This window comes from Adiantum capillus-veneris, chromosome 1, assembly GCF_014529385.1.
Source record: "Adiantum capillus-veneris isolate H3 chromosome 1, ASM1452938v2, whole genome shotgun sequence".
Lineage (NCBI taxonomy): Eukaryota > Viridiplantae > Streptophyta > Polypodiopsida > Polypodiales > Pteridaceae > Adiantum > Adiantum capillus-veneris.
The window spans coordinates 168691151-168835329 of NC_140931.1; the positions used below are offsets into that span (position 1 = coordinate 168691151).

Below are 144179 nucleotides of genomic sequence, written 5' to 3' on the forward strand. Positions count from 1 at the left end.
AGTCGTCGGGTTATTGAAGTGTTGGTTAGTGAGTTATCTCAAGTATGACTTGTATATAACTAAAAATCATGTACAAACATAAAAGAGTCCAGCCAAATATCATAAATTTGTAGGTTTTGGGTTTTTGTTTGCCCTTGACTAGCCTTTTCTACTTGTAGTCGTGGCAGGGTAGCTTGTTGTTCGCGCCAATTTTGCACATAGAGGTACATATAATTGAAACTTGTGGTTTCCAAAACTTATATTGAAAAATTGCAGAGAATTTTTAGGGCTTAAAGAATCTCTTTTGGAGTCGTGGTTTGAGAGATACATGTTTCAGACAGGGTACATGATATGGCAGCCCACAACAGGTAGTTTGGTGTAAGGTAAGTTGTGAAGGCTTATATGTTTTTTGGCCTATGCATACTTTAAAATTTTGGTTTTGAAGAATCAGTAGGTGACGTGAGAAGCTCTTTTCCTCAAGTGCATTGTTTTGCATGTGCTATAATTCCATGCTAGGGCAGGTGCTTCCTAACTTTCGTGGTGATCTTTTGGGTGGGTGTGTGCTTGTAAATGCCCAAGGCATCACTTGCCTTTGAGTTATGGTTTTGTGGGAGTTCACTTTATATGGTTTGTGGTGTTGATCTTATGTTTTGAGCGCTATTGGGAGACATTGCTATAGAGGTGCCCCATTTTTTGTTTTCTCTCGATAGTGTTTTAGTGCCTGCCATTGAGGATCATCTTCAAGTTACCTTCACTTGATAGATTTGATGGCTATGATGGTAGAGTTTCCAAAACTTTATCGTCATGTAGATGAAGATATTAAGGACTTCATTGAAAAGCTTGAGCTTGCTTGTTTGATTGCAATTAAGATAGGTCCAATGCTTATGCATGCATGTTTGTTTGTTGTGTGTGTGTGTGTGTGTGTGTGTGTGTGTGTGTGTGTGTGTGTGTGTGTGTGTTTTTTAAGATTACACCACATGTTTGATCCAACATTAAAAAAATTATAAGATAGAGTATGTGTTGTACTCCCTCTCGTCCTCCCCTTCTTAATTCTTCAACAATTCTAACTCTATTATTTTGTTGCAAGCATAAAATAGAATACAATCTCTACACAAAATAGAATACAATTCCTTTGCATAGAATAAGACTCATACAAGTCTTTAATCAATTCAAAAAGTTACACCCAAAAAATAATCATCGAGTGTGGTCCTATAAACACCATAGGCCAATAAATGTCATAAAAACCACCAGCATAAGGGTCAACCAAGGGCATTGTGATCCACCAATGCTTGATGTCCATATGCTAATCACTTTTGCATCCTCTAGGACATAGATCTTTCCACACCGGAAGGCATTACTATCGACTCAAGGGACCCTTTGGTTGGAAAATGTCCCTTCAAGATTAAAAGGGGCAGCTTTGCAAATTCATGCTTTAGATGTGGGAAATTTGGACACATGCAATCTGAATACCCCGAACCTAATTTGCAACCTCCCCCTTCAATTGTTTCACGATTGACGTCTCCCATGGAAAAGGAGGTGTTTACCTCAAGAGTATTTCCTACTATGGTTATTGCCTCACTTTTTGATTTGCCTGTGGACAAAGATAAAATGAAAACTTCCAACCTCTAGCACACTCCTAGTAAAGGGTAGCTTGTGGTTTTGAATGAGTCCAAAAGTAAGGGAAAGGATGTGGATTTGGGTGATCCCTCTCCTTGGGTGACCCCTAAAAAGACCATAAAAGTCCGTTCGCAACCTTCCAAGTTATTTTGCAAGATCATAGTCAACATGAGTTTGCCGGACAGAGCTCTTATTTTAGAAGATATTGGATAGCGTACACTGGCCTGACTGGTTACTTGAAGCTTTGATGATGGTGTGGCATCAACTGTAGCCAACTCTTGTGCATAATCTGGAGTTTCTTGGCCTCTTGGATGCTCCTTGTGAATATGAAGCAAGGTTGCTCTCTCAGTGCATTTTTGTTTGCCATTTCCACATACCCTTTGCTTTTGCATCTAGATTATTTGATTTCCTCTGGTCGCCTTCATGGGCTATGGTTACCATCAAGACCGAACATTATTGGGCAGTCATATGCAGATGACTTGCTATTCATGCCTCGTAATCACCTGGATGAGACCTATTAAATTCTCATCTTTGTTGTGCTACTTAGTGCTCTGTATGAGAGCAATGGCGGGGTTAGCCAAGTGCAACATCTCAGACAAGTAGAAGGCCATGGCAATGTCAGCTCCTTTGAGGCCAAAATCCAAGGCAATTCTAGGGCCAAAGGCTAGGTTTTTGGTGAGGCCATTGTTAGCCATCTCAAGCATGAGCTCAAAGAACTGAGCAACCAGGAGTCTACAATAGACACTCTGACGCTATCCATGGGAAAGCCTAAGAAGGTGCCCTGGAAGTTAGCTTCATGCAATAAGTTGCAATCATTTTCTGTGTCGATGAGTGGGTTGTTGTTGGTGTTGTTGGCCTCGTGCTGCTGCACATTGATGGTGACACCATGGATGGCCTCTAGCTGAGGGCTAAGCCTGCATGCATAGATTTCATCACCTCACTGGATGAGCGATCTGGCTTCTAAGAACCAGTTTAGCATGAGGTTGTAGGATGCAGTAATGGTGCCGCATAGGCGGAAACAAGGGACGACATTAGCATTCACAAGCTTATCTAAGGCTTGAAGGACTTCCCATGTGATGTCGGACAAGCCAAGCACGTCGAGGTGGATAGCCATGGCGGCATGGATGGTGAGTCCAGAGGCCTCAAGAGTGAATATGACGGTCGTGAGGTGGCACAAAAATTGGACTTGCAAGTCCTCCACTTTGAGCGTCCGCTAATCATCAGAGCAAGCCCCCAAAGCCGGTGGTGATGCCATAGATAGCTAATTGGTGCTTCCAAGGAACATGCAGAGGGAGCAACACGCACACTGCTCCTTCAGGGTGCTTCTTGTGAGCACCTTGGATCCCCATTTTTTGTCATAGTTTTGATAATAATGAGTGGAAAACCTTGCACCAACGCAAGGAATAGTTGACTAGGAGCGATGTCGAGAACTTGACAGTTGAGCTCGTCGATGCTCTCAAAGTACTTGACCATGTAAGATCCTAAGCAACCCTACTCTCTAAGAAACTTAACATCACTATTGATCACAAGCAAAGCCATCCTGGTTGTATTCACGTGAATGCTACATCATTCTAGCATGACCACGTTGATTATCTTCTGCATAATGGTTCAACTATTGAGGTGCCCCCCCCCCCCCCCCCCCCCCCCCCAATTCAAAATGGATATCAAACTTTCTCTAGGATCACATACGTCACAGAGAGGACTGCAACAACATTGGAAAATCCAAATCCCTTTTAATTTATGCTTGGCTCTAGCCCATTGGAGCTCCTTGGTACTCTCGGGGATGAGCAACACATGGGCTGCTCCTTTAGGTTACTCCTTGGGAGCGCTCACCTTAAAGCTCCTTGGTGCTCTCAAGAAGCACGTCGAGGGAGTAGCACACGTGCTGCTCCTTCATGGTGCTCTTTGCAAGGACCTTGGTGCTCCTTGGGAGCACGCCGACAGAGAAACATGACCACTACCACATGACATCATGCAAGTGCATGAGAGAAGGCATAGCTTATCACACGAAGAGTAAGACCAAGGTGTTTTACAAATGCATCTTCCTCTCAATCATCTTGCTCAAATATGTGGCAGGGGCTGCGACTATCCAAGTGGAACAAGGCTCACATCTCCTACTACTCAAGGGTTGATTGCTCATTGTCGAGATCCATTGAGGTGGACCACACCAGGTACCATGCTGGCCGCTTCCCTTTCCCGTGACCAACTACCTCTACTTTGCCCCTAACATGATGGGCAACTCCCCCTACAGTTGCGATGGGAGACTCCCCTCTAGTTTTGGTACAAGATTCTAGATCCATGAATTTCATAGATTGGGTATTACCTCACATCAACCAAGGTCCCTAATGCTATTAGCTACTTAGCTTCCAATCTCTCAAGTGAACTCTTTTAGTGGTCTTCTAGAAGATCCATTGTCATCCTCCTATGTGATTGATAATCCCAGAAGGCCCTGCTACCTGTTGAAGTTGATTCATACTAGAGGATTAAATTCCTCATCCAAAGAGCTTCTTTTCATTAGTAGAAGATATTGATGTAGTGAGAGAGTAAGAAACTTAGTAGGTGCAATTCTAAAAATTGAGAAGGGAGGCCCTATAAAGATAAAAATGTTGGTGATGCAACAACTGGTGCTAAGACCTTTGCTTAGAGATGAAGCTACAATAACAAGATGTAATGGTGATGAAGCTCTTAGTGTACTGGAGATGAAACTCTCACATGATCTAGCTTTAGCCAGCAATACTCTCTCTCTCTCTCTCTCTCTCTCTCTCTCTCTCTCTCTCTCTCTCTCTCTCTCTCTCTCTCTCTCTCTCTCTCTCTCTCTCTCTCTCTCACACACACACACACACACACACACACACACACACCTTGGAGCTCCTCCATACCCTTCTCATGATCCCCAGATGAACGCCACCCCTTGCATGGCAATCCTTCTTGGTAGTTGACACTTGGATTTATTATCTTTTAAGCCTCATTGTTTTAATATATAAGAAGTTGTTCATCTGGCCATGCCTCTTGGTTGAGTGTGGGCATGCATGTGCATGTCCATCTATAGGATATATCACATTCCTTTCCCATTAAGAAAAATTTTCTCCTACAAATTTTCATCGAAATAAGTAATCCAAAAGTTGAGGAACCTTTTTTTGGAGAGTGCTTTCTTGCTCCCATTTTGAACTCTCTTCAAAACAATCATTCCACTTGACTAAACACTCTTTATAAATTGTATTTCTAGTTCTTTTTTCTCTATGTCTAGTATTTTCTCTAGCTCATGTGAAAGAGATTGACTATCTATGATGTCCACTATGTGATCATCTTGAATAAGATTATCAGATTGATCCAACTTCTGTTTGAGCCTGCTAACATGGAATGATGGATGTATGCCACTTGTCTATGATAATTAGAGTTTGTAATCCATATCTCCAACTCTCTTTAGTACTATGAAAGGTCCACAATACCTTGGTGATAATTTTGGACATGGTGCTATCTTCATGGTTTCAGACTTTTCAACCACTTTCGAATAGACTGGTTCCCCTTCTTCAAAGGCAAGAGGCTTTCTATGCAAATCACTATATGTCCCTTCTCTATCTTGAACCCTTTTAATATTGTTTTTAGCAAGTTTAAGCATGTCATTCATATCTTCTAATAACAAGTCTTTAGCTGCTTGAACCTTTTCCTTTTGCCATCCTATTGCATAAGGAGCTCTAGGCGGAAACCCATAGATCAACATGAATGGACTATATCTAGTGGAAGAATGCTTGGCACTATTATATGCAGACTCTAGTATAGGTAAATACTCTTCCCAATTAGTTTATTGTTTACTTACATATTCTCTTAGCATAAATTCCAGGATTTGGTTGACCATCCATTTGAGGATGCTTAGTTGTACTCATGCTTAGTTTAGTATTCAACCTCTTAAACATAGCTTTCCAAAAATGGCTATTAAATTTTGTTTCTCTATCTGACACAATTTTTTGTGGTGAACCATATAGCCGATAGAGATTTTCTACAAATAAACTAGCCAATTTAGGAGTTTTAACATCATATTTAGTTGGAATAAACCTAATCATTTTGGTTAATCAATTCACTATTACCCAGACATAGTCGTAACCAAACAAAGTTGTGCCCCCTCTATGTTTTAGGTAATCCAAATATAAATTTCATGGAGATACTCTCCCATTTCCTTGAAGGAATATCTAATGGATGGAATAATTCTTCCATCTTAAGACTTTTAGCCTTATTGAGGTGGCGTTTAGGATGTCCTTATACATTCTAGACCAATAAAACTACCTCAAGTCTTATTTACATTTGGGTGCCCTTTACTTGGACTATCATGACACTCATAGAGTATCTAGCACCTTACTTTTCCATCTTTGGGACACATACCCTACCTTTGTACAATAAATATCCATTGTCTATGGCAAAATTCTTCCACTTGAATCTTCTAAAGCACCCATTGTTGCTTCATTCTCGTTAGAACTATGCCTACAAAAAAACTACTACCATATGTCTCAATCACAAAATTACTAGCTACTTTAAGTTTTTGCATACTTTTCTTTTGATTTTCTCCGCACTCAAAGTTTTTGCATACTTTTCTTTTGATTTTCTCCGCACTCAAAGTTTTTTTCGTTTCCTATGAGCTCGTCAGTCATGGGAGCTACTGTCTTGGCATAATCTTTAATGAATCTATGATAAAATCTAGGTATTCCTAAGAAGATTTGCAATTCTTCTAGGTTCTTGGGATTAGGCCATTGTAAAATCTCTTGGACCTTTTCGGGATCCATCTTGATTCGTTCTCCAAAAATGATATGACCAAGATATTTTACTTCTTAAGAAAAGAATTAACATTTGGAATATGACTATAGACGAGGATATTTTCAAGCAAGACTGCTACAAATTTTCCTAGATAGGACCATAAAACTCTATTTATCAACTTCATAAAACTAGCTTAGGCACTGATAAGCCCAAAGGGCATTATCAAAAACACATATTGCCCATATCTAGTTTCAAAGGCTGTTTTTGCAACATCTTCAAACTTTATTCTTACTTGATGATAACCAAGTTGTAAGTCAATCTCCGTAAAATACTTGGCTCTCTCTAACTGATAAAAAAGATCCTTCATTCTAGGCATAGGGATGTTATTCTTGATTGTGAGATCGTTTATTGCTCTATAGTCGACACAAAGTCACATAGAACCATATTTTTTCTTCACAAATAAAATTGGTAAAGGCCAAGCTTGTATTGTGTGAACCATCTTATCATTGTTCCCTCCAATGTTGCTACAAAGTGCTCATCTTTATATCATCCAGAGATTTAACCATGTGGACTTTCAAGCTAACGGGTTATGTCAAAGGTGGTTGTGGTTGCTACATTGCAGGAAGAATTCTTTTTTATAAGTTTGGATTCCTTAGTAATAGGTTGAACAACCTTCTCCTCACATTATGTAATTGGTTGGCAACAAATCTTGCTACAATAATGTATCAAGTACCATGAACCAATTACATAAATAGTCTCTCATCGACCACTCCAAAAGATCTAGGCTCTTCCCTTTCAAAATCCTCTTCTTCCTCATTTTTTTCTAATTCATTCAAACTTCCACCATCCTCATAAAGTGGAAAGTTTGGAGGATTCAATTTTTTCCTCCTTTCCACTTAGTACACATAAAGCTTGTTTCTTGATCGAATTTGGAGTCATGTATGACATTGATGTCAAAACAATTGAGAGTCCTCCTCTCCTTTGCTTATTTACATGTGCAGCTACATTAGAAACATACACAAGCCAAGAAACAATTATTCAAATACTCCAGAAACAATTATGGTGATTATGCTAATCCAAATACTCAATTGGATCTTTTTCCTTTTCCACACAAACATTGTTGTTCTTCAAACTATATCCAAAGGAAATTTGGAAAAAAAATCCCTAAGAAACTCCTTTGTGTAATCTTCAAACTCTTCCTCTTCTCTCTTTTAATACTAAGATTCTTGCAACTACTCGTCCATAATCATGCCTTATCTTTTTCCTTGGAGGGGAACATTGATTTTGAACAAAGCATGAGCACCAAAGTATTAGGTGTGTATTAGGCACCCTTAACTGCTGAACTCCTAATATATCCTCTTCATAAAAATAGAAACTCTTCCTCCAAAAATCAAAAAGATATTGACCAATAGACTTCTAATTTAATACTATACACAACAAACATCTTCAAGATTACACAATTATGAGGTGTTGACAAAGACCACACATGACATTTTCTCACAAGAAATACTTGTTTGTACAGGAAATAGTTAGCGTGCATTGAAAACATTCCAAATCCCAAGATAACTATCATTCATGCTTCCCCAATGCTCACATATCTAGATTACATTTCAAAAATTGTCTCTTCACTTACTAGAGGAGTTTTCATATCACAGTGTTCAAAGGTTAAAATATGTCCAAAAAGTACTAGTAAAATCTCGGGTTTTACAATGTGTCCATCTAAAAGGTCATTGAAATGATGAGGACTAGAGAAATCATACAAGTTTATGCCCTAATTGGAGCTATCACTTGTTGCACATATGGAGATAAAAGGTGGTATGGGTGACAGCACCCCGAGATTTTCTATATCTATTGTAATGTTTCTTGAGAGGTCAAATTCCAATGTTGGATGTGATGTAGCAGCTTCTTAAAGTTGAGGGTGTTGGTTTGATTGGTCCAATGAAGTCTAATTCCCACTTTAGGAAGGGCCTAAAGGCTGTATACACTAGATGTAAAGATAATCTATCTCTATTGATTGGCTAGCCTATTTGTTGACAAAAATTACATGCCCCAACAGTTTGAATGAAATCAAAGCACATTGTAGGTCACCATAAGCCAGAATGTAAGATCCTCTTAAAAGTTAAGGTCTAGAGAGGTGTCCTCCCAAAAGTCCCACAAGGAATTTTTCCATCATGGCATGCTACTCTAAAATTGATACACACCACAAGAGCACTCCCCCAAAAGATCTTTGTAAAAAAATAGGCCCAAATTTAGTTTACACCTGTGGCTTCAAAACATGGGTTGCTTCTATTGATCCACTATTAGATGAAGGGGCATGTGTCCTTCTTCTAGAAATATATCATCTCCATATCGAGTCTGAAATAAATGCATATCTAGCAAGACATCTCCCACTCTCTAAAGGAATTCACCAAAATCAAACTATGCTAGATAGTCTGCAATCACATGCTATGTGCCAAGCCGATGGATGACCTCAAATTCACCTTGTAAGGCACCCAATTAGATTCTATTGTTGTACAAGGTATAGCAATGTTGAACGGTCCACATGAAAGTAAAGGTGGTGAGCCAAGAGGTAATGTGAAAATTTCTTGATGGAGTACACCACTCCAAAGCATTCATGTTCAATGATTGAGTAGCTCTCCTTCACACTAGATAGTTAGCAACTAGCATAATAAACAAGGTGATACTATCTTGTGTGTGTCTTTAGCATGAGTGTGTGCCAATCTCAATATTTAAAGCATCAAGGTCAAGGCTTAGCAAAGGCTTCCATCATCACAACTATCATTGATTACTCCTCCATAATTCCATCTTTTAAGAAAATGTGCCTTTACAACATTCCATTGCTCATTGCAAAGACACATTCTATAAGGTTTAAACCAAGATGGGTTTCATGCCATTTCTCAAAACATAGGTGGTGCTTTAAATTCTTAACTTTCACCAAACACATTCAATCATCCAAAACAATGCATAAAATTTGTCAGGTAAGGACCAAAGATTTCTTGCATATCCTCTTGAAATGTAAATGCTTTCTGCAATCTAAACCACATAATTATGCATATAAGACTCTCCATGCTTTAATAAATGTCATATTTTCTTGATTTTCTATGGCCATCCACACTTGTTCATAGCCTCTATATAGCGATCTAAAAAGAGATACATTTCTTTTCTAAGGACATCATCAAAAGTAGACTAGAAATGGCAATGGAAAAGGTTCAGGAACCATAGCCGCATTTAGCTTTCGATAGTGAGGAATTCCAAAGACTGACCAAGATTTGTTGAACAAAACAAAAATCAAGCAAAATCAACCATTCAAAGAGGACAACATATATAGCATTCTCAACCCTGTAAATTTTGACCTTACTTAATTTTACATTAGAATTCCTAACGTTAGCAAACACAATAAAACTTTCTTATTAAATTACTCTACCTCTAGAGGCATATCCACATATGCAAGAAAAACTAAATTTTCTTATAGATGCATGCATTTTATCTCTCTCTCTCTCTCTCTCTCTCTCTCTCTCTCTCTCTCTCTCTCTCTCTCTCTCTCTCTCTCTCTCTCTCTCTCTCTCTCTCAAGCATCAAGAGTCATTAATAACAAGCTCCATATACCCCACTTAATATGTTATTTTTGGTCTCATATGTCATATATGACCTCTAAGGCTCATAACATTCATGTGTGCATACACATACACACACATAGATATTTTCATCCACAGATACCAAAACAAATTTGGGAAATCGTTACGTGGTATACAAGACTTTTGGCCTTAGCACTGAATCTTCTAGTAAACTTCAATTGGGTGGTTTGAAATCACACCCGTAGATAGCTACCACCTCAATGCATTCTCAAGCATACACTTGCATTGGGTACTCAAACATCACTTCTTTATCAATGAGTGAATTGTTATAAACTTCACTAAATCTTCCCTCAAAATACGTCTAGTAGCAATCATAATAAGACCCTTCCTAGTGAGCTTCTCAACTACCAAAAAGGATGAGGATGAATTTTTTATTAAGGATTTGTAGATTTGGTAACGCACATGGATGATAATAGCCTTCTCGTTTCTTGAATTATCAACCTCTTGGCAGAGTTGATGAACATGTTTTTCAAGTCACTCTTCAGCTTATGGTTTGAGTTCTTCATATCAAAAAGATCATGAGCAACAGACTCCTCAAAATTCATAGTTCTCTCTACATTAAGTGCAAGAGCTTGAATGCTACTCCTCCTCCCTCTAGATCTCTAAATGTGAATGTCAAACGCACTCATTTAAAACCACATTCAAAACAAATGCATGGTTGACATTAAGCTATTCGATGTCCATGCTAAACTCCACTGCACTCATAAGTGATTCTGGGAGGAAAGACAAGAGCACCAAGGGAAGGTGGTGGAAGGGTCAAGGGATGGCCTGCACAGGGCATTTGATGGGGACATCCATATTGCAGGGCTTTGGTAGTGTCGAACATCTAGGGAAATCTATATGTAGAGCATAGGCAATGTCATAGCATGCAAGGAATCTAGTACCACCTGTGCAAGGCATTCAATGATCATGCATTGGCAAAAATATTGGCTTCATCTAATATGCATAGAGGAGGAGGAGAAAGTAACACATGCTAGGGGGAGAAGGTAGAGTGCTAACATTTGCTAGAAAATCTACACTACCATCTATTAGCAAACATGATGTAATGTATCATAGCTCTTCATGTTCTACAATATGCTCAAAGGAGATCGTAAGAAATTATTCTCTTCAAGCTTGATTGTTGAGAACAATGGGCGAGTGTGTATGGGGCTGCCAAGCCTCACTCTATCTTATAAACAAACCAAGAACCACGTATAGAAATGTCAATCCATGGGGAAGTAGTTCACATGACAAATGCATGGAGGCTATAAGATGTTGTCAATGTCTTGGAAAACACACTTAATCCCTATCTACTCAATGCAACACTCAATTGTATGTCAGACAATAAAAGCCAATGGTCACATCGGCAAGCAAATCTTGATGATTCACCAAGAAAACAAGCAGCAACATCATCAATTTCATAGGTCAAGTAGAAAGAGTCTAAACGCAAGTGCCTAGGGTCTTGAATCCACATTTCAATCACACCAAAAAAACACTTATTATCTACTACAACGGTAATTTGACCTAGCTTAGAATGCACTCATAACTTAGCATTAATGCCCCGATACCCTCCTATAGCTAAAAAATGTAGTTTTGATGCATATTTTTGTGTTATGAGATAATTAGCAAGAGTATTAGCAACAATAATTTCAAAGAATCATCGCAATAAATTTATGTCATTATGTAGAGCTTTTATCTTGAACTCATAGAAGTAGACGGCACTTCAAACAAACAATCGAGGGGGGTATGATGAGCAGCGGAAGAAAGATATAGACTACACAACACTTAAAAATAGCAATGTACAATTCATTATTCTTTTTTTTTTTTTAATTGCTTTTATACCTTAGGCAAAGTTCTAAAATGACAAATTGGCTCAAATTTGGGGCAGAAAGGGACTTGAGATCATACATGGGCAGTGCTTGATTACAAACTAGAAACTCGTAGTCCCGACTATCAACTTTACAACTCTGTAAAAATAATCAAGAGTGAAAGATTTGGATATGAAAAAATTTACATTAAAAAATGAGATGAAATTACAACATTTGGGCTCAAAAAAAGTACCTTTGTTAGCCTAGTGCTAACATTCCCCCTCCTATTATGAGTTATCCATGACACAACTACTTGACGGTGAGGTAGTGTTGTGGCTTATAGGATTTATGTTGCTTGTGTAGAGCCTCCAAGGCCGCTTGGTATTAGATGTGCAGCTTCTTTTTTCCTTCTATGAGGAACTGAAGATCGATTTTGTTTTTTAGATCAATGGCAAAGTATCCAACAAATCTTGCTCAGAGGTTCTCTATCATAGGGCCAAAAAAATTGGTTTTGAAAGTGAAGAACCTTGTATAGAATGCTTCTCAAAAGGTTTGCATGAATAAGAAGGTAAGAACATCAATCTGGCATGTAATTTACCATTTCTCAAAGACATTCTTGAGATACTCAAAGTGGTTTTCTCATTTGGATGAATGTACGTACAGGTCATCCATATAAACCTCGAAGAATTTTTGTAAGTATTCCTTAAAAGCATGATGCATCAACCTTTGGATTGTTGCTAGAGCATTTGTCTGCCAAAAAGGCATGACTCTATATGTGAATATTCCCCATTATGTGGAAAAAGCCATTCTTACCTGTGTGCAACAACAAATATAGACATCATTCAAGACAACACCATGTAAGGTACAAGAGATCGAACAGAATCAAGCAGTGCTAGTATTAGAATTCTCATCAGAATACATTAGCATAATCTTTAAGCATAATGCATAGAACGCGGAGCACACCTGAGTTTTTATTAATCCGCATGGTCATAACGGTAGTAAAGAGTCGCACTGTTTCCAATCAATGCTCCTACCAATTCATACATTTACTAAGGTTATGACAACCTAACATTTGGCATGCACGAAGGACATGGTCCTACATAAAAGGAAACTAATCCCCTTCAAAAGAATTAGCATGCGGAGGGAAAGGGGGAGGTGGATTGGGGTTGACATATGGTCGCAATGCAGCAAAAGCTTGATAATCCACCTTAAATGGTTAGAAGCTTCTATTACCATATACATGTGGTAGTGATGTGTGTGAACACACTACGACCGCCGGGGCATTTTTTCCCTCTTTAGGAAATTTTCTCCCCCGTGCATTGTATATACGCCCATCACTCTAGGGCTATCTATCTTTCCATTGCACACTAAATAACACACTCTCTATTGTGTGCCTTGAGCTTCCTTTGTCTTCTCCAAGCTGTGTATGTTTCTCTGCAACCCTAATTCCAACAATTGGTATAAGAGCAGGTCACGTCCTCCCGAGCTTAGTCGTCAGCTGCTTCAGCACACGCCTGCTCACTTTCTTCGATTTCAGTGAGCTTTGGCAAGCGTTCGCAGGTCGGAAAATATTTTGGGTGTGCTCGTAGGGCTCGGTCTGCTCAGAATTTTGATTTAGGCTCATTTCAGCCTCCGTTTTCACTACAGACAGTACTGCACAGGCTATTTCGTCATTTTGTGCAGAATTTCTGTCAGTGCCGTTTTTTGCATAACATGTGCCTTGTAGTCTTCTACGGTTTGTGCTATATAGCACAGGTTGTTCCCACTCCATTTCTCCTTTTTTGGGCAGTTTTCACATCAGGTGCAGCATTTACCATGGCTGACAACAACAACACAGATGTGTTCAAGATGTTTGTTGTTGAGGACAGGTTGGATGGGGACAACTACCCTATGTGGGCTTATATGATGCAACATGTTCTTGTGTCAAAGGGTGTCTAGAGCATTGTGCAGGGCATTGATGTACGTCCTGGTTCTGAGGATGTAGGCGATGTTGAGGATGTTGCAGGTCTTGCTGCAAGGATTGCAGCTGTTAGAGTTGTTTTGCCTACGGCTCGTTGGGATGTTAAGGATGCGCAGGCTCATGCATTGATTGCATTGTCTGTGAAGTGCACCATTGTTCCTCACATACGTTCAGCAAAATCTGCAAAACAAGCTTGGGATATTCTAGCAGGTCTCTATGCAAGCCGCAATGAGGCTAAAATTGCTTTGTTGCGTAAAGAGCTGGAGTAGAAGATTATGCATGAGGAAGATGATATGGACACTTTCCTTGCTAGTGTCAAGGATATCAATGAGCAACTTATTTCTGCAAGTGAAGTTATTTCTGACAGTTCCCTTGTGCAGACTGTTCTTCATGCCTTACCAGATTCTTACCAGACTTTTGCTAGTACTTGGAGACTTATGACCCAAGGAATCCAGAAGTTGTCAAATTTGATGCATTATGCACATTGCTGTTGCAAGAGTCACTTTCCAGAAAAAACAGGACTAGACAGCGTGCAGTTGAATAGGCTTTTATTGCTTCTCAAAGAACGGGTGGTAACAGCAATGCAGCCACTTCTTATGGTTCTGCTGCGAGTGGCAAAAATTTTGTTCCTAATGCTTCTGTTGGCAGTAATTCGTCTGGAAATTCTGGTGATAAGGGCAAAAAGAAGATGCGTTGCCATTATTGTAAAGCCAATGATCACTTGATCAAGTCGTGTCCTAAGTTGAAGGCCAAAGAGGCTAAGAAGAAAGAGGGTGGTTCCACTGCAAATGCTGGTTCCACTTCAAATGCAGCCATTGTTGAGTCTTCTGTGAAAGGAGACTGTGATGCTGATGTTGATGCAGAATGGGCTTTTAGTGCAGAGTGCACTTACAATCTTGTTGTCCATGATGCATGCTTGTCAGTTGCTGCAGATTCACATGTGTGGTATTTCAACAGTGGTGCTACAAAGCACATTACCTCACATCGTGAATTGTTTACCTCTCTCGAGTCTGCCCCTCATGGGAATTCAGTCACTTGTGCCAACAACGCCTCTTATCCAGTTCAGGGATTTGGAAAGATTGTGCTCACTGCTGCTAATGGAAGTTCCTTCACACTTGTTGATGCACTTTATGTACCTGGGATCAAGAAGAATCTCTTGTCTGTATCCGCACTTGCTAGACTTGGACTTGTAGTCAAATTTGTGGATGACAGATGTACAGTTCATGATCTCAGTTTTGGTGATGAAATTGTTGCATCTGGACTTTTGTGCCGTGGGCTGTATAAGCTCACTTTGTATTACAAGTGTGGACAAAATTTTGCAAATGTTGTTGCAGATTCAAGGGCTATTTCAAATGCAAAACTTTGGCATGCACGTTTTGGTCATCTAAATTTTGCCAGTTTGCTGCGTTTGCAGAAATCTGATATGGTTGCTTCTTTGCCGCCTCTTGAAGCACATGTCAAACATGTTTGTGAAGACTGTATTTTGGGTAAGATGCAGCGTTCTAAATTTCCAAAGGATGGTTCAATTTGGGCCACATGCAGGTTGCAGCTTGTGCATAATGATGTTTGTGGGCCCATGCAAACTCCGTCCTTGGGAAATTACCTATACTTCGTGACTTTCATTGATGATTACTCCAGGCATGCATGGGTATTTCCGCTTAAAGCGAAGTTCGAAGTTTTTATGTGCTTCAAACAATTTCTGGCTATGGCTGAAAATGTCTCGAAATGTACTATGGGCACCCTCCGTTCCGATCGAGGGGGGGGGAGTATATGTCTCATGAATTTAATGCATTTCTGTCTAGTCGTGGGATAAAATACCAATGTACACTGCCTTATACACCTCAGTAAAATGGTGTTGTTGAGAGGAAAAACGGGTCACTGACGGAAATGGCACGATGTATGGTCAAAAGTCAAGCTTTGCCGCATTCTTTTCTGCTTGAGGCCATCATGTGTGCCACTTATGTACTTAATAGGTGTCCTACGAAAGCTTTGCAGTCTATTACTCCATATGAAGCATGGCATGATAGAAAGCCTTCTATTGAGCACATGCGTGTTTTTGGCTGTTTGGCATATGCTTTGGTGCCACAAGTGCAGCGCAGAAAATTGGATGATAAGGCTGTCAAATGTATTTTTGTTGGTTATAGTGCTGAAAGCAAAGGTTACAGGTTGTATCATCCGCAAACAAAACGTATTCTGGTTTCTCAGGATGTAGTGTTTGTGGAAGATTTTGTTCAGCCCTTGCTATCATGTACTAGAGACAGTAATGTAAGCTCACAGGACATTTATGACACTTTCTTGCCTCTTTTCAGTGGTGGAAATACGAATGTAAGTTGCAATGAGGCAAATGTACAGCCTATGGGGGTTTTTGAAAATGTTTTAGATCACCCTATTACTTATGGAGATGTACATGATGTACTTGATGAGGAAAGGGTTGAAAATGAGCACGCTAGAGGTATGCCAAAATGGCTGGTGCACACTTTGCGTGATAGTAAATTGGATGCACCTTTGTCTACTCGTACTTGTTCACGCTCTCGCCATGCATCTTATGCAACAGATTGTTATGCTTTGGCTGTGTCTAGCTTACATAATGTTGAGGAGCCTCTCTCTTTTGATGAAGCACAGAATTCAGAAAATTGGATGGCTGCCATGCAATCAGAATATGATGCACTTATAGAAAATGACACATGGACTTTATGTGATTTGCCTCCTGGCAAAAAGGCCATTGATACGAAGTGGGTTTACAAGTTGAAACGCAAGCCGGATGGTGAGATCGATCGCCATAAGGCTCGACTTGTTGCAAAAGGTTATGCACAGCAAAAAGGCATAGATTATGAAGAGACTTTTGCTCCCACTTGTCGTATGACTACTGTACGTTTTCTTTGTGCATTGGAAGCTCATTTTGGTTGGGATGTACATCAATCAGACATTGTTACTGCGCTCTTGAATGGTGACATATTTGAGGAAGTTTATGTAATGCAGCCTCGTGGTTTTGTCATAAAAGGACAAGAGGACAAAGTGTGCAGATGTAAGAAGGCTTTGTATGGGTTGAAGCAATCTCCTCGTGCTTGGTATGAGAAAGCTGACACTCATTTGGTGAAACGAAGCTTTCGTAATAGTCCAACAGAAAGCACATTGTATGTAAAGCGTGAGGGTGATGTACTTCTCATCGTGGTTCTTTATGTTGATGATTTGCTGATCACTGGACCAAATGAGAGACATATTGCTAAATTTAAGGCTGATTTGAATGCTACTTTTAAGATGAAAGATTTGGGGCTGTTGCATCATTACTTGGGTATACAGTTTAAGTAGTGTGATGGTGGTATTGCCTTGTGTCAGAAAAGTTACATAGAGACATTGCTATGTAAGTTTGGACTTGAGGATTGCAAACCTATTGCCACTCCCATGGAAACAGGTTTGAAGTTGAGTCTACATGATGCGGGCGATCCTGCTGATGTCACTCTTTACCAAACTGCTGTTGGCTGCCTCATTTATGTATGCAACACGAGGCCGGATATTCAATTTGTAGTCTCACAGGTCAGCAGATTTATGCATAGCCCAGGGTCTAAGCATTGGCAGGCTGTCAAGAGGATTTTCCGCTACCTTAGTATCACTTTACATCTTGGCTTGTTTTATCCCAAGGGGGGATCATTGCCGCCAGACTTACATGCTTTTTTGGACTCAGATTGGGCTGGTTGTTTTGACACGCGAGTGTCCACAAGTGGTTTTTGTTTCATGCTTGGCAGTTCATGTATATCATGGTTGAGCAAGAAGAAACCTACTGTGGCCACTTCGAGTTGTGAGACTGAGTACATGGCAGTCTTCACAGCTACGATTGAGTGTGTATGGCTCAAACGCCTTATGGCTAATTTGGGTGTTGGACACGACACTGCCAACACTATCTACACTGACAGTCAGAGCGCATTGGTAGTTGCGAGGAACCCAGTTTTTCATGCTCGCACAAAGCACATTGAGGTGCATTACCACTATGTCAGGGAGAGGCTCTCAGCAGGAGAGATCAGCTTGGCTTATGTGCCAAAACAGGACAACCTTGCAGATCTTTTCCAAAGGCATTGTCTTGTGAGAAGCTTGAAGCTTTCCGCAAAGCTTTGGGCTTACTCCCCTTTGTGGACTGATCCTGTCCTCAGGGCATGGCACTTCCCTTTACTCATGTGCCAGCTCTCGTTCACCACATCCTTCCTGGGGGGATTTGTTACCATATACATGTGGTAGTGATGTGTGTAAACAGACTAGGACCGCCGGGGAATTTTTTCCCTCTTTAGGAGGTTTTTTCCCCCGTGCATTGTATATACACCCATCACTCTAGGGCTATCTATCTTTCCATTGCACACTAAGTAACACACTCTCTATTGTGTGCCTTGAGCTTCCTTCGTCTTCTCCAAGCTGTGTGTGTTTCTATGCAACCCTAATTCCAACAGCTTCATTCCACCAAGGTGGCGGTTCCACCAAGGTGGAACCGGAGGATTATAGAGGCTAAGAGAGTTACCACATTGGTTTAAGTAGAAAGCAGTGCGCCAATAAGAGATTTATACTTCACCACACTGCTCTTTTAATGAGCCACTTCCTCACGTAGCTGCTCCTCCTCCTCCTTGCTCAACATCCATTGGGTTTTTAGAGTTTCCAACTCCACCTCCATCGTCTAAAGTGCCATTTCCACATTTTGCAATCGGTTAATATTGTCTGCATTAGATATAGGGTTTGTAAAAATAGCGCTCTAAAAAATTTGTTCATAATCATGAGCCTTTTGCTTACCCCACCATCGATGTGATAGATGACCCACCCGATTGAACCTCCGGCATGGGTAGCACTGGAACTTCGGAGAGGGGCCTAATAGTAGATTTTCACCTTGATTTACCCTTGCCAGTGCACTTGGATGTCCTCATTCAACAACAATCCCATTGCATCTATATCATCTTTGATGAAGGGAAGCAACTCAAAGATGGCCTTTTGACAAGCCCATTTGAAGGAATAGTCCACTTTATGCCTTGCCACCAACTCCTTTGAAACATTCCGAGAGAAATCCGCTTGCCTTTCCTCTGCCATAGTGGCCGCTTTTGTAGCCTCACGGATCTCTCTCGTTGAGCCTGCTCTTCAGAAAAATTACGAGAGTCATCTCGGTGCAGACAATTTTCCATCTCCTCCATACGCTTTTCCATCTCCTCCGGTCTCTCCATCAACTGTTGATTTTGAGTAGTGAGATCAGATACATGCTGCCTTTGTGTTGGCATGGCCTACAATTGCTGGTTTTGTTCCTGCCAGTGCCAGTTGACATCGAACATGAATTGGAGGCAATTCATAACATGTTTTTACAGTTTATACCTGGGCTCCAATGAGGGATAGCACACAAACTGGCCCAAACCGATCGAGATAACTCCACAAAATTAGGCATTGATCCCAAGATCTATGTCTGCTCCTATGTCCAAGGCCCTATCATCGCAAATGTAGTTTATGTAGACACAACAATGACTCGACATCTGCAATAACTCCAAAAAATTAGGTAGTGGTCCCAAGATGTGGGTCTGCTCCTGTGTCCAAGGCCCTATCATTGCAGATGTAATCTATGTAGACACAACAGTGACCATCGTGGAGACAACACTTGTCATAACAAGCATCGTTACTATAAAAGTTTCCACCATAGAAGAAGACAGTACGGATTCCATCCGAGCCACATCACTGCTCTACCCTACTCTGGCAGCCTGGTTTGCCACCAATGCCTACATCCGCTGCTCTTTCATTTCATGTTTCAATCTTTTAGTAGGGGGTTGCTCTATTGAATCATCGGATCAAGAGGTCACTGCTGATTGGGAAGTTATTATTACCATAACAGAGTTATTGGTGGGTGCAACATAGGTAGATCTTGACGCACCACTAGAACCTATAGTAGTGACCCAATTGGACTCCCCCTGTCTGGAGGTCAAGAGCATAGAGAAAACGGGACATCCGTAGCTAGCAGTGGCACATAAATGGTAGCAGGAACAAAAGTTCTAAAAGTAGGGCCTTCATACCCTTGTTCAAAGAAAAGTAACCGCAAAATCTTCCCCCCTTTAGTATTCACTGCCTGCCCCTTGTCCATTGTGCTAACCACGCAACTAGCTTTTACAAATAGCTGCCCGATCAGAATCTCTATTTAATTCACACCTTCCATTAACTTTGCAGCAAAAAATCATCACATGAGCCACCCTGGAGATGTTGTAGACCTTAGCCATTAGCAAGACTCCTTCTAGCACCCATCAAAGACATTCCCGTGCTTCCAAGCATGTCATGCATGAATGTTTCTCTGCTGACATTGTCACTTTTGTACAGGGAAGTGACACTTGTCTCTGACCAATTGTGTAGATAATTGGTGTGCCTTGCCATGCAAGTGCACAACACCTTGTCTATCCTTCGCAGGGAGCTCTTGAAAAATCAACAGTGTACGTGGGTGACGTTGTACCTACGTCCAATTGATGAGGGTATATTCCAAAAATCACATGCACTCTATCCATATCTTCATCCCTTTTGTCATCTAGTTATTGATAGGGGTAAGGGCCTTCATGCTTGCTCATACCACCACTCATGACATGTCCTTATCTACAAGGAGCTTGAGAAATTGTAGGGGAGCAACGATGGACTGCGTAAGAGCATGTAGGGAGGAGAGTTTCTTAATAAGACTTAGAGTTCTCACACAAGTACCAAAAAAATACTCAACATGTAAAAGTGAGTTCAAAGATGGCACCGCACTTTTATAGCATTTCTTGTGCATATTGAACATCGTATACCATGTCTCGATTTTGAATTCACACGTGTAACAATTGATTGACTGCCATCCAACTTCACAATTACACTACTCATTCCACTATATCCCCCTTGAGAAAAGATGTCGTATTCACAATTGTTCACCACCATGATTATAGCTACAATCAAATCAGCCATCGCAATCTTCTCCTCATGATTACTAGGCACCATCCCAATGTAATGCCATAGTTTGAATTTATTCATGGAATCAGAACTAGAGTGTTATTCAAATTCCGCAAAAAGAACACATTGGCACTGACACTTTCATGAATATGATATGGGCCCAGCCACCACAACTTAAGCTTTCCTTTGTACTTTCCTCATCGCGGATTAAACATCAGTGCCAAATCTCTTGGTTTGAATATCTTAAACCACATTCCTCGGTCCACTTGTTTCTTCTTTCTATTTTGAAATTCTTGCATCAACATAAAACTGGCATATTTGTCCTCTTCCAACTGGAGCAATTCGTTTATATAGTAGACCATCAAATCTTCTAGTAACAGGTTCTCTGTCATCGTAATTTGCATGTTGGGTACTACAAATGCCAATGGAGAAATGGCCTTTATTTCAAACACCAATTTGAATGGAGTAAACCCATAGCCACTTTAAATGAGGTGCGATATGCCCATAGTGCTGCAAAGAGTTTAAGATCCCAATCATCATGTTTTGCAGCGACTAACTTGGTCAACATGATATTATTGTTGCTTTTAGCCAAACCGTTTGCTTGTGGATAATGAGGACTACTCTTCTTATGCATGATTTGGAAAGTCCACAACAATTCCCTTATCACATTATTCAAAAAATGTGTGCCCCAATCACTGGCCAATTCTATTGGTAACCCAAATCTAGAACCACATCACGACAAAGACATTTGGCAGCTGGAACCATATTTTCTTCCTTTAATGCCCAGGCTTCAACCCACTTTGTACAATAATCTGTACACATCAAAATATATCTACATTCAGATTGCTTTGCTGTTAGTTTGATTGGACCTATAAAGACCAGACCCCATTTCCAAAATGGTTCAAGTGGCAATATTGGATTCAATGTTAATCTATCCTTGTTAACCTGCTATCCAATCCATTGGCAGACATCGCATTGCACTATGAGTTGCATTGCATCTGCACAAATTTTTGGCCACCACAATCCTTCTTGAAAGAGGTAGTTAAAACAATTGAGCAGCAAAAAGAGAGCAGGTAAAAAAACACAAGCATCAGCTTTCCGTGTTGATCTTTAGGAAGAATTTGTGAGCGATCCATATTAGAGAGAGAGAGAGAGAGAGAGATATAGAACCCTAGCATATTTGGCACTTGTTCATAAACCTTCAAGATCTCAAAAGTAGCATCTTTTCTCGTATCTAACCTATTGTGGTCCCATCAGACCCCTAAAATCATCGACTCAGTCTTGGACATGAAACCTATCAACGTATCATCATTTTTGGCATACATATCACCAGCTCCTCCATTTATTTCCATATTTATCATACGTATAAATCAATGTACCACATCAAACCTACCCAGTAAATTATTCCTATTGTAAGTCTGATCAAAATCATCTAGTACAATATTTGGCATACATTGTGAGTAAACCTTCGTCAATTGTCATTCTTGATACCAGTAAAAACCATAAATGAAGCATATACTCTACATTTCATCCCATGCACACAAAGTGGCACAACAAAGAGGGCCTCACGGTGCATCTGTAAATTTTTGCTAGGCCTTGACTATGTATCTTCTTCTATGTAGTGCACCATTCGCTTTGCCTCTTGAAGCTAGCTCCAAAACAAACTTTAATTTGCTAAATGTTACCCTCATCTCAATACCAACAGCACATTGTTGATGTTCCTAAGTTGTGTATACTTTTTAGTTTACATGTAAACGTATTGAAAGTTCAACCTGCTTGCTGCACATGCTAGGGTCCTTGTGCTTTTTACTAAGCAAGAGAAAATGCAACATCAGAATCCTTTGACTATTGCACATAGAGGCTCTCATGAAAATCATCATGTAAGAAGGTTGTTTTAACATCCATTTCGACCAATTTCATGTATTCTCTAGCACCCAAAGCTTTCCATAGAGTAGTTACGACAGCTGGCAACAAATTCTCATCATAGTTTGTACACTTCTTTTGCTTGGAATTATTGGTAACAAAACTAGCCTCAATTGCAATAAGGGCATACCCTTTGCAAAAAACTAGCCTTATAGCCTCCTTGCTACACTTGATGTCCAAGACGAATGGCTCATTGGGGTCCACGATACTCAAAATGGCACCAAAGAGTTGCAACTTTGAGTTTTTCAAAATTTTATGTTGAGACTTGGCCCAACCGAGTTGAGGTTTTGAGGGATCTTTTTTCATATTTTCTCTCTACTAAGCAATTTATAAAAAAAAGCTCGCTCAAGAACTCCCTCCAAATCTCCCTCCAAACCTTTGTTTTTGGAGCGAGCTTTTCGGAGCTCTCTCTCTCTCTCTCTCTCTCTCTCTCTCTCTCTCTCTCTCTCTCACACACACACACACACACACACAACCTCCCAGTGTTAGAAAAACATCGAGGTCCAGTGTATTTTTACTGGCTAAAATCCTAGAATCCCGATTAGATTTTGAGCTTGTCTTGAAGAAAATTGGGAAATTTTCACAAGTTTTAATGTAATTACCAGCAAAAGCTTCAAAATTTGACCTAAAAATCGAGAGCACTTCAAGTTTGCCCTTATTTTCTTCGGTTAGGAAAAATGTATTTTTCTAGCCTGGCCTCCCCTCCCCCCCCTCTCTCTCTCTCTCTCTCTCTCTCTCACACACACACACACACACACATGTGCAAGTGGGTGCTAGCACTTGCACATGAGAGAGACCCCACCCATCTTCACTACCGATGTGACTCTCTCTCTCTCTCTCTCTCTCTCTCTCTCACACACACACACACACACACACACACACACACACACACATGTGCAAGTGGGTGCTAGCACTTGCACATGAGAGAGACCCCACCCATCTTCACTACCGATGTGACTCTCTCTCTCTCTCTCTCTCTCTCTCTCTCTCTCTCTCAATTGGTAGTGAAGATGGGTGGGGTCTCTCTCATGTGCAAGTGCTAGCGCCTACTTGCACATGAGAGAGAGAGAGAGAGAGAGAGAGAGAGAGAGAGAGAGAGAGAGTGATAGTCACATTCATAGTGAATATGGGTGGGGTGAAAACAGGGTACACCACCGTGGCCTTGTAGGAAGGTGGAAAGGCCATCTCTCTCTCAGTGAGGTTGTTCAAGCCTCCTAGAACAGCTGCAGAGGGGGCCGGCAAGGGGTGGATTGTTGTGTTGGTCCACCAATCCTCTATTTTGGGCAGATGTCAAGCTCTCTCAAAGGGTACTGTCAATAGCCTTGCTCTGAAAGGTTTCCTCTCCATCACATTTGATATGCGTGGAGTCAAACACTCCATTGGGAAGTCTTCCTGGACTAGCTCCTCTAAAGTGCAAGATGTTGTTGTTGTTTGCAATTGGGCTCCCAGCCATCACATCCTCCACGTTGACTCCTCTATAGGGGCTCCAATCGTGGGAGCTGCAATTGATAAGGTTGAAAAAGTAGTGGCCTATGTCTGGCTCGGCAACCCTTTTAGGCGCTTCACATCTATACTCCTTGGTAGACATCAGAAATCCATTCTGGAATTGAATAAACCTAATCTGTTTGTGATGGGCACTCATGACGGGTTCACAACTGTGAAGCAACCAGAGAACAAGCTGAAATTGAAACACACTTAGTACCATGTGTTGGCCACTTTGAGATGGAAGTACCTGACCATGATGAACAAATGGCAACATTGATTGTTGATTTTTCGAAAGCATTTTAAATGTACTTAATGTGAAAGACTAACTCCCTTGTACAACATGAGGACCATTTAGGGTGTACTGACTTGGCATTGTTTTATTGTTTTTTTATATAAAGGGGACATGTATAATGACACCTGTATTTTATATATATATATATATGGATGTGTGTGTGTGTGTGTGTGTGTGTGTATATAGATAGATAGAGAGAGAGAGAGAGAGAGCGACTTAGAAAAAAACTCCCTCCAAAAAGCTCACTCCGAAAAGTAAGATTTGGAGGGAGCTTTTTTTTTTTAATTGCTTAGTTGAGCAAAAATTCTAAAAAAAGATCCCTCCAAAAGCTCTCTCCATTCCCATCCCCGGCCTAACTAATGTTTCTTGACTTTAACTTCAACTCAATGTCAATTGGTCATTCGAAGAGGGGTTGCAATCTTCACCAGTGCTTTTACATATTGTAGGTAAACCCAACATGCAAAAAAAAAAAAAAAACAATTCTTCAAGATTTTGTGAGTCCTTTCCACTGAGAATAGCCTCAAATTTCTTAGACTCCATCTACTTATTGGTAGATAGAATCTTGCCTAAGTAGTGATCTTTTCAGTAAAAATTTCACGTATGCTTCTTTTGCAAATAAAGTGTCCCTACACAATAATTCAAAAGAAATGTCTCAAGTGCAAACAACGTGACCAAAAACTAATAATGTTGAGAAGAAATCTTGAAAAACATCTTATTTTTTCATCCTCACTTAATAATACCTTGATCTTGACTCAATTTTGGAATAAATATCTTACTCCATGAAGTCGGTCAAACAACTCATCCGTATGAGGCAATAAGTACTTATTTTTAATGTGACTTGGTTAATAGCTCTATAGTCCATGCACATCCTCATGGGGCCATATTTCTTCTTTGCAAGAATGATGGAAGATTCCTAGCGCAAAGATCTAGGATGTTTGAACCCTTTCTTCATGAATTGGGCCAATTTTTGCCCCATATTTGTGCTCTAAAGTGGCTCAAACAGAAAGCAGAATTGTTGGTGGGCTTGGAAACTACATTCCAAACTCCTCTAACATACTTTAATTGTTTCTCTTTCTTGTCTTTGAATATTTCTTGTTCAAATCACATACAAACCAAGTAGGAGTAGGATGGCACACATTTCTTCTCCACGGGAATCAAGCAAGATCCCTTTGCAACCTTAGTGAAAGTAAAAAGGGAAAAATTAAACCTCCACATTTGGGGGGGGGGGGGAGAGAGAGAGAGAGAGAACAAATATCAATGGCACCGGACACACGTGCCTAAAATGGGAGAGAGAGGGATCTCCCAAAACTTCAATTCTCAGTTTGTTCTCGTTGAGGAGTCAGAACTCCTTTATGCGTACGTCTTGTTGTGGTTGGTACGGGCAATGGGGGAGGGGAAGGAATGTAGGCCAGCAGTCCAACCTGCAGCGCACAGGGGACAAGGACCCAAAGCCATTATGAGCTTCTAGGAGTAGCAACTGCCATGACTGAGTAGAGCAATCAAGCAAGGCTTGAATGTGTGTGTTCATGTGTGTGCGTGTGTGTGTGTGTGGACGCATAGGCAACAAATGGAGAAGGCAATTATGCAGCAAAATGGAGGCGGATCTAAGCAGTTCTAGTGCTACGTCTCTCTCTCGTGCTATGTCTTGTTCTCTTGTGGATAGGGGCAAGGTAGAGAACATACAAAAGAATATTCATATCACTGCATCTCTGTGTTGCGAGCACTGTACGATATAGGTGAGTGTGTGTGTGTGTGTTTTGCTTAGAGCTCGAACGAGCTGCTCAGGACGGAGAGGGGTTGCAGAAAGTATTGTGGCCCAAGGCAAGCAGAAAGAGCTGTGCTGCAAGGTGGTGCGTGTGTTTCCGTGCACATGAGTACCAGTCAATTAAGGCTTAAAGGCTCTCTCTCTCTCTCTCTCTCTCTCTCTCTCTCTCTCTCTCTGCATCGTCATATGCAGCAATGACTCTTGAGACCAAGACGGGTGGGCGATGATGCGCACGGCATAGGCCAGCAGCGGTCGGCGACTGCCTTGAGACCAAACGTGCACAGAGAGCACCGCACTGGGGGTTTTGTTTTCAAAATGGCATCTGCTGAGATTCCACTTAATAAAGGTGGACCGAGTAGAGTAGCACTTACAAATGGTTCTCAAAAAGTGGGTCTTGTCCAAGACATGATTTATTGTTTTCATCTACACAATAGTCATACATTTGGCCAGTTTCTCCTTGGAGCTTCCATAAGTACAACATGGCCATATTTTCTTTGAAGTTGCTAGAGGGAATTAAGAAAGAATCTACTTGTATCCTAGCAAGCATGAGAACCACCATATCCATTATATGCTAGATCGGATGTGCTTTTAGTGGCCTCCAACCATGTAAAAATTTCCCATGAGTGTCTCTCCCTTTCTCTATCTCTATGTTGTGTGTGTGTGTGTGTGTGTGTGTGTGTGTGTGTGTGTGTGTGTGTGTGCGCGCGCGCATGCGTGCGCGCATTACAACAAGAAAATCCTAGTCCTCGTCCACTGCCTTAAGCCACAACGGTCCTCCTCCTGGATGAGGGACTGCAAATGGGGGAGGGTCTTAAGTGTGTAGCTCTCGTCCCTACCCTAGCGAGGCAATAGAGGCACCCCTATAGCATTGGCAAGATGATAGGCACACTTGAGGCATGATTGGACAAGCTCAGCCAGCGACTTGCACAACCACAACTTGGGTAATTTCCTTGTGCAGTGACCTCGACCTTTCCCCTCGGCAGGACAACCCAAAGGGACCTCATTGCCATTTCTATGCACAGTACTTGAGTATTTGGGAATTTGGGTAAGAGAATTTTCTCACCAAATCCACCTCCAAGAGCACGAAGCGAGAGGATGGCGACCAAAGGTTGCAAGGCCAACAGCCCAGAAACACCCGAGAGAACACCGGATAGCTTTGTTGTTGTCCTAGCAGCCTCGAGCAAGATAGATTGCATTGGACAGCTGCAAGCCGCCCTTGACATGGTCATGGAGGAAAACTACGACCTCAAAGCACACGATCGCACTCACCAAAGTGGAAACTTGTGTGAAGACAGAACTACGGGAACGTCAGCTTCAAGAAGAGAATGCCCTCAAGGTTCACGTTGGAGGGCTGCCCCAAGCATGGGACAAGTGTAAACAAGACTTTTTCGAATACATCAACCTCCTCAATGAGACTCTTAAGCACGCCCATGTCGACTACGATGCGATAGAATGTATCATCAACAAGCACAACACCAAGCACACACCAAGTGGACATGCCATGCTCAAGTTCAAAGACAAGGAGGACTGGCTCCGATTACTGCAACAATCACGTCTTCTCAAAGACACCGGGTTTTGGATTTCCAGAGAACTCACCTCGACACAAGTAAAGCACAAAGGTGAAGAGCTGAAAAAAGTGCGTGCAGCATGAGCCAAAGTCAAGTGAGCACTATACCGCGGAGGGAAGGACATCATCCAAGAGTTTTGCACTCCTAAACCGGTTCTCGCCTCACAAGACCCCCTTTAGGTTTTGTTCTTTTCTTTTGATGGACTCTCAGTCCCTAAGTGATATGTATCGATTTCCCTCACCTACAAGAAGTGGTTGTAATGTTTTGTTTTGGTCATATGGGTCATATCTGACCTCTGTGGGATGATAATTCAATTCATTTTAATCTACCTCTCTCTCTCTCTCTCTCTCTCTCTCTCTCTCTCTCTCACACACACACACACACACACACACACACACACACACACACACACACATGCATGTGCATGTGCACAACATGACATAAACCCCTATAGGTTGCTTTCTTGCTACCCTGTTTGATCAAATCATTGAGAGCAAGAGCAGTAGCTGAATGAAGTGTTATCAAAATTGGCATGTGAACACACTATCCACACAAAATTAGGATTAGGTGTTGGTAGCCAAAGGCTTGCTGATAGCATTGTGCCATGGTCTAAATAGATGCAAGGAAGAAAATCTCTCTCTCTCTCTCTCTCTCTCTCTCTCTCTCTCTCTCTCTCTCTCTCTCTCTCTCTCTCTCAAGGTTAGGTTATGTTACCCTTATGGCAAGGGCAAGAGCTAATGAGTTGCAAGGTAGATGATGAGGTTTCCCATCATACAACCCAAAAGCTAGAGAGGGGGTTGTTGATGTCAATAGGGAAGCTCTCACATATAGAGTTTCCACGTCTTGCAAATCATTATAAGGTAGGGTCACATTTTCTCTCACATGGCCTTGCAACCTCCTCCTATGATGAAGCTGGGTAAATAGGCGTTCGGTTGAGAGAGAGAGAGAGAGAGAGAGAGAGAGAGAGAGAGAGAGAGAGAGAGAGAGGGGGGGGGGGGGGGGGGAAGGGGGGGTACAATACTTGCTATCATGCTTGTCTCACAGTAAAATGAAGAGGCATTGCACCCCTCTAGGCTCCATGGAGAGAGAGAGAGAGAGAGAGAGAGAGAGAGAGAGAGAGAGAGAGAGAGAGAGAGAAAAGGACTGAGAGGAGGATTTGGCACCATGTGGCCAACAAAATCCTCCTTGCCTTTAACTATACATAGATGACAAGGGCAATAGCAATGGATGATGAGGCAAAAGGTAAATGATGTAGCTTCCCACCTTACAACCATAAAAGTTAGAGAGGGTGTTGGTGTTGACACTAGGCAAGCTCTTGTCACCAAATTAAAAGTTTGGTGAAGCCTAAAAGTGTTGTGAAGTAGTAAAAAGTCAGTTTTATCACTTAAGATCTATTACAGTGATCAAAATGAAAACCTAAGTTTGGATGGGCAATTTTCTCTGTCTTGGGTAGAGAGAGAATATCCATATTCGGCCTTAAATGGTCGGTGAATCGAGAGGTAATAAAAAAACTACAACTAAAGTATTAAAAGAGCCTAAGAACATTCACAAGTTGCTAAAATTTGATTTAAAGTCTTTGATGGATTTTTTGAGGAACAAAATGACTTTAAAAGAACCCTGAGAGGATATTTTTATTGTCCAAAAGACTTTTGTGGAATAGGGAAGTGGACATAGCAGTGTCAAAAGCTTAAGAAATATTTATTATGATGTGGGAAACCATTTAAGGAAACTTCCATAATTTTTTGGGTTCAAAATGACTCTTGAACCTTGAATTCCATATTCTGCGAGCAATATAGTAACTGTACGAGAAGGCCACCATATGAGATAGGGCTTATGATAAGGGCATTTGGCTGCCCTTAGGTTGTAGATCACTCACACTAGGCCTAGAAATGGGAGTTTGAACCATCAAAGGCGAGAAAGAGAGAGAAAGATGAGATTCTAGCTTGCCATGCAAGGCACTACTAAATTTAGCAAATATAAGAGCTCTCTAGGCACCATCTCTCTCTGGGAGTGTGTGTGTGTGTGTGTGTGTGTTTGCAAAGCCTGCTTAATCTCTTTAGGCATATGCTTAAATTCATCAAAAAGCTCTCTGTGTGTGTGTGAGAGAGAGAGATGAGGGATTTTCTTGATCCATGAAAGCTTTTTGTTTAAGCCACTTAATCATGCTTATGTAATTATCTTCCAAATTTGAACTCTCTCCCACTCCATAAGGCTACCTGATTCACATAATGAGATGCCTTTGAGAGAATTAGTATTGTAGGTGCAAAGTGGGCAAGCTAATCTTCCAAATTTGAACTCTCTCCCTCTGCAAGGGCTACCCAATTCACATAATTGGATGCCTTTGAGAGGGTTAGTATTGCACGTGCAAAGTGGGCAAGCTATTGATCACTCAATCTACAAATTTATAAGCCTTCATAGAGTGCGGTAATCTTGAGGGTACCCTTATGGATATGTAGGTGTATCCTATAAAACAAGAGGGTATATTATATATCCTAGCACTTACAAGAGGGTTTTTTTATCCAAGTTTTGAAAAATGTTATAAGTTTATAAATGATGAGGGGTTGTTTTATTTAAATATAGAAAATTTTTAGAGGGTTTTTTTGCTAGCCTTTAATTGTTCTTGATATATAGTATTTTTAATAGTGCACCCCTAAGAGGCAGTAATTTGTTGTTCTTGTTGCATACACGTGCAATTATCATCAAACTAGAAAGTTCCTTTGAGGAAGAATCGGCCTCAAATAATCCAACCCTCCTACATTGTGTAACATTAAATAATTATCACAATTAATTAGTGAAAATTTTACAAAAATTGTTATTTTCAACTTAAAATTTCATTACATTGGTATCAAAGCTTATAATCTTCCTCTCTTGTTGAAGAGGGGACAATCCAAAGGTAAACCATGAAAGGTGGAGCCTTTAAATTAAGGTAGACCATGAAATGTGGAGCCTTTAAATTAACCAAGATAAGGGAGACATGGATGTTCTATCCTGCCAAGAAAATCGCCTAACATCCTTGTGACCTATAGTCTTAATAGTGCTCTTTCAGAAGTTTCCTTGGCTTTACTTAAAATTTAGCCTTCAAAAAAGTGTAGAAGGGTTTTCTCTTTTAAAGAGAGCAATGATATTATTCTCCTCTCTATTTTGATTAATTAATAGAACTCAGACCATAGGTATGAGTGTTGCAAGAACCATACAAGAGGAATTCATGATGTCTGATATTGAAGAAATTGAAAAAAACTTGTTGAGAGTAACAATTGATGATGACGATGAAATACATGAAATTAGATAATTTGCAAGTCGATTGCAAGAATCTTGGCATAGTTCTAATCCACAAGCAATCATCCATGCATAATTTGATTCTTATAAATTGATTTGTGTTTTAAAAGATAAGATCAATTTATGGCTAGCATAAAAGCTCGAGCTAATCATGAGTATCATGTTTTGAATTCACAAGAGGCTTCCCAAAGGAGAGGGAGAAGTTCTCTAAGGAGGCTTTTGAATTACCAAGGCAAAGTAGCTCAGTGTCTCCTCAACAAATCTTCCTGCTTGAGATTATCTTTGGGATCACCTCGAAGGAGGAATTGTGAATTTCCTTGCAAAAGTCCTCTAGCAAAGAAGAGGAGGAACCATTGCGATGATCACTCTAATAGAAGAGAGATAAGTGTCTCTTCCCATGAGTATGAAGAAATAGGCCTCACATAGAGAGCCTTTGGCTAAAGAAGTGTCTCCTTCAAGAAGGTGTCATAAACAGTCTCTTTTGCACAAAACAAAGAAGAAAAGACAAAGCTAATAATTGTACTCTCTCTCCCTTTCTATTCAAGATCAAAAAGAATTTATCTTCCTTTAGTACGATGTAAATAATGTGATGATGAGCTGGGGATCCTTGATGTCAAACTACTTAAACAACTCACATTTGTATCTGGTCTAAAATGGGCCATGGCGTGAGTAGTAATAATAAGGCCAAGCTAATGTATTAAAAGAGCCTTAGAACATTCATAAGCCACTAAGATTTGGTTTAGGCATTTCAAAGAATATTTCCAAGAACAAAATGACTTAAACATGCCTTTGAGAGCAATTTTTTATGACTAAAAGGCTTGTGTGGAATAAGAAAATGGACATAAAAGCTTCAAAAGGTCAAGGAATACTTGCTATAATACAAGAAATAATTTAAGGAGTACACCATAATTTTTTGGGTTCAAAACACGTTCAAAATGACTCCCGAACCTTGATTGCCATGCCAAGCACAACATTATCTTTCAACAACCTAGTGACTAACCATATCATCGTAAATTCTTTTGTCCATATCAATAGGTGGTGCAAGTGTACATGATTGCATTTGACCCTTTGCCTTCAAGGTGGAAGCATATGTGATTGCACCGGAGAGACACCCTTGTTTTGCATCTGTCGAAAACAGCCCAGAGCTTAGTGTGGTCATGCCCAAGTTGGGCATATCCCACAATCAGTGCATTGCAAGAGACGATGACATCTTGGACATGAAGCTCTCTAAGCACTTTTTGTGCTTTATGAAGTGCACCACATTTGCAATATATGTCTACCAAGGCAGTGCCAAGTACGACGTTTTCTTTCAACAACCCCTAACTAACAATATCATCATGAATTATTTTTCCCACATCAACATCTTGTGTAATGCCACACGCCTTTAAGGTGCAAGTGTATGTGATTGTGTTTGGAGAGATTCCCTCTCTCTGCATATACTGAAAACAGTCCATAGCTTCTTGACCCTGACCCTAACCATTGTCTTCAATATGAAAGCATATATGATTGCATCTTGAGAGACACCCTCATTTTGCATCCGTTGAAAACAGCCCAGAGATTCTTGGCTCTGTGAGGGCGTCTATTGTATGTGATTGCATTTGGAGAGATGCCCTCTCTCTGCATCTACTAAAAATAGCCCAGAGCTTTGTGACCCTGACTCTTGCCTTCAAGATGCAAGTGTATGCACTTGCATCTGGAGAGACACCCTTGCTTTGCATTTGCGAAAAACAGCCCAGAGCTTCTTGGCCCTGCCCAAGTTGGGGATATCCTACAATCAATGCATTCCAAGAGACGACACCCTACATATGAATCTCCTCAAACAATTTTTGTGCTTTATGAAGTGCACCACATTTAGCATACATGTTGACCAAGGTAGTGTCAAGCACAACATTTTCTTTCAACAACCCTTGACTAACGATATCATTGTGAATTCTTTTGCCCATATCAGCATCTTGTCTCATTTATGCCACATGCCTTCAAGGTGCAATTGTGTGTGAGTGCATTTGGAGAGATGCCCCTCTCTTTGGATCTGCTACGAATAGCTCTCTCTCTCTCTCTCTCTCTCTCTCTCTCTCTCTCTCTCTCTCTCTCTCTCTCTCTCTCTTCCTGACCCTGACCGTGTTGGACATATCTTGCAATCCATGCACTCCCTCAGACAACATTGCCTTGGGACAAGTGTCCCCCTTTCCCCTTTGAGAGAGAGGATTGATAAATGCAAAGACAATTGATTAAATCTCCTAAATTATCATTGGACCCCTTGGGGTGGCCAACCAATGGGCTTCAGGCACACCATGAGGGCAACATGAGGAGTAACTTGACAAGTGTCCCTTTTTCTTTCTTTGTACTAGGCATGCCTTGTGTGAGTGTGTGTGTGTTCTCTCTCATCCCCCCTCATGTAGGGCTCTCCCCCTCCTTGTAGGGATTGGCATTGACTTTTGCACGCCTCAAGCCACTCAACCTTGGGCTTGGTTCCCACCACAAGCTTGGCCCTTAAGCCCCTCAAGCTTGGGCCAGGTTCCCACCTCAAGTACAACCCTCACATCTCAAGAATGACAAGCACCTCAAGAATCCCAGTCATCAAGCACCTCAAGCATATCAAACATCAATCACCTCAAGTTAGGCACCTTAAGCTTGGGTCGGGTTCCCACCTCAAGCTCAGCCCTAGCTTACCTAAGGTCAAAGGACTTTTACACTAACTATTGGAGGTCTTCAATGAAGCTAACCCTAAGGTCTTTATGCTCCATTGGTTAGCCTTGCTCTTTGATAGACCATCTCTCATTTGGGCCCCTTTACCATTGGCGCTGTATTGAGATAGATCTATAAACACATGTCTATATCTTAACCCTTGTTCCCGTTTATTCTCCCACATTAAATGATCAGTTTAATATGAGAAAATCATTTGGGTTGGTTAGATATTAGATTTTATGACTCTCTCTCTCTCTCTCTCTCTCTCTCTCTCTCTCTCTCTCTCTCTCTCTCTCTCTCTCTCTATTCCTCAAGTTGCCTCCACAATACTTGATAATAGAAAAGCCACTCTCTTTAGGCAGCCATCCAATTAAGCACCTTCAATTATATTTTTGTGTCCACACATGGTATTCTTAGACCACATCATGCAAGGACATCTATCAGAAGGATGGCTTGATTCTTTTGAATGAATATATATAACTAAATTTTCCAAACTCATGTATTCATACATCACACCATGCAAGGGCAATTAGGTATCCACTGGATCAATTCATTCTCTTGAATGTAAATATGCTTTCCAAACATAATTATCTCTAGCGAAAGACAACTCTTTTTGCAAAAAAGATAGAATAATCACAAATTTTTTTACTTTTATAATTAGCCAACACTATCATAAACACCCTCAAAAAGACGATTGTTCTAAGCCTTCCAACCTCCTAAGGACATGTGCTCTCCAAACCCAATTCTTAGCAACATCCTTTACATCAACAACACAATAGAGGTTTGAGCCAAACCCTTACACAAGATTTGGAAGCAAATAAGCGTAGGCCGGATCGTGGAGCTAGTGCGAAAGGGGTGGTGTCTAGCAACAAAGGAGGACAACATAGAGGTGGTATGGAGGGGTGTCTAGAAGTGGGCCAGGAAGGGTAGTGAGTTTGTGGAGATGGGGACACAAGGGGCTGGAGGCGGCTTGGTTAACCTCAAATAGAGAGATGGGGTTGTTTTGCACAAGGTTAGGAGTAGCTTGGGTTGACCAACATTGGAGAAAGGGCTATGGCAAGCAAGTTTAGGAATAGCTTGGGTTAACCAACATTGGAGAAAGGGCCATGGCAGGCATGGATTACCTTGAGAAAGCAAGAGGGTGGTGATAGATGGAGCTGCAGGTGTTGCAAAAGTGGATAGATGAACCAAGGGAGGTCATGTATGATGTGAACGGGTCAGCACAATGTAGCCCCACATGCGAAAGCTAGCACTTCCACTATCATGAAACACTACATTCGCCCTCTACTGCATATCCCTATGTTGCTGGCTACCAAATATCCTCCAACTATTATGGCAGTAATCTTGCAAGTTTGGGATTGTATAGCTCCTTGATGTATCTTATGGCCCCTCAAGGCTCATCCCGAGCTTGAGGGTTATTGTACATTCCTTTATGGTAAATCTATTACATCCACTCACAATTGTGAGTATGGCCAAAAATAAAAAAAATATAAGGTATTTATTTCTCTTAGACGGTCAAATGACACTCATTATTGGGTAGTCTATCATTTGGGTTCAAGAAATGTTCCTTTAATTCCTTATTAAGAGGCATTTACGGATATAATAGAAGGTAAATGCTTTGTTCATGATGCACTTAATTGAAGAGCACGATGCCCTCTACGCATTGATGTAAAGACAGAATTTTTCTGAGCAATGGAAGGCTTTGCTGTAACAACATCTCATAATTGAACAAATTGTCAAAACTTTGCGTTTTCATTGCCGACTTGAAGGCAATGTTGGACAAAAATCGCAAGGGGGAAAATTTCCACACTCGTCATGGAGAATGATGCAAAATCTCCAAGGAATTCGGATGCTAATCCAACCACATCGTCTACAACAACGGAAGCAATGATCATGGCTTACTTGGTCTCATTACAAGAAACCGTCAACAAGCAAGGTGAAGAGTTGCACGCACTTGCAATGGACAATGGCACTTTAAGAGTTTTTGTTGTGGAGAATGAGCACCTCAAGAAGGTTCTTGAAATGCAAACAACACGCTTGATGCATCTTGAGAATGAAGTTCAAGAATGTAAGCGCTCTCTTGTTGACATGAATGTATTGAAAGAGTGCTTAAGCGAAGTTGAGAGTGATCATGTATTGAAAGAGGAAACGATAGATACAATACGGCATGATGTATGTGAGATGAGAAATGCATCCAAATAATAGGCTGATATATGTAAAGATAATGTGGTTTCTACATCTCCTATCACATAAGCCGTTGTCTAAGAAAAGAATGTAGAGAATGTGGACATTCAAGAATTGCAAGAACGGCAAAAACCCTCAAAGAACATCAACAGTCATGGAATCAAGAAGGAAAGCATGGAAACACCTCAATCTCTTGTGGTTGATATTGAAGAGTTTTTTGCTCCATACTTTGGCATGTCTAGAATCATGGCTTATGGTGCACATCGATTTTGAAAACAAGGAGTCCCTCATTCGGGAGGAAGACCTATTGTATGTACCATGGCTGATGAGGTAAAGAGAAAGATCATCCTTGACAATAGTTGGATCTATCTCAAAGGAGCGGGTTGTAATGTATATGAGGATCGCACTCTTATGCAACAAAATGCACGCGCAAAGCATATGAGGAAAGAAGCAAGAAGGTTAAGGTGTCATCTCAAGAAAAAAAGTCACTTGAGGAGGATGCAAGTCCACCCAACAAATAGAGATACATGATCTATGAGACCAACTCACGCTTACGAATAAGCTTTTGGAAATGTGACGGGTATCCATGGAATGCGAGAATTGGCACTGATGAGCTTACCAATGACTCCGATGTGATACTTCTTGTTGAAACATGGGAGCATGATGCGCAATGCATTCTTGAATTTGACAAATACAATGTGCATTCTTTGATGTAGGCAAAAATGCAAAGCAACGTAGAGACCAAGGAGGCGTAGCATGTATGATCAAAAAGGGTTTGAAAGATGTTTCCATTGGCAAAGAAGATAAGTATAACACTACTTATGACTGAAAATCAGCCCACCAAATGGTCAACTCATGTTTGTGGCTGGTTGCTACATTCCTCACTATGACTCTAGCTTTTATGCTCGCTTGGATATGGATAGAGATCAGCCTTTGTTGAACTAGAGGAAGACATTGCTCATTACAAGGACCGGGGTGAAGTCATTGTCTTTGGAGACATGAATGCTCGCACATATACGTTACAACACGACATACAACAAGTTGACATGCCGCATGTTTCAAGAATAATGGATGACTCATACATGTATAATCGAAGTTCTAATGATGCAAAAGAACTGGATCACTATGGAAAGTCACTTCTACATATGTGCAATAGTACCGGAATGCTCAATGCAAATGGTGTCTCTTTATGGCAAGGCACCAATGACTTTACATGTAGAAAGCACAATGGTGGTAGCGTGATTGAATATATGTTGTTTTTGGAAGCCACCCTAGAATGCATATAAAGTTTTACACTTGGTGAATGGAATCTGGAATCGAATCATAGGATGTTATGTATTGACCTCAAGTGTGATAAAAGACCCGAGCATGTAGCCTCCAATCATGATATGAATCATTCGTACCTTTGTCTATATTCAAACGAGTATTTATATATGCTGGACCAAATATTAAGCATAACAGAGCATCAAGAGAGCCCAACAAGTGGAAAGTTTTCAAAGAAGTAATTTTCTCTTATGCAAAGGAATGATTTTTGGTGAAACACGTCTTGCAAAAGGTCTAAGAAGGGTAGCACCAATAAGGAATGGTTTGACATGGAATGTAGTCAAGCCTGATAACACTTGCTAAGTTTGGATGTAAGGAAAGGCAAGGAAGTTTACTTGGGAGGTTCACACACATACAAAGCACTTGTTCAAAAAAGGAGGAGAAGGTGGGAAGTCAAAAAACAACTTCTTTTAGCACAAGAGAAAGCACATGTATGTAGAAAGTTTTGGCAAAATCTAAAAGGCAAGCGTGTTGAGAGCTTTGGTAACTTGACTCTTGAGGATATGTATACGCATTGCAAGAAAGAACCTCTATCAGCAACCCAATGTTGATAAGATAAGGTGTTGTAGCTCCCTTCTGTTTATGCCTCCCTTCTTTACCATTGAAGATGTATGCCGCGCGCTTGAGAAACTTGCCACTCACAAGGCAGGGGTCCTTCAAGGTGTCAAGGCTGAAATGATTAAATGGACAAGGGAGAAAACACGGTATTGGATACGCGATATGTTAAACCTTGCACTTCAGCACGATATGTCTCATGATTGGAGTACAAATTGGATCAAACCTTTGCACAAAGGAGGAGTTGCTTCTTTGATGGCAAAGTTATTTGAATGTATCATGGAGATGAAGATAAGTGAATGGGCTGAAAAGAACGGCAAATGTGCGCTTGGCTAAGCAGGTTTTAGCATCATAGTACTATTGATCACCTTGTCACTTTTTGAGTTCTTATGGAAGCGTCTCGTTGAAAGAAAAAAAGTTGTATTGTTGCTTTGTGGATTTCAAGAAAGCTTTTGACATGGTACCGTGAGGAAATCTTTGGAGACATATGCAAAGCCTTCAAGTGTCGAGAGAATTTATGCATGCAGTCCTTTTGCATCTACCAAAAAGTGATACGTCAACGACGTATGGGAGATGGAATTTCAGAATTTTTTGCAAGTACCATTGGTGTCAAACAAGGATGCCCACTTTACCCAACCCTCTTTGGGCTACTCATTGATGAATTGGAATGCATGGTTCTTGATTTTATGCAACAAGAAGGAATAGAAGAGGTTAAGATCGGAAATGCGGTGATCATGCTTTTGCTTTATGCCGATGATGTAGTGCTCTTGGCACATACTTTAGAAGATGCACAAAAGCTTATGAGTGTCTTGGAACGCTTTTGCATATATAGCGGGCTGATCGTGAATGGATCCAAAACCAAGGTTATGCTTGTAAAGACCCTCAATGAGGAAAATCCATGCATTGTATACAACAATGAGCAACTTGAAGTGGTAGATAGCTTCAAGTACCTTGGCCTTGAGGTTCCATCCAATCATAAATGGAAGGATTGCGCAATGCGTCGCTTGGAAGCCAGAAAGAGGGCTTATTATGCATTTGAGAACATGTGCAATACTGGAGAGATCAAGTGTTGGGCTCTCAAAAAGTACCTCTTTTACATGTTGGTGACACTGGTGCTTCTTTATGGAGTGGAGGTGTGGGGTGGTAGCATCGGAAAGTCTACTTGGAAAGAGTTTGAGAATGTCCAAAAACGTTTTCTCACCAACTTTCTCCAAGTCAAGACACACAAACACCCTACATGCTCGTACTTCTTGAGTCTGGATCGCTTCCCATTGAGGTCTTGGACATGCGAAGGGTTGTGGAGTACATGCTTAAGACACAACATAGCCCTTTGTATCGACTTCCTAGAATCATATATGAAGCAAGTCAAAAGGTCCAAAAGACATGCAAGAGCAAAATACTAAGTTCGGGGTGGATGCTTGACATCAAGAAATGGTTTGGAAGATGGAATGCATGTCACTTGGTCAAGGATGCGTCGATCAACTCCCAAGTTAATGAGGCCTTCTTACAACACCAATGTATCACGGCTTGGGAGAAATCTGGAGGTTCTCGCTTCAGCCATTACACCACACACATTGCCCCAAACTACAAATCTCTCTTCTCCGAACGAGGTAACCGAACCCATCCCTACACCCTTGAGCCCATCCCGTTGAGTGCGATCCACACCATTGCCTCCATTCGTCTTAGCTCCCATTCTCTACGCTGCGAGACTAGACATTGGGGCACTGGCGATGAGTCTCGTCGACTTTGCACCTTATGCCCTCGTCAAGTGTGAGAGAGTGAGTATCACACACTACTTGAGTGCTCAGCTTTTGACAACATTAGATCCTCTTTTTCCCATATATTCAGCCATGAGCTCTCCCTACATACCTTCCTCTCCCAACCAAGATGTGGACTCTCTATTGCGACGCTCATTTCAGCCATTTTTAATCATCGAGTCACTTATGACCTCCACTCACACCACGTGACATGTTCATTTGGTCCCATAGGTCATATTTGACCTCCGAGGACGATAATAGAACTATCTCTCTCTCTCTCTCTCTGGTTTTCCAAATAGGGTATGCTCTAGATTACATAGAAGGTTTGAAAGAATAACCTCAAGGCTCTCAACATGTTCTCTACTTCAACTTGCTTATGTGTGTGACACACAATCTCTCTCTCTCTCTCTCTCTCTCTCTCTCTCTCTCTCTCACACACACACACACACACACACACACACACACACACACACACACACACACATTCATATTAACCTGCGGTAGGAGGTCCTACTCTACCTTGGTATTAAACACCTATCGTCTTGCAAACCAACTATGGCTACGTGAAATGCTACCTACGATACCATCGGACAACTTTCCCCGTTGAGAGCTTCATCCACTCAACACGTTATGCTACTCTTGACGACGACCAAGTGGGTCTGCTAATCGAACTTGGTTGTTTGCAGATTTGACGTCGCAACATTATATTATTCTAGGTACGACCAACGTCCTCCATCAAAACTTTCTAACCTGACTCTCAATATAGCTATGGCACCCCGACACAACAACCTAGGGTGTTGTTGCTGCCATCAATACACTTGAGCCTCCATCGATAGCTGTGTGTGTGTGTGTGTGTGTGAGAGAGAGAGAGAGAGAGAGAGAGAGAGAGAGAGAGAGAGAGAGAGAGAGAGATGAAACTCTCAATGAACGCAACCTAGGGTGTTGTTGCTGCCACCAAGACACCTGAACCTCCATGGGTAGCATCTTCGCCCCTATTGTGCCCGTCAGAACTACCTAATCATGGCGCCCATGTTGTGACAAAATGGGTTTTGTGTGTGTGTGTGTGTGTGTGTGTGTGAGAGAGAGAGAGAGAGAGAGAGAGAGAGAGAGAGAGAAGAGTGATGGGAAGCTCTCAACGAACACAGTGCAGAGTTATGAACTTTAGTTGGTACAATAGAAGAGAGAAGAGATGATTCATAATGATCAGAATGGGTGCCGGGTGTGTTGTGAGCTTCGGGGACAAACCCCCCGTCTCTCTTTGCCATGTCTCTATTTTGCGTAGGGAATAGTTGCATGAAGCATGAGCTTTTGTCACGTGGTGGGGGGTCGGAACAAATTTGGCGGGCCCAAAGGAAGAGCTCCTCAAGCTGCAGCCAATCTGCTCCTCCCACGAATTCCTCACGCCCCTGTGGCAGAGATTTCGACCGCCTAGTCTGAACCCAGCCTGAAGCTTTAAACGTACGCCTGTCTGATGTTATACAATGTAACCTCTCTCTCTCTCTCTCTCTCTCTCTCTCTGTTTGCCCACTACAAGCGTTGCTTCCGACTCCTTCCATCCGGGCGGATCTTTTCTGCTTGCATATTCGTTATCCGCCTTGTCTTTGAGCTTCCACGGGACGGATCCTCATTCCCAAAAACAAGAACGTTCTTGATGATCGCTTGTGTGGGTCACTCCCTGCCTATTTTTTCCGTCCAGTACTTCCACTCCTGCTCACATCAATCGCAAAACTTCTGTGTATGGGCCTTCTCTTCTGATGGTTAGCGAAAAGAGTTTTGTCCTCGGGCAACTGTTCCTGCCAGATCAATGGCGAATCCCTCCCCAAGCTCATCGCTGCCTGACAATGAGAAGGTATTTTTGATAATCAGAACAGCTATGCGCCTTTTTTACGAAACCATTATACTTTGGAAGTTTGTAATACTTTATTTTTCGGATTTAATGGGCCGCTCTACCTACGACAATGCGTATTGCCCATGATTAGGTGGCCTGCGATCTGTCAGTATTTCAGAAATGAAAGAATTTTATAACGGTTCCAAAACCAGAATGGTAGTTTTGGGTATCGGATTCTTCTTTTTGTTTAAGAATCAATAAATTCTACTTTATATTTTGCCTGCTTAATGGAGACAATGATGCAAAATCAGGCCTACAGAACTCTGAGTCACAAGAAGATCACTGATACTTGTTTCAGATCTGTATAATTCTTTAGACACCTCATATGATCTTCACACACTCTATACTTTGTGCCTTTTAGTTCTTGTCGGATTCCCGGCCAGTTGGCTGCTACTAATAACTCCTGTTTGGTTGGATTGTTCCCCTTGCGGGATAACCCCTCGCGGGATAACGCAACAATCATGCTGACATTTTTTCTGCTTCTGTCTAGAGGTACTATCCTCAGAAGAATGCAAATAAACTGTGGTTTGAGATAAAGGAGCAATAGCAAGATGATCCCAAATCTACCGAAGCCTTAATGCTTTAGTTGCCGTGAGTAAAGGGCCGATGCTCAGCTTTAGTAGAAGTGGCAGTGGTGTTTTGCTTTGACTCTTCCATGAGATAAGTGCATTTTCAAAGATGTAGATCTCTGTTGTTGGAAAGTGTGCGGTCTAACCGGGAAGGCGAGGGGCCTCTGGCTGTGAGAGTTCATGAAAGTACCTGCTAATTCATAGATAGTTCAAAGCTAAAGACACATTCAAAAAGACCAACTCTCCAGCCATGAAAGCTTTACTATTGCACATGTGTGTGTGTGTGTGTGTGTGTGTGTGTGTGTGTGTGATGATTTGGTATAGCCTCGACCCCAATTGCAATTGCCCTGTAAAAACCCTATCTTTCTCCGTTAATTCTTTGTTGAGACCATTTCATGGAAGCTTGGGCACTTCAAACCACAAGCCCACACAGTCGTTTGAAGAGATAAAACCATAATTTTTGGCCTCACACTCAAACATGAGGTAGAAGTAGCACAGGGTTACACTAGCCCACCCACTTTGATAATTTGTTACAAATATGAGAGAGGGAAAAAATTGCAGGTTTTTGCAGCTATAAGCAAGCACCCCCTTGCCTATCTATGACCAAATTGCTGATGTATCAATTCGTGGCCATTTTTTCTGTGAGGTAACCATTTTTAACCATTTTGAGACCCTTTTGATACCCAAAAGGTCATTTTTAGCATAGAAAACGTTGAGTTGGGAAAAATCCCTATTTTTGTGAAAAACTTCCCTTGAGCTCAAAATTCATGTTGAACATCAATTTTTTCACTTTTGATGACCATTTGACACAGTGTTGGGGCAGGGGCGCATGCAAGCTGCTATTGTCAACAATTTTTGCAAGCGCATAACTTTGTAAGCGAGGCATGTAAATTGTGATGAACTATAACACTTGGATCACATATCAAAACCATCTTGTGGATAATCTAGAAGCATAAAACATAAGTGGCGCCGCATCCGGGGTTCCAACTTTCCAGTAACATAACTGCAACCACGGCATCCGCTTTCACATAGATGTACATTTTGTACACAGTGGCATCCACTTCCTTACATCCAAAACCAAATATAAAGACTTTATTAACTTCCTTTTTCAATATGGACGTGCCATGACACGACATCCATCCCCTTTAAACTTGCACATCCTCTGGCATGTGCCAACATCTTCAACACTGTCAACTTTCTCAATGACATTGTAGCACTTTCTAGCTCAAACATAACATATATGGCATATGACAAGCCTTCATAATTACGCGTCTTGTAAGAAGGTAATAAGTCATGCATATCAAGCATATATTGAACTGCATTTTGTTAGAGTTCAGGCATCTCTCTTGATTCGTATAGTTAGTCTCAGTTTCTCTTGGGGACAGGTATTAGGGAGTGAGGGCAGTTTTGTGGCTGTGCCCGACCAGCGGGAGGTTGTTCTCTCATGTTGGGATGAGTTTAGCCATGTTTAGCTCGGGCTTTGGCTCAATTCCATAGCCCTGTAGGCTCCTCGTGTCGCGGGTATTTTCTTTCTGCTGACCAGGGCCAGTATCTTGTTGGGGTTCAACCCAACTTGGGCAGACTCTATGTGTGAACGCATTGTATTAGCCTATATAAGGCCCAAAACTTAATGATAATTCTCTCTTTTTCATTTGCTCCACTAGTGTGTTATCCCCTCTCTACGTCTCTTCTCTTCTTTGCGCACTCTCCATTGCCATGTCTGTGCGAGAAGCAATTTGCTTCCGTTGCGAGCTCAACAACTGGTATTAGAGCGCCAATGGGTGTTCCGATTGGCTATCCATAACTCCTCCCCAACCTCACATGTGTAGCTTCCCTTGAAGCTCAATCTTGCGATGGAATTTGCAGGAAAATATCGAGCTCTGCAGAGTGTGTCATGCAACAAGGCAGCGTGTGCAGAGAAAGAACATTGGAGGGACGGAGGCTGGAGCAAAGCGAGTATAGGAGCGAGAGGGAAGAATTCAGCTCAAGGGGGTGTATGATGGTGATGATTATGCCAAGTTTGGCTCAAGGGGGCATTTGTTGGGGTTCAACCCAACTTGGGCAGACTTTATGTGTGAACGCATTGTATTAGCCTATATAAGGCCCAAAACTTAATGATAATTCTCTCTTTTTCATTTTCTCCACTAGTGTGTTATCCCCTCTCTCCCTCTCTTCTCTTCTCTGCGAGCACTCTCCATTGCCATGTCTGTGTGAGAAGCAATTCGCTTCCGTTGCGAGCTCATCATGTCTTCCACTTCTAGGCACTCCCCCTATTTTAGGGGTCCCTTCTCCTGGTCGTGGAGGCTAATGTTGGGTTGGCTGAGTACAACCCTAAATAGGCTGGCAAGGGTGGTGATGGTGGTCACCTCCTTGTGTGTATAGATCAGCCCCAGTCTGGTGCGCCCTCCCTTAGGGGCCCTAGGGGGCAGTTCTTTGCCGGTAGTAGAGGGCAGGAGGGGGGGCAACCCAATGCTTTTAGGCAGCCCTCATCTCAATGTTTTTGGGGCAGCTGGCGGCATGCTGAGGGGTGCAACCCAGCCTTTTTGGGCAGCCACCATGCTGACTGTCACCAGCGTGTGACTACTATCTATCCTTTTTGTTGATTTCTTTCTTATTATCTATTTACTTTCACTTTTTGGAAACACCCCTCGGGAAATCTAACTGCCCTGTATTGCATAGCTAGTGTGGAACTGTCCAGAGGGAGTCCAGGCCTGAGGGCAAGAGAGCACTAAGGTTGGACAAGGACTATGGTTAGCCAAGTGGGGTCATTGACTAGCCAAAGTGGAATCCTTTGCTACAGAGGCTACATTTCAGTTCTGGATGTGGCCGCAGTGTACAAAGAGGGTCGGATGACCTAGAAAGATACAATGGCAGCATCTCCTAAAATTTAGGGAACTGCTATTTTGGGACCTGAAAATGTCTTCGCGTCATTACGTGCAGTTTGACATGGGGATCATTTTGTTACTCTGTGGCCAAGTCAACAGAGGTTGCAGGTGAGATATTTTTAGACCCGAGGGTCTAAAGCGGGAAAATGCACAAATGAGTGACACTTGGCACTCTGAGGCCAGTTTACTACTTATAGAGAAGGCAAAAACGTGATTTATAGTTGGGAGGCTCATTTTGCAAGTCTCTGTCACAGGTTAAGAGCTATGGAGTGCTTGCTTTCCCTCTTATGCACAGTGCGGTGCCAGGAGTGATGCCCTGCACGCTACGCACTGCCCTCTCTCTCCCCTTTGGCAGTATGTTATGCCCCTCTAGTGGGCTCTTCATTTGACCAATGTACAGTTGTGTGGGTTCATGCGCGATTGCCGAGGCAAGAGCCTCTTGCACAGGTACTGGATTAGCTAGCGGCTAATCCCCCCACAGGTACAGGTGAATTCGGAGAGGTTTCACGCCAGAAATCTCGTCCGATTCAAAGGGCAAGTAGCCCTACAGGTGCGGGAGCTCGAGGACTTGCTAGGGATGCGACCGGCACGCGAAACGGAGCCCGAAACAGTGAATTACAGCCTGCTGTGTATTTTTGCAGGTTTAGGGTTTTGGCCCTAAACGGACCCTAATACCCCCAGGAGGTTCGGGGACGCAAGGGGACCGCTGTACAGGCGATCTGGCGCATTTTCAGGGCTGAAAACAGAGAATTCAGCGTGCTGCAGATTCTCGCCAGGTTTTGCAAAGTGCCCGTATGCGTCGGGAAAGTCAGTCAATGCGTGGGAATACTGACCGTGAAGGGTTCTAGTACAGTTATGCTGCCGAAATCAGGCTGGAACAGTGGAAATTCAGCCGAGTTTGTGCGGGGCAGCTTGTAGGGAACCACAGCGTTTATTCCCTCTTTTGAACAATAAAGAAATACCGAAAGGGGCGCCTAAGTTAGGGGCCAATCTGGTGTCCGTCTACTCATACAGGTGCAATCTAGCAGCCTGTATCCCTCTCCCCTTTGTTGTGTCTTGAAAGTACAGGTAAAATAGACGACTAATAATGGGTGAAAGCTAAATCAAGGTTTAAAGTAAAGTCTACCGCCCTTTTTGGATTGAACAGGCCGGTTTCATGGTTCCATCGACGGGATTAAATCACTTTTTCCCATAGAAGTGAGCCTTGGTCAGTTTTGGGCTTGAAGACACAGGGGATCATAGACCAGACACAGGGAATTGCAATTATGGCTGACAGACCAGATGATGTGACTGAAGAGGTTTCCTCTTCACAGGGTCAACAGACACATGAAGTGGGTGAGTCCTCAAGACCACCACAGACTGATGATGATATATTCAGGACCCAGTTGGCTACTGCTGTGGCTATGTTCACACAAGTAATGCAGAATCCGAGGTTTTTAGCCTTTCTGCAACCTCCGGTTCCGTCTCAGCAAGTTGGGTCATTGGATCATATTCAAAAGCCTGTTAAGGCTCGAACACAGGTGATTCATACCGCACAGTCAATGGAAACACCTGTACACTTGACGGAGAACATGCAGTCTCCACAACGTATGCCTAAGGTGCAAGAACAGGTGGCTGAGATGCCAGTTTTTCAAGCTGTACCAATTCAGCCCGCCACCTTTCAACCGCCTATAGCTGGTTCTAATGGGCAGGGAAGCAACTTACAGGCTATGCAACAAGTCTTCCCACCACCTTCAGTACACCCTGGCTATTTTGGAGGTGGATTGGTATTCCAGAGCATGGCTGGTCATGCACCTGGAAATCAGTTTTATACGCCAGGAACAGTGTTCGGGGGTGCTCAAACGATGATGCCTAACCCCATGTACAGTGTCATGGGTATGCAACCAGGGTTTCAAAGCACTCAGGGACAATTTGGGATGCCACAAGCAAATTTTGGTATGGCTGGAATTACAAATCAGCAGCCAAATATGGCGTTTCCAAGTCAAGTTAATAGCGGCCAAGGAACACAGATGAACCCTAATAGTGTTCCCATGTTTCAGTCACTTCCATATGACAATTTAACGCCGCTGGAGAGGCCAACTCCGTACAAAGAAGGTGGCAAAGGTGTGTCATTCACGACCTTTACAGGGTTTGATGACAGGAAGAAGGCTCTCTCATTCCTCCAGCAGTTTGACAAGGCCTATGCAGGGGGAAACTTTACAGAGGCTTCAAAGGTCCGCAAGGCAGCCACTTTCTTGACAGGGAATGCGGGACAATGGTGGACAACTTTATTGCTTCAAGGGCAAGCTCCGTCCACATGGATTTACTTCAAGCAGATTTTTGCAGCAGCATGGTTATCTGATGACTTTGAAGCAGATGTCATGACAGAATGGCACCAGCTAAATGCTGCCACTTGCAGAAATCTGGATGATTACAATCGGAAGTTTTGGAAAGCTCTACTTCCAGTAACTTCCTATAGGTTTGTGCCATTGACAGAACAGATAGAAAAATACTGTTGTGGCCTACCCAAAGGATTGAGAAAATACTGCACGAAGACAAAAGTCACTACTTTGACGCAGCTCATCGAGGTAGCAAACACTGGCAATGGTTTGCTCAAGGGAGAAGATTGTGAATTTAACACTGGCGTCAAGGCAGGATCAGGCAAGAAAAATTCAGCCAAGAAGCACGTTCCCAATGAGGCTCCTAAAGGGACTCAGGAGTCGGCCAACGCAGGGAAAGACAAAGCTACGGCTGAATCAGAAAAAGGACCCGCGAAGAAATGGAAAAGACGTTTTCCTCGCAAGTCAGAAGAGCAAAAGAAGGTCCTGAGGACAGAGAACAAATGCTTTATATGTGAGCAGCCTGGCCACATTGCTTACAACTGTCCTACAAAGAAAAGGCCAGCTGATTCTGAAGACAAGGAGGACAAGAAGGGAAAGAAGCCCATGGCTGGTCTAGTGCCAGATATGGTGGGCGACAAGCTAAATTCAGATGCAAGTGAGCTTTGCAGAGCATGGGGAAAGGTTAGGGATCAAACAGTGCTTATCTTCTTTGATCCAGGTGCCAAAGCCAACTTCATTTCCCCAGAATTGGCTTCAAAGTTGGGAATCAGACCTGAAGAGATGGGGTATACAGCAGAGGCAGGTTTGGCATGTCCTGGCCATACAGAGGCTGTCACACCCATCATTGGAAAGTTGCGTCTACATATCCAGTCCTATGTAGATGCTGAAGAATTTTACATCATGCCACTGGACGGATGTGATGTGTTGTTAGGTATTCCTTGGTTGTTTCGTGTACAGGGAATCATGGATGCCTACAACAAAAAGATCACTGTACAGAGCAGGGGAAAGACTCACATTCTGGATGTAAAGCTTAAAGGGGAGTCTATTCCTACTGTATCAACTTCTGCTATTACTTCTGTAATGAAAAAGCATCTTTCTGCGTACTTGGTTTTTGCACGTGAAGTGTCAGATTGTGATGAATCAAATTTATCTGTGCTAGATAAAGAAAGGTCAATGTTTTTACAACAGTATAGTGACTGTTTTTCCGATTCATTACCGTCTCAATTACCGCCAGAGAGACCCGAGGACCATGCGATAGATTTGGTGCCAGGCTGTAGCCCACCAAATAAGCCTCCGTACAGGGTTAGTGCGGCTCAGCAGAAAGAGATAATGGGCCAAGTACAGGAGCTGTTAGAAAAGGGGCTGATTCAGCCCAGTTCATCTCCATTCTGTTCTCCAGTGTTGTTGGTGCAGAAAAAGGATGGCTCATGGCGTATGTGCATCGACTACCGTGCACTGAACAAGAATACCATCAAGAGTAGGTTCCCTATACCTAGAATTGATGATATTATGGACAAATTAGAAGGAGCAGCTATGTTTAGCAGGATAGATCTAAAGAGTGGGTACCATCAGATCCGCATTAGATCAGAGGATGTGTACAAGATTGCTTTTAGAACAACGTTTGGCCTTTACGAATTTTTAGTGATGCCCTTTGGTCTCACAAATGCTCCTGCTACGTTCAATAGGATGATGGACAGAATTTTCCGTCCACACCAGCAGTTTGTTGGTACATTCTTTGATGACATGATAGTCTACTCAAAGAATGAAGAGGAGCATAGGCATCACTTGGCCATTGTGTTCAAAGAGCTACGCAGTCATAGGTTGCTCATCAATGCAAAGAAAAGTGAGTTTTTTCTGGAAGAGATTCACTTTCTGGGACACATTGTCTCAAAGGATGGTGTCAGAATGGATCCTGCAAAAGTCGAAGCGATCAAGTCATGGCCAAATTTGAAGACGGTGCATGATGTCCGAAGCTTTTTGGGACTATGCTCCTATTACAGAAGGTTTATCCGAAATTTCGCTGAGATTGCTTCACCTTTACATGCTCTTCAAAAGAAGGCAGTCACCTTCAGATGGACACAGAAAGAGATTTCAGCTTTTAATCTCTTAAAGGAAAAGATGACTTCAGATCCAGTCATTGTGTTGCCAGATCTTAGGAAGTCATTTGTGGTCCAGTGTGACGCCTGCGGTAGTAGCATTGGTGCTGTGCTAATGCAAGATGGCAGGGTAGTAGCCTATGAGAGCAGAATTTTGCAAGGGCCAGAGATGACCATGCAGGTCTATGAGAAAGAGTTACTGGCTGTGATTCATGCGCTCTTAAGTTGGAAACACTACCTGCTAGGTGCAGACTTTGTTTTCCAAACGGACCATCAGACCTTGCGATACTTCTTGACACAGACAAAGTTATCTGAGAAGCATATGCGATGGGCAAATATCTTGTCCATGTTCCATTTTCAGATTGTGCATGTGGAAGGCAAGAAGAACGTTGTGGCTGATGCCTTGTCAAGGAAGCCACAAATTTCAGCTGTGTCGATTCCTTATCATCATGAACTTGATGATATGAGAGAACAGTATGCAAATGATGAAGATTTTGCAAGGGTCTTCGAGCAACTAATGGATGGACAACGTCATGAACACTATCTTCTTAAAGACGGGTTCATGATGATGCATGGCAGATTGTGTGTCACAAAGCCATTGCGACGCAAAGTTATGGAAGAGAGTCATGTCCCACCGTATGCAGGGCATCGTGGTATCGATGCTACAGTTAAAGCGGTAGAGACATTCTTCTATTGGCCTACATTGAGAAGGGATGTGAATGCCTTTGTGCGAGAATGCCTAATATGCCAAAAGGTCAAGTTTGACAGGCAAAAGGCACCAGGGTTATTGCAACCACTACCTATTCCAGATAAACCATGGGAAAGTATTGCTATGGATTTTATCTTTGATCTTCCGAGAACGCAGACAGGAAACGATGGTATTTGGACCATTATTTGCAGATTCAGCAAACAGGCTCATTTTATTCCTGTCAGGAAGAAGATAAAGCCAGATCAGATGGCACGCTTGTTTATGAGCAATATTTTCAAGTATCATGGCATGCCACAGTCGATTATTAGCGACCGTGATCCACGCATGACTAGTTTGTTCTGGAGAGGCTTGTTTGAGAATATGGGTACCACGCTCAAATTCTCTTCGTCATTTCATCCTCAAACAGATGGGCAGTCAGAAGAGGCAAATTCTACTGTCCTAGATCTGCTGAAGTGCTATGTGTCAGAGCATAAAGGAAAGTGGGAGCAGTATTTGCCATTGGTGGAGTATGCATACAATAATACAGTGCATTCATCAACTGGCAAGGCACCTTTTGAGATAGTTGAAGGTGGCAAGAAAGTTCCTCCCATACTGCATACAAAGGACAAGATATTTGAAGCAGATAAGTATGTTCAGGACATGGATGAAATGTACAAGAAGGTCAAAGTGGCCTTAGAAAGGACTCAGGCAAAGCAAAAGAAAGCAGCTGATCGTCACCGTCGTGAAGTGGTATATTCACTTGGTGATTGGGTGCTTTTACGCTTTGAAAAGGCAAGGTTAAAGAAGATGAAGGGCAAGGAAAGACTATTTCCAAAGCTCAGCATGCGTTACTATGGGCCTTTTCAAGTATGCGACATAATCAGTGATGTTGCATATAGGCTGAAATTGCCTGACAGTTGGAAGATTCACAATGCGTTTCATGTGAGTCTTCTCAGACCCTATGTGGGTGATGTGCCAGAAGATATGCCAGCTGAAGATCAGCCGGAAGTCGAGGAACTTGACGAGATCTTGGTCCCTGAACAGATTTTGGCACACAAAGAAAGGAAAGTGAAAGGCAAGGTTACTAGGCGTTACTTGGTAAAGTTCAGAAACTATCCACCAATGGATGCTAAGTGGATGGAAGAAGGTGAACTTGCAGAGTCACCAACTGTGTTATCACTTTACCTGGAAGCCTTCGATTTGCAACCTACCTTGACCCCTTGAGTTTCAAAGCTAAATGGATTGTCAGTGTGACAATGGCTTCTGAAACAAATGATGTACAAGGTATTTAAAATGAGCTCAAATCAAATACCTGTTACATGAATGTTAGAGCTGTACAGATTGTCAGTTTGGCAATTGCTCTTATGGAATGTCCAAAAGTTTGATTAGTGCTATAGAAGTGAGTATTTCTTGTCAGTTTGTCAAGGATACAGTGATTGCTTCTATTAAAGAGTACATGTGTAACTGCATTCTTAAACTGTCGGTTTGGGTATGCTCGAAAGTGTTACGGGATCCAACGTGTACTATAAGACAGTGGCAAAATGTGCAGCTACCATTTTGTCATTGGAACGTTAGTGACTCAAAGCAATGGCAGAGTGCGAAGCTACCACTATGTCATTGGGACAGGGTTCACACGCAGGCAATACATGAGTCGACGAGGTGTTGAATACACCAGGGTTGACAATGAGCATGTATGTGTCGTACATGTGTCGACAGGTGTTGAATACATCAATGTTGACTAGGAGCTTGTACGACATAGATGCAAACGAGGACGTTTGAGATTTCAAGAGGGGGGTATGTCACCAGCGTGTGACTACTATCTATCCTTTTTGTTGATTTCTTTCTTATTATCTATTTACTTTCACTTTTTGGAAACACCCCTCGGGAAATCTAACTGCCCTGTATTGCATAGCTAGTGTGGAACTGTCCAGAGGGAGTCCAGGCCTGAGGGCAAGAGAGCACTAAGGTTGGACAAGGACTATGGTTAGCCAAGTGGGGTCATTGACTAGCCAAAGTGGAATCCTTTGCTACAGAGGCTACATTTCAGTTCTGGATGTGGCCGCAGTGTACAAAGAGGGTCGGATGACCTAGAAAGATACAATGGCAGCATCTCCTAAAATTTAGGGAACTGCTATTTTGGGACCTGAAAATGTCTTCGCGTCATTACGTGCAGTTTGACATGGGGATCATTTTGTTACTCTGTGGCCAAGTCAACAGAGGTTGCAGGTGAGATATTTTTAGACCCGAGGGTCTAAAGCGGGAAAATGCACAAATGAGTGACACTTGGCACTCTGAGGCCAGTTTACTACTTATAGAGAAGGCAAAAACGTGATTTATAGTTGGGAGGCTCATTTTGCAAGTCTCTGTCACAGGTTAAGAGCTATGGAGTGCTTGCTTTCCCTCTTATGCACAGTGCGGTGCCAGGAGTGATGCCCTGCACGCTACGCACTGCCCTCTCTCTCCCCTTTGGCAGTATGTTATGCCCCTCTAGTGGGCTCTTCATTTGACCAATGTACAGTTGTGTGGGTTCATGCGCGATTGCCGAGGCAAGAGCCTCTTGCACAGGTACTGGATTAGCTAGCGGCTAATCCCCCCACAGGTACAGGTGAATTCGGAGAGGTTTCACGCCAGAAATCTCGTCCGATTCAAAGGGCAAGTAGCCCTACAGGTGCGGGAGCTCGAGGACTTGCTAGGGATGCGACCGGCACGCGAAACGGAGCCCGAAACAGTGAATTACAGCCTGCTGTGTATTTTTGCAGGTTTAGGGTTTTGGCCCTAAACGGACCCTAATACCCCCAGGAGGTTCGGGGACGCAAGGGGACCGCTGTACAGGCGATCCGGCGCATTTTCAGGGCTGAAAACAGAGAATTCAGCGTGCTGCAGATTCTCGCCAGGTTTTGCAAAGTGCCCGTATGCGTCGGGAAAGTCAGTCAATGCGTGGGAATACTGACCGTGAAGGGTTCTAGTACAGTTATGCTGCCGAAATCAGGCTGGAACAGTGGAAATTCAGCCGAGTTTGTGCGGGGCAGCTTGTAGGGAACCACAGCGTTTATTCCCTCTTTTGAACAATAAAGAAATACCGAAAGGGGCGCCTAAGTTAGGGGCCAATCTGGTGTCCGTCTACTCATACAGGTGCAATCTAGCAGCCTGTATCCCTCTCCCCTTTGTTGTGTCTTGAAAGTACAGGTAAAATAGACGACTAATAATGGGTGAAAGCTAAATCAAGGTTTAAAGTAAAGTCTACCGCCCTTTTTGGATTGAACAGGCCGGTTTCACTGACGTTTTGGGCAACCCACCGCAAGCAGATGGTGGAGACGTGTGCAGGAGGAGAGGCAGCCAATCAGGCACGCCATTGCCCTTCCACATCCTTGCTACTGCGTGTTCCCCATACACCCAGAGCGGCAATGCTAGATCCCATCGAGGTGGACTGAGGAGATTCTCGTTCAAGAACAAATATTGGTTCACAAGGAAAGGAAAGTGAAAGGTAAAGTGATAGGGCGGTTCTTAGTTAAGTTCATTGGCATTGGATGCGAAGTGGATGGAGAAGGAGAACTAGCAGATACTTCTCAGATATTGGAACTTTACCTTGAGGGTTTTGGACCAGCTTTGACTACTCCAAGAGTTTACGGAGATCAACGGGTTGAATTTGGTGCAGACAGTATTGTGCTATATGACTTTATGAAAGAAGTACTTCGAAATCGGAATTCTTGAAATGAATCTGTTATATATGCTCTCTCATGTGAGTAGTGTTTGAGTGCAACCACATCCTTGCTACTGCGTGTTCCCCATACACCCAGAGCGGCAATGCTAGATCCCATCGAGGTGGACTGAGGAGATTCTCGTTCAAGAACAAATATTGGTTCACAAGGAAAGGAAAGTGAAAGGTAAAGTGATAGGGCGGTTCTTAGTTAAGTTCATCGGCATTGGATGCGAAGTGGATGGAGAAGGAGAACTAGCAGATACTTCTCAGATATTGGAACTTTACCTTGAGGGTTTTGGACCAGCTTTGACTACTCCAAGAGTTTACGGAGATCAACGGGTTGAATTTGGTGCAGACAGTATTGTGCTATATGACTTTATGAAAGAAGTACTTCGAAATCGGAATTCTTGAAATGAATCTGTTATATATGCTCTCTCATGTGAGTAGTGTTTGAGTGCATGTTTGAAAGACGAAATGACTGCAACATTTCGGTTTTGTTCTCCGGAGAGATGAGATGGACATGATGTAACAAGATTTAGTCAATCAAGATTTGCGAAAATCAGTGATAGATTTGGATGTGATTGCTAAATAAGTTACAATAGATCATGATTCTGTTGCTAAATTGGCTTTATCTGACATAAAAATAATTCTAAATGAATTATTGGATTTCTAAGTGAGAGGGTTTTCTCGCTTGGAACACCAAGGAAAAATAATTTTAAATGAATTATTGGAATTTTAAGTGAGAGGGTTTTTCTCACTGGAGACATCCGAGTACAGAGTATTCCTAGTGTGCCATTCAAAGTAATGATGGGAGCACTGTGAACGGGAATATTTGTAAGTCCACTAGGAAAGGGTACTTCTGATGTGTCACATGGGATGGGTGACAGGGAGCATTGGGAAGAAGTATCCGACCATCCGGGAACGGACATCTTTGATGCGTCATAGGATGGGTGACAGAGAGCATGGCGAAGGAGATTGTACCATAAGTTCGGTAGGAAAGGACTAGGTGATGGGTATTCCTGATGCGTCACAACGTGGATGATGGGTGCATCGGAAAGGGGATATCCATAGTCGAGAGGAAATTCCGAACTGTGTTAGAATTGTGCACAAGGAAAAGCAAGCACTTGAATTGAAGATGGGTTCAGAGGAAACTTTGAGGAAAAAACAGATGCTTTCTAAGGAAGCGGAATTGCTTTTCGGGAAAGCAGATGATTTCCTGCGAGGAAGTCTATGTCTGCATCGCAACTGTGCATGTGATTGCATCCAGGGACGCCTGGGAAGTGCTGTGAAAGCATTGTTTTTAACTTATAAGGTTTTATTGAGTTTTTGGGCAGATTCAGACTATTTCAAAATATGCTGGCCGCCCGCTTGATAAGTGGGCAGCCATCTAATAAATAAGGCAACAGATCAGCCAGCGTTTTCTCTCTCTTTTTCTAGGAGAACAAAAAAAAGAAAAAAAAGGCCTCGATCTCTATGCGAGCAGCCTGCGCTCAGCTATTCGTGCCCGTGGCCAGGAGCTATAAAAGCATCACATGTCCTCACTCAGAGGAGGAGATCTGTTTTTGCAAGAAGAAGATGCTGCTGCAGATTTCATCCGCAAAGAAGATGTTGCCGGCGATGCCCATGGCTGCCCCAAGTGTACCGGATGTCACCAAGACCCAATGCGCGAGTTCTCTCGCGAAGAAGTGCCTACGGAGCGTGTTTCCATCGCGACAAGTTGCTGTTTTTCTCTGTTTTCAGCCCATAAACGTCGTAGATGGGTTTGCTTTACGAGAAGGAAACCGAGAACACACCTCTTTTGTGTGTAGGATTGGAAGAGAGGATTTTCTATGTAGAGATCTCTTCCAGGAAATTGCTTTTCGAGCACCGAGTTGCGCTTCGAGCGTCGAGACTTTGAAGGTAACAATTTTCATGTTATGAACTCTCAGTATTTGTTTGCAGGTGTACTTCCTCTTAGTGAGGGAGTAGGAGCAGAGGAAGGCATGAGCCTCTGCAGGAGAAAGTACTCTGAGGAACTAGAGCCGGATCAGCCCAAGGGTTTCGTACCCAAGTTTGGGAAGTAGATCCACGAATCGGAGAGAGGTAGTCTCTCGAGTTGTGATCCGGAAGTTGAGATTCTCAAGTAAGGACTTCATGTCTGGGAAAGCTGAGTTGTTCTGCGAGAAGAGGACTCTGGAACCCAGTCGGGAAAGAGTTGCAGAGATGCCATGCCCTGAGTCTGGAAGGTGAGATCCAGAGGCGAGAACCTTGATTCTCGAGGAATTGGAATAAGGAACGGAAGTTCCTTGGAATAGGGTTTTGCCCTAGGAATAGGAAGCCGAGGCTTCCGGGAACCATCAAGTCTTATTCTAGAACAAACGTGGTAATACGTTCGGTTCAAGTACTTGTATAGACTTCTCCTCAGTAATAAAGATACTATTACGAGGGGGGACCAGCCCATCTTCTGATCCCCAGTACTGTGTCGATCTTCTCACTCTCTCTATCTCTCTCTATATCCTCTAGCTTCAGTAATAAGTGATAAATCCTATTTATTCGAATGTATTTTATATTGCTATGCGCTCCCGTTTGTGACAGATTCTCATCCAAGATCTCGATGGGGGTAGTGATGTGAATATGATTTGAATGTTCAGTGATTGCCGCCTTTGTGCAAGTGCTGGATATTTATTGTCTAGTTTGTCAGTACTTAGAGTCAGTGTTTACTGAACTAATTTCTCGCTTATGTCGGTTTTGCAGGCGTAATCGAGGGTGATTACAATTTTATCAAGAGGGGGGTATGTCACAAGTGATGACGTGGTATGTCCGACTGGACAAACCCTAGTGAAATTGACAGATTCCATATTATAAGTTGTTCCAACTTATGAGGTCTAGTCCGATAGGGTCCAGGGGACACTAGGAATTTAAAAAGAACCTCAAATTGTTGACGTGGCGGCGTTGTACGGATTTTCGTGATTTGCGACGGCACGGGGTTGACATGGCACAACGTACGGACTTCTGCATTTTGTGGCGCAGTTTGCGAGGAGTTCTGGCTGCTTTTAGAACTTGGAGCTTTTCATGTAATGCTTTTGGGCTAGGAGCCTGTAAAAGAGTTGCGAGGGCCTCATTATCCCACAGATTGGCTTGGGAGCACTGCGGAGAGAAGAGGACCCTCGGACATCGTTCTTTGCCAAGCATAAATATAAAAAGAAATACCGAAAGGGGTGCAGACTTTGGGGCCAATCTCTTTGGAGGCGGAACTTCGCCGTGCCGTGTTGTCTCTCTCAGTTTTGTTCAAGTCTGTTAAGTTTTCAGTTTCTCTCACGTGTGTTGCATCAGATTCTCGGCTTCGGGTGCCAAAGTCTATTACAATCTCTGGAAACTGCCAAGACTTCTTAAAGTGTCATGTGCATGAGATTTAGGGTAAGTCGGAGCAGTTTGGCTACACCATTGCTCATGGCTCCATAGGCAAGGCACCTTTTGTGTCACCGACTGCTGAAGTGGCAGCCGAGGGCGAGCTAACGTGTCGGACGTGGCAACTCTGCATGCTGACTTGGAAGAAAGCAGTGAAATTAAGAGCGCATGTCAAGTTTTCATGATTGTGTATTGCTTCATTCCAGGACTTGTTTGCTGTAGAATCACAATTTAGCGGCAGCTTTCTTTTGTGATATGATACATCTATTAGTTTGCCATATATGCTGGTTATTTGTATGGCAGGGGTCATATAGATCAATTACAGGAGCTGGAAGGCAGTTGTTAAGAAATGCGCACACTGAGTGTAAGCAACCAAAAAGCTTTTGGAGTGTTTTGGCAAAGAAGGCCAAGCACGTACTTCTAGATGATGATTCGAGTACACACCTGCAGTCAGACGGGGGCCAAAATAACAATTTGCAGTCACAGGTTAGCAAAAGGCTCGTGTTGGATAATAAAATGCTTCAGTTGATTGTTGTGTGGCTGCCAGCAGTGTTTCCACATGTCTATATAATTGGAACAGAATTGTGTCGAATATTTTTTGTCATGAATTTGCAGTGTATACAGGCAAGGCCACCTGCCGAAAGTAAGCAACAACAAGGTGAGACTCCCTTGTTGCAGAGGAGACTAGTAGCCCTTACATCGTCTTTGTCTAGCCTTGGAGGCAGTATTGGAAATGCAATAGAGGTATTTTTCCAATAGTACATACCTCAACAATGTTCTAATGTATCTTGTTTACCACCTTTTGAAGCTCAGCTAGGATTTGGATTTTTGATTTTAAGAGGGGCATCGAAATGGGAGCTTTGCATCTTTTCTGGGCATAGTGTGTTGATTTTTTTTTTTTTTTGAGTTTCTATTTATTCTAGCACTTTGGCATTTGTTGGATTTTCATGTAGGAAAGTTTGAACAAAATGGAAGCAAAAGCATCAGATTTGATGTCATCTAAAAAGGGTACCGACTCTGCGAAAGCGACAGATTTACAAGATGCAAATTACATTTCCAGGTCCTTTGTGCACAAGGAACCCTTCTCTAAGCCTCTTCCACAGGGTGAGCCTTTTGTCAAGCCCACAGAGTTTCATGACTCCGGCGAAATGCTACAAACAGGTTCTCTTCAACAAGTCAACTCTGCTGTAAAACCTTCACAGCATCATCATCCGAACACAAAACCACTTTCTAGGGAAGACTCCTTCTTGAGACCTTTACAGCAGCAACATTCAGGTCATTCAGCAGCAGACAAAGAAACACAGCTGAAGGCATCTCGCGACGTAAGGTGGCCAAGCTGGAAAGCTTTTTCTCTATAAAAAAAGTGGAAACCATGCTTGAGTATTGAGTATTGTTCACGATTGCTGCTTTTTGGTGCTGTGTTTGCATGATCACACAAGGGCAGCACTTGAGTGAATTTTTAAGCTAGTTGATGTTTTCAAAAAGAGTTGTAAAGATAAAATCAATTCCTTAGCAGGGAGTGTGAATTGGATTTCATTTCTAGCATTCCTGCCAAAATATAACTAAGGTGATCAAGATACCTTTTTGCAGGGAACTTTAAGTTGAATACCTTGTTTTCTCTCATGGACCCTAGAATAACCTGAGGTGACTTGCACAAAATAGGTCATTACTTAGTGGCTCAAGTTTCGAGGCTCGTATCTTATACCCTTGATTGGGGCACTGTGGCAACAGCCTGGGCAGCTGTGCAGATTCAAGATCAATGTATTTCTGATACCTTCTTAGCAGTGTGCTCCTGTCCTGTCCCCCTTACTGCAAAAGCTAAAACATTGGTCTGCTTTCCGCCTTTCTATGGCTGAAAAGAACCTTGTGAGAAATCAGATTAAGGTTGTTCCAGAGCCTGATGTTGCTGCTGTCCAATGTCCATTGTGAAATACGAGAGGTTTTACAGATGTTGCTGCTGTCCAATGTCCATTGTGAAATACGAGAGGTTTTACAGCTGTTGCTGTGGTTTTCAGCCATTCTCGTCCATCTTCTGCTGCCACTTTTGTCATGCTTTGATACCAGCTGTACAGAGAGGTTTGGGAGAGGTTTTGAAGCTATCTTCACTGGAAGAGGGTGACACTTTGGGAGTGTGTAAATGCTCGAGTGTGGTCCATTATCAGTTTGAATTCTACTCTGCGAATATTGGACCATGTGAAGGTGAGTACGACTGCCAAGTAGATTTGGGATTAGCTGGAGTCTATTCATAAGCACATTACTCCTGTGAAGCGTGTTGATTTCTAAATGCAGTTGATCAACCTGGATGCAGCTTGTGCTTCTTCCTTGAGAGCCCATATCAACAAGATGCAAGCATTGTGGCTAGAGATTCTTGTAATGGGGAAGACCATTTCCTCGGAGGACATGGCCTTTGTCACAAAAATAGTGATATGGCAGACTACGTGATTGAGAGAGAGAGAGAGAGAGAAATGTAAATGAAATGAAATGTTATATTAACGTCTTCAAAAGGCCAAAGTGACCTATGAGACCAGAAAGTTACAATGTGGTGGATCTGATACAAAGTCAGAGTCAAAGTAACAAGATGACAACAATGACAAAAATGAAATGACAAATGCCACAATAAAATACTATGGAATCCTAAACTACTAGGTGTGAACAGCAGCTAGCTGGGATATCTAGATCACGAGCGAGAGAGAGAGAGAGAGAGAGAGAGAGAGAGAGAGAGAGAGAGAGAGAGAGAGAGAGAGAGAGAGGAGAAGAAGAAGAAGAAGAAGAAGAAGAAGAAGAAGAAGAAGAGAATTTTAACGTCGTAGGAAACTATCCCAAGAGACCTTAAAGATCTAGGAGAGTTGAACCCAAGACGTGTTATTCAAGAGGGAAATGGCATAACCAATTCTACCTCAGACCGGCTCGTAGGGTGGTAGACTTTAGCTTTCACCCGATTCTTTACTTGATAAACTCTACGACACAAAGGAACTTTACGATTAAGCGTGTAACTGGAATTAACTTTTCACACAAACCACGGCCTAAAAGCTAGAGTGTTACCAAGCAGACAACGACACCCTGTTGGCCCCAAAGACCGGCACCCCTTTCGGTATTTGCGAATAGACGATCCGAACACTTTCACCTAACTCGCACCAAGCTGTCCAAACCTGTCCATGGCTATAAGTTGCAGGTCAATTTCAGCGTGTTGTAATTCCTTGTTTTAAAAAATCAGGTGTCCAAAGCCCTGTTTAAGCATCCAGAGGCTTTCTCGAGGCGCTCCCCTAGCATTGTCCTGCAGTTTAGGTGCGAAACCCTAAACCTGCAAAAAAACACAGCAGGCTGTAATTTTCTGTTTTGGATCGTTTTGGGTGGAGCGAACATGCTACGCGTGTCTCAGGTGCTCCTGTATGCAATGGGAACTGCCTTGTTTAATGCTAAAGGTATTATACTCACTTCTATCGTAGATGAAATAACAAAAGTATGAAGGTCTCATTAAGTCATTTGTATCTATGTCTCATGACCCTTGCTGCGGATACATGTGTGATAAAAGAGCGCTAATCACACTAAATCATCTATAGCATGTATATCTGGCATGCAATCGAGGACGTTGGCGATTTCAAGAGGGGGGTATGTCACAAGGCCAACCACTAACCTTAGTTGTTGGTTTCGTTTCCCTTGATTTTTATTTAATTTTTGGGCCCCTCTTTTTGAAGTCACAAATGGCCGGACATTGTGTGGCCAGTGTGAAACGACCGACAGACAAGAGTTTCACCCGGAGTCGGGAAGGGCAAGTCGCCATGAGATGGTCGGACGAGTCGGCACTGGAATCCGAGTAGTAAAAGGGTGTCTAGGCTCAGTTCAAAGTCATTTAGGCTCCTCGCTACACTTAATAAGTTGGTGGGTACTAGGAAATTAACTCAAAAGAGGCATAAGGGACACTAGGTGGCTCCATATAAATTTCCCAAGTCAGCTTGAAGAGGCCGCGTCCAAAGGTTGCTTTGCTTCATTAAGTGCTTTACAGTGTACGGGTGAGTTGTGGATGCAGGTTTCACAGCTTTAATGGAACGCTTGCCTTCTCCCTTGTCTTATGTAGCGCAATGATTCCGCTCACGCACCTCTCGCCCCCTTTGAATACATAATCGTAATGCCCAGCTCAAGGGCTTTCCATCTGTATGTACAATTGTGTGGGTTGATGCGCGTATGCCGAGGCAAGAGCCTCTTGTCCAGGTACTGGATTAGCTAATTGCTAATCCCCCGTAGGTACAGGGGAATTCAGAGAGATTTCACGTAAGAAATTTCTTCCGATTCAAAGGGAAAGTAGGCCTACATGTATGGGAGAATGAGGGCTTGCTACTGGTGCGACCGGCATGCAAAACGAAGCCCAAAACAGTAAAATACAGCCTGCTGTGTATTTTTGTAGGTTTAGGCTTTTGACCCTAATTAATCCCTACTACCCCCAGGAGCTTCGGGGAAGCATTGGGATCACTGTACAAGTGACCTGGTGCATTTTCAGGGCAAAAAACAGAGAACTCAACGTGCTGCAGATTCTTGCCAGGTTTGGGAAAGTGTCCGTATGCACTGGGAAAGTCACCTTGGCATGTGGATTTTGTCTGTGAAGCCTCCTATTGCGGTTATGTTGCCGAAATCGGGCTAGAGTAGGCATTTTCAGCCCTGTAAAAGCAGGGCATGTAATAGACTTGGACACTCCAAGTCAAGAATCAATCGCGACAGCACCAAATAACCACTTCAAAACAATTCACAGATCACAATAGATTTGCACTGGCCCGGCGGAGTTCCGTGCCTAGAGATATTGGCCCCAAAGACTGGCGCCCCTTTCGGTATTTCTTTTTGTATTAAAATCAATGTCAGAGTACAAACAGCGGTTAGGGTTTCACTCTCAGACTTTGCGTCCAGATGCTCTGAGAAGTGAGGTCCTCACTGCGAATATAAAGATTACAAGGGTTGCCCAAAAGTAGAGCCCAAAAGCTTTCAGTTCAAAAGCAGTCTCTCTCTCTCTCTCTCTCTCTCTCAAGAGAGCAAACAAAATAAAGAAAATTCTCTCTCTCAATTTTCTTTTGCGTAGCCAAAAAGCTGCCAAAATTGCGTCGCTTGCTTTTTTTTCAGCTTCCGCAAATTCCGGAATTCGTACCTGCTGCCACTTGGCATTTCCCGCCTGATTAGGGTTTCCAGCCACTTAGGATTTCAGCCAGCAGTTTAGGGTTGGGGTTTCCAGAAATTAGGGTTTCTGCAAAATTAGGGTTTGCAGGATTTTTAGGGTTTCTGGCAGAAATTAGGATTTCTGCTGTCGGTAGCCACGTCATCACTTTGTGACATACCCCCCTCTTGAAAGCATTGTAATCGACTGCGATTACGCCTGCAAAACCGACAGAAGCCATAAACCGTCTTAGCAGACACTGACTATTAGTACCTACGTACTAGGAACACACATCTAGCACATGTACCAAATCGATAGTCACATCACACGACATCAGAGAACATCACTAGACATCACATGACATTTGAAACCGGCCCGTCGGGCGATAGGCGTTGGCTTTCACCCGAAATTCTTTACTTTAGACACACACACAGAGCACTTTACAAAGAGAACCTACGACGAGAATTAACACTCGAACACACACACAGCTAGAATGCTCCGAGCAGACGCCCACAACTGTAGGCCCCAAAATTGGCGCCCCTTACGGTATTTCTTTATACTTTGAGAGGGTAAATTTACAAAGTAGAGTCCTGGGAATCCTTTACCTGTATCCAGCTAGATACCACTTGATTTGGCCAAATTTCGGCAGCATAACAACCCCAAAACTTGCGCGAAACCAATTCCCTTGCTGGAACTCACTTCCACTGGCATAAACCCTTTGATTCCTGCCAAAAAAACAGTAAATTCAGCACGCTGTATTTACTGGTTTTTGCCCTGTTTTCAGCCCCAAACAGTCCCCTAACTGTCCTCTGCTAGTGGGGCACTATTCCCAATGGTTCTGGCATCCGTATGGCTGAAAAACAGTCAATTTACAGCGCATACACAGCGCTGAAAACGCACTTGTACGGTGAGGTTATGACCCTCACCGGTGCCTGCTTTGGAGTAGCAGTCAGCTACCCCTGTTCCTGCTCAAGGAGGCTCTTGCCTTGGCACAAAAGCATGAAACCACACAGCTGTACATCTGTCAAATGAAGAGCCCTCTTGTGGGGCATCACATAACTGCACGTAGGGGGGAGAGAGAGCAATGTGTAGTGTGCAGGGCATCACTCCTAGCACCACACTGTACATGAGAGGGAAAGAAAGTTGACAGGTTCTCAATGAAGCATCTCCCCAGCATAAATCGAGTGCCACCTCTTCTGCCCTTGACTTGTAATGCATGTGTGAACAAATAGATGCAAAAAGGGAAAGATTTCCATGGCTGCCAAAACCTGCGTATCACTGAAAACGCAGCAAAAACAGCCCTGTAAAGATGCATCTGATGCCTTCCAATACTGAAAATGAGCTCCTTGGTCCAAGGTAAAGTCATGGGAAGCTCAAAAATGGAGAGAAATGGCTGAAAATCATAGTTATTAGCCTCCAAAACTGCTCCAAAAAGTCAGGTACGAGTTCTAGTCTCCCACACTTGGTAAATTGACCAAAAGTGCCACTTGGCACTCATGCATGGAATTTCCCCCCGCATTGGGCTTCCTGCTTAAAAATCTCTCAATTGGTGGATCAGTTGACTTTGTAGCAGAGTAATAAAATGTCCCCCCGGTCATATCGAAGGTAATGACGCGAACACATTTCACGGCCCAAAATAGTAGTTCCCTAATTTTTAGGAGATGCTTCCGTTGGGCTCCCATTGGTCTTCTGACCATCTATCCTCATTGGGACGGCATCCAAAAATGCAATGTGGCCCAACTGTCGGATATTTTCTGTTGGTGATCCCACCTTGACTTATTGCCTTTATTGAGTTCACTTCCTAGTATCCACAAACTTGCTAAGTGCGACGGGGGGACCTACATGATCTTGCTCTAAGCCTAGACATCGTCTCACTATAGAATTCTAGTGCCGACCACTTCCCGTCTGCGGGTGAAACTACCGTTCACATTGGCCATACAATGTCCAACCGTTTGCTACTTCAAAAAGAGGATCTCAAAAATAAAACAAAAATTCATTGGAAAGAAACCAACAACTAAGGTTAGCAATTGCCACGTCCTCGTGACATAGTTAACAGCTGCACGTTCTCGTGACATACCCCCCTCTTGAAATCGCAAACGTCCTCGATTGCATACCATAAATACATGCCATAGATGATCTTGTGTGGTAAGCACCCTTTTATCTTTGCATGTATCCGCAAGAAAGACTGTCAAAACATATGTACAAATGACTTAATGAGACCTTCATACTTTTGTCAAACTGTACACTGCTGTTGCATTGAATTCATGAGTACATTTGATGTGCTAGCTCTATCATTACCCCTCCTTTGCAGACATTGGGTTGGGGCATACGTAGGCTGTAACCCAAAGGCCTCAAGGTAAAGCTGCAATACATTTGGTGACTCTGACAGTTCATGCTCTTCCATCCACTTTGCATCCATAGGTGGATAGTTCTTGAACTTCACCACATAGCATCTTGCAACCTATCTCTTAACTTTTACGTGTGCAAGAGGCTCTTGCCTCAGCAAACAAGCATAATTCCACAACCTGTGACGTACTACCCACGACCAAGCAAGCTCAAATTTCAAAATGATCTACCAATGCGTCATAGAATCCAAGCAATCGCCTCAGAGAATCGGCAAGCAGCGTGTCACCTGGTAGACCCACATCACTCCCGCAGGAGATCTAGTGGCCAATCTACCACCGTGAGAGCTCTCCCTACCTCATCTTGGTTCATACTTGCAAACCCTAAAAACGCAGCAGAAAATCAGCCCTAATTTGACCACTTTTTGGCAGGGCGAACATGCGGAATTTCCTGTCTGTCCTCTGAAGAGGAACCCTCTTCCATAATGCCCTTCCCTTTGTTGGCCATAGTGTAATCCCATGTTCCTGTACTCTGTGTCTTTACCCAAAACAACCGAGGCTGACTTCTTGAGGAAAAAGTGATTGATATCCCGGCAATGGAACCTTGAAACCGGCCCGTAGGGCGGTAGGGCTTTGGCTTTCACCCAAAATTCTTTACTTTCACCACACACATAGCACTTTACAAAGAGAACCTGCGACGGGAATCAACACTTGAACACACACACGGCTAGAATGCTCCGAGCAGCCGTCGACAACCTGTAGGCCCCAAAATTGGCGCGCCTTTCTGTATTTCTTTATACTTTGAGAGGGTAAATTTACAAAGTAGAGTCCTGGGAATCCTTTTCCTGTATCCAGCTAGATACCACTTGATTTGGCCAAATTTCGGCAGCATAACAACCCCAAAACTTGCGCGAGACCAATTCCCCTGCTGGAACTCACTTCCACTGGCATAAACCCTCTGATTCCTGCCAAAAAAACAGTAAATTCAGCACGCTGTATTTACTGGTTTTTGCCCTGTTTTCAGCCCCAAACAGTCCCCTAACTGTCCTCTGCCAGTGGGGCACTATTCCCAATGGTTCTGGCGTCCGTATGGCTGAAAAACAGTCAATTTACAGCGCACACGGCGCTGAAAACGCACCTGTACGGTGAGGTTATGACCCTCACCGGTGCCTGCTTTGGAGTAGCAGTCAGCTACCCCTTTTCCTGCTCAAGGAGGCTCTTGCCTCAGCACAAAAGCATGAAACCACACAGCTGTACATCAGTCAAATGAAGAGCCCTCTTGTGGGGCATCACATAACTGCACGTAGGGGGGAGAGAGAGCAATGTGTAGTGTGTAGGGCATCACTCCTAGCACCACACTGTACATGAGAGGGAAAGAAAGCACTCCATAGCTCTTAACCTGTGACAGGTTCTCAATGAAGCATCTCCCCAGCATAAATCGAGCGCCACCTCTTCTGCCCTTGACTTGTAATGCATGTGTGAACAAATAGATGCAAAATGGGAAAGATTTCCATGGCTGCCAAAACCTGCGTATCGCTGAAAACGCAGCAAAACAGCCCTGTAAAGATGCATCTGATGCCTTCCAATGCTGAAAATGAGCTCCTTGGTCCAAGGTAAAGTCGTGGGAAGCTCAAAAATGGAGAGAAATCATAGTTATCAGCCTCCAAAACTGCTCCAAAAAGTCAGTTACGAGTTCTGTTCTCCCACACTTGGTGAATTGACCAAAAGTGCCACTTGGCACTCATGCATGCAATTTCTCCGCAGTGGGCTTCCTGCTTAAAAATCTCTCAACTGGTGCATCAGTTGACCTTGTAGCAGAGTAATAAAGTGTTCCCTTGGTCATACCGAAGGTAATGATGCGAACACATTTCACGGCCCAAAATAGCAGTTCCCTAATTTTTAGGAGATGCTTCCGTTGGGCTCCCACTGGTCTTCTGACCATCTATCCTCATTGGGATTGCATCCAAAAATGCAATGTGGCCCAACTGTCGGATATTTTTTGTTGGTGATCCCACCTTGACTTATTGCCTTTATTGAGTTCACTTCCCAGTATCCACCAACTTGCTAAGTGCGACGGGGGGACCTACATGATCTTGCTCTGAGCCTAGACATCCTCTCAATATAGAATTCCAGTGCCGACCACTATCCGTTTGTGGGTGAAACTACCGTTCACATTGGCCATACAATGTCCGACCATTTGCTACTTCAAAAAGAGGATCTCAAAAATAAAACAAAAATCATTGGAAAGAAACCAACAATTAAGGTTAGCAATTGCCACGTCCTCGTGACATAGTTAACAGCTGCCACGTCCTCGTGACAACATTCAACATTCATTCGGATCTTAGACCATGATTTATCGGCAATGTAGCTAGCAATCGCATCTAGATCCAATTGGGATCTCATTGATGTCCGATTGACTAACCCCTATTGCAACCATGTCTATTCGAGAGCAATCAGACCAAAATGCTGCAGTCATTTCGTCTATCAATTCTTGCACTTAAAAGAAGTCAAGAACAAATTAGTATCATAATCAGGAATTCCAATTCATTAAAGTCATACAGCAGAATACTGTCAGCTTTCAGTATCTTTGAAGCTCAGAGAGACGTCAGTGACTCTAGTATCTAAATCAAGGCATCTGTTGACAAAGGAGCGGAGTGACTCCCCTCTTGTGCATCCCACTGCACCAGATCTCCGGTCAAGCTGAATTCTGGGTTCCGTTTGGAGTAGACTATGCTAAACCAAAAGCATCGAGGTAAAGTTTCACAATCTGAGGAGTATTTGCTAGGTCCTCCTCCTCCATCCACTTCGCATCCAATGCAGGATAGTTCTTGAACTTAACTAAGAATCACCTTCGGACTTTACCTTTAGTCTTCGTATCCTTATGTGCCAAAATCTGTTCAGGAACAGGGATCTCCTCGTTTTCTTCCACTTTGGGTTGCTCATCAGGCTCCCCATCATCAGGCACATCACCCTTAAAAGGTTTCAAGAGACTCACATGGAATGCATTGTGAATCCTCCAAGTATCTGGCAGTTTCAATCGGAAGGAGACATCATTTATCTTTTCAGTGATCTGGAAAGGTCCGTAGTATTGTATACTAAGCTTTGGAAAAAGCCTCTCCTTTCCCTTTTTCTTTCGTAGGCGTGCCTTCTCAAAACGTAAGAGCACCCAATCATCCTCCTTCAATTTCAAGTCGCGACGATGGCGATCCGTTGCCTTTTTCTGTCGTTCTTGAGACTTCTGCAAAGTCTCGCGAACGTTGGCAAAAGCCGTATCCAAATCTCGCGTGTATTCATCCGCTTCAAAGATCTTATCTTTCGTGCTTAGGAAGGGTGGAACCTTCGCAGCACCTTCAACAATCTCAAATGGCGCCTTCCCCGTCGAAGAGTGTATCGTGTTACTGTAGGCAAATTCCACCAAAGGTAAGTACTTTTCCCATTGAGTCTTCTGATCAGAGATATAAGACTTCAATAAATCTAGAACCACTGAATTTGCAATCTCAGATTGCCTATCAGTCTGCGGGTGGAATGATGACGAGAACTGCAACCATGTGCCAATGTTCTCCCAAATTGCCTTCCAAAATAAACTCGTAAATCTGGGGTCTCTGTCGGAGACAATCGTCTCAGGCATGCCATGTAATCTGAAGATCTGGGCCACAAACAGTCTCGCTAAATGATCCGGCTTGACTGTTTTCTTTACTGGAATGAAATGAGTCTGTTTGCTAAATCTGTCAATAACAGTCCAGATACCATCGTGACCACTCTGTGTTCTTGGGAGATTAAAAATGAAATCCATCGCAATACTTTCCGAGGGGCGGGTGGGTATGGGTAAAGATTGTAACAATCCCTGTGCCTTATGCCCATCAAACTTGACCTTTTGGCATACTAAGCAACTGCGCACAAACTCTTCCACATCCTTTTTGAGTCTCGGCCAAAAGAAGTATCTCTCTACCCCCTTCATGGTGGTAGCAATGCCGCGGTGACCTGTAAAAGGTGGACAGTGGCATTCAGTCATAACCTTTTTCCTCAACGGTTGTGTAACGCACAACATAGTTTTTCTCATCAAGTAGCCTTCCCGAATGGAGTATCCTGCTGTTGTCTCCCCATCCCGTATCCGTGTGAAAATATCCGCAAAATCTGTATCTGTGGCATACTGATCGACCATATCCTCGAAGCTCCTATGATGTATCGTGGAAATATCCAGAACCAACGGCTTCTGAGACAAAGCATTTGCCACCACATTCTTTTGTCCCTGCACGTGGACAATTTGGAAGTGAAACTGTGACAAGATGTTCGCCCACCGCATCTGCTTTCCCGAAAGCTGCTTCTGTGACAAGAAGTAGTGCAAACTCTGATGGTCTGTAAAGACAGTAAAATCTGCTCCGAGTAGGTAATGCCGCCACTGAGTAAGAGCATGGATAACCGCCAAAAGCTCTTTCTCATAAATCTGTGCTGTAATCTCCGGCCTAGAGAACAATCGGCTCTCGTAAGCAATGACATGGCCTTCTTGCATCAAGACCGCACCCAGACTACGACCACAAGCATCACAATATACTTCGAATGACTTCTGCAAGTCCGGCAAAGTCAAAACTGGTCCCGTAGTCAATTTCTCTTTCAATGTCTGAAAGGCAGTCTCCTCTGTGGATCCCCACGAGAAAGGGACTCCTTTCTGTGCCAAGATATGCAAAGGGGAAGCAACCTCTGCAAACTTTCGTATGAACCGCCTGTAGTACGAACACAGTCCCAAGAAGCTTCTAACTTCATGGACATTCTTCAAATCGGGCCAATCACGTATAGTCTCTATCTTGGCGGGATCCATTTGCACTCCTGCTGTTGAGACAATGTGTCCCAAAAAGTGTATCTCTGGTAGGAAAAATTCACTTTTCTTTGCATTAATCACTAACTTGTGATCTCGTAATGCCTGAAAGACCTGAAGCAGATGATCTCTGTGTTCTACCTCATTCTTGGAGAAAACAATGATGTCGTCAATGAAAGTGCAACAAATAGCCTGTACTCTCGAAAAATCCTGTCCATCATTCTGTTAAATGTCGTAGGAGCATTGGTTAAGCCAAAAGGCATCACCAAAAACTCAAATAACCCAAAAGTAGTCCGAAAGGCTGTCTTATAGATGTCTCCCGGCGCGATTCGGATCTGATGATATCCACTCTTCATGTCAATCCTGCTAAAGCACGAGGATCCCTATAGCCTGTCGAGTATATCACCGATCCTAGGAATTGGAAATCTGTTCTTGATGGTGATTTTATTGAGAGCTCTATAATCGATGCACATTCTCAAAGATCCGTCTTTCTTCAAAACCAACAACACCGGAGAGCAATACGGTGAAGTACTAGGCTGGACAAGACCCTTTTCCAAGAGGTCTTTCACTTGGTTCATAATCTCTTCATTCTTGCTCGGCTCACACGGTAAGGTGGCCGGTTCAGTGGTGTGCTTCCAAGTATCAGATCAATGGTATGATCTTCAAGACGAGCAGGTGGTAACTCGCTTGGTAGGCCTTTTGAGAAGCAATCGGCATGAGAGTGGAGAAAATCTTGGCGTTCTTTATCAAGTTTAGACATATTTGTCCTATCCTCATCGCTCAATTCTTTCAAAAAGATCGAGTAAACAAACAGACTGGATTTCATTAATTTTGAAATGGTTGAAGACGATACAATAGGGACAGACTCGCCCTTTAGTTTAATATCAAGTACAATTGTTCTACCCTTTTCTGTAGTCAAAGTCGCTTTTCTCTCCCGATAATCGACCATGGCGTTGTTCTTGTGGTACCAGGGAATCCCTAAGAGAACATCACAACCCTCCAAAGGCATTATGAAGAAGTCCTCGTGCCCCAAATACCCCTGACAATGCAACCGAAGTTTGCCAATGACAGGTGTAATGGCTACGTCCCTGTCCGGTGCCGCCAGAACTACCTCCGCAAGTGGTCCCATCCGATCGGGAGTAATCTCTAGCCGCGCCGCCAATTCTGGTGAAATGAAGTTGGCCTTGGATCCTCCATCAAAGAAGATCAGGGCCTCTTGATCTTTCACTTTGCCCCAAGCTCGGCAAAGTTTTGTACTCTCGTCCATGGTGTTGGGATCGGTACCCACACAATCTGGAACCAGTCCTGTTTTCATCTTGCCTTTTGGTCCACGTTCCTCAGCTGCTCTCAAACTCTGAGGCTTGGCGTCGTTCTTATCATTATGTTCTTTCTGTGCCTTTTTAGGGCTCTTCGTGGATGTTCCCCGCATCCAAAGCACTTCCCCTCCTTGATGAATCGAACTTGCTCTTGAGGAGTAAGCCTGGGTCGTGCATCCTTTTTCTCTGGGTTGCTCTTTTTCTTTCTACTTTCATTCCCAGAAGTCTGTTCGGCTCGTTGTGTCATGGCCTCATGTGGGGTAGGTCAGACTGCCAGAGTGAATGGCAAAGCCCCTCTTGCATGACTCATCAACTCTTGAATAGAAGCTGACTTTTGCTCAGCAGTGATCTCGGATCTATGTAGGTAGACCCAAGGTGAACCGCTCAATCTGTTCTCTGAACGAGTTCTTCTTGAATGAAGAGGCGGGTAGAAAAGAGCTCCAGAATCTTTCACAGTAAGCATTGATTGTATCTTTCTTGGTCATTCAAAGATCGTTCCAAGCAGCTCGTATATCTCGTTCATATTCTTGCGTCAACCAATAAGAAATAAAAAGCTTCTTAAATTTCAGCCATTTAACTGGCGCAGTCTTGTTTAAAAGAAGCGTGGACCACCAAGTACGAGCATTCCCCTTAAAGTAAGAGGCAGCTCTCCGAATCTTGGAGTGCTCTGAATAGCGTCCTCCCGCGAAAGCGATGTCAAACTGTTGTATAAAAGACACAGCCTTCGAAGCATCTGAGTATCCTGAAAAAGTATCAAACTTGATCGAGTGGCCACCTTCCTTAAACTCTTGGACTTTCTTGCTTTTATCTTCGAGAAAGTCATACTGGTTGGCTTTGTAAAAATTCTTCTTTTTCGCATAAAAGTTTCCGTCATTGGAATCTAAGCTGTCTGTAGAGGAGTCCTCAGTAGAACTGTCAGTCTTTGGGCGAGATTTAGCCTTCTTTGTCTTTTTCTTGCCCTTTCTGAAGCTTTGTTTCTTGCTTCGCTTTTTACCTTTTCTGTCTTCTTCGCTCGAATCTGAAGAGCTAGAAGAACTGTCAGAAGAAGAAGAAGAAGAAGAAGAACTAGGTACTCCTTCAAATCGAACACGCTTCTTCTGTTTCTTTGCCTTGTCAAATGTCGACTGACGACCCAAATATCCGTGAAGTCAATGCCTTTCTTCTGCTTTTTGCCGTGCTTTTTGGCTTTCTTTTGCGTGTCAAAAAGCTGAGCAATCCGTGCATCAACCACCTCTTGTAATTCCTTCTCTAAATACTGTTTGTGATCAGAAGGTTTCTTGAGAGGGGTTTCAGGGGTGGTGTAGTGGTTTTCTGCCACTGCGCATGCACTTCCTAAAAAGAAGTCTCGCTCATATATTTTGCCAACTTGGATCCTTCGCAAAATTGAGCATCATCTTTGTTGCATCGCCGATCGATTGAGGACGCTTCATCTCTCTTTGCTCCGCTTGAGTAGGTCGAGGCGGGCCATACTCTTTGCCGGAATCTTCGTTGTGATCCTGCCCGCATCTCCAGATGTAGAGGGAGTCGACTGATCCTTGCGTGAAGCCATAGGTGCCGCGGAAAAAAAATTGGGGATCGGATTTCCCGTAGAAGAGAAATCGGCCGTGCTCTGATACCATTGTAATAGACTTGGACACTCCAAGTCAAGAATCAATCGCGACAGCACCAAATAACCACTTCAAAACAATTCACAGATCACAATAGATTTGCACTGGCCTGGCGGAGTTCCGTGCCTAGAGATATTGGCCCCAAAGACTGGCGCCCCTTTCGGTATTTCTTTTTGTATTAAAATCAATGTTAGAGTACAAAGAGCGGTTAGGGTTTCACTCTCAGACCCTGCGTCCAGATGCTCTGAGAAGTGAGGCCCTCACCGCAAATATAAAGATTACAAGGGTTGCCCAAGAGCTGAGCCCAAAAGCTTTTAGTTCAAAAGTAGTCTCTCTCTCTCTTAAGAGAGCAAACAAAATAAAGCAAATTTTCTGTCTCTCTCTCTCTCTCTCTCTCTCTCTCTCTCTCTCTCTCAATTTTCTCTTGTGTAGCCAAAAAGCTGCCAAAATTGCGTCGCTTGCTTTTTTTTTTCAGCTTCCGCAAATTCCGGGAATCCGTACTTGTTGCCACGTGGCATTTCCCGCCTAATTAGGGTTTCCAGCCACTTAGCGTTTCAGCCAGCAGTTTAGAGTTAGGGTTTTTGCAAAATTAGGGTTTTTGGTAGAAATTAGGGTTTGCAATATTTTTAGGGTTTCTGGCAGAAATTAGGGTTTCTGCTGTCGGTAGCCATGTCATCACTTTGTGACAGGACAGCTTGTAGGAACTTGCAAGTTTTCTTCCAAGTTTTATAATAATAAAGAAATACCGAAAGGGGCGTCAGTCTTTGGGGCCTACATGGCATCATTGTCTGCTTGGTAGCACTCTAGCTGCGAGGACGTGGCAACTGCTAGCCTTAGTTGTTGGTTTCTTTCCCTTGATTTTTGTTTAATTTTTGGGACCCTCTTTTTGAAGTTGCAAATGGCCGGACATGTATGGCCAGTGTGAAATGGCCGACGGCCGAGAGTTTCACCCGCGGACGGGAAGGCCTTGTCGCCATGAGTTGGTCGGGCCGACCGACACTAGAATTCGAGCAGTAAAAGTATGTCTAGGCTCTACTCAAAGTTTGAAGAGAAGATCACCTGATAACTGGGCTACATTGCATTTTTGGGTATGGTCCCAGTGGTGATAGATGGTAAGATAACCAATGGAAGTGCCATTGAAGCATCTCCTAAAATTTAGGGAACTGCTATTTTGGGCCATGAAATCTGTTCGTGTCATTAGCTCCGGAATGACAAGAGGAACATTTTATTACTCTGCCGCTAAGTCAACTGAGCAACCGGTTGAGATAATTTTTAAACCGGAAGGTGCAAAACGAGAAAACCATGCATGAGTGCCATTTGACACATTTTTGGGCTTGAGAGAGGGAGAGCGTTGAAATTAAACGTGGCGTTGCATACAGCCGTATGGTGGATTGTTGTAGGTACCAAAGCTACTGTGTGCTTGCCTACCCTCTATGTTCAGTGAAGTGCAAGAACTGAAGCCTTGCGCAACATTCACTGCTCTCTCTCTCCCCTTCGTGCAGTTATGTAATGCCCCACAAGAGGGCTCGGGTTCATGTGCGATTGCATAGGCAAGAGCCTCTTGCACAGGTACTGGATTAGCTAGTTGCTAATCCCTCGCAGGTACAGGTGAATTCAGAGAGATTTCATGCGAGAAATCTCGTTTGATTCAAAGGGCAAGTAGCCCTACAAGTGTGGGAGCTCGAGGACTTGCTATGGATGCGACCGGCTCGCGAAACGGAGCCCATAACAAGAAAATAAAGCCTGCTGTGTATTTTTGCAGGTTTAGGGTTTCAGCCCTAACGGTCCCTAATACCCTTAGGAGGCCCGGGGATGCGAGGGGACCGATGTGCGAGTGATCTGGGGCATTTTCAGGGTAGAAAACAGAGAATTCAGCGTGCTGCAGATTCTTGCCAGGTTTTTCAAAGTGTCCGTATGCGTCGGGAAAGTCACTTTTTGCATGGGGACTGTTTGTGAAGTGTCCTAGTACGGTTACGTTGCCGAAATTGGGCCAGAACAGGTCATTTTCAGCCCGGATTATACGGGGCAGCTTGTAGGAAATCACAGGATTTATTCCCTCTTTGAATACAATAAAGAAATACCGAAAGGGGCGCCAGTCTTTGGCTCTTTGGGGCCAACAGGTGTTGGCATCTGCTTGGTACCGCTCTAGCTTCCAAGGTGTGTGTGTTGAAGTGTCAATTCCCGTTACAGTTTTTATCTGCAAAGTTTCTCTGTGTTTTAAAGTTTTACGTAAAGTTTTGGGTGAGCCAAAGTCTACCGCCCTACGGGTCGGTTTCATGGTTCCGTTGCCGGGACAAAATCACTTTTTCCTCAAGACGTGAGCCTCGGTTGATTTTTGGTGAAGACGCAGAGTACAGGAACGCGGGATTATACTATGGCCGACAAAGGGAAATGCATTATGGAAGAGGGTTTCTCTTCGCAGGACAGGCAGGCAATTCCTACAGTGTTTGAGGTTGGCGAGAGTTCATAGCCATGTCTTTCTGTACCTCTTGTTGATGTGAATGCTCCACCAGTGCAGGACTTTGTGATTGGGCAGCTTGAAGATGATGCGTTCAGAACTCAGTTGGTTGCTGTTGTCAATATGTTTTCTCGACTGTGACAGAACCCAAGGTTTATGGAGTTTTTGCAAGCGCCACTAGTGCCAGAGCAGACAAGGCAACTCACACAGCGAGTGTCGAGTAGAGCCCGATGCGGCTCAAGCCAAGGTACTTCATGCGTCCCAGCAGGATAGGGAGCACTCGCACGTTGCGGAGTCGGGGGCTACAAGACCAGCTGTGCCTTCCCATAGACGGTCCCAGATCTCCTCTGTATAAACGGAATCACTCTCTGGTGTAAATGTATAACGGGTGACCTGCCTCCTGATGTCTGGGCTGTACTAACTGAAATGAAATGGATAGTGTCAAGAGAGCATGATCCATTGCTACGCCCACTGGTCTCACTCCCACTGTGAAATCCTGAATGCAAGGGACAAAGCTCGGCTTTGTCATAACATAGTCCACTGTACTGGCTCCATGTCTATGTGGAAAGCATGTGAAACCGGCTGCTCTAGGAAATCGCTGTAAGCCATTAAGTATGGCTAACCCATGTGTAGTCGTCATCTCCATGAGGTATCTCCCATACTCCGTCTGCTCTCTGTCATGTGAGCGTCTGTCAAGCCCCAACGCACCCACATCCAGCTTTCTAAGCATCTCATCTGAAGTGTCGAAGAAAACTGTCAAAGAGTTGCCCATTCGGGCATCCTCTAGGAGAATGATATCGCTATCCCTAGAAAACTCCCATATGTCATCGTCTAGTATAGAGAAAGGCGACTGCCCTCTGGATGCAGCATATACTTACGTATTGGGAGGAAAGTAACATATGGAAATGTATAGAAATCGACCTGTGTCAGCTCTCAGTCTCACCCACATGTATCTAGCACGTTCATCTCTCCGTACAATACGTAGTAGTGGCTGTAGCTCCTCTCTAAATAGCACTGCTACTCCTCGTGAACCTCTATTCCCATGCTCAAATCTTGTAGCTGTCCTGTGGACTGTCTCCCATCTATATCCCACCACATGTGGCATCACCTGTCCAGGGGCCTGGTGAGTCTTTGAGAAGAATACAATGTCCTGTCTTTGAAACTATCCTCAAATGGACCAACATCCAACCTCATAGACCCGTTACAATTCCAAGTAGCAATCTTGAGTGTGGTCCCATAGGTCTCGCACCGTCATGCAACGCGCCGCTCTACAATCACCACCCGACCATCTCTGTAGAAGGCTATCTTTCCCTTCTCCCTTGCCGTTGTAATCTTTGGCATTACCTCTCTCATATGTGAGAGCTATGAAAGAGTAAGGTCATCTCCGAGGAAAATACTTGTCTTCTTGGGAGTAGACCTCTTCCTCAAGAATTCCTTCTTCTCTTCCAAGGAGCGGAAGCGTAGTATGAGAGCTCTCTCCTTTGAAGGCTCTCCCAGGCCATCACTTTTCTTGCCTACTCTCCATGCCTTTGTGTGCAAAGGCTTCTCCATCCCCATCATGGATCTGAGGCTTGTGACCTCTTTCTCCACATTGTTTATGTCCTTTAGGTTGGTCACTCTCACATGTAGAGCTTGCATCCGCCTTCGTCTTTGAGGGTCATGTTGATAAGCGTCGGTGTACAAGGAGCTTCCTTACCTTTCCCTTTCTTGGCAACCTTAATCCATTTTTCGGCCTCGTCCGCCTTCTTCCATGTCTTTGTTATCATATCCGCCCATGAAGACGTCTTCGCCACATTCAGTAGCTCTTCCTCTTTGATGAGAGAGAGAGAGAGAGAGAGAGAGAGAGAGAGAGAGAGAGAGAGAGAGAGAGAGAGAGAGAGAGAGAGAGAGAGAGAGAGAGAGAGAGAGAGAGAGAGAGAGAGAGAGAGAGAAATGAAATGAAATGAAATGTTATATTAACGTCTTCAAAAGGCCAAAATGACCTATGAGACCAATCAGTTACAAAATAGTGAATCTAATACCATGTCTGGGTACAAAAGAACTAGAAGTGGACCAAAATACTACTACTACTACTACAATCTAAAACTACGTGGGTGTAGCAGCTGATACAATAGAGAGAGAGAGAGATCCAGCTCTTATGCTTACCCCGACTGGTTATCGGCGAGGGACTTTGGCTATGTTACCACAGATTGCTTGGCAGGGGGATCCTCAGACACGTGATGAAATCTTCTCAGTCATCACTAGCATTGCACTATGGAATGTTTGGAGAGCTCGTTGTCTTCACATTCTCAGTGCGGCTCCACAGCTCCTACCGGATATCCTCACTGCCATTTGGCTGGACATCATTCACACCCTCATTTGGCAGTGGGATTCTTCCTCAGGTACATCTAGAGCAGCCGAGGCTCGTCGATTTGACTTTCTTCGGCGTTGGGCCCGATCTCCACTCTTCTTCACACTTACAGGTGGACATATTACATGGCATTATGCACCTCCTCAGTGGTTTCTCCTCCACTCATCATACAGACCACCATGACATTGTTCTAGTCGAGTTGTCACTATAGTGGCTCTCAAACTTACATTCAGCTTGTACACCCCACGTGATAGGCTATTTTGGCATCCGCTGGGGATTATATTGTACTCAGTAATATACAGCCCTGATTTTTCCAAAAAAAAAAAAAAAAGGAGAGAGAGAGAGAGAGAGAGAGAGAGAGAGAGAGAGAGGAAATGAAATGAAATGTAATATGAACGTCTTCAAAAGGCCAAAATGACCTATGAGACCAAAAGGTTACATGTGGTGAATCTAATACCAGGTCTGGGTACAAAAATGTACAAAGAATTGAAAAAAAAATAGTGGGTAGGGGGGTGGGGTGAAAGTTGATACAAGGGGAATATTAAGGGTGAGCTGATACAATGGAGCTCTCTGACAGTCGAGGCGTCATATACATATACATCAATATCCAAAAGGCTATAGAGATTCAATGTCCTCCCAAGTAGGCACTCCGTCGGGACGGCTCCTATGTCGTGCCGGTATGGTATGGATCCTCTGTCTCAGTCTGCGTCGATGTCGAGAGGGCCCCCTCATCCGTGGGCGACGGGACCGCCCCAACTCTATCGCCCGATCAAGCAGTATGCCTCTGGTGCCTCTGGTGTTGTTATGTTGTTGGCGTTGCTCGGACTCCTCTGTCTGTGACTGAAAGAAATCTGTAATCTTCCGCTGTTGCTGGATCTCTCTCATTGTGCCCCTCTTCAAGAGATCCTCTGTTTGTTTGTGAATCTCCAGTAAGTATAATCCGAGGCATCTGTGATCCTGGTATCTCATGACTCTAGAAAGTGGTCCAAAACCCTCTCTGAATAGACAGTGAAAGCAGCCTCGTATCTCATAGTATACTGGGCAGTGACATATGTAATGTAGCTCTGTCTGTGGCTCTATCTGGCACACCTGACAAATCCTTGACTCAGCAGGTACTCCTCTAAATCTGCCTGTCTCGATCTCTAGCTGATGTGAGGATGTGCGTATCTGACCAATAGCACATCGTATTCCGTGGGATAGATGAGTGTCCATGTATCCTGGTCTGATCACAAACCATCCTCCGTGAGTTGGAGAAGATGCTCTCTATCGAAAGTCATCTTCGTACCTAGCTCATGTGTAGGTTGTATCCATGTCCTCTTTGTATCCAGCTGAATCAAGTCCTTTCTGATGAGCCTGGTAATCTCTACCCTAGTGAGGGAGATGGAGGGTGCATCCAGAGAGTACTGAAATGGGGGTAGCCGATCCATACTAAAGCCATGTAACTGAAACCAAGATGCTATCTCTGCATACCAACATGATCTATCTCCCTGCAATGCCAGCTGTGGTGAAGACTCTAGTGCTATTGCGAAGACTCTAGTGCTAATCGAGCATATCTGTCTCTAGGGAGAGCCCAAGTGCTATGCATAAATGAAACTGATCGAGTGAGTGCCTCCACTATCAATGGAGGAGCAGCGAGCTCCGCCCTAACAATGTCATGTTGTACTGAGGCCTTGGCCCTAATCATCTGAGAAATCATAGACACCAAGGGCTTCTCCATACATCTCCATCCATCAGTACTGCCAGCTCTGCTATGATGATCAACTGAGGGGCCCCATATCTCCACTCGAGAGAGAGAAAGCTTTCCAGTAGTTACTTCAATTGGATGCTTACCAAACTGACAAGCGAAGGGGATCAATTATTTTGGGAGAGATTTTCCGTATCTATTTGAAATACAAATATTTAGGCAAGTCCCTAAAAGGAGACTACGATCAATAAGTGGGTGTTCTCGGGTGTTCTCATGAGAGGTTCATAATTCTAAGAATGTGGGTGCAGAAGGAAGAGATTCGTACATTGTAGCATTTTATAGCTTTCTTAAAAATCTTTGAGGTTAAGTTTACACTATTTGACTTTGTTATTTTGTGGTAATTGATCAGTCAGGAGAATTTTACAATCTAGAATTGGTTACGAGTCATTACTTAATTTAGTGGTTTGCTCCATCTTACTTTATTGCTGCTGTGGTTGAAGGAATTACAGGTTTATTGTTGAAGAACAAGTTTTTAACTCTCTTATTTGTTATTGCTTATCTTTCATAAGTTGGTTTGTGTTGTAAATTTATCGAAATGACTTGCATATCCATTGCATGGTATACTCTTTTAAACATACGAGTTGCTGATCTTTTGAGCAGGTTGCAATGGCTATGGCTGCTAAAGCAAAGTTATTGTTACGTGAGTTGAAAGAGGCAAAAGCAGATCTAGCTGCAGCAAGGGATCGCTGTGTGCAATTAGAGGAAGAAAACCGGATTATTCGAGCTAGCATTAATAATGGCTTGAAGCCTGATGAAGAAGATTTGGTATAGGTTCCTGTTTTTGGTATATATGTTGTGTGTGTGTGTGTGTTTCGTTTTGGCGGGGGGGGGGGGGGGGGGGGGGGGGGGGGGGGGATAGTGCATATGAAATTCTTAGCCTCTCTATAGTTGATGTATCCGTTGTCTTCATTTTACTTAATGCTACTCTGTGATGGTCATCACACAAATTATGTGCTGCCCTTGTCGCAGGGAGATTGCATTTTTGCGTCCGATGATGGATCTTCAACTTGCAGGTCCTTCTAACTTCTAGTAGAGTATCTGGTGATGAAGGCTTTTTGGCTGATGTCGGGTCCAGGGCAATTTGCTTATGATGACTACCATTTTAAGCCCACAGCTGATTAAGCCTTATCAAAGACCAAGGACAATATGATGTTAAAATCCTCCACGTAAATTTTCCTAGGATCATCACTCTTGGAAGTGAATGTGCAATTCCGAGTGGTTACTTTGCTGAAGCTGTATCCAGCAGCTTCATGCCATTCCTGAATTGATATGCGTTATGGTCTTTCAAGATGCCCATTCGGCTTGCAGTTCCATTTTAGGTGCTAGAAAATGTTTTTGAGTTTTTCATAATTAAGGAAAAAGAAATTGAAATTTTAGATGTGTACGTCTTTAGACATAGACCACATTTCTCTTGGATATCACTAATAGTTTGTTATTAAAGCTTAGGCTTTGAGTTTGGAGGAAGCCCTGGGAGCCATATTTTCTACCATTCGGGGTGTACGACATTGCACAAAGCCAAATAATGTAAAGACCAAAATTATAGTTACTCAATAGCACCGGTGCATTACAAATGTGTAACCCTGTTGTCCCTTATACAAAAAGTTAGATATAAATACATGGTCTTATATACTTGTGGCTTACCGTGTGCCGCTCACTTTACATGGGGCACTTATACTTGTGGCTTTTACCGTGTGCTGCTTACTTTACCAGGAGTCACAAATGGTGGGGAGACTTGGGACCAATAAATGAATACATACATGCTAAGTGCGCATAGTTTTGGTATCACCTCCAGTTGGTTCTGGAGAAAAAAGTCTTTTATCTTACTTGGTCTGAAGGCCAATTTTCAATGGACATGGCATGCCTTTATGGCTCCTCCTGGAACAGGGAGGCCCACACCAACCACATGGTTGCTCATGCTTCTGAACAATGGGCTGACAATAAATTGAGGATTCTGAAACTGGTTGGGTTTGAGACTTTTCTAAGGGCGGATTCGCACGGATGGGGCAGAAGAAGCAATTTCTCAACTCTGCTGAAACCGTTGTTGAGAATTGAGAGCAGGGTTTGCTGACGCATGTAGGTTGGGGTTCAACCCTGGCCGTGCGGACGTGCTCTAAGTTCTAAAGGAGTTGCTTGGCACTACTCAATTCATGAAGCAAGGAGTAATTTATTGTGGCGACTCTTCTCACAAAGAGGGACTGCATAGTTTTACAAGCAAATGAACAGGGAGGTGGGGCCTGATTCCCATTCCCGAAATTTCCCATCCTGACATAGTTACTAGGGCAAAAATTTATTTGAAGAGAGCAACCGGCCAGCACCATGTGCCAAGCGGGAAGATGCTAAATTCAGATAGCCTGTGCACATGCAGGGCACAGGTGACTTCTTCCGACGCAAAAGTGCACAAAGCCCACCACAGGCCCACCAGAGCCCCACCACACCCCTGCACTAAGCTACCGTTGCTCTCACCAGCACCACCATAACGTTAAACTAGAAGCCCGGTGGAGAGCCGTTTTGGTGGAGGAAAGAAGCCGTATTGGTTGTCACACGGGACAGCGCAACAGATGGCGTTGACTTGCAGCTTGAAGATGGCTGGACTTGCGGCATGTGTGCAGACTCCCGGTGGGTGGTGCTCGTCCACCCTCAATCGGCCAGCCACCGGCACAGACGCATGTGCGCACAGTAAGGTTCAAGCAGAACCCCAAATATAACTTTACACGTGAAACTGTAGATGATGCAGGAGAGGCTGAGTTCTTCTCAGAGTGTTGGCTACCCTGAAGACTTACAACTGGCACCCTGGTGGCTAGTTTATACTCAAAAGCAATAAAAAATACAACTTGGATAAAAAGAAACTTAAATTAACAAGGCGTCTGGAGACAGACGTTGGCACTTTTTTTCACTCCAACTGGAGAGAGAGAGAGAGAGAGAGAGAGAGAGAGAGAGAGAGAGAGAGAGAGAGAAGGAAAAGAAGAAAGAAATGAAATGAAATGAAATGTTATATTAACGTCTTCAAAAGGCCAAAATGACCTATGAGACCAATCAGTTACAAAATAGTGAATCTAATACCATGTCTGGGTACAAAAGAACTAGAAAAGAACTAGAAGTGGAACAAAATACTACTACTACTACTACAATCTAAAACTACGTGGGTGTAGTAGCTGATACAATAGGTACCCGGTAAACTGGATGTAACAGTGTGTGAAACAAAGATGGAAGAAATGGTGAGGATCCATCCTCATCTGCATTCTGGATGTCGAGAGAGTATGGCTCGAATCTTCTGTTGTAGTCTCCGTCGATGCTGTGTAGCTCCTCTCCTCAGTCGCGGTCGTCTGTATCTCTGTAGCTCCAATGCTCGGTCGATGAGAGTGCCAATAGTGGTCGAATGAGTGTGGGACGAGCTCTGCAGTGGTGGCTGCTCCTCTGGCTGTCCCATATCTAGTGAAAAGAAATCTGTAATGTGTCTCTGGGACTGCCTCTCTCTAGCTCTCCCCAGTAAAGTGTCTCTATACCTGTGTAACTCAAGTAGATATAGTCCAAGACATCTCTGATCCTCATAACTCATGACCCTAGATAGAGGACCAAAACCCTCTCTGAATAAGCAGTGGAAACGCCCCCGTATCTCATAGAACACTGTGCAATGACATATGTAGTGCAACTCTGTCTCTGGCTCTCTCTGGCATAATCGGCATATCCTGCTGTCTGCTGGTATCCCTCTGAATCTACCAGTCTCAATCTCGAGCTGATGTGAGGATGTGCGTATCTGACCAATGGCACAACGCAAACCATGAGACATATGTGTGTCCATGTAGCTGGGTCGAATCACAAACCCATCTCCTGTGAGGTGGAGAAGATGCTCTCTATAGAAAGCCATCTTCGTGCTCAACTCCTGAGGCGGCTCTATCCATGTCCTCCTGGTGTCGAGCTGGATCAGGTCCTGACGAATGAGTCTAGTGATCTCCACCCGTGTAAGAGACAACGAGGGTGCCTGAAGAGAATACTGGAAAGGGGGCAACCTGTCCATGGTGAAGCCATGCGTCTGAAACCATGAAGTCATCTGTGCATACCAGCATGAAGTGTCCCCCTGTAGAGCTAACTGTCTGGAAGACTCAAGGGCCAGTCTAGCATATCTGTCTCTAGTAGTATCCCATAGGCTGTGCACAAAGGACACTGATCTGGTAAGCGCCTCAATCTCCATGGGGGGGGCAGCTAGCTCTGCTCGAATGATCGCGTGAGGTACGGAGGCCTTGGCTCTAATCAATCGGGAGATCATAGATACCAAGGGCCTCTCCATACGTCTCCAACCATCGTGGCCTACAGAAGGTCCCCATACCTGTACCCCATACATCATAGCTGAGGCTACTAAAGTATCAAAGAGCCATAACTTTGTCCGAGGTTCCTGGAACTGAACCTGCGAACACATCCTCTCCAAGCCTCCCAAGGCCGCATAAGCTCTGGTCAGTCTAGTCTCTGCTGCTCTCCCCAAAGAAAACCTCGGCCCAGTGAAGACTATCCCAAGGTAAGTGTATGCCTCGGCCCAGTGAAGACTATCCCAAGAGAGAGACTATAGATTATAGAGGAGAAAAATAAAACATACCTTCCAAACATTGGAAGGGTGCTCCGTTTACACAGGCTGAAATTCCCTCGTATTTACACTCCCTTTCTGCCGAAAGGAAGTGCCAATAAACGACGTGAGGAACGTGCATAGAGAGTCTGCCACATCATCAGCTGTACAGCCTGGAATTTCAGCCGCAATCTACCCTGCATTTTCCCACTGGCCATACGGAGTGCCACATCATCAGTTCTGCCAGCTCTCCTCTCTCTCCAGCTCGTCTGCTCTGAACCATCTGCAGTTTTCTAAGGGTGCGCACATGCACCTTCCTCGCCTGCAGCTGGTCAAAAAGTGCAGCAGGTCCACCTAGAGGCCCACCACGCCCATGCAGAGATCCACCGCCTGCTCACCTGGGGCTATCGGAACTTTAGTAGGTTGGAGAATCCGATGCGAGGCGATGGTGTGCATGCCAACCATTGGATTTTCCTGGTTTTAAGGGGCTGTCTTCCCGCCATCTCCAATCGGAAGGAGGCACAAGCATGTGCGCTTAGTGATGGGCGATGAATGGCCAGTCGCTTCTTGTCTCAAACTGATGACGTGGCACGACCTTTAATAAGTTGTTTTCAACTTATGGACCTTTGCCGAGGGGCCTAAGGACACCTAGGAAATAAATCAAGCAAAGAGCATGTTGACGTGGCTGCTGTACGAACGGCTGCGATTTCCGTTGACTACTATATGGATTGCCGCAAAACGCGCTAGCTACTAATGTGGCCTGACTGTACGGATTTCCGCAATTAGCGCTGATTGTTTTTGGCTGACAACTTTTGGGAGAAGTTGCTTTTGAGTTTCATGCTTTTGGGGCTCTGCTTTTAGCATCCCTTATAATCTTTATAAGTGACCCAAGGGGGCTCACTTCTCAGAGCATTTGAACGCAGAGCCTGAGAGTGAGCACCCGCGGGCAGTCGTACTTTGCTCAAAGGTTAATATAAAAGAAATACCGAAAGGGGCGCTAGTCTTTGGGGCCAATCTCTCTTGGCACGGAAGTACGACGGGCCATGTCGACTGTTAAATTTGTGAAGTGTTTTGAAGTGAATCTCTGCTGTGTCGCGACAGAATCTTGACTTGGGGTGTCCAAGTTTGTTACAATGGTATTAGAGCTCGGCCGATTTCTCTTCTACCGAGAAATCCGATCCCTTTTCTCGTGAAACCTATGGATTCCAAAAAGAATCAATCGACCTCTTCTGCAACTGCTGAGGCGGGAGGAGGCAATACTGCAAATTCAAGCGATTTAGTAGAAGACGAGTATGGGCCACCTTGGCCTACACAGTATGAACTTTTGGAGATGCAACGTCGACAATTGGTTGACGAGTGCACAAAGCGGATGCTTCAGTTTGCTAAAGATCCCCAGTTTGCAAATTTTTTGACCCAGCAGTCCATGGCTGAAGTGCACACTCAGTGGCAGAAAGCCACTGAACCACCAATCAAACCGGCAATCAAGAAACCTCCTACTCCGAAGATATTTACAGAAGAACAACTTCAAGAGGTGGTTTAGACCCAGATCAGTCAACTTTTGGACACGAAGAATCAATCAATTTTTTTTTTTGAAGAAGCGCAAGAAGGCGACTGACTCAATGTAACAAGGAACGGGCGAAATGCAATCCAAACGTTTCGAAACGGCGTTCCGAACGAGTCCCGTTCCCAAAACAGAGTTGCGAACAGAACACCGTTCCGGAACGGGGTGTAATCGGAACAGTGTTTCGAAACGGGGGAGGGAATGCACGGCAGAACGGGCAAAAGTAGGCATTTGGGGCAAAAAAGTAGGCATTTGGGGCTGTTTGGGAGACATGTTTGGAGCAGTTTGAGGGCAAGTTTGGGGTTTTTTAGGAGTTGATTTGGGACTAAGCCGAATGGAGGTAAATCAAGCTTTACTTTATCGACCGTTCCGGCTCCCCCTCCTCCCCATTCTCGTCCTGTTCTCCGGACCCTCCCGTTCTTGTTCTGGGTAACTATGGACTGACTACCCCGGTTACTTGGGCCGTCAATCTTCTTTTGCATCTGCAAGAAAAGCAGAAGAAGCTTGTGCGTTTTGAAGGACTATCCCGTTCTTCTTCCTCTTCTTCTGACAGTTCTTCTAGCTCTTCTGACTCGAGTGAGGAGGACAGAAAGGGTAAGAAGCGAAGCAAAAAGCAAAGCTTTGGAAAGAACAAGAAAATGGCAAAGAAGCTCAGATTCCGACCAGTTTTTGATAGCTCTACAGAGGAGTCATCCTCTGACAGTTCGGACGCTGACGACCACATGTTTTATGCGAAGAAGAAGCACTGTTACAGAGCCAACCAATACGACTTCCTCGAAGATAAGAGCAAGAAGACAAAGGAATTTAAAGAGGGCGGACAGTCAATAAAATTTGAATCCTTTTCTGGATTACGAGATGCTCCGAGGGGCTTTGGCCTTCATCCAACAGTTTGACATAGCCTTCTCTGGTGGGCATTACTCAGAGCACTCCAAGATTAGGAGGGTTGCATCATTTTTAAAAGGAAATGCTCGAACATTGTTAGGGGTATTTAGGGCACGATGACTTTTACATCATGCCTTTGGAAGGGTGTGACGTCCTCCTAGGAATCCCTTGGTATCATAAGAACAACGCCGTGGTCGACTATCGGGCCAAGAAAGCGACTTTGACAAATGAGAAGGGCATAAAAATTGTACTAGATGTATAATTGAAGGGCGAGTCCGTCCCTATTATATCGGCTTCGGCCATTTCAAAATTAATGAAATCCAGTCTTTTTGTTTACTCAATCTATTTGAAAGAATTGAATGATGAACATCGAAAGCACATGTTTGAACTAGACAAAGAACGCCAAGATTTTTTGCACACACATGTTGATTGTTTCTTTGAAGGCTTGCTAGGCGAGTTACCCCCATCTCGTCTTGAGGACCATACTATTGATTTGATTCTTGGAAGCACACCACCGAACCGGCTACCTTACCGTGTTAGCCAAGCCCAGAATGAAGAAATCATGAACCAAGTGAAAGACGACCTTGAAAAGGGTCTCATCCAGTCGAGTACTTCACCCTATTGTTCTCCGGTTTTATTGGTACTAAAGAAAGACGGATCTTGGAGGATGTGCATTGACTATAGAGCTCTCAATAAAATCACTATCAAGAACAGATTTTCGATTCCAAGGATCGATGGTATTCTTGACTGACTACAGGGATCCTCTTGTTTCAGCAGGATTGATTTGAAAAGCGGATATTATCAGATCAGAATTGCTCTAGGAGATGTCTACAAGACAGCCTTTTGGACAAGCTTTGGTTTATACGAATTTTCGGTGATGCCTTTTGGACTTACCAATGCCCCAACGACTTTTAACTGAATGATAGATAGGATTTTCCGAGAGCATCGATCTTTTGTGGGCACTTTCTTTGATGATATTATAGTTTTCTCCAAGGATGAAGCAAAACATCGACACCATCTGCTACAGGTCTTTCAAGCATTGCGTGATCACAGATTAGTTATCAATGCCAAGAAGAGCGAGTTTTTCTTGTTGGAGATATATTTTCTGGGACACATCATCTCAGCAACAAGAGTACAGATGGACCTGGCCAAGATTGAGACTATCCGTGATTGGCCAGACTTGAAGAATGTTCATGAAGTTAGAAGCTTCTTGGGCTTGTGTTCTTACTACCAGTGGTTTATTTGGAAGTTTGTAGAGGTAGCTTCCCCTTTGCACATTTTGACTCAGAAAGGAGTCCCTTTCTCGTGGGGATCGACAGAGGTGAGTGCCTTTCAGAAACTTAAGGAAAAACTGACTACTGGACCAGTGTTGGCTTTGCCAGATTTGCAAAAGCCATTTGAGGTTTATTCTGATGCTTGTGGTTGTAGTCTGGGAGCGGTCTTAATGTAAGAAGGCCATGTGATTGCTTATGAAAGCAGAATGTTTTCAAGGCGAGAGTTGGTAGCATTGATTTATGAGAAAGAGCTATTGGCAGTGATCCATGCTCTATCTCTGAAATCCCTCGTCTTGGCTATTTCCGCGATCCATCATAGAAGTTTCGAGGATGTGGTTGATCAGTACGCCATCGATCCAGATTTTTCCGATGTTATCACTCGGATACAGAATGGGGAGATGGTGTGAGGGTATTCTATACGGGATGGCTACTTGATGAAGAAAACGATGTTGTGTATTACACAGTCGTTGAGGGAAAAGGTTTTGATTGAGTGCCATTGTCCACCTTTTATGGGTCACCGCGGCATTGACACCACCTTGAAAGGTGTCGAGCGTAATTTCTTTTGGCTGAGACTCAAGAAGGATGTGGACGACTTTGTTCGCAGTTGTTTGGTATGCGAGAAGGTCAAGTTTGACAGGCATAAGGCACATGGATTACTACAGCCTTTACCCATTCCCACTTGCCCCTGGGAAAGTATTGCAATGGATTTCATCTTTGATCTCCCGAAGACACAGAGTGGGCACGATGGCATTTGGACTGTCATTGACAGATTTAGCAAGCAGCTCATTTCATTCCAGTGAAGAAAACAGTCAAGTCGGACCATTTAGCGAGACTATTCATTGCACAAATATTTCGATTACATGGCATGCCTGAGACAATAGTCTCCGACAGAGATCCCCAATTCACGAGTTTGTTTTGGAGGGCTATTTGGGAGAACATTAGTACGTGATTGCAGTTCTCGTCATCATTTCACCCGCAGACAGATGGGCAATCTGAAATTGCAAATTCAGTTGTTCCTGGATTTATTGAAGTCTTACATCGCTGATCAGAAGACTCAGTGGGAATTTTTTTTTTGCCTTTGGTGGAATTTGCCTACAACAACACGGTTCACTCTTCGACGGGGAAGACGCCATTTGAGATAATTGAAGGTGCTCCGAAGGTTCCACCCTTTCTCAGCACTAAGGAGAAGATTTTTGAAGCCGACAAGTACACGAGGGACTTGGACATTGCTTTTGCCAAGGTCCCGGGGGCTTTAGAGAAATGTTAAGAACGACATAAGAAGGTAGCAGATCGACATCGACGAGATTTGAAATTAAAGGAAGACGACTGGGTGCTCTTACGTTTTGAGAAGGCACGCCTAAGGAAGTGAAAGGGAAAGGAGCGGCTTTTTTCAAAGGTTAGCATGAGGTATTATGGCCCTTTCCTTTCAACCCAAGCTGCCCGATACTTGGAAGATTCACAATGCATTCCTTGTGAGTCTCTTGAAACCTTTTAAAGGTGAGGTGCCAGATGGGGAGCCTGATGAGCAACTGGAAGTGGAAGAGAGCGAGGAGATACGGGTTCTTGAACGGATTTTGGCACACAAGGAAAGAAAGATGAAAGATAAAGTGATTCGGTGGTTCTTGGTTAAATTCCAGAACTATCCGGCATTAGATGCGAAGTGGATGGAGGAGGAGGACCTAGCAGATACTCCTCAGGTTTTGGACCTTTACCTTGAACATTCGGTTTAGTATAGTCTACTCCGATAGAACCCCGAACTCAGCAATGTTGAATCTGGTGCAGCGGGTTTGCAGAAGAGGGGAGTCACTCTGCTCCTTTGTCAACAAATTAGCTCGATTGAATAAGGTCACTGATGTCCCCTTTGGGTTGGATACTGATGGGCTGACAGTATTCAGCTGGATGACTTTATGAAACGGAATTCCCGAAATTGATATGATTGATTTGTACTCTCTCACTTGATTTGTTTGAGTGCAGGAATTGAAAGAGGAAATGATTGCAGCATTTCGGTCTCATAAATCTCTATAGACATGATTGCAATAAGGATTAGTTAATCGGGCATCAGTGAGGTCCGGAATGGATCTAGATGCGATTACTAAATACGTTGCTGGCAGTCATGGTTTGAGATTTGGAATGAATTTTTCTGTGATTTGTCATGTGATGTCCTGTGATGTGACTGTTGTCTTTGTACAAGTGCTAGATGTGTCGTGTCTAGTGCGTTGATACTTAGAGTTAGTGTATACTGAGACAATTTATGGCCTGTCAATTTTGCAGGCGTAATCGAGGGCGATTACAATTCTTTCAAGAGGGGGGTATGTCACAAACTGGTGATGTGGCATGACCTTTAATAAGTTGTTTTCAACTTATGGACCTTTGCCGAGGGGCCGTAGGACACCTAGGAAATAAAATCAAGCGAAGAGCATGCTGACGTGGTTGCTGTACGGACGACCGCAATTTCCTGATTGCTGTACGGACTGCTTTTGAGTTTTATGCTTTTGGGGCTCTGCTTCTTGTAATCTTTATAAGTGACCCAAGGGGGACTCACTTCTCAGAGCATTTGGACGCAGAGTCTGAGAGCGAGCACCCATGGGCAGTTGTACTTCGCTCAAAGCTTAATATAAAAGAAATACCGAAAGGGGCGCTAGTCTTTGGGGCCAATCTCTCTTGGCAAGGAACTACGCCGGGCCGTGTCGACTGTTAAATTTGTGAAGTGTTTTGAAGTGAATCTCTGTTGTGTCGCGATAGAATCTTGACTTGGGGTGTCCAAGTTTGTTACAGTTTTACTGGCTGTGATTGGCATGTGTGCAGCCTCTCTCTCTTGTTGTCACAAAGAGCCTCTTGTTTGAGCCTTGTGGATGGGAAGAAATCAACTTAGAGAGGGGATCTCTTGGTTCTTAGGGTCTACAACCTATTTGGGGCAGTATCAATTCTGTAACCTGATTCTGGAGTCTCTCAATTCTCAGTTCTTATGGTCTCTTTGAGGAATCTGATTTCCCGAGTAAGTTTAGCGAGACAAATCTCTTGAATCTGAGGGAGTACACCTTCGAGGAATCTCAGTCCCCTTGTCTATTCTTACGGAATGATCTTAGTAGGGTAGAAGCCCCAATATTGGGATGGGGTTCAAATCTAAGACACCCTCAAATCAAATTTAATATGTCATTGTGATACACGCTTTGGAATCATCATGAGGATAGTGTTATGTCCCGCTCACAGGAGAGGGGATCTAGCCCGGATGTCGTCGAGATGGGCGTCCAGTGTCCGGGTGGACGTAGTGCGAACACGGCCAGTGTGGCCGGCCATTATTATAAAAGGGAGGCCAAGGCCTCATTTGCAGTTATCGACCCCCACTGGCAGAGTGCCAGTGGTTAGCCCGCGAGGCTAGGAGTGCGCGAGGTCACCTCGAGGAGGTGAGGCCGGGTGGTATGGGACGCCCGGTCTTACAGGTGCACGCCTACGTCCTCGGACGTTGGCCCCAATGCGGGGGAGCTGCCGGATGGTGGCTATGGTCGGGTGGTTCGTCCGACGCTTGTCTGTAGGCGGTCTGTGTAGCCAGGAGATCCTCTCTCCGCGTTCGTTTCATGGTATCAGAGCCGGCTTGGCTGCATGAAGGACCGTGTGCACACCTACGGGCTGGTTCGAGTCGGATAATCACTGTTTTATGTAATTTTTGATAATATAATTGTTTAATCAATTATTTTCTTCTCAGTTTGCAGGTGAAGTTTAATGTGCTTTTTGCTGATTTTTCATAAAAATTCAGCCTTCGATGAAAATCAGTCACTTATTCATTAGTTTGCTGATTCTGGACTGAATATTCAGCTTACTGTAATTTTCTTTCTTCATCTCTCTATAACCTCCTCTCTGTGCGAAGCACACAAAGAGAGAGAGAGAGAGAGAGAGAGAGAGAGAGAGAGAGAGAACTACCTCTCTGTGTGAGCGAGCCTTGAGTCTGCAGAAGATGACGAGGAACTTGCGTTGCTGATTCCTCTTATGTCTCTGTATTTTCCAACGTGGACAAACACATTGCGCTGGCATTTGAGTTGGGCTGCGCATGTGTGTTGGGCACGGAGGGGCACACGCACCCACGTTGGGCACACGAGGATGGATTCTTTTACCCCTGCAAGCCACGTGGCAGCCCTCTCCCTTCGATATGCTTCAGCGCCAGCGTTTGCTTTTTTTTAACGCCAGGCTTGATTTATTTCTTCTTATGTTTAGTGACCCTTTTTAAGTATGGTCAAGACACTTCAATTTTTTTAAGTTAAGTGCGAACCTTGCATATTATTAATAAGTCACTTACAGAGACTTAAAAGTCTGCAGAGATCTCTCTTTTGACTCCTCTGTTCGTCACCCGAGCTCTCCCTCTCTCACCTGCTCGCGCTCCCGCGCTTCCACCATCACCTGCTCGCCTTCAGACGCTCACGTCGACGCGTGGAGCTCTTCGAACTTCAACTTTTCGCGATCGAAAAGTGCAGAAAAGGCCCGGTTTCGCGTGAAATTTCCAGTTTTTCACGCACTTTGCCATGGATTCCTCCAGCTCAGACGTGTAGCGTGACGACGCGCCAAGTAATATCCAAATTCCATTCACGCATGCTCTCTATACATGGTTTACAAGTACTTTCCAGAGTTTCGACCAGCGTGTTACCGCTCTAGAAAATGCGAACGTTCAGACGAACCTTCGCTTGGCCTCTCTCGAAGGGGTTGTGCAAGGGCTCAGTTCTCGACTCTCTACTCTCAAAAATATGGCTCAATCGACGACTGCGCGTATTTTCGAGGGCGAAACCCATCTCCAGCAATTGCGGATGCATATTGTTGCTTTTGGACGTTCACAGGGTGGTCCGACTGCCACGATTCCATACAAAACTATAAATTTCTCAGGGGAAGAGGAGTGTATGGAACTGGCCGTATATAATTGGCTGCACCAGTGGACCACATACTTTGATCTCCATGGAGAGCATGATGAACGGAGGATTCAGACGATTCCTCTCTATCTGCGCAGTAAGGCGCTTACCTGGTGGCACAACATGACAGAGAAGCCTACGACGTGGGCTGACTTTTGTGTGAAATTCAAGAGGGATTTCGCCAAAATGGATCCTTTGATAGCCTATGCTGAACTGTAGAGTCTTTCGATGAAAACTCTGCCTTTTGATAAGTATACGACGGCTTTCAAGGAGGCGCTCACCTTCTGCAAGGTGGATTCTACGCACGCGGTGTACATGTACCTGCTGGGATTACATGAGGATTACCGTTGGGCCTTAATCAAGGACAAAGCCCCGACTGGTGTCGAGGATGCAGTGGCAAAGGCTAGGACGTTCCATTTGATAAATGGAGCGAACTATGAGAAGAAAAGAACTGCAGACCATCAATCCGGTGAGGGCGCTTCGAGGAAGCGACCCCGATTCCATCATAAGTCCAAATCACCGCCAAGATCTTCTCGGGAGAAGAAGAAAGCCAAAAATGCTTCAGTTGCTGATGCAGTGAAGAAGGGAGCTTACTTCGGATGTGGCCTGACGGGTCACCAAATCAAGGATTGCCCCAAGAAGAAGACAAAGAAACCGCAAGGTCGTCCTTCGGTTCAGATTCACGAGATCTCAGGTAACTCTGATGTTGTTCAAGTTGAAATCCATTATTTAGCGCACAGTACTTTTAGCATTCATGCACTATTGTACTTTTAGCACCAAAGTGTTTGATAAGCACGATCTTCTCCGTTTCCCCGGGAAGATCAATGGTCACGACGTGACCGTACTCCTTGATAATGGAAGCTCACACAATTTTGTGGATGCAAAATTGGTGCAGAAACTGAGCCTGCGGACGGGAGACAGTGACCATGAGTATCGCGTGAAGATGGCTCGTGGCGTGGATACGGATGTATGGAATCGGATGGTTCTAGACTTGTCGCTCGAGCTAGCTTATTACAAAGAGAACCTAGATCTCCACATCATGCGCCTGGACAGAGCAGATGTTATTTTAGGGATTCCATGGTTTTATGATAAACAAGACTCATTGTATATAGACTATGTACATCACTCTCTTGTAATAAGAAGTCTGTAAATAATGGTTTTGCAATATCAGTTGTTACTGCTTTGGAAATGTGTAAAGAAATAAAGTCTTCTGATGTTGACTTTTATCAATGTGTACCATCTGCTTGGTTTGATTCATTAGTGCTTGGTACTTCTGTCACTGAATTTCGTAAAAATGTTTCATGTTCTTCTTTTGAACTTGGGGATTCCGATGAATCCAACCTTATCCGAGAAATCATAATGGATTTCAAGGATGTTTTTCCTGATGATCTACCTCCTGGCTTGCCGCCTTCGAGAGGAGTAGATCATGGCATTGAGTTGGTGGCTGGTAGTCAGCCCTTCTCAAAGCAACCCTATCGGTTTAGTAAAACCGAGGAGGACGAGATTCAGCGACAGCTGAAAGATTATCTTGACAAGGGTTTTGTTCGGCCAAGTAAGTCCCCGTGGGGAGCGCCAGTGTTACTTTCCCGAAAGAAAGATAACACTATGCGCTTCTGCGTCGATTACAAAGGGTTGAACAAGCTCACTGTCAAGAACAAGTATCCGCTCTCGCGCATGGACGATCTGATAGATCGGCTCCATGGAGCGTTGTATTTTACGAAGATAGACCTGCGATCAGGCTATCAGCAGATACGGATCAAACTGGAAGATATTCCTAAGACAGGCTTCCATACGCGTTATGGTCACTACGAGTTTTTAGTCTTGCCTTTTGGTTTGACCAATGCTCCAGCTACTTTCCAGCAGATGATGAATGATCTGCTGAGACCATTTTTAGGCAACTTCGTTGTTGTATTTCTCGATGATATCTTGATCTACAACCGAAGTTTGTTTGAGCACCTAGTACATATACGCACTGTTCTCGAAGTACTGAGAACTGAGAAGCTTTATGCTAAGGCTTCTAAGTGTGAATTCTTTACGAAAGAGCTTCTGTACTTGGGTCACATCATTACTTGTGATGGAATTCGCGTCGACCTTGAAAAATTGGATAAAGTGCGAAATTGGCCCATTCTCAAGAATGTACGTCAAGTAAAGTCCTTTTTAGGCTTTATTGGATTCTTTCACAAGTTTATCAAGGATTACTCTAAAGTTGCTCCTCCGCTTATGCAACTTTTAAAAGGAGGGGTGAAAGGGCCGAAGACTTCGAGTCCTCACCGTAGGGGTAATCCCCCTGTTGTTTGGAATGAGTGTCTCAACGAGAGCTTTCGGACACTAAAGCACTTGGTGACTATTGCGCCAATATTGCACATTGTGGATCCTAGCAAACCGTTTGTGGTTGAAACGGATGCTAGTGATTATGCTATTGGTGCAGCATTATACCAGGATGGACGTCCTGTTGCGTTTGAAAGTAAGAAGCTTTCTGACGCTGAGATGCATTACCCAACGTATGAAAAGGAGCTTTACGCCGTAGTCCACGCCTTGAGGAAATGGCGGCACTACTTGTATGGCTCTACGTTTGTTGCATGGACAGATCATCACTCCTTGCGCTATATTTGTGATCAGGGTGATCTCAGAGGCCGGAAGGCTAGATGGGTTGAGCTTATACAAGAGTTTGACTTTGAGATCCGTTATAGAAAAGGATCCAGCAATCGAGTTGCCGATGCGCTCAGCAGGATTCCTGAGGTCAATGCCTTGTCTATGGCTGAAATCTCGATGGATTTCTATCTCTCTCTCCGAGGGCTATGTCGTTCTGATGGCCATTTTGGCAAGATATGGAACGAGGTCGAAGCGAGGCATGACTCGCATATAGGCTTGGGTGGTCCGGAGACCCAAGTGAGTCGTGCTGGAGAGATGAGACAGTGACAATATTCCATTAGAGATGGACTATTGTTCAGAAATGGTAAAGTCTGCTTGTCGGAAATTGATGAGATTCGACAAAGGAATTTGTGCGAATGCCACGATGTGGGCACCCAGGCATCCAGAGAACTTTGGCTTTGGTCAAGCGATATTTCTATTGGCCAAGAATGCGCTCTTACATAGAGAGCTATGTGAAGAGATGCGCTCAGTGTCAGGTCAATAAGAGCGCCTTAGGAAAGCTAACCTGCTACACCCATTGGAAATCCCAGATGCCAAGTGGCAAAGTATTTCCATGGACTTCATCGTTGGTTTGCCAAATACTAGTCGGGGCAATGACGCTATTTGGGTTGTGGTCGATAGACTCACAAAAATGGCGAAGTTTATAGCAACGAAGTCGACAATAAAAAGCCATGAGTTGGCGGTTTTATTTGTCGATCAGCTTTATAAGCTATATGGTCTTCCAAAGGATATCGTCAGTGATCGAGATACTAAGGTCACTGGCCGATTTTGGCGAGATGTGTTTGCTCATCTTCAGACGAAGTTGAGTATGTCGTCTTCTGACCATCCTGAGTCCGACGAAAAAATTGAGAGGATGAATCAGACGTTAGAGGACATGTTGAGAGCCTATGTCTCTCACACGCAATTTGATTGGGAAAGGTATCTTCCACAGTTAGAGTTTGCCTATAATAGTAGCAAGTATTCTGCTACTGGATTTAGTCCGTTCATGTTGATGTATGGATTTGAGCCTAAATCCCCAATTGCTATTGGCTTAGAGAAAGTCAAGGAATGCCAAGCTCGTGATTTCCTGTATGACATGCAAGAAATGCTCGAATTGGCTAAGGATAGTATAAGAACGGCTCGTGACCGAGTCACTACTTATGCTAATCAAAAGAGATCTCCAAGGACTCTAGATGTGGGACAATGGGTCTATTTGAAGATACCCAAGGATTCCAAGACTATGCGAACAGGAAAGCATTATAAGCTTTCAGCTAGATATTGTGGTCCATTCTTGATCACAAAGAAAATTGGCCAAGTTGTCTACAAACTGGCTCTTCCTTCGGATGTTAGTGTACATCCAGTGTTTCATGTCAGCCGCCTTAAGGTAAAATTGGGCGAAGCCGACATCGTTGTGCCCATCGAGGAAAATATATGGCGAGATATGCAAACTAAGTATATTCCTCGAGAACCAGAGGCAATTTTAGATCGTCGTACTTGTCATTCGCGTCAAAAGGCTCATGACGAGTACTTAATCAAATGGAAGGGTCAATCTGAAAGGTATGCTACTTGGGAACCTGTTAGAGCTTTGAAGGCTCAGTATCCCCACTTCATTGATGAGGACATCAATGGTTCTTAAGGGGTAAGTATGTTATGTCCCGCTCACAGGAGAGGGGATCTAGCCTAGATGTCGTCGGGATGGGCGTCTAGTGTCCGGGCGGACGTAGTGTGAACACGGCCAGTGTGTCCGGCCATTATTATAAAAGGGAGGCCAAGGCCTCATTTGCAGTTATCGACCCCCACTGGCAGAGTGCTAGTGGTTAGCCCGCGAGGCTAGGAGTGCGCGAGGTCACCTCGAGGAGGTGAGACCGGGTGGTATGGGATGCCCGTCTTACAGGTGCACGCCTACGTCCTCGGATGCTGGCCGGAGCGCGGGGGAGCTGCCGGATGGTGGCTATGGTCGGGTGGTTCGTCCGACGCGTGTCTGTAGGCGGTCTGTGTAGCCGGGAGATCCTCTCTCTGCGTTCGTTTCAGATAGCATTTGAAATGAATAGAGCTTGACATGCACATTTTTTTTCAAACAACTTTCGTTCAAAACCATCAAGTATATCTGGGGATTGAGTGTATACAATTTGAATTTTCCACTATCGGTACCTACTCTTTATTGCTCTTGCTTTTGGAGGGAGAATGCTTGCTACAAAACAACAGTAGAGCAACGAAAACAAGAAAGACATCACTCGTCAGGTGGTAGCTGCAAAAGTTGACTCCGAGAAGAGTCCAATCCATTGATCTATCATGATAGATAGATGGTATCTGAGATCTAATTTGGTTTATAAAACCCCGTCTATTATGTCTATGGAGTGTAAACAGAGAAAAACAACAAACTATTACGATAGAATTGTTCTTGGTTGAACCTCTTTGGGATGTGCTCTTTGCTGCTCCACGCTCTCTAGTTTTTTGTTGTCAATAGGAGGGTCTTTTGCTAGTATTTGTGTCACAAGTGTGATGATGTGGCATGACTCATGTTAGGTGCAGCGGAATGAATGTTTGCGCTTTGCTCAAGATGAGTGCTCCAAACTGTGCTCAAGGTTCCTTTTGTTCTTATGGAAGGTAGAGCCTTCCGTTCTTAATGAGAGAATGCTATGATCACAAACAAAGTGAATGGACACTGTGCGTGCAAGTGTATGAGACTGAGAGAGAAGAGAGATACGACACCAGAGACGTTGTAAAACCCTCCTCTGAAGGCCCCACTCTCGTCGGCGAGAGTGGTCTACTATTGATTGCACAAACTGGTACAAACGGTATGCATGAGACTGATGCAAGTTTAGGCTATGTTAACGATGACGACGGGGATGACGACACCGACGTAAGGGCTGAAATCTGCAATCTTTTATTTGCTGTCCAAAAACACTATGGACTAAAATCTGCTACAATCCAAAAACGCTGAAGTTGGGGCTGATCTCTGCTGCTGAAAACGCTGATCTGGCAGTTGGAAAACGCTGATCTGGCAGTTGAAAAACGCTGATTTACTGCTGCGTTTTTATGCTGAAAAACGCTGTTTTGGACTGCTGCGTTTTGGCTGAAAACGCTAAGGTATTGCTCGCGATGGGGGATCAGGTATTGCTGGCGATGGGGGATCTGGAACTGCTGCTTATGCCGATGGTGGGTCTGCTGAAAAACGCCAAGGCATGGTGATGAAAAAGGCTAGGGGTCCTGCTTGGGGTGGAATCGCTTAGGTTGGGAGTCTTGCTTGAGAAGTTGCCTGTTGAGCGGTGGAGCTCCTGCTGCCTCTTCTGCCATTTAGTGCTAGTCTAGGTTTGCTTATACAAACTTACTCAATTTGCCCTACCTACTTTTCAACAAAAGTCACTTAAAAATAATAAGTGAAAAGTGTCAAAAATAGGTAAAATAGGCTAAATGCACTGGAAAATTCCCTTGAAGGATTCTGATGGGAATGGATCATGCTGTGTGCAACCAAAGGATATGCATCTACACTAAGTGACTGGGTATGCACGGTCTACGAATAGACTCACAAAAGTGCCAGATCACTTCTAGTCTAGATTGACTGGACTGACTGAACCCTGGTCATGGTGTAGCTACTAGCTTGTCCATGGACACATAGGGTTGGATGTGTCACGTGACATCCCTCCTTTTCATAGTGAGGTACTGGTAACGAATTGTATGGCGTCGTGGAGATCGCCAATAACATCCGCAATCTTGGAAGGGACTCTTCGCCGGCCCACTTTGATGTGTGGGTCATGTGATACTTGAACTTCATAAAGGATTGCAAAGCTTGCTTCTTTGGGCCGCGCCGAAAGCGACACAGAGTCTTCTGTGGCTCCTTTGATGCTTCAACTTTGTCTAGAGACCTGCTTCTTTCTTCTTCAAGAATCTCCATGGCTAAAAATTCCTGAAACCATTTCCAACACAAAAGCATGAACATACCTATTCCATGTAAAGTGAGTGGAAAAAATCTTGTGGTCCTAATAGACCGTGCATGCAATGTAGATGAACAAAGAGACGGAGTGTCAAACCGTTCACCACACACACGCAAACAATAAGATCGAATCTTTCTCTTCTGATCGAAAGCAATCAACTGTGGCTATTCACAACGGAAATGCCCATGCTTGGTGCTCATACTTTCATGTGCTCTTTCTACAACTGTGTCATGCCAAGGAAGAGACATGGAATGTGACTTCCTTGAATGCATACTTTTCAGCTTTTCATGAAAAATCCGCATACATTTGTGCTCATCCAAGACTAAAACGTGCGCAACATACAATATGTCATGCCTAGTAAACAGGATCACATAAAGACGCCGACTAAAATACAGGAAACGATCACGAATGAAACACTCGATCAATGCGTGCGTATCAATCATGCGAACACATAATACTTCCTGTGAGGGTTCTTTGGACCGAGGCTCGAGAGCAAAGATCGGTTCTTCGTGACTGATCGAATCTACAACGAGGTTAGCTTCGCTAGAAAAAGTATCAACTAACACATCATCCTTGAGAACAATCACGTCAACTTCATGCAAATTATCATGCTTGTGAGAAATCACACCTTGATCATGCAAATCATCATGCTCGTGAGAAATCACATCTTGATCATGCAAATCATCATTATCATCCAAATCATCTTGCTCATCATTGTCAATCAAATCATCATGCTCATCATTGTCATGCAAATCATCATGCTTCGCACAATCATGCAAATCATGTGTGTCTTGCTTGGGAGAAGAAGAGACTGAGAGAGTCTCCGTCTCATGAATCTCTTGCATCTGTGCTGGCACTTGAGAAAAGAGTCGCAAGAACTCTTGCATGTGTCGGTCGCTCTGTTCTTGTCTTGCTTTGGCTGCTGCCATTCTTTCTTGGTGTTTGCGTTCCGTTTCTGCTTTCTTTCTGCTCTTCTTTCTGCGTGTCTGTGTTTCATTCGTGCCATTCTTTCAGCATGTCTTGCTTCGCGTTCTAACTTACTTTCCATAAACATCTGGTCCAACTCCTCCATAGGAGTTAGTGCAATCCTTGGTGTAGATGGGGAAGGGGGAGCATTGGAAAAACCTCTTGGTGGGGAAAATTCTTCTTCGCCTCTCTGATGCTCATCACCTCCAAGCGAAGTATCCATTCTACTTCGAGTGATGACCATGCTGAAGTCGTGGGTTCTTGTGGTTCTTAAGTTCATGAGGAACTTGGGTTCTTGTGGGTCTTGGGTTCTTGGGTGCTTGAGGGTCTTGAGGTTCTTGAGGTTCTCTTTCGCTTGCAAACCGTGTTTGAGAAGGATCTTCTCTTCACTCGAGTTCTACTCCTTTCCGTGGGCGCACCTCTTGGCGGCCTTGCGCTCACACCAAGGTTGCTTTTTCCCACCTCACGTCGATTGGCCGGCCACTTAGTGCACGGTCCGCTCTCAATGAGTGAAAAGTGACACAAGGGGAGGTTGGACAAGCCCTTCTTTCCTGGGATTCCTCTCACTCTTCAAAAACACGATCAGGAATCGACACGCCCAAGTGAACGTGCGACCGCAACAAGCAAAAAAAATTCTTGTGATTCTTGTGGTTCTTTCCTTGAGTGATACAGAACGCTGCCAAAGCTCTGATACCAATGTTAGGTGCAGCGGAATGAATGTTTGCGCTTTGCTCAAGATGAGTGCTCCGCATTGTGCTTAAGGTTCCTTTTGTTCTTATGGAAGGTAGAGCCTTCCGTTCTTAATGAGAGAATTGCTATGATCACAAACAAAGTGAATGGACACTGTGCGTGCAAGTGTATGAGACTGAGAGAGAAGAGAGAAACGACACCAGAGACGTTGTAAAACCCTCCTCCGAAGGCCCCACTCTCGTCGGCGAGAGTGGTCTACTATTGATTGCACAAACTTGTACAAACGGTATGCATGAGAGTGATGCAAGTCTAGGCTATGTTGACGATGACGACGACACCGACCTAAGGGCTGAAATCTGCAATCTTTTATCTGCTGTCCAAAAACGCTATGGGCTGAAATCTGCTACAATCCAAAAACACTGAAGTTGGGGATGATCTTTGCTGCTGAAAACGCTGATCTGGCAGTTGAAAAATGCTGATTTACTGCTGCGTTTTGGCTGAAAACGCTAAGGTATTGCTGGCGATAGGGGATCTGGAACTGCTAGGTGACTGCTGCTTATGCCGATGGTGTGTCTGCTGAAAAACGCCAAGGCATGGTGATGAAAACGGCTAGTGGTCCTGCTTGGGGTGGAATCACCTAGGTTGGGGAGTCTTGCTTGAGAAGTTGCCTGTTGAGCGGTAGAGCTCCTGCATTTTTCTGCCATTTAGTGCTAGTCTAGGTTTGCTTATATACAAACTTACTCAATTTGCCCTACCTACTTTCCAACAAAAGTCACTTAAAAATAATAAGTGAAAAATGTCAAAAATAGATAAAATAGGCTAAATGCACTCGAAAATTCCCCTGAAGGATTCTGATGGGAATGCTTATGATCATGCTATGTGCAACCAGAGGATATGCATCTACATTAAGTATCTGGGCATGCACGGTCTACGAATAGACTCACAAAAGTGCCAGATCACTTCTAATCTAGATTGACTGGACTAACTGAACCCTAGTCATGGTGTAGCTTGTCCATGGACACATAGGGTTGGATGTGTCACGTGACAACTCAGTAGCTAAAAGGGCCACTTAAAGCTTTATTGGACATCAAATAAAGAGAACCATCAAGTTTTGCGAAATCAAAAGCTGGCAGGAGGTTTTTGTAAATTGCACGGTGAATTGCGGGCTGCCACGTGATAGTCTGTACGGCCAATTCAAGTTTTATGCCAACTTCTGGGGCTTTGCTGCTCTTGTTTTTGACAATGAAAAGCAAACCGGGGTGCCCAGTTTAGGGGCCTCGTGGAACCTTTATAAGTGAGCCTTGGGGGACTCTCTGGGGGATGAGCTTGGTAGCCGTTTGCAGAGATCACTCTCTGTCCGTTGTACCTTTGTGATCATCAATCAAGAAAGAAATACTGAAAGGGGCGCCATTCTTTTGGGCTAGTGCATTCGGAAGCGGAACTCTGACTCTCTCTCTCTCTCTCTCTCTCTCTCTCTCTCTCTCTCTCAAGTTCAATTGTTGCAGTTTCTGTTTGTGTGTTGCTATTTAATCTCTCGCTTGGGTGTCCAAGCCTAGTACAGTTTGACTCAGATGAGAGTGGCTGTTGCAAAGGGGTTGGAAAGCAACCGGTGTTATTCATATATACCTGTTCACCTCCTATATAAGGAGCCTATTGTACTTAGTTTTAATTATTCATTCAATGAATCAAATCAATCCAACAGGTGTTTTCATCTCTTGAGTCTCAGTTTAATCTATAGTATGAAGTTTTAGTCTCCAAATGGATCTAGAATAAACCTCTTTGAGAGCTTGTGCTCTAACTCGAGCAAGAAAGTCTTGTCAAGCAACTGGTTCCCACCTTGGTACTGGTAGCAGAGTTCCCTCTTCCGAAGCCGGCTCCTCAAGACTCATTACCAAAACTAGATGCAGACCCCATTCAGGAGGAGTACTGTGTTTATGTGACACATCATCATGCCATACAGTTTTAGTCATCCTTTTTGAGCAGTGAGCATGGCAGAATCACAGGATGGCGACGACCCTATTCCACCCGAGGATGCGATGGTAGTTCTTAAGCCACTTTCAACAAGCTTAGTGCCAGGAGCAGTTGTAGATGTAAACCTCTTCATGGACTCACCATACTGCTTCTCAAACTCCTTATACTGCTGCTCTGCAATCTTCTTCCGAAACTTTTGGGACGAACACGATGAACCAGACTCAACTGTTGAGGTAGACAATCGTGAAATTCAATTTCTCTATTAATTTTTAAGGTTGCACAAAGAAAGAAATTGGATGCTAAACTGCTTGAGCCTTACAATGGTCGCCGCCACAAGCCCGTGCTGGACCAATCGCTATTCAAAATGGAGGTCTACTTGTCCAAGACGGAATTAGTAGAGAGCAAAAAGGTTGCACTTGCTAGCTCTCTATGAAAAGACAACATTTCTTTGGTGCTAACGACGGGTTGCAGAAGGCAAACACACACCTTCTTGGGGAAAATTCCGGCGCTCTATTCGCAAAGCGTTTGAATTTGCTAATGCAGATTTTCATGCCCGATTCGCTCTCCGCCATTTGAGCCAAATTGGTTCCTTGATCGCGTATATCCTAGAATTTCAAAAACTAACTCTGGAGATGGAGACTCTCAGCCCCTCTGGCAAACTACATAGTTTCATTGACGACAACCTTGAAGGACGATGTTACAAGTATATCCCTACCACCTTGGACGTTGCAATCGCCTATGTGGAATGCCTTGGCGATAATGGATGCCCTACAAGGAATTTTTCTCCCGGTAACCATTCTTCAAACAACTCTCACTCTTCACAGTGCGATCGCAGAGGACGCTATAGTCAAAGTCAACATCAATAATCTCAGTTCAGGCAGCAAGCAATGGTGCCTTCTTCAACTTGAAAGCTCTACTCTCAAGTTTGACATTATGAAAGAAAATGTCCCTCTCAAACGTTCCACTTGATTGTGGTAATGAATGTGATTTTCCTCAAGATTGGTGTTCCATATACTGAGCTAGGCTCTTCTTCAAAAACTTTTTCGAGTTCAAAGAAGGATGGATTATGTACAATTTTTGGTGGTGACCATGGTATGAGTGTCCCAAGAGACCAAATTTGTCTAATTTCAGAAGAAATTCCAACGTAGAGACATCATTGAATTTTGAACAACTTGCTTTTGCTAAGAACAAAGGAAAATCTGTGGTCAATACAATTCGTATCTTGGCGGATACGACTATACTTATGACGCATGCTCAGTGTGATTCTATGGTTTTGGAACCTTGTTAAGAAAGTTTTGAGCCTTCTTGGAACTCTCAGTGGTTGCTTCATCAATGTTTTGGTGGACAACGGTTGCTTTAGTAATTTCGTCAACACTCAGATAGTTCGAGAGCTTGGCTTGCCAACTCAAAAGATATCTCGCTTGTATGATGTGGAATTAGCAGATGGATCATTTTTAACTTGTGATGAGACAGTTCGACAGTTGCAGTTAGTATTCAAAATTATGCAAATCAACAGGATTTCGAGTTATGCCTTTATCTTATTACGACATGATTCTTGTCAGCATTGGTTATTCCAATATGATCCAGCTGTTAGCTTTTGAGGACATATTATCAATCTGTTCAAAGATGGACGTGAATTGATTTTACACGGGCTTTATCATGTGGAACAAGTGATTCAAGCCTCACGTATACAAGTCAAACAACATGATACAAATGCATAATTTTTACTTATTTGATGAAATTTTGGATTCATTAACTTCTCCCAAATCAATCGATGAAGACAAAGATGATTTCGAGCAAGAAGTTTTTCCAAGCAATACTCTATTAATAGATAAAGATAAAGGTGCAGATCCTGAGGTAGAAGACGATTATGCTTTCTTTGATTCTTTGACGTAAGTCATGAAGTAACAATTTCTGAAGAATTTTGGGATTCTTTAATGGATGATTATTGTAGTCTCAATAAAAAATCCTCTCCAGTGATTAGTAAAGTTGAAGTTATCTCTTCCAAAGAATGCCTTAAGAAGATTTCCTCTTCACCGAAATGTTTTATAGTTATTGCAAAATTTTTAACTAGAAGTCTTACATCACATGAAGGAATTTGAAGATCACTCTTTTGTTGCAATCAACCTGATTAAGCTACATTCCTTTCAAAAGTCTTTGAATGATGCAATGGCTTGTAATTTGGTAGTCAAAGCACAAAGGTTTCGTAAGAAGCTCAAGTTTAAGACAAAGGTCCGGGATAACTCAGAGTGAAGATTTTTGGAGATTCGATTCTTCTCAAGAATTCTATCAACATCAAAAGTCATTCCTTTGAGGCTCTCATTTAGACTCATTTAAAATGGGAGGGAATGTCACGATTGTGACTATGTTACATTATTTCATCTAGTCCTTGATGCAGATACAAGATTGACCAACCATGGAGTATCCCTACTCTGCGACTATTCACCAAAGGATGCACCTCTACAACAAATAGCCACACTCCTTCAACCATCGGTCATGTCCCTACACCCAATTGTTGTAGCTCTTCGCCTAAAGATGTGCCTCTTTGCCTAAAAGACATGTCTCCACATAAAGGGTCTGTCTATTTATATGTACTTGTTTGCCTCCTATATAAGGAGCCTATTGTACTTAGTTTCAATCATTTATTCAATTAATCAATTCAACAAATCTTCTCGTCTCCTAAATCACAGTTTAATCTCAAGTATGCAGTTTTAGTCTTAATTCTAGGATTAGCACCACTAATCCTCACAATGCCCCCTATTGGGCTCAATTGCTCTCTATTAGAGGTACTCCCCTCGGCTGCACAACCAGCCTCATACCCCACGACCTAATAAAATAGGGCAATAGCATGGGAAGAAGGGAATAGGCCAGCAAAGGGAGCCAGTGTCTGGGGAAAAAGTGGGATGATTGGACGAATGATGATCACGACGTACAATTGCCTGGAGGTGTGCTGTGTAATCACCTCCAAGCTGATTTGCCAGAGCTACACCCATGGCATCACTTTTAAAGGTTACAGAGGGGGCCCTAAACTAGGCGCCCCCAAAAGCATTGATAGCTAAAAACAAAGCCCATCAAAAAGCCCCCAAAAGTGTAGGACGGATGGCCACATGGAACCCTTGAATCGGGGCGTGACTCATGGCAGAAAATGCGGAAGCTCATGCCACATCATCAGTTCGTTGGGTTTTGGCGGGGGCTTCATTTATTATTAATGTCCATTGCAGTGCCATGTCATTAAGTTTGTGGTAAGACGCTTCGACTCTAGCTCTGACAAGCTTGAGTGCTTAGTACCTTCCATATGAGTAAAAGATATCAAGTAACCAAAAAGACTTGATTTTATTAATTTTGAAATGGGCGAAGCCAATACAAGAAGGCTGACTCGCCCTTAAGTTTAACATCAACGACCACAATTCTACTCTTGCTATTCTTCAATTGGAATTTCCTAACTCGATAGTCCACAATGACAATGTTCTTGTGGTGCCAAGGGATCCCAAAGAGCACATCACAGCCCTCCCAAGTACCTTCCATATGAGTTAAAAATATCAAGTAAACAAAAAAATTTGATTTCATTAAGTTTGAAATGGGCGAAGCCAATACAAGAAGGGCTGACTCGTCCTTAAGTTCAACATCAACGACCACAATTCTACTCTTGCTATTGTTCAATTGGAATTTCCTAACTTGATAGTCCACAATGACAATGTTCTTGTGGTGCCAAGGGTTTTCAAGGAGCATATCACAGCCCTCCAAAGGCATGATATGGAATTCCTCCTGCCCAATGTAACCCTGGCAATGTAAACGGAGTTTGCCAATGATAGGCGTTACGGTGACTTCATGCCATGGTGCCGCTAACACTGCATCCATCTGTGGCCCATCTCTTGAGGCTTAATACCCAACCGAGCAGCCATATCTAGTGAAACAAAGTTGGCTTTGGCTCTGGTGTCAAAGAAATGAGAGCCTCTCGATCTTGTACTTTGCCCCATGCTTTGCAGAGGTTAGTACTCTTATCCTCGTGGTCTCCAAGCGTCTCCATGAAATTTGGTACAAGTCTTGCTTTTATATTCCCTTCTTTGCTTGTTGCTTTGCTGCTTTAGAAGTTTCCGATTTGTCCTTAGGCATTTTGCTAACACATGCCCTACTTTTTGTTTTCTTCGACACACCAGAGGGCCCACACGAGGAGGTGCTTATCCCTTCCAAATATTAGCCATGTTACATTGTCAGGCAAGGGCTGCGTGCCATCGGGCAAGAGCCACGTGTAGGCATCACCATGGCCACCTAATTGATGCATCACGTGTTGGGAATGACGGAGAGAACTCATAGCAACCAGCTAGGAACCTCCTCCTCGGGTGACCCTCCCCAGGAGGAGGATGCACTCGAGTGTCCAAGGGCAAGAGCCCTAGCAACGTGAACACCAGGTGAGCACAAGGTGTCCCTCTAGAGTGTGACCCAATGGGGGATTTGAACCCACAACCCGTAGGTTGAGAGGCCAAAGCCTTACTGTTAGACCAACTCTTTGGGGACAACACATGCCCTACTTCACCACACCCGTTACACTTTCCTTGCTTGTAGTATTCTTGCCTGTACAAACTTCTTACCTTTCTTCTCCCTTTTGAATTTTTGATGTTATATTCCAAAATGGAAATTTTACTTAGCAGTCCAAGTTAACTCGAGTCACTTTGGTTCTTGACGACAATGCTATGCGATGGTGGGTCGTAATTTCTTTCAAAAACACATGGGCGTGAAACTTGGCAAGAATTCAAAGTTGCCTTCTATCTTGAGCACTTTGCTGCTATTGCTTCTCTTCCTGAAGGGATGGTTTATTTAGACTCCCAAGGGAACAATGCATTCAACACATTGAAGTGCAAGTTGTCTCCTGAGTCCGCTAGTCTTGAATCTAGATAGATGAATCTCGTCCCAAACTGTTAGAGAAGCCTACAGCATATGAGAAATGTCTATTTTGTTTTATGTATAAGATGTAACAAAAAAAGTTGGACATGCAAGGAGAGTTACGACAAGCCAAAACTCATGGTCTCATATCATGTAAGGAATAAGAGGAACCATTGGTAACCAAGGACATTAGAAACACCGCAAAGAACCCTTTTTGTGCAGGAAAAATACGTGAAGAACCACTAAACAGTAGTATTGTATGACCAAAAACTGCATGTTGGGCATAACTGCCTGCAAAACATGGGATATTGTCCACTTTGGAATTTGTTCATGCATGTGTCTGTCCACTTTGAAAATCTTGAAAGACTCAGCAGCTGCTTAATGATGTTCTTTTTGAAGCATTCCTTGTATCTGGCCTTGTTTTGTGCTAGACTTTGTGTTTTTCTCAAAAAGTCACAAATTTCTTCCTGAATATCAGGTTAGGATCCAGTTGGAAACTCTACTTGCAGAGAAGGCTCGGTTGGCACAAGAAAATGCATATTTTTCAAGAGAGAATCAGTTTCTGCGAGAAATGATTGAATACCATCGCCTAACAATGCATAATGGAGGCACTGTGTTGGAAGAGAGCATGCTTGAGGTTACGGAAAAGCCATTGGATCATAACTTTGATGAGGCTGATGAACTACCTCCAGAGACGATTATTTCTACCGTTAATTAATTGAGTGTATAGTTATTGTTGTTGCTGGTTTTTATATACTGGCACTGCCCCATGTAATATGTGGGGTGCATGCCTGGTTTTTGAAGAGATACTTGTACATGGGGGAGAGTACCCACAAGACCCAAAGAATTGGGTGTATCTATTAAATTGTGATTCTTCAGTAATCAATGACTTTTTGTGTGTGTATTATTCAGAGACTAGCCTTTCAAGCTTCCTGGAGGGTCGAGGTGTTCTGCTACGAAGATTGGAGGGTATCTATTGGCTCCCATATCTGAAAACCTTGCCTGTTTGGGGTTTTCCTAGTCCAAGATTGAGGAGCTCATATATATTGACAAGGGTCTTGTGCATGCCACATTAGTAGAATCTAAATGTTGTCACATATTACGTTTGGTGAGCGGCTGGCACTACAAGTACATAGCAGTGCGAAATAGGGAAGATTGAAGAGAATCATTTCGGATTTGGTCAATTACTGGTGCTGTCGTCGAATTTGAAAAGGAATGTGCAAGAGTGCAGTTGGTGCAATGACGTTTTATCTGATAATAGATAGGCAGTGACGTTTTTGACTGGCAAGTGTTTAATGACAAATTGCACGTTCTTAAGTTTGCCCACTCCACAAAAAAGAGAGGCGTTTGAAGTTGATAAAATACGTTGCCCTCATTCATGTAGGTGATGAAACTCACATATGCTTTGTGAGTTTTGCCCCTGCAATGAACTATAATAAGTCTGTGACATATAAATGGTATCATTTACTAACGTGGAAGAAACTTCTCGACTGAGACTGGGTAGCCTCCTTTCAGCTAGTGAACTTATAAATTTGAACACAGAAAATGCCACGAGAGCTGTCCATGCATTGAAGTCTTCAACAAAAAGGTGATCGAGGTGCACAATGTGGAAAGTAAACAATGGTCATCATCCCACTCTGTAGTATGGCCTCAATGTCCTCGTCAGCTTTTGGAGAGAGGGGGGAGGGTGTGCTCGTCTACGGTGTGCATCCTCGGGTGTCATTGAGTAGTCAAGCTGGATAGCTTGATCAAGAAGAATGCCCCAGTGTGTGTGTGTGTGTGTGTGTGTGAGAGAGAGAGAGAGAAGGCCAAAATGACCTATGAGACCAAAATGATAATAGTCTTGGTGGATCCCAGGGATTCACTCTATATACAAAATGGGACGTCACTTGCGTGCGGATAACTTTGATAAAACCTCTATATACTACTTACATTAGGGAATATGACCCCTCTTTCTACGTTTGTACGAAATTCAATGCAAAAAAAGGGGGGGGGGGGGGGGGGGGGGGGGGGGGAAAAAATTCCCAACAATCAATTTAATCTCCAGGAACCTCAACTAAACAACCAGCACTATGATTAATTATAACTAGCTCATGTGACCCGCCTATGACGGGTCTCGCTTGCGCTTACCAATGGTACAACGATAAAGCCTCCAATGGTGCTTAGTCATGCCAACACTATCTACATAAGCCCTGCATTGAGAGAGAGAGAGAGAGAGAGAGAGAGAGAGAGAGAGAGAGAGAGAGAGAGGGGGGCGGGGGCTTGCAGAGCCCCATAGAAGGAAGGCCTTCTAAGTTAAGCATGTGAGGAGAAGAAGAGCCGATATAGCTACTGCCATGGTTGATGATGCCAAACCTGCGGTGGTGCTCAGAAGAAATACGGGAGATGTTGGAGTAGGGGATGTAGTTGAGCTGGAACATGGTAGCTGCATTCAAAAACCTTGTCTCATTTGACCCTTACCTACAAGATGTAAGCTTATGTGATTGCATTTGGTGTGAAAACCCTCACTTTGTATCCGTCGAAAATAGTCCAGAGCTTCTTGACCCTACCCAAGTTGGGTATATTTCACAATCAGTACATTCCAAGAGACGACATCCCGAACACAAAGCTTCTCAAGCACTTTTTGTGCTTCATGAAGTGCACCACATTTGGTATACATGTCAACCATTGCGGTGCCAAGTGTATGTGATTGCATCTAGAGAGACACCCTCACTTTGCATTCGCTGAAAACAACCCAAAGCTTCTTGGTCGTGCCCATGTTGGGCATATATGCCATAAATAGTGCATTCCAAAAGATGAAATCCGGGACATGAAGCTCCTCAAGCACTTTTTGTGCTTACCACATGTGGCATACATGTCGACCAAGGCAGTGTCAAGCACGCGTTTTCTTTCAAAAGCCCCTGATTAATCATATCATTGTGAATTCTTTTTCCCATATTAGCATCTTGTGTAATGCCACATGCCATGAAGGTGCGAGTGTAAGTGATTGCATTTGGAGAGATGCCCTCTTTGTGCATTTCTTGATTGGCGCGTTAGGCGCCAAAAAGTCAGCTGTAGTCGACAACTCAGCCTTTAGAATTCTGTCAACGCCCTCTGCACCAGATTGCGACACGTCAGTCATGGTAATTCTTTACAATGCACTATTGTGCCCCCTCCCCATGACTGTTGAAAACAGCTCTCTTGCATGGCTCTCGTCCTTCGTCGGTTGCCATAGTAGCGTTGTTGTTTTCCGAGGAAAGGACACTGTACGTCCTTTTCCTACCCCTTGAAGCACTTATAAGCCTTCATATGAGGTTTTCTCTTTCCTTGAAGTGACACATGTCCACACGAGGAAGAGTCCTGAGCAGAAAGTTAGATCTGGCCCAAATGTCTTTAGGAACAATCTACTTGGATTTTAGATCAAACCAAGCTTGCCAGAACTTCTTGGCTAAAATTGAAACTGTGGGAGTAATTAATGTTGGTGAAGTGGTGAGATCCCAGTGTGAAAGATTCTTCCAAGCTTTGTAATCCTATAGGTGAAAGTTGGTTGTATTCCTCCTCAATAGGCAAGACCAATAATCTTCTAATTCAGTGGATCTTTTGATCCACTTTGCAGACATTTTAGTTGCCAATTTCTGTATATCCGATATCCCTATTCCGCATCTTGCTTTTGAAAATTGGCAGGCAACAAGTTTTCCAGACCAATTCAGGCATTTTGTTAACATCTGATCCTCCCAAAAGAAATCTTCTTGTCACTAGAATTGGTTATTTCAATTGATCTTTTGAGGGCATCCGACAGGACAAGAAAAATATTAGGGAACTCAGCAAATAGTGGTACATAACAAAAGCCCTTGCAAAAACTAAAGGTTGAAATGATTGCTAGGCATACACTTTTTTTTTCATGAACTTGTTGATTACCAATTTCCATCTCTGATCGAAAGAGGGATTCCTAAGAGCCTGGAAACTTGCCTATTTTGAATGGGTTGGCAACCTACATTAAGAAAAATATACGGGGTTTGTCCATTGGATGCCTTGTATCCAGTTTTGTTGTGATTGATAATGGAGACTAACACCAAACAGAGTATGTCTAGACATTCCATGAAGGTTTCTATTGAAACTTTATATGCACTCACCGTTGCATTTGTATTATCATCAAAGTGCTAGAGGCATAAATCTGAGATTGATCTTGGAATTTGGACTCCTTTTAGCTTACCTAGCTGCATATTGTGTTTAACCATCCCAATGCATCTGATGTGATAGCATAAAGGGGTGCAATGGGACAATCTTGTCTTATGGATCTCGTAAGCAAAGTATCATGACAGAGTTCACCATTAATGGTAATTTTGCCAAAATGAAGTCCCACTCCATCGTGTTATATGCTTTATAAAAGTCAATCTTGAAGAAGATATAATCTTGGTCAATTTCAATTGCATATTCAAAACTTTCTCGTAAAGTGAGTATGGAATCTAGTATGAACCTCCCTTTTATAAAGCCTTTGTGCTCCTTTAGAACGATGTGATCTAGTGTAGGCTTGAGACTTCTAGCTAAGGTAAGGTCAAAGATCTTATATAGAGAAGTTAGACAGGTTATGGCCTCCAATTACCAAGATCTTATAGGACAGGTTATAGGCAGGAAGAGCTCCTTTCCTAGTAGCTTTTGCCAAACTAGCATGATGTAAGAAATTCCTCATATGACACAAAAAATTATTTGGGATACCATCAATACCAAGAGACTTGCTAGCTTTGACCTTACCAATGCTTTCTTTGATCTCCCTTTTTTGACATAGGTTGTTCTAGAAAGTGAGCCATTTGTGGGGTCAATAGTCTTTCGTCTCACCTGAGCCACTTTGGCCTTGGCTTGTGTCTTTGTATGATTTCTATCATGGAGGCCAAAGAAACATTGGTAAAGTACTCTTTCACAATGGCTCAAGTTATCCTTGTGAGATGATGCCAGTGATCCATCAATACTTTTGAGAAAAGAAGCACAGTCCTTTGCTTTCATCTTTTTAGGAGCTCATACATGTTTTTAGTAGATTTGTCTAAGTTTCAAGCTCAAAATTCTCTAGTATAGACATGGCACTACTAGCTTCCAGGAGCTCTTCCTACCTTGGGGATTCTCTTAGCTCAATGGGCTCTTTAGTGGGAGGATCTTGTTTGGAGAAGGATACCTCTAGGAGTTGTTATTGCCAATCTTCTCTTAGATTTAATTTCCTTAGCTAGATTTTTAAATTTGGTCAAAACTCTTTGGGTATCCTTGATGCCATTTTGCAGGCTGTAAAGGGAGTAGTTTGAGTAGCAAAAGCCTTCCTAAATACTTCAACAACTGCACTTTTGATTACATTTAGCTTTAAAAGACTATGATCTAGGTGAGGCCAACCAACCCTATAATTATTTTGTCCTATTCAATTGAAATATGACAGGTTTATGATTTAAAAAAAAGTAGAGAGAGATCTGACTTACAATCTACTTGCCACATATCCTATAGCAGGTTAACAATCATATACACTTTGTCCATTCTTGTTGCCCTCCCCAATCTATTTGTTACTCCAAGTAAAACCTCCTCTAAGATATCCAATAAGTTATGACGATTCTTGAGATCTGCCCAAATCTCCATTTCTATTCTTGAGATAACTTGACCTTCAGCCTAGCATCTATCTTTGATGGTCTCTTCCATATTATTGAAGTCCCCCGATAGCACTATTGGTCTTCGGACTTTTGCAATGTCCGTGCAACATTTGATTTTGTCAAAGATAGACTTAGGAGCACAAACAATGACAAGTGTATAGTTGAAAGGACTATTCAATGTAATAGCTACTCAAGTGCCTCTAGTCGATTTATGAACATTAGTAACCATTGATTTAATTGAAAGAGAGATTCCAATGACAAAGCCTCCTTTCCTATAGTGTGTTGTTCAGTAAAATACAATTCATGATTGGCATTGAATCTTTTGACATTAGTAAGCAATTGACCACTTGAGATTTAAAGTTCCTGCAAGCAAATAAATCCAGGTTTCAGTGTTAAATCTATGAGCCATTTCTTTATGCATTGACCTCTAGCAAGATTTATGAGCCCTTTGTAGTTGAGAGAAACTCCTCTTATGCTTGGTCACTTCATTTCTTGCTATTTTTGGAGGGTTTGGGCATGGAGACAAATGCTCTATTTGGCTTAGTATTTTTCTCTTTTTTCCTCTTGGCTTTAGAAGAGTTTTGCTAGGGTAAGCTCTCCTCCTTTGCTCGAGTCATCCATATGTGCTTAAGACGACTTCATTATCTTCCTAAGACGAGTCTAAATCAAAGGAAAGACCTCTACCATGATCTTTAGGACTATTAGGAGTTTGAGTCCCTATGTTGCCATTATGGGGTTGGTCCATGTCCTTTGGAGTTGCAATCTCTTCACTTCAGAGTTTTGAGGGGACTGAACTTGTTGTGGGGGATCTAAAGTGAAGGGATCAATAACATCTTCCAAGAGCACATCAAATCTTCTTCTAGATTTGGAGTTGGAAACCTTTCTTTGTTGATTCTTGAATGAGTTTCTCTTGTTAACCTATTGAAACGTGCTTGTTTTCAAAAAAAAATCTTGCTACTTGAGCTTGTTTAGAGAAGGACAATTCTTAATTTGATGACCCTACAATTGACAGTTGATGCAAGGGTAAGAAAGATTCATGATAAGGAATGTTTGAGAGCATGTAGGATTACTCCTGTGGAATCTTTAATCGGGACACTTAGCCTAAGCTCCTGACTCATATCCACCTCAATCAGAAGTTGGGGATCCCACTTAGGGTTTATACCTCCTCTAGCTTTTTGGCCCAACACTTTCACACCTGTTCCCTCAATTTCACTTAGCCAGGAGTATAATTCTGTTGGTAGATTTGCGAAGTCCACCCATGTAGGAATTTTAGTGGGTTTATCTCCCTTGAGAATAAATCCCTCATACCATGAAATGGGGGTACTTTTAATTAGCCATTGTTCCTCAGACATCACCTGTAGGACACTATTAGCATCTTCAAAGAAAAACGGATAATAATTATTGACCATATATTGAATGTGGTGAGGGAGAAAGTTTGTGCTTTCCCAATTATTGGAAATCTGAGTTTTTAGACTTCCAAAGATAGTCTGAGACCATGGCATAGACCTATCAATACTCTGCCTTGCAATTGTCCATACCAACACTCAAGATCTTGCTAGTTGATCAGTGAGATTCATTAAATTTTTCCTACTCCTTTACTGAGGGGGACCAGGGGCAAGATTGGAAGTTAGTTTCTTCATTAGGCTGCATACTTTAGTTGGAAGTACATATTAACTATAGGATGTTGATAGTTATTCATGGGCTTGTGGATAGAAGGGTATCTTCTTGGAGGAGATGGCCTATAAGAAATGGTAATGCGCGACCAACGATATTGCTTTGAGTAGTGAAGAATGCGATCCAAGTGGATGGTAGAGCACTTAACAACATTGTAGCATTTTGTGAATCAGTGAAACTAAGGCCTGCTATAGTAGCCTCATCAATTAGATGTTGCCATTCGCAAGACTTAACAACATTGTAGCATTTTGTGAATCAGTGAAACTAAGGCCTGCTATAGTAGCCTCATCAATTAGATGTTGCCATTCGTCTAAAAAGGTGGGAATGCTACCTCTTTAGTAAATAGGAAATTTACTAATTTGCGATGGGGGGTGACTTGTGAAGCAACGTCCGTGTGAGCATATAGCATTTTCAAAAAGTGTATTAAAAATTGGCGAGCACCAATATGGTGTTGCCCCAAGTCTATAAAATGCAAGGCACGCTCACACAATTGTGTGTGTGTGTGTGTGCGCGCGCGCGCGATTGAACGTCATCAACATCCTCGTCTCTCTCTCTCTCTCATCCATCTTGCGCAACCTTCTTTATCCTTCTCTCTCAATATAATGTTGTCGTAATCTCTATCATTTGGATGATAATAACACATCACTTTAATACATTATTACTCTATCAAATTTACTACAGTTGCTATTGCTACAACAAAGGTTGAGGGTGTTGAGACACCAAGTGGATCTCCTGTTTGAGCATTGTAGCACTAGGTTGGGATGGGGGAGACATAAATGCAAAGCTAGGAAGAGACTGAGAGGCACCAAAATGGAAGATGCCATTCCTCAAGGAATTATGAAGAGACATTGCTCTTTCTCTCAAAGGGGAAAGTTGGAACGGCGATCAACGGTGAAGGCTTGTCTTGAAGTTGTCTACGTGATGGGAGTGGGGAGATAACGCCTAGCGTGAGAGACGACAGGGTTCGGTATGGACATCAAGGCTATGGTCACGTGAGGCTTAGTTTTCGATTAGATTTTCGGACCATAACTGATGCCTGCCAGCTTTTCACAATTGTTGACTGGCTTCGTTCTCTAACTATGCCTAAAAAGGTATAGTCACTGTTGAGCCAGCAGAGCCAGCAGAGGATCACACCCACATTTTTGCTCACACTCATCATTTTTGTAACCATTGATTGTAATAAATGTCTTTCCGACATTGATTTTGATTGGAGCCATTCATTAAGTAACGGGACTCAATTGAGTTTCTAGCTTGTAATCCCGAAGTAATTTCACTTGCTGATGTAATTAGTTAGAGATGTTCTCACCTCCAAGGCTGAGGTATATAAGCCAAAGTTTTTGTAACCTAAGGAGGATTCAGTTTTATTAATCGAAGAGAGTTTTTGAGCGTCGTGACTGTGTCTGAGAGAGAGAGAGAGAGAGAGAGAGAGAGAGAGAGAGAGAGAGAGTCTTATCTACTTGCTACGCGAGCTACGGAGCCGCCATTGGAGAAGCGACACCGCCATTATGTTAGCAACGGCGAGAGCTACGCACTGATACCAAGAGTGCGCACTATCGGCTTCTATGTGTACTAAGTTCCTACGAGCTTTGGTGTGAGTTTTCTTCTAACTCGTGTGTCGGAATGGAGCGTGTAGCATATCTATAGAACCACAACGAGTAGAGCTACACATTAGTAACATCGGGGTCAAGTTTCGGTCACCTGTATTTTTCGGCCTGTCTTCATACGCGTTTACCGCACGGAGTGGTTATAGGTTGATTTTGCAGTTCAAGTCTTTAGGGTGTTATTCTTACCTAGTGCATAGACTTCCCCTTGAGTTTGAGATCGATTCAATGATTCTAGATCCTGTTTCGTATAGCATTCGTTCGTAGTACGGATTTCAGTCACTTGCATATTTTAGAACTTAGATTTGATTTCCTTAGTAGTGATTGTCTTTAGAAGGTCGAGTAGGTGATTTGACACCCACCTAGTTGTTTCCATGCACCTGCGGGTCAAGCTTCGTCCTCGTCTGACAAATTCTGTTGTTGGTTGAGTTCTCGCTATTTAGCTTCTGCTAGCGGCGTAACCGCTTTAACATTTGGCGCCGTTGCCGGGGACGAGAGCCCTAAGTAGGTGACCTTAGACTAATCCTACGAGGTGAGTCGTATAAACTACTTTGTATACTTTAGTTAGAAAAGATCTAGGAGTGGTGGACTCCGAAGATCTCGAGAGATCTTAGGAAGTGGGGTATTCCTGGGTCTTCCGTGTTGACAGTATTTTTAGTTTAGCTTAGATTTGTTTGTTGTTTTGTTGGTGTTGAGTAGTTGTTGATAGAAGAAGAATTTGCTAGTCCGTGAGTGGCAGTGGATCTCTTTAAAATCACAATTACCAAATCCATTTTATGATTAGGAATAGCTTAGGTAGGACTTCATTTGATCCTGATCTAGAGCTAGTAATCATTGGAGTATTTGCTTGATATGGTTGATTGCATGTTAGATCACTAAACCGTCGAGTTAGTAGTGAAACTTGCAATAAACAAAAGTCAGAGAAATTTTCTGTGTATCTGGGAGTTGCTGAGCACTACAGGAAGCTTTAGGAAGGATTCTGTGCCAAAAAACTGGAAATTTGCAACTTTAGACATCATACGCGTATGATGTCTAAATGACCAAACAGAGACCAAAACAGAAATTTTGACTTTACCAGAGTGTTCAAAAAGGGGGTTATACCCTAATTTCAACTTAAAACAAGAGCATTAACACTCAAAGAAACCCAAAAAGACAAGTCGGAGTCCAAGAAACGCAAAGAAGAGGAAATGTTGGATTCAGATCTTGTTTTTACATTCAAACCTGACAAAAACACTTGAAACTCAATTATAAACATTGAACAAAAGACATCATACGCGTATAATGTCTTTTGGCACATCCACTGCTTATTTTTGATATCTGACCTGACAAGATTGTTACAAGCACTGTAGGAAGCATAAATATCAAGTTTTGACCCAAATTGATGAAAAAGACATCATACGCGTATGATGTCTTTGACCTAATTTTGGACATATTTTGATACTTTGCCAACACAGATCCATTGTAATAGCTGTCTAGAGGTTATATTTCAAGTTTCATCCCATTTGGATCACAATTGACCCAAAAAACAAGTCAAAAGCGGAAAATTGCCAAGAAAAGCCTAAATTAGCCATAACTTGCTCAAACAGAGTTCAAACTAAATTTTGTGAGTGGATAGAGCATAAGGGGGCTACTGAGAATGAGCATAACCAAAATAGTCTAAATCTGTGAAAAAAGACATCATACGCGTATAATGTCTTTTTCAGCATAACTGCAACAAAATTCTCACTTGATGAAACAGAAGTTGTCCAATTGACAAGATTAAACAATTGACCAAGTATCAGTCAGTTTGGATCAATTCTGACCACAAAAACTTGAGGAAAACAAATTGCCGAGACGGAAAAGTTAAAGTCCTTTAGGGGAATTGATGAATTTGAGATCGGGCAGGAACCTCCAGAATAACCAACCAAAACAAGGGGAACCAGCAAGTGTCATATCAACCGAGGGAAGTGTAAACCAAAGTTGGGTGCAACCATTACATGCGATCTTTGAAGGAAGTGTCTCTGATACTTTTTCGGAGAGATCTTACGAGATTTTCACGAAACACTTGGAACACTTGAACCTGAACAACAGAGAAAATATGACAGCAGGATCATCAAACCCTTCCGCCACAATGAAGCTATTGTTCATAAAATATCAGTACGACAATGAGCAAGGTGCCAAGATCTACAAAGATGGAATGGACCGCTATTGTGTAAAGATAGAAGAGAGACCTAGTGAGTTCAAGGACTTAGTGCCTGTGAGCTATAACGGAGATAGATATCTAGATGACCAGGGTACCATGTACTTGGTAGTCCTAAATCCTAACATTATGGACAAGTGGGGATTGATGGGCACCAAAGCCAAAGTAGATGAAGAACTTGAGGAGAAAGCACCAATAATGAACTTCCCTGATGCGAGGTTAAGAAGAGAGAACGAAACTACAAGGATCAACACTAATAACATCTATGTGGGGCTATACAAATATAATAATGGGGAGCAAGATCTCTATTATAGATGTGAAGAACCCTACACTGGAGAGTTGACAGACCGAAAAAGACTTTATGTCTTTACCTACACAGAGGGATCGGAAGTGAAAATTGCCGCTTACGACAAGTATGGGAGGCAATACTCAACAATGGGCAAGAAAGAATTAGAAGGATATACATACTTTGGGGGACCACTACATCAGTATTATGTTACTTCTAGCTCACAAAGACCATCACCAACAAATGGAGTGCAAAACTAAATGACAACAGGAGGACAAAGAACTCAGGTTGCTGACTCTTTCAGCTAACCTCCGTACTCGAAGCTTGGACCAATGGGATCATTACATTCCAGAGAGTCAATGGATACGAATCGAGGTAGTGCAGTTCCAATCCACACATATACCACTCCAGGTCCAAGTTTCGAAGCGGAACCATCACATTTACCTCCTAGTACTAGATTCAGGGCAGGGGAACCGACAAGGGTAACCCATGACGTCCATGATGCTAGAGAAGGCTTTAGCCGGGACACAGGAGCAATGAGATTGGTAGCCGACCATAGACGCATGAGACCATCTCAAGTAGCCAAGTGTATGCCAAAGAAGTATGGTGGTTCAGGAGATCCGTATGCCCATGTGTCACTCTTTAAGCAAGTCTTAAGAGCTGAGCAGATAACAAATTTCCATACACAATACGAGGGATTTGGTCTTACTCTAGAAGGTACGGCATTGACATGGTTTCAACCACTGAACATAGGGGGATTCCATGACATTGACCATTTGCTAAGAGAGTTTGCTGAGGAATTCTCAAAACGAGGGATTAAGCACAATACGGTCTCACAAATATATGCTTTTAAACAGAGAGAACACGAAAAAGTGAAGGAGGCTTCACTTCGCTTCAAACAATACATTGAGAGATGTCCAGTACGTGAACGACCACAAGATGACAGACTATCTGTTCTCTTTATTGAGGGACTGAGAAACGACACTCTCAAGAAGGACTTGCACTTGAAAGCTTGTACAAGTTTCGAGCAAATAACGAGAGAAGCATTGTACTTAGTGGATAACTGTACGGTTTATGGAGAGGTGTCAGCGGATACAGATTTTGCATCCAGTAGCTCTTCCTCCGTAGCGAGCGAGACTACCACTAAAAAGAATGTTCAAACAACAACCATGCCAAATGTAGAGCAAATGATAGAAGAGGCTCTAAAAAGGATGGCACCATACCAAAAACCATTGCCAAAACCGTTGAAATGGTGTGCTATTGAGCAAAAATGGACAAATCATCCAATAGAAGAGTGCTATTACAACAAAGGGTATGTAAGGGAGCGTTAGTATGTACCTCCTGCTCAATTAGCACCACCTCAAGTACATCCAGTACCTCGATACCCAATGGGAAATGTACCAGGACCTATGGGGATAGAAAGACCGCAACCGGTATTGGGACAACAACCACCTTTACCAGGAGCAAGACCAGTGGGCATTAGATATGCACCAACCTTAGAGAATCAGGAAGAACAAGCCCTAGTGCCTGTTTAAGCCTATTATGAAGAATTTGGTGCACACATGTCTCCAACTGTGTATTACCCACCAGAAGAACCCAAACAACCAGAACCATGGGGCATGATGGGGAATGTTGGAACACCAACAGTTACAAGTGCTTCTGATGAAGAGAGATACAATTTGGACGCAAGAACATTGATGTTCATAGCTCATGGAGGGTTAACAGGACAAAGACCATCCTATCCACAAAGGACGAATCAAGTGGGACCAAGACCAGCACTAGGACCCTGTTACAAGTGTGGAGGTGACCATCTGATGAATGTTTGTCCACATACGGAAATCATTAGAATTAACGCTTATTGCACTGAGTGTGGGGTTACTCACTTCATTGAGGATTGTTCAAAGAATCCAAACAAAGTGCAAAAGACGACATTGAATATGCTAGAAACTATTCCTACCAGCAGTGGGTCTGAAAATGAAACTCTGATACCAACGCAAGTTGTTACTAGAGCTCAAGCTAAGAAAACCACTAGAGAACCTGAGAATGGAAAGTTAGCGACTGAAATGGTTAGTCAAGGACCGCGGAGTCAGAAAAACACATGGAAAGCTAGAAAAGCACGCATGAAGTTGAGAAAAGAACGTGAAGACGCTATTTTAGCTGAGGAACTAAAGCGAACTAAAGATAGATTAGAAAAACTTGAGAGTCAAAACGGGAAACGAGAGATGAGCCCGGAAAGAACGAAACAAAAGAGTATCAAAGAAACAACGAGCTTAAGCTCAGGAGGATCAGTGCTAGTCGACAAAGTACACGAACCATTGGACGCCCTGATGAAAGCTTACGAAGCTAGGTTAAAGAACAACCAAACACAAGAACAGAGGTGGATGACATACCCAAACGCGGAATTGGAAAAGCAGAGACTTGAAATGTGCCAGAGAATGATCGAGACTGCACAAGCCTTATTAGAACCACCAAGAGAAACAATGAATGGTGGAACGGAAAACCCAATTCAGCAGGAGACTATCAGTTCACGGGTAGCTGAAAAGACTCCCAGTGCACAAAAGCCTGAAAATACACACAAGGATGACCGCATAGTATTGAACACAACCGATCAGGAGATAGAGAGTTTTCATCCAGTCATACAGAGGTCTTACGGAAGAGATGAGGATTACAATGAATTTTGGAAACAAGTGAGAGAGGCCAACTTTGCAAACGAGCTAAGTTGCCAAGCTAATCAGACAAATTGGGAAAAGGACATCAGGAACCCTCCCATAGTGGAATTTGAGGCAGGATCTCAAGTGGACTTGGATCTGCAATCTTACTGGGGAGATGGGGGCTCTGTTAGAACAATGGAGAGCAAACCTCATTCACTGAATACCTTACCTTCATACTTAGGAGAGTATGAAGCAAAATCCGAGATTAGAGCACTTCCCTCACGAAGAATTTCATCAGAAAAAGTCATGGACTCGCAAGGATTGATAGAGATCTTGTCAACACCAGTGACATGCACTATCACTCTAGCTGAGCTTTTGAGGCTAAGACCACATATGTGGACCACTGTAGGAAAATGCTTGGAGAAATTTGGGATAAAAGACCCAACATCGAGACTGCAAGAGGGTATACAAGAGCTGAGTAAACCACAAAAGAACGCTAAGCCTGTACCCTTAAACAAGGTCGGAGAGTATTGCGAAGGTGAAGAGGGGAATACAACCTTACCAGTTGAATTCCAAGGAGTGAACACGATGGCAATACTAGACAGCGGAGCTGGGGTAGCCATTGCTACAAAAGAAATCTGGAAAAAATGGGGGAAACCAGCAATAAGGAAGACTAGGTTGAAACTCCAATTAGCAGATGGACACATGGAGAAACCTATGGGGTTATTAGAGAAAGTCGTAGTGACTTCTTGCGGCATTGAATACGAACATACTTTTGCTATTGTCGATTTTGGCAAGGAGAATAACTATGATATCATACTGGGAAGACCATTCATGAGACAGTTGAAAATGGTCCAGGATTGGGGCTACGATCACATATACCTGAGAAATATGGAAACCACTACACGTGTGAACCTGAAAGACCATAGCTACAAAGATGTGAACCGAACACCGGTGGAGGAGTTTGATTCAGCTACTTTGGCGGGATCTGAATTTCCAGCTTGGTTAGGTAAACCCAAGGAGTTATGGATGTGTGGAGCTTCGAAATGTGGAAGTCTGAAACGAGAAGAATGTGTTTTAGAAAGGGCTATCGAAGACGAAACTTATATAGGAGAACCCTTTCCAGAGGACACGCTTGAACCATTAGAATGGACACACATTCTAGCAACCCTAGATGTTTGTGCAATTTCGGATGGTCCCACAACAAAATTTTGCGACAAGGACGGGTACGATGTGGTTCCGTACTTCATGTTGAGAACTGTACTCGAAAAAGAAACTGAAAAGAACGATACACTGGAAAAGGAAGATGAAGAAGAGGTGTTTCACGACATTCCCGATCATCCTGAGTGGGGAAATGAAGCAGACAACGAGTCAACGGACAATTCAAGCGGAAACGAAGAAACTATAACGGATGTCCGATTTTATGATTTTCCGAACCAAACTAAACAACGCCAGAAACGCTATAGAGCAAAGAGAAAAACAAAGGGGGTTAGAACCAATCCGATGCTTAGAATAAGAGGAAAAAATCAATTCCTAATGCTAGTAAAGGTGGAAGATTGTGTTAAGGACAAGGTTTCTGGAAGAATGAGAGGCAATGATCAAAAGAGCTTACAAAAAAACAAAAGAGGCTCAAGAAATCAAGTTCAAAGGAATGGAACAAAAACAGAAACAGAAAAATCAGAAAAGAACAAGTGCAACAGAGAACACACGGAGTCCAAGTTAGAACGTAGAAACAAGTACAGAGAGCTCAAGAAAACTCTGAAAGAAGTTTGGACGACAGAATTTGAGAGTGGAGAGGACGAAAACGCCAAAATCAAGGAAAACATGGATGTTCCCTCTCACTATAGGAAATTCACAATAGAGGATAGGAAGGTGGTATTAACCCAACCTATTCGAGAGAGAAGGGAGAACGAATCTTACGACGGACCGGAGGATGCAAAAAAAGTTGATTTAGCAGCTCCAGGTGAGACACCTAGACCGGTGTACATAGCCACAGATTTGTCCCCAGGCGAGGAAGAGAGACTTTTGAGTCTTCTCAGAGAGTATAGGGATGTGTTTGCATGGTCTTTTAAGGACTTAAAGGGAGTTGACCCATCGATATGCCAACACACAATCCCACTAAAACAAGACGCAAATCCTAGCAGACAGAGACCATATACATATAATGATACGTTCGCTAAGCGAATCAAAGAAGAGGTAGATAAGCTAATGGAAGCTGAATTCATATACGAGATTGAACACACCGATTGGGTATCTCCAATTGTGGTAGTACCCAAGAAGAACAGAAAACTCCGAGTGTGTGTCAACTTAAAGAAAGTGAATGCTGCAACAATCAGGGACAATTATCCCCTGCCGATAACTGATCATGTTCTAGAGCGTGTATCAGGGAAAACAGCATACTCTTTTCTTGATGGTTTTTCAGGATATAACCAGCTAGCCATAGCACTGGAAGATCAACATAAAATAGCTTTTGCAACGGAGTGGGAAATTTATGCTTATCGCCCACTTAGAGGCTATATCCTACATGGCTAACCTTCTTTAACATGCTAAGCACCCACCTAAGGTGATCTTTCCTATAAAGCAACATTTGGATCTCTTGGAGTACTCTCAATGATGCTTAAGTAGAATATATTGCCAATTAAGATGTTTCTAAAATTTTTTGACCATATAGAATGCAAAGATGTTTTACCTAAAGCATGAACAATATTTGAACGATCAACTTTTGATATAGACTTTTATTTATTGAAGTACATTTATCGTCATAGGATATGTCAAACTGAGACATAGGAATACATAGCCAGACGTGGATCTTTGACTATCCACACAAGCTGCATAGTGCTCATCCATGTAACCCACTATGGATGTATCATTGTTCCCAAAGTGTAAGCACTTGCTGGGTATACACTTAAGGTATCTGAGGATGGGCTTCACTACTTCCCAGTGCTTCCTGCGAGGATTTGACATAAATCTGCTAACTACTCTCATTGCAAATGCAATGTCTAGTCCAGAGGCTGATGACGCATGCTTTCAAAGAATACTTAAGGTTGTTTCTAGAAATATACATGGATGACTTATGTGTACATTCTCTTTTGAGAGATGAGCATCTAGAACACCTAAGAAAAGTATTTGAGAAATGTAGGACATATCGCATTTGTCTCAATCCTGAGAAATGTGTGTTTATGGTCCGACAGGGCAGAATTCTGGGACATATTGTCTCACAAAACGGAATATCCACGGATTTAGAGAAGATAAAAGTTATAGTGGATATGCCTAGACCAACCAATGCAAAACAAGTACAGAGCTTTATGGGACATTGCGGATATTATAGACGATTCATTTACATGTACGCTATAATAGGCCAACCACTTTACAGGCTAATAGTGAACTTTGAATGGACAGAGGAGTGTGAGGAATCGTTCAAGAAATTGAAAGAGGCACTCATTACTGCTCCAGTCTTGAAATCACCAGATTGGGAGAAGATATTCCATGTGCATATAGATGCTTCGGCATATGCAATAGGATGCATTCTGGCTCAGCCAGAAGAAGGAAACATGGATTTTCCTATCTGTTACGCCAGTCGACAGCTCAACAATGCAGAGAAGAATTACACCACAACAGAGCGAGAAGGATTAGGAATGATATATGCTGTGAAGAAATTTCGGCATTATCTTCTAGCCAACAAGTTTGTGTTTTTTACGGATCACCAAGCCTTGCTCTACCTAGTGAATAAACCATGCAATACCGGGAGAATAGTGAGATGGTTCATTATCTTACTGGAATTCGACTTCACGGTAGTAGTAAAGAAAGGAAAAACACATCTTAGAGCTGATCATCTTTCACGATTGACGAATGGAGAAGACCCTATAGGAGTAGATGACGACATGCCAGACGCGTACTTGTTCAACATAGAAATGATACCGAAGTGGTCTCAAAATGTCGTTAACCTATTAACCTATGGAGGAGAGTTCGATAGAAGAGAATACAACCAGAAACATATTGTTATTCAGCAATCCAAGAATCTTCAATTGGTTGCAGGAAGGTTGTATCAATTGGAAAATGATCATGTTTTACGACTATGCATCAATCCTGAGGAATATAATATATATCTGCGCGAAGCACATGTTCAGGAATGTGCATTTCATTGTTCAAGAAGGAACACATATAGGAATTTGTTACAATTGGGAGTCTATTGGCCAGGAATGAAAGAAAGCGTGCATGAATATGTCACTGTATGTATTGTATGTTCATCAAAACCGCCAGCAGAGTATTCAACATTATATCAGATAATGATCGTTCCAGAATGGAGTCAGTATATTGTTGAATATCTCACAAATAGAACTTTCCCAGAAGGAACGTCAAAAACTCGTCAGAAATCTGTAGAGACAGAAGCTAGAGATTACGCTTTAATAGGAGATCAACTCTATAAGAGATGTAAAGACAACCAGCTTAGGATTTGCGCATCAGAGACTGAGTATGTGATAATACTAGAGCAAGCTCATGGAGGAGTAGGTGGAGGCCATTTCTCAGGTGATAAGACAACAAAACTTGTCTTAGCCGCAGGAATATGGTGACCAACATTACATATGGACACTGAGGAATACGTTAAACGGTGCGATGACTGTCAGCGGACCAAAGTACCACTTAAAAGAGATGATATGCCGCTTAGACCAATGATGGGGGTAAGAGCTTTTGCAAAATGGGGGATTGATTATGTCGGACCCATTTCACCTCCTGCATATAAGACTCATGCACAATACATCGTTGTGGCTACAGACTATCTAACAAAGTGGGTCGAAGCAAAGGCAACTCAAAAAGCAGATGCCAGGACCACGGCACATTTTCTATATGAATACGTCTTTGTACGATATGGATTGCCAATAGAAATTGTGAGTGATCGAGGCACACATTTTATAAATGAAGTGATAGAGATCCTTCTAGATGAATTCATGGTAATCCATAGAAAATCAGCCCCGTATCATCCACAAGCAAACGGACAAGCTGAAGCAACAAACAAAACCATATGCACGGTCCTCACGAAGATTGTATCTGAGTCGAGAACTGACTGGGACCAGAAGTTGCATTCAACATTATGGGCATATAGGGTAGCATATAAAACATCAATAGGAACGACCCCATATAACATGGTTTTTGGGCTAAATGCTATCTTACCAATAGAATTCTTGATTTCAACCTTAAGGGTGGCTAAGGATTTAGAGTGGACAGGGCACGAGCTTTCTGATAGAATAGATGACCTGGAAAAGCTAGACGAGCTTCGCCTAAAAGCAGTAGCTTCTATCTATGCTCAAAAAAGGCGACAAAAGGAATTTTTTGATAAGCATGTGCGGACTAAAGAGTTTAAGGTTGGGGACTATGTCCTAGTTTACACTCTGAAACAGCATGCTAAGAAGCTTAAAAAGCGAGGGATGGGACCTCTGGTGATTAAAGATCTATCACCAAGTGGAGCCATCAAGCTTGCTACATTAGACGGAGAAGAAATGCCCAATTGGATTAGTGGATGCAGAGTGAAAAAGTATCTTTTGCCGCTAACCCAAGACATGCTTCTCAAAATACATCAAGAAAAGCTGCGTGTCGTGAAAAAGAAAAAGATTGTGGAGGAAGCGCAAGCCGAGGCGAAGGAAAGAATGGAGAAAAGAAGACTACTACGTCAGAAATTGCGCAATGAAGGAGCAATACGAATAAACGCAGTCAGTATAACAGAAATGGATAATGACAAAGAAGAACCCATCATTGAATGCAAAGTAGGAACCAACCAAATCAAAGCCAGAGCACTATTGGATTCAGGAGCTCAAACTAACCTACTTTCACTCAGTTTGTATAGACAATTGACAAATGACACTAAACTACAAACTGCCAAGCAAGAGTTAAAGAGTTACTCTGAGAATTCAATCAAAACTGTCGGATGCATAGTTTTACATATACAGATTAACCAGTATGTGTATCCTCATATGTTTTACGTGGTTGAAGACCAAGCTACACAACAACCATTATTCCTAGGACAACCATGGTAGAAGCAATACAATGCAATGATTGACTGGAGTTCTAAATCAGTGCTTATCAAATACGAAGGTGAAAGTCAATCAGTTAAGTTCACCAAAGGAGAAGAGCCAACTCCCAAGGACGAATCCAAAGACGAAGGTAAACAACAACCAGAGAAAAAGAAGAAGCAATGGCAACCAAAAGTTTCTATACAACCAGATTACTCTTCGACGAGGAATTCTCAACAGTGGATAAGGAAGACAAGCAATAATATAACAGCTCAACCTTGGGAAAAAACGGAGTCAAAGTTGGTATGGAGACCAAAAAAAGTTGTGCCAGAGAACACAAAGGTGGAAAACAGAGTCTTCAATACCAGACAACAGAGTGATTCCAGACAATCAAGGACAGTGAAACAGATCTGGATTCCAAAGAAATTCATGACGGCACAAAGCCATAGCAAGCAAATTTGGATCCCAAAGATTTGTAAACAGGAACTCCCTTTGGTACAATCAACGGAAACTCCTAGGTATTTCAAGGCGAGGAAATCAACACAAAAAACAAAGCAGGTTTGGGTCGCAAAGAGTTTGTGGCAAGCACAAGCAAAGCGGAAGCAGATTTGGATTGTGAAAAAGAACAACAAGGTAAAGAAGAATCCATCTACTGATTCTACTACTCAAGTGCCAAAACCAACCCGAAACCCGACCAACAATCTTTCAATCAAACAAAGAGCAGCTTTATTGGAAAGGATGTTGTATCGTCGCTCTACAATTGCATTTGGAACTTATGACCAAAACAACTACAATGCTTCGCCCACAGACACTTCATAGTCGTCCGAGAGGACTCAGACTAGGAGGGGGGGAGGTATACAGGTATACAGGAGCTAGAGAGCAGCTACAAGCGAAAAATAACAAAAAAAAAAAAAACAAAAAACAAAAATTATATCACAAGGGCAGTGTCTTACATGATTTTGCAATTTTGATGTTTGATTGCGGATATTGATAATATTTATGCCCTTATATACCTTGTTTTGCAACAAGAAGAGATCAAATGATGAATTTGGGTCTCTAGACGTGTAAATATCACTAAATAAGAGTGTTTTTGGAGCTAAAAAGTGGTAATCCAAGTCTAGAAATCACAAATAATTGTATATTCATATACACAGAGTTACCAGCTATTTATTGTGTATGTTTGGAATTTTTTGGCTTCAATTTGCTATTTTCCTTTATTTTTTATGATTTTCTTGATAAAAGTAAAAGAAAAATAAAAAAGCAGGTGAAATGAGATCGGAAAAAAGAAAAGAATAGACAATGATGATCCTAATGACAAGGGCAACCCATGGTAAAAATTGGGTACAATTCTGAAAAAGTTGCGGAAAGCCCGAAATGACAGAATTTTGGCAAAGTGGACAGATTTCTCAGAAACAGGTCAAACGGAGTCCAAATTGAGAAATTTCAAATCCTAAAGTGCATTTCACGACGAGATAGAAGCACATGTCAAATTTGGTAACAAGTGATCCGGGAAGCCCGAAGTTAAGTATTTTTCACATCACTTTCAAGCTCATTTCCACTATTACCTTCTTGGAGAGAGCAAAGAGCACACAGGAGCATCCGACCTTCTACCGCCTTCTACGACTGCTACGAGAGCTCAGAGGACACCAGACATGAGAGGTAGACTCGTTGCCATAAGCTTTTGATGCTTATCGTTAACTTTTGTCGCGAAAACTGACCAAAACCAAGAAACAAGAGCAGACGGGGAATGGGGAAGAACGCTAGGTAGTGGCATAACCGCCTAACCAAACCTTGCAAGAACTTAGAGGTGGGTTACCCTAGTATAGAAGATGGGTTTCTAACACTCAAAGCTCGAGAAAGAACGACTGGAAAAAACCCTAGGTCAACAGAGCCTGCAAGAGGCAAACAGGAAAAAGTTGTCGAAACGACACAAAACTTCTCAGGAAGCTTAACAACATCGAGGGCAATGCAACCATGGAGTATCTCCGGGTTTGGATCACCAAAAGTAGGTCGGAACAACCGATTCGGCTGCGGACACACAAAGCGTCATTTTGACATAACGGCTAAAATTGACGACCAAATGACATGAAACTTCACAAGCAGCTTCAAATATACATGGATGACTTATGTTTGCAAGCAAAACCCAAAAGAAAGCTGATTCACTTACCGATGGTGAAAAAGACGCTTTCGGACAACCAAATGGAGAAAGATGGAGAACGGGGAGCCAAAGTCAAGTTCAACCAAATAGGTGGCTTCACAACATATCCAATGAGCTGGAAATGCAACTCTCGAGAAGAAAAGTTGAAGAAATTCAACTCCAAGACAAAAAGACGACTTCGGAGACTGAAATGCCTACAAGGGGGCTTTTTAGCTAAACTGATGACTTTTTAAGTTGAAAACTAGTTAGCAGGGCTTAGGGCACTAGCACAAAGCATTCTTTGCACAAAAAGACCAACATTTCAAGAAAAGACATCATACGCGTATGATGTCTCACAGCATGATTTTCACATCCATTTCAACATTTGAGTGCATAGCCTCATTCCACATGTTAATCACATCCTATGAACCAAGTATCATGAGAATTGGAGTTAGAAAACCCAAGGAAAACCAAAAAGACGCAAAGTAGGCCATAAAATTGATTTTTGGTCCTAATTTTGTCAAAATAACTCCAAACTCATTGAAACTTTGTAGGATTGTTGATTAACACATCTACAAGCTATCTGGAACCAAAAAGCACCATTTTGACACAAAAGACATCATACGCGTATGATGTCTATTTGCACTTACAGAGCCAAAACTGCTCATTTGATATCATACATCCATTATATATATCTAATACATGCTACATATGAAGTTTGGAACCATTTGGTCAAGTGGATCACCCCATTAGCCCAATTGAGGGAAAATCCTTCATCCAAAGCCTATTTTAGCCCAAATCCAACATACTCAAGTTCAAACCAAGATTTGAGTAGGGATTGTCCTTCACTAGTACATGGGGAGTCCACAGAACCAATCCCATGAAAAATTGATGAAAAAGACATCATACGCGTATGATGTCTCCAGAGCCATTTTTAGCCCAAAATCTATCCAAACTTCATAAATCCATTGAATAAGCCTATCTAAAGCCAAATCCAAGCTTGTAGAGAAATTTGGTCCAAAAATACACTAAAAGACATCATACGCGTATGATGTCTCACTATGTGATTTTGCCACCTCAGGGCTTCAACCACCAAACAGAAGTGATCTACATGCCATTTGAAAATGAACCACCAAGTTTTATCCAATTTGGATCATAAAATCCAATTCCCTTTCAAAATTTTGCCAAGAGCCTGAACTGGACTAAACTGGCCAAAACTTGACCAAATGGGATCCAACCTCAAATCCAAGCATATGATACTCATGTATACACTATCAGCTACAAGCACAACCAATATGAAGTCATTTTGACACAAAAAACATCATACGCGTATGATGTCTCCAGCATGATTTTGAGCCCAGTTTGCATATTTTTTCACCTACCCTGCATCCTTAGGCCCTGAATAGCTCATGTTTCAATTTTCAAGTCATTTGAATAGTTAAAAGCTTCATTTCGGCTTTCAGTACTAAAAAGACGCTAACTTCTGAAATTGGAGTTACAGGATCCATGGATTCCGCCAAGTCATCAGCAACAAAGAGAAAAAGGCCGACAATCAAAGATGCTCTTGCAGAAGCAGAACCCTTTGACATTCCAGCAGAAACCCTCAAGCCAACCAAAACTTGGGTGGAGGAAGCAGTACTGGAACAAGAGGGAATAAAGATCTACCAGGGGACTTTCAGAGATCCTCAAGGGCAAGCGGTGGATATACCGATGATCCCACAAGAATTGGTGGATTATAGCAGGTCAGAGAACATCAGCAGGTACCTGGAAAGGGCAGACTTGCACAGTTTCTTCACCTCGAGACCATCAGGTGTGGATACAAGAAGAGTGTACGAGTTGGAAACATCCATTCAGAAGGATGGGAAAGCCACATTGACAGCAATAGATGGAGAGAAAGTAGAGGTACAGATCACTCCACAGCTCATTGCAGATGCATTGAAGCTGCAAAACAAAGGGAGCTCTGTCAGGGAAAGAAGGGAGGCTATAGAGGTTTATGGGTCCAAGAAACAGAATGCAACCTATGGAGATATGGCAGACCAAAGAGCGGCAACCCTTTGCCGACTGTACAACTAGTTTCTCCATATTTGCAGTAAAAGACCGCAAAAGTATACGACACCACCCCATGCCATTGCAACTACCATCACATGGGCATTGAAGAGCAATATGCCAAAAGAGGTGAATTACGCTCAACACATCCACGAGCAAGTTATTGCCATGCACAACGAGAAGCCAAAGTATATAGGAGGAGCTGAAGTTCTGACAAGAATAGCTTATGAAGCTATTGGAGCCAGAGATCAATGGCCAAAGGTTCCCTCCCAGAATGAGTGGCTTAGAGAAGCCGATGAGGAGGAAGAACAGCCTGAAGTATCCAAGAGGGCGTCCACAAGAGCACGCAGGAAACTAGAAATAGTTTCAGAACCTGAAGAGGATGTGGATGAGCCGCTTATGAAGAAAGCAAAGAAGAAGGTTGATCCCAAGCAAACCAAAAGTCAGAAAGCGGCAAGAATGGAAAGACTGGTGGAGCAGTTTAGAGCGAAAAGAGCTCTAAAGGGGGACTTTGAAGAAAAGTGGGTGCCAGACCCCACTAAAGTCGGAACTAGCTCAGCCAAGCCACATGTTGATCAATATGATCAATATATTAGAGCTTATGAGGAGTCAGAGGCTATACTGGAGCAGCAACCTGTCGAGCCATACCCTGAAGAGGAAGTACAGCTTTTAAAAGCTGAGCTGAAAAAGGACGACAAGGGGAAGAAGAAAGTAGATGAGTCTACTGAACCTCAAGAGAAAGACGGGCAAGCAAACAAAGGGAAAGACAAAATGACTGAGGACAATCAGCCCTCCTTTACTGATGTACCAAGCCCGAAGAAGACGGAAATCATTGTGGAAGAGACCACAGTAGAGATGGACATGGCTGGTATGGAAAAGCCGGAGGCTGGGACCAAGGAAAAGAAGATAGATCCAGTTCAGCAAAAGAAAAACGATTATGAGGATCTGGTAGCGATAGGGTACACTAAAGCAGAGGCCCTTGAGGCAGTTTATGGGATCACCCTACAAAAACAAGATGATCGGAGAGGGACGAAGGAAAACACAAGGAGTACAAAAGAAAGTGAAGAGAAACTGGACGAGCAGAACGTACTAGAAGAGCCGAAGCCAGTGGAGGTGGTGGCAGAAAAAGCTTTAGAGTTGACAGATGAAGATGAAAAAGACATGCACATGGTGCATGAACTGCTAAGCAAGATCAAAGAAAGATCCAAGGCAAAAGAAGTGGAGATTGAGACAGCCAAACAAAGGGAAGCCGAGTTGCAGAGGAAGTTAGAGAATGCTATGACTGAATCTGAAAGTCATAAAGCATCACTCTACGACGAGGAAAACGAGAGAGACGGCTTGATACTCCAGCTAGCCGAGGCTTCAAGAGAAGTAACAAGTACACAGGAAGCAAGGGAGCGGATGGAAGACGACTTGGAGGCGGCTAAAGATGAGCTCATTGAGCTAAGGGAAAGAGTCGAGCTCCAAGAAAGAACAATCACTAGACTCAGGACTACCCCTAGAGCTAGCAGAGCAGGAACCGAACAAGAGGGAGCTCTTGTACCAGCTCTGGAAGACCAGGTCCGAAGCTTACAAAGAGAGCTAAGATTAGAGCAAGTGCAAAGGTTGCACATTGCGGAGGGATCATTGGTAGCAGAGGAGAGGCTCACTTTAGAAAATCAAACACTAAGAACAGAGAATGAGACCCTCCGCAAACAGCTCCAAGATCTACAAGAGCAATAAAGAAGAGAGACAGAGACACCACAAGAAAAATCAGGTGGAGCAGCCATATAGCTACCAGAAACTGGAGCGGCAACCACAATTGAAGATCCAGCCCCAGTTCAAAAGGTGGCCTCAACTTCAGGAATCTCTGAAGAAGAAGAACAAAGGCTCCATGACCAAATAGAAAAGTCAACAGAGGAGAGCGCCAAGGCGGAAATGGAATGGGAGAGGAGAATCCTAATCTCCATTAGACTTCAGGGACTATACACAAAAGTGCTCCATGAAGAGTGGATGCAACCCAGCCTGCCTTTCCCTTTGATGAAGTTTGAAGTGATAAAAACAAAAAAGAGAATAGAGGAGGAGCAGTATGTCGCTCTTTACGAAGGCGACATCACAAAAGAGGAACAATCAAAGAAGATTGTAGATTCGCAGCCTAGATGGAGGAAAGGTTGGCTGAACAAATACCCAGCCTACCTCATCTACTTGGTAGAGGCACCAAAGGAGATTCGGGAGGATGCAAACTTCTGCCCGGTGCCAAGAGTCAGAAGCTGGAAAGAGCATGGTAGGATTGCAGAAAAGAAGCCAAATTGGCTTAATTACCCCAGGATGCCAGGACCAAAGGCAGGAGAGAGAATAGGTAAAGCCTACATGGTGAAAACCCTAACGGGCACCATCAAGCTCTTTACTGGCTCTCCTGACCTTTCGTGTCAGATGCTCAAGAAAATTTGAGGGACTCTCTTAGCTTGCATTGAAGTGTTCGCGCCAGATAAAGCCACGACCTCGAGTCTACTATCGACGGCCGACACAGTGACTGATATGATGTATGATCTTTCATTGCAGCCTTCTCCAAAAGTGTTGCACCTCCTATACCAGAGGATTATGTTTTTGCCTAGCTTCCACATGCAAACATTCGAAGAAGCTTTCTACACCGGCTTTTTCACCCACGAAAGCAAAATATTCGGCCCAACCTTGACCATCGGCAACCTACGATACGAATCACATTTGCAGATGCTCAAGATGACAGGACTTTATTGACCAAGCATAAAAGTCATGTCAGGGACGACATGAACGCGGAGGGGGGGAGTGTTGAGCCAGCAGAGCCAGCAGAGGATCACACCCACATTTTTGCTCACACTCATCATTTTTGTAACCATTGATTGTAATAAATGTCTTTCCGACATTGATTTTGATTGGAGCCATTCATTAAGTAACGGGACTCAATTGAGTTTCCATCTTGTAATCCCGAAGTAATTTCACTTGCTGATGTAATTAGTTAGAGATGTTCTCACCTCCAAGGCTGAGGTATATAAGCCAAAGTTTTTGTAACCTAAGGAGGATTCAGTTTTATTAATCGAAGAGAGTTTTTGAGCGCCGTGACTGTGTCAGAGAGAGAGAGAGAGAGAGAGAGAGAGAGAGAGAGAGAGAGAGAGAGAGAGAGAGAGAGAGAGAGAGAGAGAGAGAGAGAGAGAGAGAGAGAGAGTCTTATCTACTTGCTACGCGAGCTACGGAGCCGCCATTGGAGAAGCGAAACCGCCATTGTGTTAGCAACGGCGAGAGCTACGCACTGATACCAAGAGTGCGCGCTATCGGCTTCTATGTGTGGTAAGTTCCTATGAGCTTCGGTGTGAGTTTTCTTCCAACTCGTGTGTCGGAATGGAGCGTGCACCATATCTATAGAACCACAACGAGTAGAACTACACATTAGTACCATCGGGGTCAAGTTTCGGTCACGTGTATTTTTCGGCCTGTCTTCATACGCGTTTACCGCACGGAGTGGTTATAGGTTGATTTTGTAGTTCAAGTCTTTAGGGTGTTGTTCTTACCTAGTGCATAGACTTCCCCTTGAGTTTGAGATCGATTCAATGATTCTAGATCCTGTTTCGTATAGCATTCGTTCGTAGTACGGATTTCAGTCACTTGCGTATTTTAGAACTTAGATTTGATTTCCTTAGTAGTGATTGTCTTTAGAAGGTCGAGTAGGTGATTTGACACCCACCTAGTTGTTTCCATGCGCCTGCGGGTCAAGCTTCGTCCTCGTCTGACAAATTCTGTTGTTGGTTGAGTTCTCGCTATTTAGCTTCCGCTAGCGGCGTAACCGCCTTAACAGTCACAAAACTCTCCCTGCTCACTGTCGGTCAGCACCAGGTTTCTCTCTCTTGCCTTTGCATCTCTCTTCATCTCTCTACCTGCTGCTGGTGGTGGATGTTCTGAGCTCTTGTGAGAGATTGTCGGGGCTTAGTTCTAACTAAGCCTCATGTGACCATGCCCCAAGAAATCTCAGCCATCGTCATCATCACAATGAAGCTTGGTGTCTCCTCTTGAAAGCTCACTCTATACCAAAACCTGTCCTTTGTTTGTACGAAGGGATATCATTGACACTGCAAAATTTAAAACAACATTATCCTAGTCAACGTCTGCTCGATGATGGATCAATGTTCCAATTCCCTCTAACATCCTAGATCGCCTAGCGCAATGGGAAGCTATAAAACATCCTAATTTCCATGCGGCGCCTATTGATGGCCCCCAATGAGAGGCTCCACAATGGCTTACAACAACATCCCAATAGACCTTCAACACAACCACATCCTCCATCACTCGTTGCCTCCTAGGTGTAATTTGCCACATAGCTAGCTCATCCTATTTCAGAAGGTCTTCGACTAGAGCTGTTCCTTGAGAGCTGTTCCTTGACCCTTCCGTTGCTGCTCCTCCATCTTTCACCTGTCATGGTTCACCTTCGGGACCTCCCACGCTCCCACCTTTTCCATATTGGACAACGACTTTCCTTCTTTGCCGTCATCCCCATCATCCCATTTCCTGTTGCACTCCTTACATCAGCATCGACCCCCTCCACCTCATCTCCTGCTACCATACTAGCACCCCCTCCCACCTCCAAGGTTCCACTACATTGTGCCCCATTGCCACATCTGTTTTTTAAAGCATTTATCACGTTTTTCTCTTCATCATGGCGGTTCGCTCGAGCAAAGCGTATGGGAGAATCTTTCTTTTCCCCTCATGGTGCATGCCCACTGTCTACATACTCTGTCAATTGTAGAAGGCAAAATATTGGAGAGCTGAAACAGTCTTACTATATGATTCACATTGTCTTTCTCACATGTTCGGAGTTGTGGATAGAAAAATTAGCTATAACTTTTGTTTATCAGCACACAACACATGCGTTGATTGATACTGCAATGCTTAATCACATCTATGTGCCACGGATCTCCAAAAGTTTCTTCTCTATTGGTATAGGCTGTCTTTTGCATGTAAGGTAGTTTGCCATTTGCGTCACCCAACAGTTGTGTACACACTTTTTTAAAACTATTGATGGCCTTATTATTAGTAGATTGATTATGTATTTAAAATTTTGGATCTAGCACAAAGCTTGCCCCATGTAAAGGGGTGTAATTGATTCCAACATTTTGCATCATCATAGTTTCCTCTCGTGATGCAAAGGAAGTACTCTCCTTTATCTTGTGAACAACCTCATGCATGTTCCAATAGACCCACCCAAATATGGACGCATCTTTGTCAACTAAGTGCACTAGATGCCAAAAAGGCTCTATGAAAGCGACAATTTTCTCTACATTTCTCTAGGACACTAAAGAGTTTACAAGTTTGATAGCACTTGGTGGCTGCAACCTCATAAGGAGGATACTTGCTAAGCGAGATATCCCTTCGCCTATCAGTAACTATTTTACCAAGGGCTTAATTAACCTGCTATAATGTAGAGAGAACGTAGTACGCAACATCAAACCATGTTGCACAAAAGATCTACAAAGTTTTGACAATTGACTTAGTTTTAAATAGAGCATACGTAAAAGCATGCTCGATGAGAGTCTCTCTCACTAAAGGCACCACTCATATGTGCTTGTTAGAAAATCACTTGTTTTTTCATTCAAAGATGTATCCATTGCTTTAAAAAAAATGGATTCTCTCAATCAAATCAATATCACATTTTTCACAGGTTCTTTTTTGGGCAATTTTTCCATCCATCAAGAGAAATTGTACATCCATACTATGGTATGCATTCAAAAATTGTACACTTCGAAGAGGTCTTTGATGAAGCTTTTATTTTATCAAAATTCTTTGTACATATTTTGTTGTAATTAGGTGTCACGAATCTTTTCTTTTGATGTGCTCATCAATGCATCTTTGAAGGTAGGATTATAGATGAAATTAAAGAGAACTTCGCATGTGATGAAAGCTTGGATCCACTTGAGATACAACTCAAGCGACCATTGCTCGGAAAATGCTTGGTATAAAGTAGAACCACCATGTATCTGTTGACCACTAACTGATGCTACACCGCATCCTTTTATATTAGCAATGGAAATTGCAGAGTTTGAGCTACCATACCCTTGATTGTATGCAGTAGTAATGGGAGAGCATTGCTCATCACCATGTGAAAATTGCAGGTTAGCTTACCTCATCCTCAAGATCCATCTCCACATTGCTCCCAATTGATGAATTCATCACTTTAGGACTAGCTTTTCCCCTCCCCTATGCAAGTATTTTCTTTGTCTTCAGCGCCCCCATTCAAGAGATTTTCCTTGCATACGTTTAGCAGAGTTTTTGCAAGCTAGCACATTTTCAAAAAATTTAAACACATGTAGTAGACTTTCATCCTCTCTGCATTCCCATTAAAGTTATGTGCCACAAAATTTGCACCTCAACCTCAATGAGGTCTTTCTTGCCATCAATTTATCTATGTAGGTCCACTCATATCCTTTCACCAAATTGTAAAGAGATTTGCGAGAGCCAACGACACTATCTATAAACTTTATAGCCAAATTTAGTTTCAATATATAACAATCATTGTTATCATATTAAAAATAAAATCATTAATATTACTATCCTATTTAAAAATCAGCACAGCTATTTAGAGTGTCTACAAGTATAACTGTTAATTCTAATATTACCTAAATTTTGAATCTATGTACTTATTTAAATTCTTGACTCCTCCTAAGTGTAAGCTTTCACTCTATACATGATGAACAATCACCTAATCTATGTTTATATGCCCTCCAAGTGTGAGTAAACTCTACACATGGCAAGTAATTTTAAATCTCAACTTACTGAAATGACCTTCAAGTGTGATTCAAACTCTATGTATGGCAGTTGATCCCTATTTACCTTACCTAAATCACTTCTAAGTGTGAGTCAAATTCTACACAAGGCAAGAGATTACTATTCTACTTACTTAAATCACCTGTAGTATGAACATTACTCTATACTTGGTAGTTTCAACTTACTGAAATGACCTCCAAGTGTGAGTCAAACTCTATGCATGGCAATTAATCCCTATTGACCTTACCTAAACCACTTCTAAGTGTGAGTCAAATTCTACACAAAGCAAGAGATTACGATTCTACTTAAATCGCCTCAAGTGTGAACATTACTCTATACTTGGTAGTCAACCACTAAATAAATTTACCTAAGTTACTTCCATGTGTGAGCACGTCTCTACACAAAGAAAATAACTACTATTTTAACCAGCCTAAATCACTTTTAAGTGTGAAATTTCTCTACACATCGTAAGCAATCACTAAATTTATAGTGCCTAACCTACTTCCAAGTGTGAGTGGAACTTTTTACAAGGCCCTATTAATCCTATTTTTTATTCTCTAAAATATTATCTAAGCTATCAAATTGGAAAAGCTTTTGATTTGATTTTTCATCTTATTTTTAAATCTACCTCTTTTATTTTTTATTTTTAGATTTATCATTACAAAAAAAATCATTTTCTTTATTTTAGAGTTTACTTTTGTAGTGAGTGTTAAATATGGAGCCTAACTCACCCCTTGTAATTTTTTTTTTCAAAAATGCACATTTGTAAGGCCCCCATTATGAGAACAACCCGAGAAAAAATCACTTGCCTCAAAAACAAAAAGCACATGCCTGAAGGAGTACGAGCGGAAGTGCGACGCGAGAGAGAGTGCGAGAAGAAGAGCACGACGATATGGTGAACTCGCTCTACTGTAATGTGTAGAGCATAGTGAGTTCTTATTAGGTTTTTACAAAAGCATATGTGTACATACCTGGCGGCCCGTCCACTTACCTGGGCGACCACATTGGGCTTTATACCCCAACAACCTCCCACTTAAAGTCCAATCTGGTACTTTAAGTGTGAGAGAAGCTACTATACAAGCTAATATACAAGAGATGTAGAGAAGTGATGTACTACCCTACACCTAACTGCTTGAGAAAATGCGCAAAGCTCTCTGAGGGAAGTCCTTTTGTAAGTAGATCAGCAGGATTTTCTGTGGTGTGAACTTTGACAAGCTGAAGTTGCTTATCCTCGAGCATTTCCCTGATGAAATGATACTTCACATCCACATGCTTTGTCTTTGAGTGATAAACTGGATTGCGAGCCAATTGTATAGCACTTTGACTATCACAATATAACACAGGCATCTCTTCTGTGATTCCCAAATCCGTGACTAGTCGATTAAGACAAATTGATTATTTGCATGCCTCTGATGCTACAACATATTCAGCCTCTGTAGTAGACTGAGTAACACAATCTTGTAATCTAGAACGCCATGATACTGCTCCACCAACCAATGTAAAGACATACCCTGACGTAGACCTTCGGTTGTCTAAGTCACCTGCATAATCTGAGTCTGTAAAACCCTTTACACTTAGCTCCTGACTCCCATAGCATATACGCATACTCTTTGTAGCTTTCAGGTATCTCAATATTCCTTTCACTGCCTCCCAATGTTTCTTGCATGGGTTTGACATGTATCGACTTACTACTCCCACTGCAAATGCAATGTCTGGGTGAGTAGCAATCATTGCATACATCAAACTACCCACTGCAAACGCATATGGAATCTTATCCATTTCAGCCTGTTCTTCCTCAGACACAGGACAATCTTGTTTGCTAAGTTTCACATATGGTGGCAATGGAACACTCAGTGCCTTTCCCTTCTCCATATTGAAACGTTGCAAAACCTTGTCAATATACTCTGTTTGAGATAACCAAATCAACTTCTTTGATCTGTCTCTCTCAATGCGCATACCAAGTATATGACTTGCCTCACCCATGTCTTTCATGTCAAACGATTTTGCCATCTTTGACTTCAAAGCTGAAATTTCTTCCAAGTGCTTGCCAGCAATCAACATGTCATCCACATACAAAATAAGGATCATCCAACTGCCATCCTTAGCCTTCTTTGTATATAGACAGTGATCGAACTCACTACGTTTGTAGCCTTGAGAAAGCATAAACTTGTGGAATTTATGGTACCATGCCCTCGGTGATTGTTTTAAGCCATAAAGACTCTTTAACAACTGGCATACCCAATCTTCCTTGCCTTTCTCAACAAACCCTTCTGGCTGCTGCATGTAAATTTCCACATCTAAATCACCATGCAAGAACGCTGTCTTGACATCCATTTGGTGCAACACCAAATCTAATATGGCAACCAATGCAAGAAAGCATCTCAATGTAGTCATCTTGACCACCGGAGAGAAGACTTCATCAAAGTCAATGCCTTGTTCTTGCTTAAAGCCCTTGGCAACAAGCCTTGCTTTGTACTTTGGCTGACTATCATGAGCGGTGATCTTATACCTGTAAACCCATTTACAAGGTAGAGCCTTTTTGCCCTGTGGTAATTTAACTAGATTACATGTCTGGTTTTTATGCAGAGCTGTCATCTCTGACTGCATGGCCAATTGCCAATTCCCGGAGTCCTTCATTTGCACTGCTTCCTTGTAACATGAAGGCTCATTGCAATCAGTCAACATGACATAGTTCATAGATGGAACAAACCTATCAGGAGGTCGCGTGACACGTCCAGATCTACGCACAATAGGTGGATCAGGCTCAGCCACAACTTGTGGTTCCACTCTATCCTGTCCTTGCTCCTCTTGAGCCCTGACATTTTGTCTTGCACGTGCAGGTCCATCTTCTTGGAAGACAACTCCTCTGATCTCCTTAACCCTCTCTGGTTTAGAATGATATTTGGATTCATTAAAGTGAACATCATTGCTGCGGACAACCTTTCTAGATTCGGGATCCCAAAGTTTGTACCCCATCTCACTAGAATTACCATAGCCTAGAAAGATGCACTTTCTACTCTTTGGCTCAAGTTTGTTCCTAAATTCCTTTGGAACATGAGTATATGCCTCACAGCCAAAGACTCTGAGATGCTTGTATGAGGGCATTTTGCCTGACCATACCATCTCTGGCACTGAATCCTTCTGCAAAACCTTGCTAGGAGATCTATTTAGAAGATGAACAGCTGTTGATACAGCTTCAGCCCAAAACCCATTTGGGTGTTGTGCATTAGACAACATACTTTTGACCTTCTCTTGCATGGTCCTATTCATCCTCTCAGCAACACCATTTTGAGGAGGATTGTAAGGAGCAGTAAGTTCATGTTTTATACCTTTTGACTCACAAAAGTCCTGAAAGGCCTTTGAAACATACTCTCCACCATTGTCAGTGCGTAAGCATTTAAGCTTCTTGCCACTCTGATTCTCCACAAGTGTCACAAACGTTTTGAAAACACTAAACGCTTCATCCTTGTGCTTGAGAAAGTAAACCCATACTTTCCTCGAGTAATCATCTATAAATGTCATAAAGTAAGAAGCTCCCCCTAGAGATAGGTTGGGCATAGGTCCACACAAATCACTATGAAGAAGTGCCAACTGTGTATATCTTCTACTGCTTCTATGCTTATGTGGCTGCTTTGTTTGCTTACCATACAGACATGTTCACAGAATTCAAAATCATTAAATGAAAAGCCAGGCAAATAACCAAAACGAGACAAGATTTCCATTCCCTTCTTGGACATATGTCCTAACCGGCTATGCCACAAAGAAACGTTCGGCTGCTCGGTTACATTGATTACATTTTTAGAGACATTTGATACATAAATCATGTAAAGTCCTCCAGACTTTACTCCATGTGCTACTGTCATAGAACCCTTGGATATCTTCCACATGTTCTGCCCAAAAGTGGTGACGTAGCCAGCATCATCAAGTAAACCTGTGCTGATCAAGCTCTTTGTAATTGCGGGAACATGTCTCACATTCTTCAGCGTGAAAGAAGAGCCATTCTGAAACTTCAATTGAACATCTCCAACACCTAAGATCTCACATGTCTGCCCATTGCCTAGCCGAACATGATCTTTAGTGGTCACATAAGAAGTAAACCACTCCTTGTTTGGAGACACATGAAGTGATGCCCGTGAGTCTATAATCCAGTCACTCAGTGCATTTCCATCAGATGCTGTAAGAAGAGATGAGTCCATTGTATTCTTCAAGAAGTAGATGTCTCCTGACACTAGACTGTCATCCTCTGCAACAGTGTTTGTCACATTTATTTCTTGAATCTTCACTGAGGACTTGTTCTTCTCACCATGGTCTTTAGCTTTCTCTTTGCCTTTTTCTGCTTTCCATTCTCTGCAGTCTCTTTTCATGTGACCCTTCTTGCCACAATGGTAGCATTCTATGTCACTCTTGCCTTTAGCACTGCGGGACTTGCTACGAGACTGATTCCTCTTTCCACCTTTGTACTTTTCTTTGGTCCTTCCCCTGACAACTAAGGCTGTTCCTTTGCCTTTGTCCATTGTCTTTCTATTGGTTTCTTCAGTAAGCAAACTTCCTTCTACACCTGCTATGTTCAAACCATCTGGAGGTGCAGAATTACTCAAAGCTGTGCGAAAAGTGTCCCAACTTTCCGGCAATGTGATCAACAAGAACATAGCTCTAACAGGTTCATCAAACTTGACACCTTGAGTTGACAACTGACTGTAGATTGTGTTGAATTCATTCAGATGATTGGACATAGGTGTCCCTTCTTTCATCTTCAAGTCAACAAGCTTCTTAAGCCAGTATACCTGTGAAGCTGCACTCTGCTTCTCATAAAGATCACTCAGCTTTAACCATGCTTGATAAGCCGACATCTCGTCTGCTACATTGAAGTAAACGCTTTCTGCCAAAGTCAGCATAATGGTAGAAAGTGCCAATTCATCCATTTCGCTCCATTCATCTTCGTCCATATCTTCTGGTTTTATCCCCTTGAGCTTTATAGGTTTTATCTGCTTCTTTTGTACCAACACGTGCCAAATATGCTTCTTCCACAATGGGAAATTGGTTCCATCCAGCTTCTTGATATTGTAAAGAGCAGTGTCCTGTGATCCAGCCATAGCTACGCTTTACAGTGGTTTACTTTCCTGGGAAAAATTCGGCAGAGTTTCCCCTGTAAACTGACCTCTGAACCAATATCAACCTGTCAATTGAACCAAGAAAGCTTCAGATTCTGCAGAAATTTTGGCAGAGTCTCCTTTGTAAAATGGCTCTAGTGTACTCAAAAACAGACCAAAAAACAGCTCAAAAAACATTGTCTCTCTGACACTGTAAGGTATGGGTAAACCTGTCCTACACCTGTACTGTCTGTCACTGTCCTGTCACTGTCCTGTAAGCATAGACTGTGACAATGCCTCAACGGCAGTAAAGCAAAGATGCAATCCCAACTGTCTAACTCACAGTCAATACATCCTAGCTGCCTATCTAAGGGTGCTCGAGGGATCGCTTCAAGACCTGTATCACCGAAAGGATCTCAACATTCGAGAATCCCCCAGCTCAATAAAACCTCACTCGACCCTCAACAAAGGCTGCAGTAAATCTGACAGTACATAGACTTCCCACAAAGTCATACATCCACAAATTTCCCACTGTATGCTGTAACCGCTGCGGCGGTTGTTTTCTGCGTGACTCATAGCCAGCAAACCCTCAACATACATACATCATCTCTGACAATACATCCAATGTGGAAGTACCTGCAATGTCAGGATGAAATTTGGAATATCAAGCAGCAAACACAAGCTACCTGATGAACTAGTGGATGTCGCCTACAGTCTGTGTAGATGCGCCCGTGTCGTATGTGACACGCCTCCAAGAACTGTGAGCCGTCCTTGCCACTCTGGGAGTGTCGATATCCTCAGCACCTGCAGTCGTAGGCCGAAAACCCCAAATTTGCAGAGTCGGATCTGCACCCGTCGAGACCACGTAGTCGAAAATGGCTTGCGCAGAACTTTGTCGAAGCCGAACGGTGACCGAGATGAGCTCATAATGAAATTCTGAGCACATCGTGCCCTACGGCTTTTCCCGCAAGATTTGGGGCCGTGTCTTTGCCTGTCGAATTTCACTCCAATCTGAGCTGGTGACTCTAGCCTCCTGCAGTGCTGCCCCGAGCCTCGATCTGAGCTCTGATACCAGTTGAAGGAGTACGAGCGGAAGTGCGACGCGAGAGAGAGTGCGAGAAGAAGAGCACGACGATATGGTGAACTCG

At 43.0% G+C, this 144179-nt stretch overlaps 1 protein-coding gene and 1 pseudogene across 3 annotated transcripts; both read left to right on the forward strand.

The window, feature by feature from the left end:
• Positions 1 to 23688: 23688 nt before the first annotated feature.
• On the forward strand, positions 23689 to 24350 carry LOC147465993 (uncharacterized; annotated as a pseudogene).
• A 16519-nt stretch (positions 24351 to 40869) lies between these two features.
• Positions 40870 to 107898, forward strand: LOC147465994 (uncharacterized). Of its 3 annotated transcripts, XM_086523183.1 has the most exons (7): positions 40870 to 41301; positions 57290 to 57472; positions 57602 to 57730; positions 57940 to 58308; positions 79354 to 79518; positions 79723 to 79766; positions 107470 to 107704. In XM_086523183.1, exons 1-7 carry the CDS (start codon positions 41257 to 41259, stop codon positions 107564 to 107566), a joined length of 1032 nt encoding a protein of 343 aa, XP_086379309.1. In that variant the 5' UTR covers positions 40870 to 41256; the 3' UTR covers positions 107567 to 107704. The 3 variants fall into 3 exon arrangements, with proteins under 3 accessions (XP_086379309.1, XP_086379302.1, XP_086379294.1); XM_086523176.1 differs by lacking the exon at positions 79723 to 79766 and having other exon boundaries at positions 57611 to 57730; positions 107470 to 107898; XM_086523168.1 differs by lacking the exon at positions 79723 to 79766 and having other exon boundaries at positions 40876 to 41301; positions 107470 to 107898.
• The last annotated feature ends 36281 nt before the right edge of the window (positions 107899 to 144179 follow it).

Excerpts from the sequence above, each read along its gene's own strand:
- LOC147465994 (XM_086523168.1), top strand. The coding sequence starts at position 41,257 with ATGGCGAATCCCTCCCCAAGCTCATCGCTGCCTGACAATGAGAAG. Across the intron at positions 57,473-57,601 it reads ATAACAATTTGCAGTCACAG|TGTATACAGGCAAGGCCACC; the intron begins GTTAGCAAAAGG and ends ATGAATTTGCAG. Across the intron at positions 79,519-107,469 it reads AGCCTGATGAAGAAGATTTG|GTTAGGATCCAGTTGGAAAC; the intron begins GTATAGGTTCCT and ends CCTGAATATCAG.